Genomic DNA, 121,896 nt, shown 5'->3' with positions numbered 1-121,896 from the left:
ATTCATCCACACATTCATTTATTCTCTCACTCATTCTCACTGTTTATTTATTCCAAAATACTTACTACCCTCTTTCTCACTATCTACCTCCCCTCACCCTTGCTTCTCACTATCTACCCCCCTCCCTTCTCACTATGTACCCCCTCTCCCTCCCTACTCACTATCTACCCCCCTCCCTCCTCACTATCTACCCCCTCCCTCCCCACTATCTACCCTCTCCAACCCTTCTCACTATCCTCCCCCATCCCTCCCTTCTCACCATCTACCCCCTCTCCCTCCCTTCTCACTATCTACCCTCTCCCCCTTTGTAGTTAAAGGTTTTGGACTTACCATCCAGAAGTCCTGTGGTGGGAGCACGTCTTCCTGCTCTGCCGCTGCTTCCTGCTCTGCACCGAAATATGACGTCATATTCCGGCGCTCAGCATGACATGCCGGCAACGGAGTTAGAGGCCTAGCGAAGGAGACTGATGAGCGCCGAGCGGTTGCTAGGCGCCCCTCTCTCTCCACCGTGTAAAAAAAAAAAGTGACGAGACTACCAGGGATCCCAGAATACAACTCTGGGCACTCATTTGTTGGAATGCCCCAGCATTTAGCAGCATCACAAGGGGAGAAATGTCCTGAACCACAGCAAAACCTAAAAACCACAAAAATATTTTTCCCCCACATATGCCAAACCAAAAAGAAAAAAAAACTTTCTTAAAAGGCCCCACAGCACACAACTTCTCAGAAGGCTGGCATATAAAACCAACTGGCCCCTCCCACATGGCTAACATACAAACAAATAATAACATGCTTACATGCAGACCGACAAACACTTAACTTTAAGGCTTTGTTAAAGGCAGCTTCCATACGGTGTATTACGTTACCCTAGCAAGCCTTGCCTCTCCAAACAAGCTGGCCCAAATTGGTCATGCTGGACCTATTTAGTGAATACCCCACCTCCACCCTGCCCATGCAAGGTTATCACAAGGTTGGCAAAAACATAGAAAGTATACATTTCCACATGTATGCCAATTTTTCTGCACCTCTAGGGCTTCTCTTATTTTGATGAGAAAAACAGCACAACTGTAATATATATGTGTGACGGCCCAGAGTTAATAGGTGCTGTCTGTGGTAGTTATTGTCTGAATTCTGTATATCCCAGTATATGTGTGATTATTGTTATGCTTTTGTCCTCCCCTCATGTGTTATCCTGTCCACGAACTTTTACCCCTTGTAGCCCGGACACCATCGCCCCGACCACAGCACTATTGTATGGAGATACCCCGCGGGTGGTGGGGGTATGGACCAGGGATGGTTCAGAGAAGGAGCCTCCTGCAGATTCCCAGCCATGGGGCTGCCAGGAGAGGGAGATCAGCTGGCGCGGTTATCGCACGCACGCCGGCTATCTCGCGGTCTGTCCCGGGGAAACTTTGAACAGCTGCTGCTGGGGGTCTCTTTGACCGATTGCGTCGCTTTTTGGACAGGATATCCTCAGGACCCCGAGCTATCCATCGGTACCCCGGGATCGCAGCTGCTCCTTCTGGATCACCCCGAAAATGATGGTTTCAAGCTGTACGGACATTGCGGGGTTTGTGGCACCGGACTGTCTGGACTGGGCATGATTTATGGTTTGTTTCTTACCTAACCTGTATATAAGCCCGTGTGTTTCCCAAATAAAGGGTTCCTGTTTTACCTCCCTACAAGTCCTGTCTTGTTATTGAGGTAAGCCTCGGTGCTGTAGAGCGCTGTATTGCTATATTTCCGTATAGTACAGTGCCGCCGAGGTTCCTGAAGAGCTTTCTCCTCTGCTATGATCACTTATTGTGAGTGCCGACTCTAGAAACAATATATAGGGGGGCACACAAGATACCACAGTCAAACTGGGGGGGGGCGGATATTCATAATTTCCACCATTAAATCATACCACTGAAAAAGCTATGTATATATATATATATATATATATATATATATATATCGCCAAAAGTAATGTGCTATGGAATTATACTTTTGTTATTGGACTAAAATAATACTTGATCATTCAACATGGGAAGCCACAATTGAGTGCGACTAATCCTTGAAATAAATATTATAACACAATAAATAACTTTTCCACTAAATGATTTCAGGGCCTTGAACATTTTGTCCCCTGAAGTCACTACAACTTCAGGGGGGCATTTTATCTCTGGATAAATATAAATTAAATAATTCCTACTGTAAGTTAAGTGCCAGGAAACAGATGACCAAACACATACACACCAACACAGGCTCTGTCACACCGACACCCAGACACACACACCAGGACAGGCTCTGCCACACAGACACCCACACACATCAGGACAGGCTCTGCCACACCCCCATCCAAACACACACCAGGACAGGCTCTGACACACTGACACCCAAACACACACCCTAGGACAGGCTTAGCCACACTGACAACCGAACACACACACCAGGACAGGCTCTGCCACACCAACACCCAAACACACACCAGGACAGGCTCTGCCACACCAACACCTATACACACCCCAGGACAGGCTCTGCTACACTGATAACAAAAAACACACAAACAACAGGACACAATCTATGTCACAGACGTCTACATCAGGATGGATTTTTCACACTGCATTGTCGTTTATACCCCCCTTAGTGTTTTTGCCCCCTGGGTATTGATGCCCATATATATTAATATTAGCCCCAGTTGCCGATAGCAGGTATAGATCAACACATTAACACACAAACCAAGCTTTGCATGTATATATCAACTGAAATTCACTTGTGATCTCAGCACTGAAGGTATATATCAAATAAACAGAATCAGACATACAAATCCTGTATTTGCGGGTATACAATAATATATGAAACGTAGCATTGCAGGTATAGATCAAATAAATACATGGAAACAGCATTGCAGGTATTAATCAACTGAATAAGACATACAAACACTGTATTTGCAGGTATACATAAATAATGTATGGAAATATACAGATATTGATCTACAGAATAACACAAAAACCCAGCTTTGCAGGTATAGATCAATTGGAATTCACATAAAACCACTGCATTAAATGTATATTTTAAACCCCCTTAATTACAGGCATAGATCACAGGTTGCACACCCCAAAGCCAGCCCTGGCGTCCACACTGCCCACATAGAACCTGACCAGCACCCAGATAACACACATAAGATTTGCCATCTTTGTCCCCATATAGCACAGCACAAGTCAACTTTGTCCCCAAACAGCTCAGCCTGTGCCATCTTTGTTCCATATACACCCGCCTGTGCCATCTTGGTCCCCAAGGTTCAAACATCCTGCTAGTTATATATACAAACAATTTTACAGTCACTCTCTAATTCACACTTTCATGCTCTCCCTCATTCAGACAATTCATCCACACATTAACTCATGCTCTCCCTCATTCAGACAACTCATCCACATATTAACTCATGCTCTCCCTCATTCAGACAATTCATCCACACATTAACTCATGCTCTCCCTCATTCAGACAATTCATCCACATATTAACTCATGCTCTCCCTCATTCAGACAACTCATCCACATATTAACTCATGCTCTCCCTCATTCAGACTTATTATCTCTTTCCCGTATTAATTTCTATCCCCTCTCCCTCCCTTATCACTTTCTAACCCCTCTCCCTCCCCTTGCTAGGCGCCCCTCTCTCTCCTCCGCATTAAAAAAAAAAAGACGGGATTTAAAGTCGCATTGCGACTTTATTCCAAATTCGGCGGGGGGGGAACAGGGGGGGCAAGGATTAACCTAGGGGTGGCAATTGCCCCCCTGTAGTGACGCCATTGTTTATTGCCCTTTTCAGGACAATAGCCCCACAGTATAGCTCAGCTTCGTCTAGCCACAGTGGTAAAGCAGCCCCTTCTTTCTGCAACGCTGGTTCTGTCTGGCGATGAAGGGGTTAATCTCTGGAGCCCCAGCAGGAGGAAGCAACGATTGGCGGGAGTACCCACTCAGGGTACAAGTCGTTCCCGTCACAATATGTTTATGTACTCTTTTTATGTTTGATTGTGTTTCTATATCATTATTTTATGGGAAGATTTTTTTTTAGATAAACTGTGTGTGTGCATGGGGAGGGGGCTGATTTACTGATCCCTACAGAAAGTATACATTTTATTAATCAGTATATCAGATCCCAACGCCATTACCATTTTATGAATCCTGTATACTGATTGAAGAAACGTATTTTAGGTATGTTATTTTCCTTCATGCTTAATTAAAAAACTTCATACAGTACTTTACAAGAGTCTTTTTCTCTTTGCATAGTTGCATATAATAATATATAATATATCAGCCGCAATAATTAGCAAAGTTGCAGAGTTTGACCGTCATACGTACAGTAACCCGAATGAGAAGATGACGAGTGTATGGCCCATTCTCAGGGCTGAAGAAGGGGTGAGGGGTGAGAGGCGCTTGCCTCGGGCACAGCTGCGAGGGGGCGCACAGCCGCTCGATCAGCAGCTGCAGCCTGCAGGACTGGTTGGGGAGATCACAATCTTTCTCTAAGCGGCCCAACATTAGGGAATGCGAGGTCTGTCACTTCAGGCCTCGGCTTCTGTGCTCCCTAATCACTACGCGCCAGCAAATGATGCTGAGCGCCAGGATATGACATCATCCCCATGGTCTGCGTCAATAACCGGCGCATAGTGATGAGGGAGCACTAAAGTAGAGACCTGGAGTGACAGAACTCGCACTCCCAAAGTTGGATGGAGAATGGAAGGTGGAGGATGCAAGGTGAAAACGGTAAGAGATGGGGAGAAAGGGGTGTAAGGGCAGTGTATGTATATATATGTGTGTGTTTGTAAACTTGTGTGTGTATGGGCAGGTGTGTGTGAGAGCAGTGTAGGCATTTGTGTGTTTGCAAGATGGTGTGTGTATGTGTATGTCCATATGTATGTGTAAAGGCAGGGGTGTGTAAGGGCAGTGCATGTGTATATTTGTGTTTATGGGTAGGCGTGTGTAAAGGCATTGTGTGTGTATATGTGTGTTTATTGGCAGGTGTGTGTGTGTGTGTGTAAAGGCAGCGCATATGGGCAGATGAGTGTAAGGGCAGTGTATGTGTATGTATGGGCAGTGTATGTATATATGTGTGTTTATGGGCAGGTATGTGTAAAGGAAGTGTGGGAGCAGTCATGTGCAAGGGCAGTGTATGTGTATATGCATATTTATGGGCAGGGGTGTGTAAGGGCAGTGTATGTGTATATGTGTGTTAATGGGCAGGTGTGTGTAAGGCAGTGTGTGTGTGGGCAGTTATGTGTTGGGGCAGTATATGTGCATATGTGTGTTTATGGGCAGTGTCATGATTAACTCATATGATGTAGTGGATGCATGGAAGGGTAATCCAGCAGAGGTGGTTCGTTTCTTTGTGTAAGCATTAAATTATTCTGATGTTGATTTAAATCAGCTTCTTTGTGCATGCCCTCTGTATCTATTCTGGCTAGAAGTGTCATCTTCCCAGAGGACCCATGTGGTGAATCATGGCCCAACTGATAAGGATTCTGAGTTATAGGAGTTCCATTCATAGCTTAAGTTTTCCATCACCTTTACCCCACCATAACTTATTGGCAGGTCAAAGATGATAATCAATTCTTGGAAAAGGTGTCATATAATTGGTCATGTGGTCATCCCGTTTTCTTTGCAAAAGAGTCTGATTTAGGGGCAATGCAGTGACCTCAAACAATAACACCACCATTTACTCTGATTGGAACATCATCATAATACACCATCTGGACTTAAGGAGTTTCCACACGCCTGCTCATTGAAGAAACTTGTGAATGAGGGTCCTGTGTTTAAGTCCCATTGTTTTTAAGAACTGTTTGCCTGTTTTATTTTTCTTTTGCATGTCTTGTTTTTGTAATTGCGGCACTGTGTAGCATTTGTCTTTTTGTTATTAAAATATTCATAATACAAATCTGCCTTTGGACTCTAGTATTGATATCCACAAACCCTAAGAGAGGATAACACGTTACCAAATTGTTAATACCTAATTTCTAGAGGATATATATATATATAGATAGATAGATAGATAGATAGATAGATAGATAGATACCGTATTTCCCCAAGTATAAGACGCACCTTAATTTTGGGGGCCGAAATAAAAAAAAAGAAAATTACATAAAGTTATTGTACTGGCTGCCTCGGCATGATATGAGTGTGATAGATGTTGGCTGCTAGCAATCGTTATCAATCGCACTACTATCATGCTCATACAGCCAGTACATGCACATCACTTTCAGCCTCCCTGTGCCCCCTACACACAGATCCATGCTAACACACACACATACATACATACATTTACTCTCCCACCTTATCTGAACTGCAGATCTTCTGCTGCCACTCGCAGACTTCCGTGGGGGCCACTGTTTCCCCTCTGCCTTGCTCGAGCAGGAACAGGAACTGAGCGGAGTCATGTGATTCACGTGACTCCACTGGGTTCCTGTGTTGCCGCAGCGGATCAAGAGACGCTGCTGAGCAAAACAGGTAAGCAGGTCCCCTTTTTAGTAAAAAAAAAAAATATCTACCACCACTGTATAAGACACACCCAACTTTTAGACCTCAAATTTTTCTAAAAAACGTCTTATACATGGGGAAATACAGATAGATAGATAGATAGATAGATAGATAGAGAGTCCAGTATCAAAATTGTGAGTGGTGGCAGACTACCTGGGGGGATACAGGCAGGATTTGGGGGTTCATTTGGTGTAACTTATGCCTTATTAAGGGTTTAAGTTAGTAAATCCAGAGGCCTGATGCTATTAACTCCTTCATGCCCACGACCTCCACACAGTCATGGCTTGGCAAGCAGTCCTAACCGTGACAGGCAGGTGTGTGTGTGAAGTCAGTGTGTAAGGGTAAATAAAATAGCCTCTGTAAAAAAAAAAAAAAAAAAAAAAAAAAAAAAAAAAAACCTGGGGGGGCTCAACTTTCCATTCTTGCCTCGGGCACAAAACGTAGCTAGCTACGGCTCTGCCCATTCCGTGCGTGATATACCATAAGGTACTTTGTACTACCGATTGGAAATATACAGTATATTTTCTTAATGGCTGGATAGATATTTACTGGCCTTCCATAGAGAATCTAGGCTGTCAATATTAAATAGACTTTTTCTAAATGGCCTGTTCAGCTTATCATATAAGAACTTTGAAAGCATAATTAGAAGATACAATAATGATATAGAAACCGTTGTCTGGAAGCTACTGTTGCGATCTTTCGCACAGATGTACTAATTATTACTTTGCAGATTTTTTTAACCCCTTAATGACAATTGACTGTCCAGGCATGTCACCTGAAAACGAAGGGTTAACGACAATTGACGTGCCAGGACCGTCATGACTTTAAACGGGTGCAGAAATCGATCTACGTTCGCTTTCTGCACCCAAATGGTGTTGCTGTAACGCCTCGACCTTGAGGCATTCAGCAACACCACGATCAGCACTAGGGGCCTTGTCTGGCCCCTCCCCGGGAATTCAACATCCGCCATACATTGTATAGGGGCGATCAACTTCAATGGTGTTGCTGAAATGCCTCGATCAGGAGGCATTCAGCGACACCAAACACATAAACCAAGAAGGGCTGTTACCACTCCGGAGAGCGGTCACAACCGCCACTGTGTGTGTGACTTCGGCAGCCGCAAGATGGCGGCCACCCTGTAAAAAAAATAATAAAGTTGAAAAAGTTCATTAGAAAGTCTCCAGACCCTCTAGAGAACTCTGGCTCCACTTGCAGGTTGCAATGTGATTAGTAAAAATAAATAAAAAATTAAAACAAATAGTTAAAAAAAAAAACAGTAAAATGTAAAAATTATCTCCCACTCATGTCACTATCAGGGGAACCTTCAAGTTCCAAATTTTTTTTAAAATGTGTGCATGCAAAGAGTTAAAATACCAGCATTTAAAATACCCTGGGGTGTCTAGTTTTCAAAAATATATGGTTTTATTGGGCACACTGAAATGGCCAAGCTTAAAGATGTACCAAATAGGGCATGGGCGGTGGATCCCCAAATGCCAAAGTTCAACATTGAAAAATGTGCATGCCCCAAATGTGGCCCTTTTCCCCCCCAAACAGCCAAGCAATGTGAGGTATCGCTGTACTCAGGAAATGTTGCTGAACACATATCAGGGTGTTTTATGATAGTGACGTATACCAGAACCTGTTTATTCATAGCTGAACTAAAATGTGCGTGGAAAAAAAATGCAAAAAAATTACTACCACAAAGTTTGACAAAGACTGGTGGTAGATATGGTGCATGGAAAGAGTTAAAATACTAGCATTTGAAATACCCTGGGGTGTCTAGTTTTCAAAAACATATGATTTGATGGGGTAAATTGCATTGGCCGGCTTCAAAGATACCCGAAATGGCACATGGGGGGGAAGAATTTCCAGATTTGGAAAAAATGGCTTTGAAATAGCAAAACGCTACCTGTGATTATTGCCCCATAACGTGTAGAAAAAAAGCAAAAAAAACATAAAAACATTGGGTATTTCTAAACTCAGGATGAATAGTAGAATCTATTTAGCAGGTTTTTTCATTACCTTTTATAGATGAGTAAAAGATTTTTAACTAAAAGTTAGAAAAAGTCATTTCTTTTCTAAATATTTCACCATATTTTATACTTTTTTACATAGTAAATAATATGATACAATCAAAACAACAAAAAGCCCTTCTTGTCCTGAAAAAAAACAATATATAACTTGTGTGGGTTCGGTAAATGGGAAAGAAGAAAATTACAGCTAAACACGAGCAGCGCGAAAATGTTAAAACAGCCTTTGTCACGAAGGGGTTAACCTTTACCAATGCACAGCATACAACATATAACCAAACCAAACCCAAAACCAAAGGTATTGCGCCTTATTGTAACCCTGTGCCAGTTATTTTTTTATATATATATATATATATATATATATATATATATATATATATATATATATATATACACACATTATGTTCCCGTAATGGGCAAGTTATTTCTTCCAGCTGGAGCTGGGCACTGCCGTTTAACACACTCGTGTTACCGCGCCGCACAATCGCCCGTATTTTCCGTGGCCTGTTACACTTAACGCTGTTACCGCCCCCCCTCGGTCGTCTTTTCTCAGCTAAACTTCCCTATCGCCATAATGGACACGCCTTCCACCTACACTTTACGCCTGCGCCGTGTTGAGCTGAGCGTAAAGTACAGCCTGCTGGAGCCGGAGCCGAAGAGAAACGGGCGTCGGGCTTAACCCGTAAAATGAGCGTCGAGAGAGCACCGCGTAGACACGTGGCGTCTAACGGTAAGAAACAGTGTAACAACGCGTTGCTCTCGAAAAGCTCTGCGAGCGAGCATGTTGCGCAAACTGCGCGCTCTTATTGGCCGAGACGGGAGGCGTCCGTTTTCTGTGGGTTTGTGTGCGTTGTTACACGAAAAGCGTGAAGCGTATCTTTCGGCTTGCGTTTTCAAATGGGCGGGAATAGGTTTGTTTCTGCCGTAAACATGAAATACAGCGCACATACGAGGCAAAACGGTATAGCTTCTGCTTTACGCGGCTAACCGTCCTGGTAGATGGAGCATACGTAACGGGGGTTTAATGCTTATATAACAGTTGTCTCCTCATCGGCAAACGCCTGCTTATCCTCTATCGCAGAGTTCAAACAAAAGGGGGTTAGACTGAAACCGGGTCATAGTTTACAGAGGCTGGATTGTTTGAACCAGTTACTGATGTAAACACGCAAAATAAAACGGCAAAAAAAGAAAACCCTGTTTGCACCAATGTATAAATAGTTTTGCAACCAGTTGTCTCAAAACCTGATATTCAGGTCAAAAAAATAATGCATAAAAATACACGGAATACGTTCCACCCCACAAAATGAAGGTAATGGGGACATATAAGCATCCAAAACATATTTTAACCACTTAATGACTAATGATGCACGTGTCACGAAAATTACAGTTAACTAATGACTTGCCTGGCACGTCATGGCATTAAACAAGGCAATAATCATACCTGGGTGTGTATAGTGAAATTGAACCCAAATTTCAATGTGATTGGGTTGATTTAGTAATTAAAGGAGCAATTCTTTTCCCCATAGGGCCAGGTGGGGTTGGAATTTTATTTTCTTCTATACGTGAAACCAGCATTGTTTATTTACTTGTGTTATCGTCTAATATTAAAACTAGTTTGATCTGAAACATTTAAATGCGAATGTGTTCTGGTGAATGTTCTAGACATATAAAAGCTTTTTTTTCCCCTTTTTTTCCCTATTACTTATTCAAGGCAACATTCCTCAAAATTTTATTCTAGAACTTAGAATTCTGTCCCTGTTTTCCAGACTAGGCTTGATAGTTACTGAGCAACACTTACGTCAGAGATTTCTAATTCTGGTAAATAAGTGGTTATTTAGCCAAAATATCATTGTATCATTATATATGAGCATCCCTTGGTGGCCAAGAGTGACATTAATACTTTGGTACTGGAAATTTCCATTAGGTTTTACCAGATATCTATTATTTGGGCATAGTATAATTTGCATAGGCACCTTCCCATTTAAGATATGACGATAGAGATAAAAAAGTTATAATAGAGGAGAATAGGAGGAGTAGGGCAGACAATCGCATAACTCTTGAAATATCCACCTATTTTCATTCATTTTCACTGGCATTTCTTTTTGTTAAGCTTAATTTTTTTTTTCTACAAACAAGCCCCTTCTTCCTTCCTTTCCCTGATCTTTCTGCTATTTTAGTACGATGCGTGCTGGTGATTACTGTCCCTCCACAAAAAGTAGGGAGCCAGACTGGTCGCAAAGCAGTCACTTATCACATCGGAATGGTATACTATCACCTCGACTTGCTAGCATCCTGTTCTGTCAAAGTCTGCGATGAGTTGGCTGGGATTGCAGTAGAAGTGTTTTGGGCTGCAGGATCTGAACTTCTATCTCCTCTGACTTTCACAAGTGGGGGTTAGATCAGGGCTTGACAAATTTGTTGTGAATCTAGGCGCCAGGTAAAAAAGTTAGGAGCCAGGATTTTTTTTAAACTAACAGTTGGTCAGGAGTGATCTGATCATCATCAGCCCACTTACTAAAGTCACAGCATTTGACCTGGAAGCACACTGGACTTTCAGGTCAGTGCTGTTTTATTTTTTTTTAACCCTTTCAATGCTGATGTTCCATTGGAGCACAGCATTGACTGATATTTAGTCCCCGCAAGCTTGTGGGGAAAATGTTAACCCCTGCAATGCCACGAATGTGTCATACACAATTGTGGCATTGAAGGGGTTAACGCTGCACTGTCGCTCTCAGGGAGCAATCAGGCAGCAGGGGGGTGTTGGGGCTGGTCTCCACACTCACGGGGAGACCAAAGAACCCTCTCCCCTGTCCCTGAAGCTGCCTCTGGCAGCTGGGACTTAAATTGCTGGTCTCTAGACCAGCCATTGCAGGGAGAGTCTCTGATGACTGCTGTAGGCTTCCATGCCTACAGGAGTCATCACAGGGCTTGTGGGGGCTCGTTTTTGCTGTTGCTGGTCTGCCAGGCAGACCACCGGCAGCAGAGCCCCGTACAAAACGGGAATTAACCCCTAAATGCCGCATTGAAGGGGTTAACGCTGCACTGTCGCTCTCATGGAGCGATCAGGCAGCTGGGGGGTGTTTTTTCAGGTAACCACACTTGTGTGGGGACCCAATCAACACACAACTACCTTCTCTGAAGCTGCCTGTGGCAGCTGAAAACGCGATTGCTGGTTTTGCAGCAACCGCATTTTCAGCCTACAGGCTCACTTCGTGGGAGTGATCTCAGGCTCGGAGTGGCTGTGCTGTCTGCCCAGACTCTTGGGCAGACAGCAGCAGCGCCCCTGTGTGGTGACTCAGCCTCTTACAGCCACAATTTTTTCTGGATGTAAGAGGCTGACAAAACCTAGGCGCCAGGACAAAATTCTCTGTCGCCATGGCGACCTGGCGCCTGGGATTTGTCGAGGCCTGGGTTAGATGACTATTTGTGCTAGAGGTATAAATTCCATAATAATATTGGCATATTGTATATTATTTGGTTAGATCCTAACTCAAATTATAAAGTAACTAAAGTCATTTAGTAGACTTGTGCATTCGGGTTCGTACAAATTGCAAATTTACAGAATTTTGGTAATTTCTGCGATTCGTAAAAAGCCATGAAGATGAGGCCAGACCCCCACAAATCACACAAAATTGAAGAAAAAAAGCTCTAATTTTCATCCAAAATATGTGGACATTCACTCACACTCTCTCATTCATTTTTTTCTCACACTCTAAGTGTTTCCCTACCTTCTCTGCCCACAGCTTCCGCATCTTCTCCTTTCTCTTGAATCTACAATCTGCTGTCTTTGTCCTTATCTCCGAGGACATAACCTGGTGGGAATAGTGTGTGTGTATATGTATATAACATAATTGCTTGTTTTGCAAGGTAACACTTATACAATTAAGTGAAAATTCTATGAAAGGCTTTACATGATAGCAGGATGCTTACAAGTCCTAGCACTGTGTCTCCACTGCATTGAAAAATGCCCTGGTGCTGCAGGGTCTATGTGAAACTATTCTGGGGCAGCAAAGGCTGTCACATTTTGTTAATTGGGCTAATGTTATACTTTATTACAGAATACATTACAGTGCAAAAGGAAGAAGTAGATGATGATGAACCTGTTATCATTGAAAGCAACTCAAAAACAGATGTCCAGAATAGTCTGCACATGCAGACCATGTTACCAATTGGAACTCCTCAAGGACGAGAGGAAGGTAAATACACAACTCCAATTAAATACAGTACATTTTTTGGAGGGGGTGGAACCAAGCAGCAGAGGAGGTCTATGCAGTAATTGGTTTAATTGAGATTAGTTTTCCAAATGGCACATTTTTTCCCTCTGAGCCCTGTTGCTTATGTGCTTAGCTATGGAATAAATAAGCTTTATGTAAACATAATAATTAGTTTAAGTTACCTTACTTAAATGTTTCATTTTTTTTATTGTCAGAGGTTGAAGACTTGACACCTTTAAACAGCTCTATAATGGCGAATCATCATTCCGGCGTTCAAAGTAATATCCACAGTCCTGAGGAAATAGGATATGGTTTCTCACGTAAAAGGCGGAGAACCTCACCTATGCTGGCAAATACAGTATGTATTAGACATGTGCACAGCGAGTGAAATCGCTTTGGACTGCGTTTTTGTTACGTTTTGGCCGTGTTTGCTTTCGGGCAACAAACTTTGTTTCCCCGCCATTCAGCTTGAATTAAATTTGGGGGCCTTTTTTTATTTGGAAACACATTCAGGGGGTGTTCCACAAAGGTTCCTGTAGAGCAGGGGAGTCCAACCTGTGGCCCTGCAGCAGCTGGAGGGCCGCAGATTGGATGCCCCTGCTGTTGAGTAAGGACGGTCAAAGAGGTGCATCGGCAGGAGTAGTAGGGCACTGGGCCTGGGCAGGCAGATTATAGGCACACGCAGATAATACTACACCCTTGTAGTAGGACTGAATTTCCCCAATATTATAGTATAACAAAGAATCTCTTCATGATGAATATTTTATGTGTTTGCAGATGGAAATTCGGAACCAAGAATATGAGGACAGTGCTAATATAATGTATGACTATGATGCAGAATATGAAGATGTAAGTAACATTTGCTTACTTCAATTTTAAATGTGTGTCACTATAAACTGTATTATATATGTATTTAGGGCTGCAACAACTAATCGATAAAATCGATAATGAAAATCGTTGCCAACGAATTTCATTATCGATTAGTTGAATCGATTTTTATCGATTATAAAATGAGGATTTTTTCAGAGCTCTGAAAATACTCCTCATTATACCGTATTTGCTCGATTATAAGACGACCCTGATTATAAGACGACCCCCCAAAATCTGAATATTAACTTAGGAAAAAAAGAAAAAGCCTGAATATAAGACGACCCTAAAGGAAAAAAGTTTTACCAGTAAATGTTAATTCATGTAAACTATTTTTTTTAATAAAAGCTATGATTGAGAAAAATATTTTTTTTTTGTTTTTATTTCTTGTATTTTCCAACCTGTCCCCCAGTTACGCACATCTGCCCCCAGGCTTGCCACACCAATATGGCACTGTGGCCCATGATATGCCTTTTAACCCTCTATATGCCACTGTGCCCCATGGTATGCCTTTTGACCCCCTATGTGCCACTCTGCCTCCAGAAATGCCTTATACCCCTATATCCCATTCTGGCATTTAGGGGGTTAAAATGCATATTATGGGGCAGAGTGGCATATAGGGAGGTATAAGGCATTCCAGGAGGCAGAGTGGCATTAAGGGAGTTAAAAGGCATTATATAGAGCACTCTGCCTCCAGAAATGCCTTATACCCCTATATGCCACTCTGGCATTTAGGGGGTTAAAAGGCATATTATGGGGCAGAGTGGCATATAGGGAGGTATAAGGCATTTCAGGAGGCAGAGTGCACTATTAAATGCCCCCTTAACGCCACTCTGCCTCCTGAAATGCCTTATACCTCCCTATATGCCACTCTGCCCCATAATATGCCTTTTAACCCCCTAAGTGCCAGAGTGGCATATAGGGGTGTAAGGCATTCCAGAAATGCCCTACACACACACACACACACACACACACACACACACACACTTATTTACTTACCGGTGCTTCCAATTTCCTGCTGTATTGCCGGGGCAGCAGGTTGACGTCTCATTCCGCGGCAGCCGGAAGGAGGTGGAGTTGGCAGCGGGGGTTTGTATGCGTCCGTCGCAAATACCTTCCCCGGCTGTCAGAGATCAGGAAGTCTTGAACTCTGATCTCTGACAGTCGGGGAAGGTATTTGCGACGGACGCATACAAACCCCCGCTGCCAACTTCACCTCCGGAAGCACCGGTAAGTGTGTGTGTGTGTGTGTGGGGGGGGGGGGCGACGACAGGAGGATCCAGGTCCCCTGCAGCGGTGCGGGGGATCTGGATCTTAGTCTCCTAATCAGACCTCTATTTGAGGTCTGATTAGAAGACGACCCCGATTATAAGACGAGGGGTATTTTTCAGAGCATTTGCTCTGAAAAAAACCTCGTCTTATAATCGAGCAAATACGGTATAATCCGTTTAGTCTGACTCACAGCAGCAGCTCCTACTTACCAGTCCCTCCCTGTAATCACTGTGACAACTGGCCCCGCCCCTTCCTTCTCCTAGAAGGCCGGAACCACATGGCTGTGATACTCATCTAACTGTAAGTATAAAATTAATACTTGGGCTGCTGAAAGTTAGGGGAGGTGGGGGTTAATTTAGGGGCAGTTATGGTTAATGGGGTGTTTAGGGTTAATTTAGGGGCAGTTATGGTTAATGGGGTGTTTAGGGGCAGCTATGGTTAATGGGGTGTTTAGGGTTAATATAGGAGCAGATGTGGTTAATGGGGTGTTTGGGGTTAATTTGAGGCAGTTGTGGTTAATGGGGTGTTTAGGGTTAATATAGGAGCAGCTGTGGTTAATGGAGTGTTTGGGGTTAATTTGAGGCAGTTGTGGTTAATGGGGTCTTTAGGGTTAATTTAGGGGATGCTGTGGTTAATGGTGTGTTTAGGGTTAATTTATGGGGCTGTTGTGGTTGATGGGGGGTCTTTAGGGTTAATTTAGGGGTAGTTATGGTTAATGGGGTGTTTAGGGTTAATTTAATGATGAGGACTGAGGGTTAATTTAATTAATTTAATAAAGTTAACTTAAGGTGCAGTTAGAGGTAAAGGGGGACAGACTAAAGGGAATCTAAATCCTGGGGGCAGTGAAGATTAACCCAGTACTTATTTATAAAAGTATGGTGTCAGTGTGCTGTGAACAGGTCTGTGACTCTATGAGGGCACTATGAGATATCTGGGGGGGTATAAGGCATATGTGGGAGGGCAGCGTGGCATGTCTGGGGAGGATGGAGTGGTGTATCAGGGGTATAAGTGGGTAAATATGTGGGAGGCAGCGTGGAGCGGCATGTCTGGAAGGCAGCGTGGCAAGCCTGGGCTCAAATGTGCATAAATTGGGGGGGCTGGTTGGGAAATAGACAAGAAATGCATTTTATCAAAGTTTTTTTTATTCTGATGTTTGTATTTAACATAATTTGTTTATTAAATTATTTTAAATAAATGAAAAATGTACGTTAGTTTTTTTTATCAGATTAATCGAAAAAATAATCGGCCAACTAATCGATTATGAAAATAATCGTTAGTTGCAGCCCTATATGTATTCTCTTAAAAACAATATTATCTTTTATTTATATAGTGCCAACAATTTAGGTAGTGTTTCTTAAAAACATTCAAAGGATATTACAGACACATTAGAGCCCTTCACGCAAGTTTACAATGTAATGTGCGTGTGTGTGTGTGTGTATATGGACAGTAAAAGGTTTCTGTAACATTAAATAAAAGAAGATCCTACTGTGCTAGTTTAACACCTTATGAAAGCTGTTAAGTGGGGTCATGTTATGACTGTTGGTTGCGCATGGTCAATATATCTAAATTCTGGACCTTTTGAAAAACCTCAGCATATAGGGATTGTTATTATTATTATTATTATTATTAATAATAGTTTGTGTGATCAAGGCTGCCTTTACCCCCTTAAGGACCAAGCAGTTTATTTATTTTTGTACCCTTCGTGACATAGACTGTTTTAACACCTGGGGTGCTTGTGTTTAGCGGTAATTATGTCCTCTCCCATTTAGTGTACCCACAAGTTTATATATTGGTTTTTCAGGGCAAGAAGGGCTTTCTTCAGATACTATTTTTTTCTGATCATCTAATTTCCTATAAAAAAAAAATAATCTAAATTTAAAAAAAAAACACTTGTTCTCACTTTTATTTGAAACATATATATGGGAAAAAAACTTCTAAATAGATTCTACTATTTGTCCTTCGTTTAGGAATACCCAATGTGTTTTTTGGGGGGGGGGGTTTGTTGCTTTTTTGCAATAAGTACAAGAAGCATTTTGCTATTTCAAAACCATTTGTTTCCAAATCTGGTCATTCTGCCCCATGTGCTATTTCGGGTATCTTTAAAGCCGGCCAATGTAATTCACCCCATCGAACCATATATTTTTGAAAACTAGACACCCCAAAGTATTTCTACCTCCACCCTTTGTCAAACTTTGTGGTAGTCATTGGTCATTACCTGACATTTTTTACGTGACGTGCCTGGCCCGCCGTTGGTCGTTAAGGGGTTAATATTGATTGGACCCTGAGCAAGCTTTTGTTTGACCCCCCCCCCCATGCTTCCTAGCCTGTAATCACGCCCTCCACTCCAATGCCCCCCCAAAAGAAAACCCTTAAAAAAACAAAAGTAGAGTGCGGTCTTCCCTCCTCCTGACCTTAGCCTGACTCTGCATGAGACGTCCTAACGCCACATACACAAGGTAGGGAAGGAGCACAAAACTATGCGATCGCATAGCAAATTAATGTTCCTGGGATGGCGAGTGACCTGAAAAGGGCATGCGAGTTGTGATCAGGGCCTGTGTGGGCAATCCCTGTAGTTATTATTATTATTATTATTATTATTATTATTATTATAGTTTTTGTGACCAGGGCTGCCTTTAACCCCTTAAGGACCAGACTGTGTTTAATTTTTTGTACCTTTCATGACCAAGTTTTAACACTTTTGCGTCTCACAGGGATCGCCTGAGCCCCCCCGGAGTGGCCAGCCTGGTTGCCGTTACAACTCCTTTGACCGTGGTTGTTGCGGTCTCAAGGGGCAACCGCTATGGGCCCCCAGGAATGATGGGGCACAGGACAATTGTCCGCTTTGCCCCGCATTAAAGACAGTCCTTCTTATATTTTCCCTTTGTTTTGCAGGCAAGCGTCATGTCGGAAAATTCTTATGCGAGTGATCAACAGGGAACATTGGCTGAGGTGCTCAACTACTGCCAGGTAAATGCCATGTCAGGAGGTGACTGTGTGGTAACATCTGCATATCTATGATAGACTTGCAGTAAACTATGTTAATGTAAAAAAAAAAAATACCTGGAAATGAATTAAGCAATGCCGAGGTTAATGTGTTCTGATTGCAAAGCTTTTGAAACCTTGTAAGTGATGGAATGCTTGTTTGTGAAGGAAGCTGTTTTGGCTCATTAGTTTATTCACTAATGAGTTGAAAGGAGAGCTTCTATCACTCTATCGCTATTCATTATAAAGGACCAACAAGCAAGGAGGCCCTGAAGTGGCCCTGTATAATAAATAATTGAGTGGTTCAGAAGACTTTGGAGAAAACTCACTGATTTAACTATGCATAATACAAAGCCAGCCAAACTCTTCCTGCAGGACAAATTTGACCTTAATAATGTTTTTTTTGTATGCTCCATAGGCACAGTCTTTTATTTTTTATGTTTTTTGTTTACATAACGTTGTGCTGATAATTTCATAGGCAATGTATCAAATTGTTCAGAAACTGGATAAAAAGTTGGATTCGCTCCAGAGGAAAGTGGCTGAAATGCATCCTGTCAGATTAAAATCTGTGAGTACATTGAGCAGTTGCATGACACGTATTGCAATAGCTTGACAATTGCACCATTGTGTATTGTGGAAGGGATTATGGTTGTATAAAAGGTATTTTCAAATATGAATACGCTACAGGTTTGATCATTTTGCTTCCACTAGCTGCTGCCCCACAGACATTGTGTACATAATAAATGATTCCTTATGGACAAATATATCAAAATGCATAAGGCTTAAAGTGACAATGCAATATTAGGTGGATATCTTATTATACTGATTGGGAAACATGGATAAGTTCTGTGAACAGTAACAGAACACCATGACGTAACGTTTTAAAAACTTCTGATTTAACAGATAATCTCTAAAAATATATTGCATTTGAATGTTTGCACAGAGAATGCCTGTCCTTCCACCCAGAGGCTTTCATCCTTCGTCACATGGAAAATTGAGGCTACAAAAAGTGAACCAAAGGCTTTACAGCTCACAGGCCCCACCTCCTCCACCAGGATATCGCCAACCTCCGTCAAGGATAAGGGTAGAAAGAAATAATATAGGCATCCAACCCTCCATTTCCTATACGTCTGCTCCTTCCGTACCCCATACAGCAGAATCCCATCAGAGGAGGAGCCCACCACTGCCTACTATAATATCAACACGCTCCTTGCAGCCTTCCTTCTCTGCAGAGGATGCAATACTTAAAACTTCTGAAACAATAGTTGAGGCCTTGCCTGAAACCACTCAGGTGCTGTCACCAGTTAATAATGCACCCGTCGCCTCTCTACCTGAAAGATCAACAAAATCTGAAACTTGCATTGAAGAAGTGGAGGAACCCGTGGTAAATTGTTTAATTCCACCTGAAAACATCATTGTTGATGAGGAACAACCTTCATCATCGGTTCCAAGTAATCCCAGACATGGTGAGACAAAATTTGAATTATACTGATCAGTGGTGTCAGATTTCTATAGATAGTGTATTAATAAGTCCATGATTTCTACCACTGATTAAAGAGTTAATTTTCAGTATTTTGACAGGAAGGAGGAAAAAGACAGTGTTGTTTCTTGGTGGTATAATGTTATAATGGTTCTTTTTGTTAATGTAATGACCTTTGATAGTTTGCCATTTTGAACATAATTCATTGCATCTCATTTGGATTTATAGAGTGTGTTGGAGACCCAAATAGAAATATAAAGGTTCCTGCACATTTTTTGAAGAAGGCCCGGCAAAAGACGCATCCTAAATTTGCAGCTCGTTGCTTATTCCTTGTCCTGTTCCCGAAAGAAAAGTTGAAATCTATTCTAGCAGAAACAAATTCAAAAGGACTCAGTTCACTGGATGTCAACAAGGTTTCTGCATTAAGAGGTGAAAAATATTTGTTCACACTCATGAAATACTGCAACATCTACTCACATCCTACATCTCTCATCATCTCTTAGTAATAACTATAGAGGGTGTAGGTGGAAGAGTATTCAAGGTCCTTATCTTTAAATTACCACCTTCTTCTGTTACTAAAATGTAGCTTTTGTTTTTCTTTACCCCCATTTGATACACTCTTTGTCTTTTTATTATCTACCTGATCCTTTCCTTTAACCCCTTCAATCCCTTATAGACGTACCGGGACATCCAAAAAACGCTCTCTAAGAAACCCCTTTGGACGTCCCGGTAGGTCCAGCCCTTCGTGCAGCGTCAGGGACAGCCTGGACTCCCCCCTGGCAGCATAAGCCGGCATCGGCGGCTTTCTGCTGCCCGATCTCCTGTAACACCTTCCGGCATGAAAGCCGGTAAGCTGTTACATTTGAAAGTGCCCGATCGCGCAGTTGCAAACGCGCAATCGGGCATTCCCTTCCGGGTTGCGTCACTGCTGACGTAACCCGGAAGGTCATCGGATATTCCTGCCCTCCGATGAAGCACAGAGGTTATTATTATTATAACCGCAGAGACGCTGCGATCTCTATGCAGGTCTGTGAGGACCTGCATAGAGATCACAGTGTGATCGGTGCAGGGGGATCGCGGGGAGGGGAGTGAGAAACCATGTCTCTCACTCCCCCTCCCGTCCTGAAAGAGAAAAGCAGAAAAAACCCGTTAGTCCATTTAAAAAGTATTTAAAAAATCATTAAAATAATATATATAATACAAAAAAAATTATAATGTGAGCTGTGATGTCATTGTGACATCACTGGCATGTTCAGGAGGTCCCTAGGAGGACCTCTAACCATTACTGTGTAAAAAAAATAAAATAAAATATATATATATATATATATATATATATATATATATAAAAATACAAAACAAATTTAACAAAAAATCAAATAAAAAAATGTAAAAAAAGATAATAAAAAAATTCTTAAAAAAAACCTTACTTCCCATTGCCCTAGCATAACATCTAGCCAGTATAACCCTCCTGCCCCCGTTCACAACCCCCAAACCCGTTAAGCCATAGGCATAAAAATTATACAAAATTGTACACCTAATAGTATGCTCCCTGGTGCTGGGAAAGTCTGGAAAATCTATATAAATTAGGTATTTCTGTAGTTTTTACTAAATTTCTCATTCTAAATTTTCAGCTAATCATCCAACTATGGTATCAAACGAAAGCTCTATCTCTCCTTGAAAAACCAATATATAGTTTACATGGGTACACTATTCACAGTATTTGCTAAACCGACATACCCCAAAAATGGCAAAATTGCTCTGGGCTTTGAGGTACCAAAAACCCCTGGGATTGAAGGGGTTAACCCATAATCACTCATTGTTTACTTATTTCTTTTTCTCCTTATTTAGCCCTCCTTCTCTTCCCATGGTATTCCTCTCTCAACCTTCTCTATGCTTTTTTCCCCCCATACTTTTCTTATTCATCTTTTGTGTGCTCTTATCCATAATTGGGCACCCAATGCGCCAATCCGATTTATTTGTTGTTCTACATGAATCGCACCCGGAGTCCTTACCCAAATTTAGCATTGCTTTCTCTTTGTCTTCGTGTCATCTTTTTCAGTTCTGTCCAGTCTTCTGATTCTTGCTTAGCCTCATACACCCAAAATAATAATTTACGTTATTTATTTTTAGAGTGCCAGCAGCAGCCAGGTAGCACTATTACAATAAGGGGAAAGTGAAATTTTACACACACAAGACAATATACAATTTAATAGGACTAATACACATTAAGACATACTGGCACAGAAGGGGAAGAGCGCAACAGACTTGTACAGATTCGTATGAAGCCCCAAAACATTGCTTGAAAAAAAGCTCATTTTCGTCCGAAATTCATGGGTCTGCATTCACTCTCACTCTCTAAATGTTTCCCTACCTTCTCTGCTGACGGCTTCTGTATCTTCTCTTTGCATATCTGCGGAAGTAACACTGCGAGAACCTCCGCCAAATTGGGGGCACTTTCATTTTGGCAGAAGTTACTGAAGGGTTGTATCTGAAGATGTGGAAGTGGTCGGCAGAGAGGGTAGGGAAACGGAGACCATGAGTGAAGGGGCAGGGAAAGGAATTTGCTTGCCTAGTTGCACATGTCTACATGATGCTAACATGCATACACTCAGACACCCACCCACATTAACACAACCAGACACACACCTACTAACATACCCAAAGACATACAGTATATTGACAAAAAATTTGAATACCTGACCATTACACCAATGGGGACTTTGATGACATCACATTCTAAATACATAGACATTAATATGTAGTTGGTCCACATTTGCAGCTATAACAGCTTCCACTCTTCTGGCAAGGCTTTCCACAAGATTTTGGGGTGTTTATGTGAGAATTTCTGCCCATTCATCCAGCAGAGCATTTGTGAGATCAGGCACTGATGTTGGACAAGAAGGCCTGGTTCACAATTTCCTTTCCGGTTCATTCCAAATGTTTTCAATAGGGTGGAGATCAGGGCTCTGTGCGGGCTGGTCAAGTTCTTCCACACCAAGCTCATACAACCTTGCTTTTTGCACTGGGGCACAGTCATGCTGGAATAGAAAAGCCACTAACATACTGATCTATTATAATTAGTAATCTTTAAAGCAAAACACAAAATGTACATGGTAGTGAACAAGGAAGTTGTTGGGACAGGTAAAGTTTAATCCCATTAGCCTGGTTTTTTTTTTTTTTTTTTTTTTATTCCTAAATTCGTGTGTGTGTTTTATGCAGAGTTCCTGGTGTCTGCTTTCCCAGAATCTGATCTTCGTGAATGTGGCAAAGACTGGGAAGACTGTGTCAGAAACATTAATGCCGTCATTTTCAGTTTACTATGGGAAAAGAATGCAGCCAAAGTACGTAGCTTCAAATCAAATCAAATTAGGGGTGTTTAGCACGGATCGGGAGTACCCATTGTCTGTCATGTGAATCCAGGACTGGGTACAATAATTATACCCATATATTACTTGTAGTGATTGTACTAGCAACCATTTGTTTTTGTACATTCAGCATGAGAATGTATCCTATAGATCAGTGGTTCTCAACCCGTGTATCCTCAGGACCCACATTTGTCTTTGGCCATTAAGTAGCGACCCAAAAATAATTTCCGAAACATTATATTTTATTCCATAAAACAACTTGTGCAGTATTCCACTTATGGTGGGGGACAGAGGTTGTGGTGTCTGGGTAATTGGGGCTGAGATGGTGCATGGGGGCTGTGGTGGGGAGTAGGGGACAGGGACTGTGTTGGGGGCAGGGACTGTGATGGTTGATAGGGGCTGTGTCCTAGTGGGGGACAGAGGCAATAGGGACGGCAGAGCAGATTTTTATATATATATATATATATATATATATATATATATATATATATATATATATATATATATATATATATATATATATATATAATTAGTACACTAAAAAAATATATACTTACCTCAGAAAAGATGAGGGAGTGGAAAGGCTGTCCGCGGGCTACAGCAGGAAGAGGGGGAAAAACTTTATTCAGTTACCACTAGGAGGAGACAGCAACTACAAAGCAATCAAGCAACTTGCTTTACGGTCGGGGAGTAATACTAAAGTACATGCCGGACCGGAGGCTGCCTGATGGCCCTGATTGTTGCAGCCGCGGTCCTGACCGCCTGCAGCTCCCGGATTGCTGCTAGAATGTGTAAGGCAGCCCCAGGAAAGTGAAATTTTCCGCCTCCAGTCCGGCCCTGACCCTCCGTGACCCACTGAAGACATGAGTTGAGAACCACTGCTATAGATGACTCTTGTTATGGGAACTCTCGCACAAAATGTAAACCTTTCATAATGGGAAGTACATGCCACATGTTACGTTTTGTTAACTTCTATTTAAAAAGTCTATTACAATTTTAACAGAATTTTATTTGCTCAGAGTAGTATGCCAGGTAGGTTTTTTTTTTAATATGTGCAATGCTTGTGTTAACTGTGACTCGTGGTGTGCAGCATAAATGGATAATTATTTTAGGCATTTTTTGTGTTTTTAGAATTCATACAGTCAAGTTTTGTAATAAAAAAAATTGTGTTTTAATACTTTAGCTATATGTAATATTTCAGTAAAATTGGTTTTATCGCCATGCTGCAAGGATGTCTCTGCATATGAATAGAACAATTTGGTAAATTGTGACCTGGCTGTAGGAATGCGGCTTAAAGCAAAATGTTCAAATATGCCCCGGTAAACATTTAAAAAATTCACTGAATTTTTGCTTTTGAAGGCCAGACCTTGCCGTAAGTCGGTTACCAAGATGTCAGAAGAGTCCGTTTGCGTGGATTCGGATCCTAATGACAGTGAAGAGGATATGACTTCTGCAAAAACTCCAAAGCTTGTCAACAAAAAGTCCAAAAAAACAACCAATTCAAAATCTACCGCCACTAAATCTGTAAATCCAAAAGCTGATTACAAGGAACCGGATGTCGTTTTAGCAGGTTCTTCCGCAAATAAGCCATCTGTGGATCACATGGGTAATTTGACTTGCTTGTTAAAATCCTTTGACTTCTCATTATTATTTATTTATTTAGAATTAATGTCTCCATTTTTGTAACAGAATCTTTAGGTGTATCCGGGAGGAATGTGCAGTTGCCATTTTCAGTTGTTTCTATAGCTAAAGGGAAGACTCGTCCAGAGCTCTCTGCCAGATATCTAATAAGGCATCTCTTTACCGACGACATACTGTTGAACAGTAATGTATATGGAAATGCGGAACGTGGAATCCTTCCTTTAGAAAGCAACAGAGTTACTGCTTTGCAAGGTATAATTATTATATTTGACAGCACTATCAAAAATGTATCATAACTTTTTTTTTTTTTTTTTTTTTTTTTTTATTGCATTTTGGTGGTAACACCAAACCTCTGCTCACTTAAGTGTTGCAAAAGTTACATGTCTTTGATGTCACTAATCTGCCTGACAGGGTTATAATTCAATTATCTGTCCGTGTCTGCGGATCTACCGTATTTGCTCGATTATAAGACGAGGTTTTTTTCAGAGCAAATGCTCTGAAAAATACCCCTCGTCTTCTAGTCGGGGTCGTCTTCTAATCAGACCTCAAATAGAGGTCTGATTAGGAGACTAAGATCCAGATCCCCCGCACCGCTGCAGGGGGCCTGGATCCTCCTGTCTCACCCCCCCCCCATCATACACACACTTACCGGTGCTTCCTGCTGTATTGCCGGGGCAGCGGGTTGACGTCTACGCGATCCGCGTAGACAACGTCCGCTGCAGCCGGAAGGAGGTGTGGCTAGCAGCGAGGGTTGTCTGCGTCCGTCGCGTAGACCTTCCCCGACTGTCAGAGATTAGAGTTCCCCGCACCGGTGCGGGGAACTCTGATCTCTGACAGCCGGGGAAAGTATACACGACGGACGCATACAAACCCCCGCTGCCAACTCCACCTCCTTCTGGCTGCAGCTGAAGGCAACGTCAACCCGCTGCCCCGGCTGGAAGCACCGGTAAGAGAGGGGTGTGTGTGTGTGTGTGTGTGTGTGTGTGTGTGTGTGTGTGTGTGTGTGTGTGTTAAATGGGGGCATAGGGCATTTCTGGAGTGGCGTTAAGGGGGCATTTAATAGAGCACTCTGCCTCATGAAATGCCTTATACCTCCCTATATGCCACTCTGCCCCATAATATGCCTTTTAACCCCCTAAATGCCAGAGTGGCATATAGGGGTATAAGGCATTTCTGGAGGCAGAGTGCTCTATACAATGCCTTTTAACTCCCTTAATGCCACTCTGCCTCCTGGAATGCCTTATACCTCCCTATATGCCACTCTGCCCCATAATATGCATTTTAACCCCCTAAATGCCAGAATGGGATATAGGGGTATAAGGCATCTCTGGAGGCAGAGTGACATATAGGGGATTAAAAGGCATATGATGGGACAGAGTGGCATATAGGGGAACATAAGGCTTTTTTGGAGGCAGAGTGCCCCATGATATGCCTTTTAACCCCCTTTATGCCACTCTGCCTCCAGAAATGCCTTATACCCATATATGCCACTCTGTCCCATGATATGCCTTCTAACCCCCTATATGCCACTCTGCCATATAGGGGGTTAAAAGGCATATCATGGGACAGAGTGGCATATAGGGGTATAAGGCATTTCTGGATGCAGAGTGACATATAGGAGGTCAAAAGGCATATCTGGAGGTATAGTGGCAAAAAGGGGGTTAAAGGCATATCACGGGGCAGAGGGGCATATTCCTATATGCCCCTCTGCCCCGTGATATGCCTTTATCCCCCTTTAGGTTAATCATATCAGGGAGGCAGAGTGGCATATGGGGGTTAAAAGGCATATCATGGGACAGAGTGGCATATAGGGGGGCATAAGGCTTTTCTGGAGGCAGAGTGCCCCATGATATGCCTTTTAACCCCCTTTATGCCACTCTGCCTCCAGAAATGCCTTATACCCCCTATATGCCTTTTAACCCCCTATATGGCAGAGTGGCATATAGGAGGTTAGAAGGCATATCATGAGACAGAGTGGCATATAGGGGTATAAGGCATTTCTGGATGCAGAGTGACATAGAGGAGGTCAAAAGGCATATCTGGAGGTATAGTGGCAAAAGGGGGGGTTAAAAGGCATATCACGGGGCAGAGTGGCATATAGGAGGGTATAAAGCATATCGGGGAGGCAGAGTGGCATATAGGAGGGCATAAGGCTTTTCTGGAGGCAGAGTGCCCCATGATATGCCTTTTAACCCCCTTTATGCCACTCTGCCTCCAGGAATGCCTTATACCCCCTATATGCCGCTCTGTCCCATGATATGCCTTTTGACCCCTATATGGCAGAGTGGCATACAGGGGGTTAAAAGGCATATCATGGGACAGAGTGGCATATAGGGGGTATAAGGCATTTCTGGAGGCAGAGTGGCATATAGGGGTTAGAAGGCATATCAGGGGGGCAGAGTGGCAAGCCTTGGGGGCAGATGTGCATAACTCGGGGGTAGGTTGGCAAATAAAAGGAAAAAAAAAAAAAACCATGTCTCAATCATAGCTTATATTAAATATGAAAAAAATAGTCTACATGAATTAATAAAGAAACAAAAGTTTCTTACCAGAATATCGTGAAGAATAATGTGATCACTGTTTTGTTCCACTGAACTTTTTCATCTAAAATGTTCGCAGTAGTAAATGTTTTGATCCCATTATGTGTAATGTATTTAATTTATTAGGGCCTTTTAACACTTTTGCTTTCTGGCATTTTAATACAAATAATGAGATAAAAAGAATGGCGAATAGTGTGAGTCGGGTATGTATAAGGGGTGCGTGTGGTTAAAGAGCGCGACCGTGAGATAAACTATATGGGGCTGGTCTCCAAATTTTTCCAGGGCTGCTTTTCAGTCCCAGTCCGGCCCTGCCTCTGCAATGCATTTGGCAGAGCCCTATCCCCAGTTTCTCCTGCAAAATCGACACTTGTGCGAACTGTCCCAAATTTGGGAAGACCGTACCAATTTTAAATGAGAAAATAAGGTAAGTATAAGGTACAGTTTTTGGTTTGAAGCCAGTTAATCCTTGTTTAATCAGAATGGAGATGACCATAAATGACCTTTTGCATATAACAATCAAAACAGAAATTGTTTTAGCTTGTATGCTGTCTCTGTAACTTGTATCATCAAATCAGAAAGTAAATATGGTGCCTTATTGTAAGTATGTTTTCATGTTCCAGCACCTTAAATGTTATTGGCCTTAAGTTTTAGTTCTAAACAGAGGAATCTACCACTATATAGTTTTGTCCTGTAGTGCATACAATCTAGATATCACATTAGGACAACTTTTTTTAATGTTCTGTTTTTGTTTTATCCTCAGAATTTCTTCAAGAAAATTACCCAGCATTTGATTTGACTGAAAACGGCAATGACTGGAAGGCTTGTGTTGCTGCAGTTAACAGCACCATCCGCGGTCTCCGCCATGTTCACAATAAGTCAGATGTTAAATCGAAAAAAAAATCTTTGTGAGCATGGGCATCTGTAAAAAATGTTGTGGTTTTTTCGGGGGGGGTGGAGGGGGCATAATTTTTATTTCATTGTTCCCTGCCCCTTTTTGACAATGTCATGAACAAGGGGGTCATAATCATTATCACATAAAGTGCAGGCAAAGGGTTGAGAAGCATCAAGCTGCTATTGTCTGATTTTAGCGTTGCAATTTTAAATTTATTTTTTGTTGTTTTTTTATGCTAACACTATTGAACGTACCACTTTATCTATACACGTATGATAGAGACTCTATAACTGAATGATATAAGAGGGAAAACATGTAGAAGCCACATTTAGTGTAAACATGCACATACAAATTACCGTATTTCCCCATGTATAAAATCTGGGTGCGTCTTTTTTTTTTTCTTGCATCTCCCGCTTTTTCACGCTGCAAAATGCCAAAATAAAAAACCTACCGAAAATAATCATCTGCAGGGGACCTGCTGCTTACCTCTGTGTTGCTCAGCAGCGTCTCTTGTTCCGTGGACGGGTTGCAGGAACCCAGCAGAGTCACATGAATGTACATCACATCACGTGACTCCGCTCTGTTCCCTTGGGACAAGAGCTCGAGCAACGCAGAGGGAAACAGCGGCCCCCATAGAAGTTTGGTAGGGAGTCTGAAAGTGATGTGCATGTATTGGCTGCTTGTGCATGATAGGGGTGTGATTGCTATATAAAATATACATGATTGCTAAAAGCAATCACACTCCTATCATGCTCAGGTAGCCAATATATGCACATACATGCTGGACTCTGGCCATGATAGGAGTGTTCTGTTCATGGCCATGATAGGAGTGTTCTATTCATGAACATGAACCTTTATTGGAAGCTCTAGATTGCTTCTGGGATAGGCTCACACTCCAATCATGCCCAGGTTGCAGCATGTACTGGCTGCCTACTCATTTTTAATAAAAGTGTGTTTTTTATTCTAAGGGGGGGGGTCATTTTCGGTTTCGGCCAAGCGCATCCTGAATTTACGCTTTCAGTCCAGAATTCTCATTTCAGCGCATCCTTACTTCTTAGGTTACGTTTTTCCCCGTTCTGCCCAGAAATGGCTCAGAAAAGATTTTCATACAGTGCTGAATTCAAGTTAAAAGTGATCCAGTTTGCAAAAGTGAATGGAAATCGTGCTGCTGAACGTAAGTTTGGTCCTCCTCCAACTGAGAAAACAATCCGAGACTGGCTACGGGAAGAAGAAACCCTACTGAAAACGCCACGGCAGAAGAAGGCCATGAGAGGCAAGTCCGCAAAATGGCCTGATTTAGAGAGGGAATTGAAGATATGGATTGAAGAGCAAAGTGCAATTGGAATTCCTGTGTCCACAAAGATGGTTCAGCATGAGGCAAGAAGAATTTCTGATGAAAAAGAAGTTACTGATTTCAAAGGAGGACACAACTGGTGCTTCAGGTTCATGAAACGGAATGGACTAAGCATGCGTACACGCACCAGACTTGCCCAAAAGATGCCTCATTCAATGTTGGAAGACACATCAGTTTGAGTTGGGACAGATTGCAGATATGGGCGAAGTCCCCCTTCGGTTTGATGTCCCAAGTAACAGAACTGTTGATAAGAAGGGGGGGGAAAGCTGTAACTGAAGACAAGTGGGCATGAAAAAAACCCATTATACAGTTGTTCTAGCTTGTTGTGCCAACAGAACCAAGCTGCCTCCTATACTGATTTTCCACGCAAAACAATGCCAAAAAAAGACATTCCTCGAGGAGCGATTGTCCACGTTTATGACAAGGGTTGGATGGATCAGGATGGGATGAAGATCTGGTTTGAGAAAGTTTGGAGCAGGAGACCTATTGGTGCTTGATCAGTTCAGGGCACACATAACAAACACCACAAAGAAGATTGCTGCAGAGCAAAAAACAAAACCTGCTGTCATACCTCGAGGCTTGACATCCTAGCTCCAACCACTTGATGTCAACATTAACAAACCCTTCAAAGCTGCCATGAGAGATGAATGGAACCAATGGGTTAAGTCTTCTGGGGAAAATTTGACACCAGCAGGAAGAGTGAAGAAACCAACTATAGGAGAAGTTTGTACCTGGGTGAAAAGATCCTGGGATAGTGTCAAGATTGAGATTGTTGTCAAGTCATTTAAGAAGTATAGCATTTCAAATGCCTTAGATGGAACTGAGGACGGGGCAATATACGAAGACAGTGATTCGTCATCAGATGGGAGTTTTGACCGTGATGAGGAGTTGTATGATGAATAAAACTTGAGTTCAATAACTTTTATGTAATGCATTATTTTTTTTTCGGGCCCCAAAAGGTGCGTCTTGTACATGGGGAAATACGGTATATTCCATGGAGTAATAAAGATATGAGACATAACGGGACCCTGCTGCGTTCCCGTCTCCTTCAGAAATGCTTAAAAAGGGTCGTTCCTGCCCGGTCCAGATCAGAAGGGCCGTATTTGAACAATTTAGAACCGGCAGGAGGAGACAGGAACGAAAGGTTGCAAGGAGCGCCCCCAAGTGCAAGGCAGCCAAAGCATGGAGAAGTGGGAGCCCCCCTGCGGCTGCCCATGTTTGTATGGACCTTACATGTCAACTGCTTAGTTTACATGTAAATGCTGAATTTGTTTGCCATAAACCCTGCTTTATTCATCTATTTCTGTGGCATCAACACTATTCTAAGCCTAGATTGTATGTAGGCAGCATTAATTAACATCTGGATGAAATGGTGAATAATCAATGATTATTTAGGTGTTGAATAACATAGTAATAATGATTTTGTGTTAGAATGTATTCATTTTATGTTGCTATACTATTGACATTTTATTAATACTGTCGGCCTTGCACATAGGCCAAACTATGACCTTTAGGATTTTATTAGCTTTTTTTAAAATATATATCCAAAATGGCATATACATCTCTATTTTCTTTCCAATGAGCAATGGCTCTAACATATTTTAAATGGGTTTTATCAAAGGCAGCCATTAATCTGTTTAGCATAAAAAACACTTTTTATATTGACAGCTTTTTTCTTTTTTTTTTTTTCTTTTTTTTTTTTTTTTTGCCTGGTTCAGAAAACAGAAACACAGCCATGGTTTAAATGAGTGCCAATAGAATCACAATGTATATTTGGACTTTTTGTATTACATAAATGACAACCTAACACTTATAATACAACCCTAAAAGTCAATGCCTTATGTGTGTTTCTGTATATGTCTGTTACTTTGTTTTTAAAATGGAATGCCCATCTAAAAGAAGAAGAAAAAAAAACACAATTGCATCTGAATCCGTTACTCTCGGCATTGAAGCAGGTGGAACATAATTGTCATATTTTATTTCAGGAGGCTAAGCAAAATGTGTGATAGATCACCGATACGAGAATTATTTTATCTGAACTTCTGAAGAATGCAGAAGGGTGCAAAAACATGAACAGTGTTGAAATATATACTAGTGTTCTTGTAGTATATATTATTATAAGTGAGAAACGTTTTACTTGTATGATGCAAGACAAAATGCATCAAGAACGAACCATTTCTAGTTTCACTGTTTTATTGTTTTTTATGGAAATAGAAAGGAAGAAGGAAATTAGCTTTATTTTGGAGTCAGAGCCTCGCTCCATAGGTAGATAACAGACACACAAATAGGGTGAAAAAATGATTGCGGTAAAGGAAGTCCTTGCAGCTTTCCTAAGGTTTGTAGGGCTGACCACATAATTTCCTGCCCAGGCACATCAGCCTTTTCAACAAGCTAGTGTGCCTATGGTACTTAACAAAAAGCACGAGCCCTGTCTGTAAGGAAAGGCGATGCTTGAATAACCACTCTTTGCTTCAACAATAGCAACAATCCTACCCTGCTTAGTCGCATATTTGTCTGCAGAACAAAACCTCTTGTTCTTGATATTTGATATAACTTCGATTCAAACAATTTTGGATTTTATTGGTGACAAAACCATAATATTAAATAACCAATTTTCTTTGTTCTGGACAGGCTAGTAACACTTTTGCATGAATAGAAACCATTAGAGGTTAACGTGGATCTCGTTTTTCGCACAATGTGTTGATAACTCCATTTTGAGAAGTAGGTGAAATGCTATATGAATTAAAAAATAAATGGTGTTCTCCCACCTAAGTTTTAGTCCTGTGCTATGTACAGTTAGTGATCATTTTGCTTTTGAGAGAAATCTATCGTAAATGTGATACTTTATGTAAATGCCAAATTACGTTTTACATACAATTCTCTCCAGATACAAATCATGTAGATGTTGATTATTTTTAGACTGTATTAATGTATGAAATGGTAACTGATACTGGCCTGTTTTTTTTTGTTTTTTTTTATTGTTTGTTTTCCGTTATTTATATTGTGTACTTTTAACTTGAGAGATTCTCAAATGTGCTGTTTTTGTGCATTTTACTGCCAGGAATTACACATAACTAATTTTAAACATTTTATTTTTATTATTTAAATGCTGCTTGAAATTATGAAATGTTCCATCATTAATCAAAATCCTGATTTGTGTGATATATACATATATTCACGTGCTTGTAACAATCGTTGACTGTCTTGATAGCTTATTAAAGGTTTTGGTGTAAATTAATAAATACAGTGGCAAGAAAAAGTAAACGATCCCTTTGGAATTAGCTGGTTTTCTGTAGTTATTGTTCATGACATGTGATCTGATCTACATCTAAGTCACAAGTATAGACAAACACAATGTGCTTTAAGTTCAACCATATTCCTGGGATGTGTGATTACAGTCTGTCTGGGCCACTCTGAAGAGCAGGCTTTTTTTTTTTTTTTTTTTTAACATAACACCACTGTATTCTTTGATGTTTCAGGTTATTGTTCTGCTGCATTGCACAACTTCTACTGAGCTTCCGTATGGTAGGTAGGTATGTGGTGCCCTTTTTATGCCATACATTCAACCTTGTTTTTTTTCCACAATACATTTTCCAAGTAGTGTTGTAGAATGTCAAGGTGCTCTGTGGTGAACAATGTTACATTGGAGAACAGTCACAAAGTCTATGCCTGCACAACGTTTTGCATGTGGTAGACCCATGAACAGAGATGTTGGCCAGTTCCAGTGATTCCTTTAGCTGTTACTCTAGAGTTCTTTTTTAACCTCATTGAGCATTCTGTGTCGTGGCCTTGGAGTCATCTTGGTTGGACGCACACTTCGAGGGAGAGTAGCCACAGTACTAAATCATCTCCGTTTTATAAACAATGGCCTGATTATTGTGTAGCTTCTTTGAGATTACTTTGCAACCCATTCCAGCTTTATGCAAACCAGCAATTCTAGGGGTTCACATACCTTTTTTTTCTTTTTTTTTTTTTTCAACCCACTTTGTGAATGTTTGAATAATGCATTGAACATGGACAAGAACAATACAATAATTTGTGTATTAGTTAAGTCTTTTTTTTTTTTTTTTTGTAACTTAGATTAAGATCATACCCTATTTTAGGACACATTAATAAATAAATGGTGGTAATCGAAAAGGGTTCACTTACTTTTTCTTGCCACTATAAATACTTAACTATGCAACATATTATCCTTTTAATCACTGCTGTTCAGTAATTATGAGTTAGAAACCAAGATGTTGACAGTCCTTCAGCAAGAATGGATTGCTACGGAATTTTTTTTATTATTTATTGTGTGTGTGTGTGTGTGTACAAAAGCTTAACTTTAAAAAAGAAAACAAATGTGTGTACAAAAATGAGAAGTTAAGAGGCATTCGTATTGCTGCAAAAAAACGTCTACGGTTTTGGGTATGAAACATCTTTGATCATCAAGGGGAGAGTGCAGTGAAAACAGTTGTGATCATACACACAAAATGTTATTACAGAAGCTACTAAATTGGGAGATCCTCTGTATGTTACTTTTTACTTATGAACGTACCAAATCCCTTCTTAATATTAATTTACTGACCTTGAAAAATAAACACACTGGCCATGTAAATGCCCTACGAGAATTACAGAGATCAGTGGTTTCTAGGAAGATGAAAGGCTCTATTCTTGCTCATTCTAAGCAGTGGTAATGTAATCACCTTTTTAATATGTCAATGTATTTATACACTTTATGGATGGGATTTAATAAGTGCACAGATAAGGTGTTTGGGGCACTGACAACCTGTCTGGTGGGAAGACAGGCTCTATGGGGAAGGTATAAAACGGGTAGGGTAGAGGGGGCACTGACAAGCTGTGTGGTGGCAAAGATGCCACAAATGAGCCGTTTGGGGTCACAGACTGTACAAACAAGCTGTTTGTACAGCAACGGTGGTACTGTTCATCATTGTGCTTGGTGAAGTGACGGGGTCCAGGGTAATTTTCACATCAGGGCCCTGTGACACAGTAGCGCGGTTACGTTTCATTTGACTGACATCAATCGGCTACAATAGGTGGTTGAGTTCTGAGCAGGTTAGGCAGCTGCCTAGGGCCCTTTCAGCAGATGTTGAAAAGGTAAGAACGGTACGGTCAAGATTTTCTTTACTTTGTTATGTGTTAGTATCCTACAGCAATAATGTTGCAATAATAAGTATTGGAGCAGCAGGAAAACGTATTGACGATTTTCCTTTTTAAATGCTTTTATTATTAATGGATTACTAAGACACACAAAATAGGTTGAAGCCGCACCCATGCCTCCAACCATACCCCCAAAACAAATGGACAATTTTAAATAGGAATACTTTGATTATGTTAGTGCTGAGGAGACTGTCCAAGTTTACATGACTCTCCCCATGTAAAAGCAAGGAAACTGCGAGTAAGGGATGATGGTGGGAAGGAGTATTTATGAATGAATGGTTGTATTATGTTGGAATGAGAGTGTATGTATAAGTGTGTGTTATCATGACTGTACACTCACTGGTCCCTTTATTAGGTTCAATTGCTTGTTAACACAAATAGCTAATCCCATGACAATCACAATCACAGACTGGTTTGAGATGACAGAAAGGCAACAGTAACTCAAATAACCATTCGTTACAACCAAGGTATGCAGAATACCATCTCTGAACGCACAAGATTGGAACGCACACCAAAATTGGACAGTGGAAGACTGGAAGAACGTTGCCTGGTCTGCTGAATCTCGATTCCAGCTGCAACATTCTCATGGCAGGGTCAAACTTTGCTGTAAACAATATGAAAGCATGGATGCATCCTGCCTTGTATCCAAGGTTCAGGGTGGTGTAATGGTGTGGGGGACAATTTCGTGGCACATTGTGGGCCCCTTAGTACCAATTGAACATCGTTTAAACGCAAAAGCCTAAATGAGTATTGTTGCTGACTATCTCCAGATCCGGCCCTGCTATGGAGCAGAGTGAGGCAATTGCCACAGGCGCAACTTTGCCGCCCTAAGCTAAAGGGGGGCGCCCGTGCACTGTATGAGGAAACTCTTTTCCTGCCCAGGGGGAGCAGGTATGTGGACGAGAATAGAGCTTCCTCATACGGTTGGGTGGGCGTCGGGCCGCATAGACATCTGCACGGCCCTCCGGTGATGCTCGGCCAGCTCCTGGACCGGTAAAATCTGTAAGAGAGGTAAGGGGGTGTGGGAGAGTGAGTGGGTGATTAAGTTAGTAGTGTGAAAGTGAGTGGGGGCAGAAATGACACAGGTAGGTTGCTTCGGGGGCAGCAGTGGTACAGCTAGGCTGCTAAAGGGGCACATACACGATCCGCCCCTGGTGCTAAATACTCTAGGTACGCCCCTGATCCTATTATTAGCATTATCCCTATTACCGTATTCGCTTGATTATAAGACGAACCCCCCCAAAATCTGAATATTAATTTAGGAAAAAAAGAAAAAGCCTGAATATAAGACGACCCTATAGGAAAAAAGTTTTACCAGTAAATGTTAATTCATGTAAACTATTTTTTTAATAAAAGCTATGATTGAGAAAAATATTTAGTTTTTAATTCCTTTTATTTTCCAACCTGCCCCCCAGTAATGCGCATCTGCCCCCAGGCTTGTCACTCTGCCCCATAAATGCCTTAAACCCCCTATATCCCACTGTGCCCCATGATATGCCTTTTAACCCTCTAAATGCCACTGTGCCCCATGATATGCCTTTTAACCCTCTATATGCCACTGTGCCCCATGATATGCCTTTTGACCCCCTATGTGCCACTCTGCCTCCAGAAATGCCTTATACCCCTATATGCCACTCTGGCATTTAGGGGGTTAAAAGGCATATTATGGGGCAGAGTGGCATATAGGGAGGTATAAGGCAATTCAGGAGGCAGAGTGGCGTATAGAGGGTTAATAGGCATTGCTGGAGGCAGAGTGGAATTAAGGGGGTTAAAAGGCATGTCATAGAGCACTCTGCCTACAGAAATGCCTTATGCCCCCCCCATTTACCCCCCCCCCCAAAAAAAGGGGGTATGTTTCCAGTACCTTGTTGAAAGTATGCCATGAAGCATGAAGGAAGTTCTGAAGGCAAAAGTGGGTGCAACCCAGTTCTAGCAAGGTGTGCCTAATAAAATGGACAGTGAGTTTATATGTGTAAGGGTTTGTGTAAGAGCATGAATCAAGAGTCCAACCTGCATTTCGAGCACCTGTATTACTTACAATAGTTGTCATTTCCACTTTTAGCCTACAGTGGCCACTCTACATAACTGGCATTCTTGCTCCATACTGATGGTGTCAGTTGGGCCTTATTATCTTGTGCAGCCCTGCCCTTTAAATATATCCTGCTTATTGCAAACAAAGCCTTCCAAGCACCCTGTCAGGTCTATAATCTCACCTGTGCTGATCATCCTGTCCGAGGGCTATATCCAGCCTTGTCTGTTTATACTTCCCAGCCCTGTCGTTACTCCCCAATCCTTGCTGTAATATCCAGCCCTGCATGTTTCATCTACCCTGTCTGTAACTTCCTGGTAATTGTCATGCATCGTGGGGTACAGACAGAGTCCACAGTTTCCACTGCAACAAGGCTCCTCCCTGGCCTCTTTGCTTGGGTTGTGGCAGCATGAGTGTGTATGTGTGTGAGGGAGTGTTTTGTGCCAGTGTGCATATGGGCAAGGGGCTGAAGGTGGCAGCCCTCCCTTGTGGTGTCGGGAAACTCTGCCATCACTCTCCAGAGGTAATCTGGACTGCCCACCACTGGAGGTGGGAGATACCGAATGGAGAGGTAAAGAAAAAGAGAAGAGAAGAGATTAGAATGGGGGGATCAAACAGAAGGAATAGAAACAGGAAGTTCTACTTACCGAGAGCTTCTTTTCCCTGCCAATCCCTGGTGACACTACGGATAGACTCCTCCTCCGTACTTAACATTTAAAAGCCTCTCCCCTCCTGATATCCCCAGTATAAGCTTGTTTAAGCAGGGCTCTCCTTACCTGTTGTCTCTGTAAGTCAAATTGTTACATTACATACTACTTGTTGTGTCCTGTCCACCCATTGTACAGCGCTACAGCATTTGATGGCTCTATATAAAACAATGAATAATAATAATAACAAAGACCACAAAGGAAAACAAATTTAATGCAAAAAATCTTTATTGAAAAAGGAAGGGACACTATGGATAGATATACTAAAGAAGAAAGTGGGAAAACTCAGGAGGAAAAAACAGCCTCAAGGACCTTATGTCAGAAAAGCGAGTCCTCCTGCACCATCTTATCGAGTTATTGTTGGCTACTTGGGGGACTCTCCATATTTTTGTCCGTCTTGCAGATCTGTTCAGGAGAAACAAGACATCGCTCAGCCCAGGAAGCAGAGACTGCTCGAGTAAAGTGGGCACGGATCCTAGCAGGTGAAGGCTGGCCTGCTGCAGAGTATGCCAAGCTGATGGCCAAAACAGCGTAGCTGTAGTTAGTATTGGAAATGGCTATTGCAGCTGATTTTACATGGAATATCTTCAAAGGCGTATAGAGGCCCTTTATCAACAACATCACTCCTGTCTTCCAATGGCACGTTGTGTTGTCTAATCCAAGGTTTAAAAGGCTAATTGATCATTAGAAACCCTTTTGCAATTATATTACATGCAAGAAGGCTACATGACCCCAAACTTCCTACCAAAGTTGAAGCAGCCAATCAATGGCAAGAAAAGTGCTGTTTATAAGATCAATGGGATTACTTTTCACTCATGTGCATGGGGATAGCTAGAGAGTGTGGAAAGTGCAAGTGTCTAAGAGGATTCTGCAGAATCCATCAATTTGCAAGGGGACCATAATGGAAAGAGATCACACATTTATACATATTAAAGCTCATATGATGACTGGCGTGCCCCTTTAACAGCTTGAGCACACACCTCAGATCCAACTGTTCCAGTCTATAGGTATTTATGCCATCAGAACAACCACATTTTACCAAGCGAGTCTAGTAATCTGAGTGTATGTGAAATCTAATTTGTATAATACTTCTCCTGGCTTTTGCCAAAAATGCAGCACAATGTTGTGCCTTTTTCTTCCTTCTATGTCTAGATACCCACAATGCACGGCTGAGGGGGGGGGACTTAACACTTTGCATGTGAGTTACAGATACAAATTCAATGAATTATACGGCCCTTTATTTCCCAAATACGATAAGATTCTGTCACAGGTATACTATGCGGACAATAGATCCAATCTCCATGATTAACTAAATATATTTAGTCTACTCACGCTTTCATTTAGAATGTAATAAGTATACCAACATATTGAAGTTATCAGTGAAATCGCTTAATACATTTGATGCTTTATGCCAATATTTTTGTAAAACAAAAGTTAGATATTTCTTGCACTCATTGTATTAATATATTTATATACATACACTATAGAATATATAAATGTATGTGTGTAAGTGTATTGATTTAAGGAGAGCCAAGAACATTATCGCTCTACAGCATAAGGAAACGTATGTAGTGTGTTAAGACATTCACCTGCTTTATATTAAAAGAATATACAAAATCAGCTTAAAGCTATTACAAAACATTGTAGCCAAAATGAATTGAAAATGTATATTTTATTTCAAGGGTTAGTGTATGCTTAAAATTATTTACAAAATCACTTAATTTTTTTGTAACACATTATTGTTTTCTTCTTAAAATTTGCAAAAGAGAAAAGCAATCAAAAAGCCACCTGACTCCAGCCAAGAAAAACATTTAAAACTGCAATAAGGAATATGAGCAGTACATTTAATCCCTTTACGGACAAAGAATCATGACCCATGGACACTAAAATGGTTTAAAACTCTGGCACTGGAGCCAAGATAGTACTTCACACCCTCAGCACCGAAAGACAAAGGCAAAGAGACCTGTGGCCCGAGGTAGCCTGTCCCTGGATATACCAAAGTCAAGCCATTTGGTTCCATCGTCATTACTCTTCATCACACGTACTTGCTGCTTTTACAGGTGCCGGCCACGGTAATTCGCAGACACATCAAAGGAACGCTTATTTGTTTGCTTTTAACCGGAATAGGACATTCACAGATGCAGGTGGTGAATCGACTGGTTTCATTTTACCTCGAAGAGCTGATAGAAATGTGTGCTAACACTTGTTACACAATGTAAAAGAGCCATCATACCCTGATTACCGGTCACTGAATATAATTCCTTACACGCCTGACTGTATAACACCCATTATCTACATCACCCTAATAACCAGTTTACTTCAGCATTGTCAAGCAGAAGCTCTATCGTTAATTCGATGAATCCCCCAAGCATACGGCATATAATCATAAATATCCAGGCTATACGATAAAGGCATAATAAATAATGGTGGACATCATTATCTACATTTAGTTGAATCTTGGTAAAACATGGTACAGAAGCCACTGTCAACATGAGGGGGGGTCTGGATGAACACCATTCTGCTACAAAACACATTCACAGTTGCAACAACCCCACCCGTCACAATGAAAGCCATCTATAACCCGATCATATCCACTCTCAGCAAATACATTTAGAAATGAGGCTTGATGGGCACCAAAGAATGCACTCAACATCTGAGGTCAGCACGGGGTGTCCAATACCATGATCGTTCTGTATGACGCTATACCCTATGCATGCTATGTTTACACTTTAATAGCAATTTGAAGGCATTCCTGAAACGAGACTGCTTTGGATGCAGGATTTTCTTGCCAAGTGCTAGCACAATAACGCACAGCATCCCATTTGTAATTATTTCACATGGCAAAGCATGATCAGTGCTGCCACCTGAATCAAAGTGTGGTATGTTAGGGCAACAAGCAGTTAGCACGGGTCCTCTGCTTGATTACATTAGGGGAAAACATGTTGCTTCAAAACATTAGTTTTCTGTCCAAATGCAATACATATACATATATATTTATACAAAATAACTACCAAGGATAAAATGAACAATTGTTAAAACCTCATCTACAATCTGAGTTTCACATGATAATCACAGAAGAGCTTGCATTATTTTTTTAACCTTTGCCTAATTTTTTCCTAGCAACGTGCACACAAGCCACAAGTAAACATCCGTGAGTTTAGAGAAGCTATCTGCAAAAACAGACTAAAACCTTGGTGGGGGGGATTTCCTTCCTGCTGTTTAACCTGCCTTTCAGGTCAACAACGTTGGTAAGAATTTGGAATCTATGAAAACGTCCTTACAGATATACACCAAATATTATATTGGTTAGTGGGTTAAAAGTCCTCTCCTCCATAACAAGCATTCTGATTAAGAGGGGTGCAGCTGGCTGAAGGGTTATTGTTCGACTGTTCATGAATTGGGTCACGGACTGCAATGGAGGTCATGTCTAGGTAAAGTCCTCTTTTCACAGACACATTGCCCGGATTAACTCCAGACATCCTGAGAGTAGCGGCCCTTGGTCATTAGTTTCTTGATGTAATCCACTGCTTGGGCATGCTCCATCTTGCCATATTCTGCAACAATTTCATAGAAAGCATTCTGCACATCGCGGGCCATGTAACGAGCATCACTGCAAGCAGAGAAACAATTAAGTTGATATTGAAACCTGGAATTAAATTTCCAACCAAAACAAAACAAAAAAAAACACAAAGAAAAAAAAAAAAAAAACATAAAATCTAATAATCTTTGCAGGAAAACTTTATTTTGACTCGCCGATTAACCCCAGGTAGCTTCTTCTGCATGAAGAGCGCAGTTGGCTGTGTATACACATTATAAGGAGATGTTGAGATAGACACCTCAGAAGTATTATACAGGGCCAGCTCCCAGGGTTGGCCATTCCTAGTGAATATACCCAGGGACGGACAACAGAAAATCGGAGGGGCTTAGCTTGGTGGGGGCAACATGTTCTCTTCTATGTAACCAGGCAAGTACACATCAGAGAAGCGGCTAACAAGGGACCACAACATCTCCCTACTTTCTGTGGATAATAACTCACTGGCGATGGGGAGGGGGAATAATAATAATAATTAAAAAAAAAAATACTATTAACTTTACTGTTCCATGATACAAAAATTTTAAGAAAGTTTGGAAACGGCAAGTCTCGACCTTAATGCAGAAACCATTGATCAAGCACTGGCCAAACCCGAAGTTCCTGCACATTTACTTTTTAATCAGAGACCTATACTTACCCGCAGATATAAATGTGTGCATTCTCATCGTTTATCAGTTTCCACACGTTTTCTTTATTCTTCTTTAGTATATGCTGGACATAAACCTGCAAAAAAAAAATATATATTTTTAATAGGAGTTCCCACTTTTCTTCAATGAAAGCAAGAGAGACCTTTGCTAGGTGAGCGGATGGGCAACTCAGACATACCTTTTGTTCCTGGTCTCGAGAGAAGGCAACGTTGAGCTGTGTGAGGACACCGTCCTTGTAGAAACGAGACAGTTCTTCTTTATAAAGGTAATCTTCATGTTCATGCCGGCAGCCATAGTACAGGACAGTTTCTCCAACTTCCTTGCCTGAAAAACATACCATGCAACCATAACAAATTGCTTCAAATATAACATTTCCAATAATTGTATTTCTAACTTCCACAGTGTTGCAACAACAATTTTTTATTATTATTATTTTTTATTTATAAAGAGTACAACGAGAAAGTTAATTTAAAGTTACTGTAAAGTCCTGTATTTCTGCAAACACTAGACTGTTGTACTGAGTGAACGAGCCTACTTGTGTGTTTTCGTACAATTGCATTAAGTTGCTGTGATTGTAGAAAAGAGCCAAACCATGAGATTTGGAGTTTTTATCTCCTACCCACCTTGTTGCTTCAGCCACTCTCTCTCCTGGATGAAACCTATGAATGGGGCAATGCCTGTGCCTGGCCCAATCATGATGACCGGGGTAGCGGGTTTAAATGGCAGACGGAATTGAGATTTGCGGACATACATGGGTACTGTGGATTTGAGACCATTGTCACTTGGCTGCTTGTGCATGAGCCAGTTTGTGGCCACCCCTTTGTTCTGTCGTCCTGTCTTAGTGGTGTAGTCAACCAGCACAGCACAGATATGTATAGAGTTGGTATGAACCTACATTGACACGGATGAAAAATTAATGCATTTTGGGTTACATTCCACTTTCTTAGCAAAGGCAAAAAAAGTTACATTTTGTAACAAACAGGTTGAAATACAGTACAATTCAGAACGGTGTAAAAACAAAAAACTTGGCAGTTTTATATTCTAGTTTATTCAGGTTTGACCATCATAACATGGACTTAAATTGGGAATTTATCAATGTGAAGGAACTGGAAATGTAACCTATTCTACAACTTGCGAACAGGGCTGGCCGGAGGATTTTTAACTCCCGGGTTGAACTACTTCTCTAATACCCCCTTTACGCACGGATCCTAACAGCAACTATTTGGCCTGCATGTTTGGGCCAGACCTGTTCCTGAAAGATATCAGCAGGTGGTATTAAAAACCCCCAAACAAACACCGTTACACCACAGTAGCAGAACTGCAGACTATTTTTGTAGCAGTTTTACACACAACTAACCTGCCAATTAATCTAGTTGAGTATTTAGTATAAAAAGGAAAATAAATCAGTTTTTCTTGTAAAATTACCAACATAATATTCATTTGGATTTACTGCGCATAATGTGCAGACAGCTGGCAAAGCCTCATACCAAATGAAAAAAGCTATTTTAAGCGCATAGACCCATACCGTTACTGAACAAAATGTATAAGTGCATTATTTTGGAAGGCCAAAGATGGCTTCTGGACTGTCTGCTTTGGTCTGAAACATGTGCAAGAGCATATACCTTTGAAGAAGAAGCGATGGAGTAGTATCGTGCTTGAAGGCGAGGCAACAGCTCACACAAATGATCTAGAGGGGGGCGCAATGATGGGGTATCCTCCAGGATGGCCAAAATATTCCTTCTTGATTCAACAACCCAAGAGAGGTACAGAGCCTGTAAAAGCAGAGCCAGAATAGGGAAAAATTCATTTAGAGGAAGCCAGAAAACTAGATATAAAACGGAAAGGGTCATATAAGGTATATTAATGTATACCAGCCAAGCAATATGTATTTTAACCCGACCATATCATGATAGATGCCAACATATGTGTGGCAAAAAGTTACATGTATGCTAGAGTGTACCCAAAATTAGCCTTTAATGCCTGCTCATCAAGCGCTCTTCTAAAAAGTGGTAACCTCACCTTGCCGTCTGGTGCTGAGGAGGCCATCTTGCGTAGATTGTCTTGTTCTTTCGCGTCAGTGGCATACTGTGCCAGTTCATAAAGTACATTAGTGCGAGGGGGGTTGGTGATGTCCAAGTAGTAGGTGAGTGCAGTACGATATGTGGTTGGACAGGGGAATGGATGCTTCTTGTTGGACTCCTCTACAATGAAAGTTGCGGGAAAACCATTCAGAAGAAAGCCACAAAAGCTTAAATACCTCTCCAGAATTTTTTTTTTTTAACTCATCATTTCAGTCAAAGGTTAGAATTGATCTAAATCTAGGAAGCTTTCCCAGTAACATAGTACAAAGCTCACTTGAACGGGTAAACTCCAGGGCAAACTCCAGAAGCTCAAACTCTGAACTCAATAGCCCTAGTCTTTCAGCATCATCAGGAAGGCAATCAATGGCGTTTGTATTATGAAAGAGAGGGACACAGAGTCCAGAACTGTGCTTCTCCGTTTGCAGGGTTAGAATGCACGCAGGTACACTGCTTAACTAGTAACTCACCATCCAGATTGTTTAATGATATGACAGTGTCAAGGTCGGCTCCCAGGATCTCTCCCAGCTTATTCACAAGTGACGATTCATTGGCTGGGTAAACGGCAACGTGATCGCCAGACTCGTACCTAAGGGACAACGTGGATATCTTTCAGCAAGATTCTGTGAAGACTTATATTAAAGCACATTGCATTGCACTACAGATGACAATTTGTAAAAGTCAATATAAAATTTAAGTTTATTGTATAAAATAACACAATTAAGAAGATGGTGAGCTAACATTTTGTACATGTTAATAATGAGTTATCCAATTTATTTAGGTGGTATTAAACCGCCTGATTAAGCGGTAGATATGTTAGTGAGCAAAATGTAACAGTTCAACTGACATAAGCCGAGGAGCAATACCTGATCTTTGATCCACTGATATCCAATTCCAAATGCATCAAGTGTCTCTCCCCACCCTGGTTGAGTTTCCGGTTTACAGTGACATTAGCCAGGAAAGGATTTTTTGCATCAAATGGTCTGTATGGAGATAGAGAGAGAATATATATACTTTAGAATGAAATCAGGAAGGTCTTTCCCTGAGGTGCCTAGCGCTGCAATTACTACCAAATCAGCCATTAGATACACAGCATGCCTTTCCTGCAGCATCCTATTAAAGACTAACTTTTAGTATTTGCCATAATTAGATTAGCCAAATCAATGTTTGTTTCTCACATCGCTAGCAAATCACATGCTCTTCCCAGGACCGTACTTACGGTTTTTGTGTCTCGTAACTTTTCAGGCGGCCCATCTCTCCAGTGTAAACCTTGTTCATGTTTTCATCAGTGTGCACCACAAGTTCATATTGACGAATGCTATAGGAGGCAGACATCCATCAATGATGACAGCTCATTATCACAGTAAATGTAAAATAAAAGCATTTATTTATTTATTTATATTTCAAACAGCCTTCTTGCAATATCCTGTGCATGGTTAGATTCCTTCATTGTATTCGCCTCTACCACTGGTAGAAAACCCGTGAAGAGCTGGCAGCACATGATCTACAGATAATCGCAGACAAATTAAACTATCATGTGGTTTGCAAGTAAATTTATTTTGTGTGTGCAAACATTTCACAGGAGAAACTGAATGTTAAACGAGATCACGTCTGTGGATGTCAAGCTTGTTAAGTGCAAACTATGTTTATTTTAGTCAAGTGCAAACCTGACTTATTACTACACAACTGCCACAGGAATCAAACGTTCATTACCATTGATTTAGTACCATTATTACTGCACATTTTTGCCATATGTGGGTTTAGTTAATATTTCCATTTTCAGTGTTTGATGTACCCACAACAATTAATCATTTTTTCCCCCACTAGGAAAAAATAGGGCTTACATTTTAAACCACAGAAATACGTAATAACTGCTAATGCTAGTATACATAATTTCTTCTACACTTTAGGTGCCACTGTTGGCAACGTCCCCCGATTACATGCATACCCATATTTTATAATCTAGAATACCAGATTCATCCCTAACATAGTACCTTATAGGGTTTTATTTATTTTTTGTTTAAAAGAGTTAGTCGTACCTGTGCTTGAAAAATCAATATATAATTTGTGTGCACACTAAACATGGAAAAGGGGAATAATGGTTCAACAAAGACATGCTAAATGAAAGGAAGGGTAAAACCTCTGGTCAAAAAGGGGTTAAACAAATGCTAAATGAGCACTTTAATTTTCCAGTAATCGTTTTCAAGACTTCTGTTTACAAAACAACAAAAATAAATTGCCAGAGGGAGGCTGCTCACCTGGAATCTTCTCCTGTTGCCTCTATGCCAAAGTGCTCACAAACTGCGGGCCAAAACTGCTCTCTCCATGTGATAAAATCTTCCTCCAAGCTGAGAAAGAACAGAAATGTTGGTTTCAATACCAAAAGTCGTGGGTGTTTTATTTGCAACATTTTCATAGTCTGACCTCATGCATTTTTTTCGATCAAAAAAAAAACCCAAAAAACAAACGTGCGGACATTTCTGGTTCGTTTACTCACTTGCCATCGTCGTCCCCCATCCCGAGCTCATAGATTCGCTCAGCTCCCAGTTCTTCCAGTCTTTTGTCCACGTATTTACCCATGGCATTAAAGTGCTCATATGTCTTGTTCCCAAGGCCAAATACCTGGAACAAATTGCACAACATAGCGTTACTTCCAACAAAGCTTAAACAACAATGCAGAATACTGCCAGACTAGGTCTAGTAAGGTAAAGTGTATGTTACTAACCGCATACTTCAGGCCAGTGAGATCGATGTCTGCCTCTTGCAACCAGTCATAGAAATCCTGAGCATTATCTGTAGGGTCACCCTCACCGTACGTGGCCATGCAAAATACAGCAAGCGAGTTCTCAATTTCAGTAAGACGGCTCAGATCGGCCTGCAAAGAGGAAAAAACAATTCTATGTCCTCATGGAAGCAAAAAACCAACCTGGAGTCCTACCTAAAAACCCCTTTTGTAGCAGATATTTATTTGAGCCTTTCATTTGGCACCAAGGAGGTTGTGCAAGGAAAACGTCTGCTGGTAATACGCAGGACATTTTCATCTTTAAAAACTTTGAAGGTGTTGAAGATAGAGACCACCAGACTGAAGTATACATTAGTTGTGAGTACTATCTGCACTGTGTGAAGAACACAGAGAAACCAGATAGAATAAACTTACTGAAGATACTCTAAGTTCTGCCGAAATGGAAAGTGGGGGAAATGTGGTTAATCGGCTCAACACAAGTCAAGGAACAAGGTGGTAGCATGTATCCCAAAAGGAGCAAATCTCACATCAGACTGATGGCATCTTCTCTGTATTTTTAGGTTGTTCTTCCAACCCTTGAAACTTCCGATGGACACAGTCTCATTTAGTCATCACTACGTCATGCGTAGAGTTAAGGGGTCACCATTATTTAGTTTAGTTTTGCCCCCACATTTTTGTTTCAGCATGCTTGAAAAAGTTGCTCCTCGTAGCAGCGTTTTGCATCATTCTTTTTATTGTACTGTTACCTTTCACATGGTTTAACGTTAGACAAAAGCCAAGCTCAACAAAGAATGGTAGCTGCCTGCCGATGACTGCTTTTAATCAGCTCTGTGCTTCGCATGCGCAGCTTTATTTGTGTGTCTGCTTAGGAATGTACTAATTGATTAAACATGCAATAAGAGGCACAACAAGCCCAGACATTTCCACACAAAAGACCTAACAGCAACAAAGTGGCAGGAAGAAACACAATGGCCGCTGTAATCTGGTGCCCTGTCTGAGGAATGGCATGCCATTTAAGTAGGGGGGAGGGGGGAAGCACATTTCAGAAAGCAGAGTAATGAGAATCTGATTGCAAACAGGTATGAGAGAACCCAAAGCACTAAAAAGCATAAAAAGACGGCCCGTATTGTATATACATACATTTGCGTTTTCCACACACCTGCAACCATTTTACGGGCGGCAACATTTTTTAATTTGTCCCACACCCAAGACTCTAAGTAAGCCCGAGTGAGGCCTCCCGACACGCTTCCAGGTTTCTCCACATGCACAAGCTTGTAAGATGGATGCACGTAGCACCCTTTCCCCCCCAATTCTCACCATGTCATACTCCTCTGGGTCAGCGGCCATCCCGCGCACGCCGTAACGATGAGCATCCTTGGCCAGTCGGTTGGCAAACTCCTCTCCTGTTCCAGTCTGGGAGCCAAAGAACACCACTATATTCTTCCCCTAGTGATAAATGGGAGAACATGTACTTAATTATAGTTAGAAGCAGGTCATACATGTCAAGTAGAGAGTACAGTGAGCAGAAAATATGTTTAGCAGTCACACAGTGCTGGTTTACGCAAAGATGAAACGTGGGAATAGCTTTATTCATTCTACAGGGATTCATCAGCATTACGCTTATGTGGAGGGACGTACAGGATGGCACACTTACCTCTTCCACCTGTCTTCAGAGGGTGGGCAGACTGGATGGGCCAAATGGTTCTTATATGTCGTCACTTTCTATGTTTCTAAATGTAACTTATGCTCATCGGCGTACACTTACGCATACTCACTGCCAGCCAGCAACAACAAACTCTTATGTGAGAGGTGCTGCGCCCTCCGCACACAGGCAGGCACAAAAAATACTCCTATTCATTTCAATGGTAGCACTTTCTTGCCATTCATTGGCGGTATGCAGCAGGATTCTTACTTAAGGTGCTTTTACCAAGTATACATATTTAAGTTTTTTATTATGCATTTACTGGTGGGGCACTAGACTGTCCCGTTAAGCCAAGGGAAACCATTTTTTTGGTACAAAATTGACATTCAACAGCATGGTTTCCTGTACTGCTTTGTCTTAATTTCTCTGTGCGCCAGCTAATCTAAATTAAGTGCAGATGAGGGCAAAATACAGGAATAAAGCGGCTGAAGTTTGTGTCAAACAGCATTCCAGAGGACATAACTGTCATAAGGTAAAAGGTCAGTATAATGTCATCTTAGGGGAATGGCTCCTGGACTGAGAAAACCAGATGATTTCTCAAAGCAGCGTTTATTTCACAGCATGTAGGTCTTTTATCACAAATATCAAACTGTAGAATAAAAGTCTGAAGAGCAATACAAGGTTCCACCTCTGTCTATCCATCCATCATTCATCAGCTGGGTAGCTTTTGATTAGTTAATATTTAGAAACAATCTAGTTGAAACACTAAGTTACAAGGTACAGATAAGCACTCAGGTAATAAACAAACAATACTCACCGTCTTCTTCATCTTCTCCACAAAGCTGGATTCCCGGGCAGAGGAACTGCTCCTGCAGAATAACACAAAGTGTTAATGACAGTCTCTTGGTGGCACTAGATGTGTCATTGCTAGCTAGAGACTGAGAAATTACTTTTTTGTAGTTCACATTGTGGCAAATAATTAATAGTAAAACACAATAGGGTAATTTGGGAGGAAGCTCAAAAACAGACAAGGGTTTTATACACATCTTTTTGCCTTGCTTATAAAAAATACAAATGTGAATGTCATTTTGATAATGTCGGCAGACTTTTTTGGCATGTTGGAATGCAGGGGGCTTGCTAATTACTATATCACCGATGATTTTATTAATATTGTGGCATATGAATTCCTCATTGGAAGACAAAAACGGATGTCCCCATTACCGAAAAAAAATTAGTTAAAACATTATAGTAAAGAACAATACTTAATAGCAAGGAAGCAAAATAGACCCCCTACAAGAATTTCCCACGATGTGGCTCCTAAATTGTCAAGGGTAAAATACAAAGTTTGTTTATGTGACTATGCAGCTAGATATAAACTTAGTTTTAACAGATCACAAGGAACAGTACGATTGCACAATTGTGTTTTCTATTACAAGCCCTAGATTACAGAAAAAAATGGGGTATAGCCCATATAGCCTGGGGAAAAAAAGCCACTGAACAAACACTACAGTCCGAACAAATATAATGTCACTGCATTTGGTTTGGGAGAGAGCATGTCAGAGCTGGACTCCCCGAGAGAGGAACATGAGATTCAGATTCTCACGAGCAGAGTTCAAACGGCCTTGGAAAGAAAACCAAGAGAAAAAAAAAACAAAAACACTCCAACTTTCTCAGTGGATTCCCCCTCCCAAACTCGCTCTCTCACTCACATGAATACAGAGAGAGATCTACAAAAGATACACTTGGGAGAACGCCACACCACAGCCACCTTATGGTTCTGCCAAAGAAACACAAACTGACCTTGCCAAAGAGACCTCTTCTTGGGGGACCGAGCTGAAACACCCCATTTTTTTCTGTAGCAGCACTTTACTTTCTTGTAAAGTTACAAAAAATGTAAGTTGCCTGCAGCAGATTGCGCTCTGGCCCAAAACCTTTTCATCTTGCCATACTCCAAGTATGCTTAAAATGGTCTCAGCTTATCCAGAATACGAGACAAGAGCAGCGTGTACTAAGCAGGCTGAAAAATGCTGTTACAATCATTTAGGCAGCCTTTCCAACACACCCCTCCTGGGGACACGACAACTTCTTAAAAGCTGTACAGGCAGCATGGGAGAGGGGAAACGCAAACAAGGAAAAGCAGAAGAATCCTTCACATCTGGCAAGAATGAGGAAAGAATGGAAAGGGAGAATTAAAGATCCCAGGGTCCGCTGCTCAGCAGCCTCCCCTCCTCCTTCTTCCTCTATCTGTTTAGAACAAGTAAATCCACACTCCCTTCCTTCCACCACCCTTTGGTTTCCTGGGAAACTGTTTTGTATCACAGAATGGACCTCCAACCCCCCCCATGACACATATGATCCAGCTTTACACCCACTATAAGACATTCAACTTTCCCATATTAAAAACGACCACTCAACTCATATATTCCAAATGTTTTGAATGACTCCGATGCAGTTTACTGTATGCAAGTCTATCCATGCATTCTGCTATTGGAGACTTTGTTTCATTTTCCTCCTCTACCTACCTCTTCCAAAAGCAGGAAGTGTACTTAAGTATGCTCACCGCACATGCACTGCAGTGTTCCCACTGAAGTCAATAGGAGTGGAGGCTCAGAGTTAATGAAAGCAATGACAGCCAACTGTCTGTATGCTTGCTGAATTTGTTGTTGCCATTACTTCAAGATAAACACTGTTGTACCATTAGAGGTTTAACTGAAAGGGCAAAATCTCTGGCCACAAACATTATCTCATAAACTGTTCTCACTCGAGCTTCCCTTGATATAAAGTTACTCCCGTATATTTGAAGAGATTGATATTCCAGATTACCTGACAGACTAAGCTTGGAAAAGCAGAACATTCTTCTGTACCAGCATGCTCACAATACTGTTCTTTGTGTATATTGGCTGTTTTAACGTTACTGGTATATTCTGTCATTTCTCCTTTTATAGCAGAGCTACACTGGTGCAGAAGATTTGTTCATGTAATTGTTAAATTATGTATATTGGCAGTTTTCAGGTTATCAGTGTCTTTTACAATTTTTCCTGTTACAGCACTATGCTGGCGTTGGTAAAATGACATATAATCTATCTGCCACAACTTTGCTTCTGTCCGACTAAGTTGCCTGACTGGAAACTCATACTTGACATCAACGGCTGAGTCTAGATGACTTAAAGTAAACTTTGAGATCCAACAATGGGGCTGATACTGTTGACAAAAAACTTGTTGGGCTGCATAGCATGAGTGGTGACTCACTGAGTCAGGGTGATTTGATAGAAGCAACTGTCAATCGGAAAATGTTTCTCATACGGGCAGTCAGTCATACAGCCCAAAGAGTTTGTCCTTTTCATGAAAATTACCGTATGAAGTCAAATTACTAGTTGACAGAGCTGTCAGCGTCTAATAGGTCTTGCCGTGCCAACATTGCTCAAACCAATGCGGTTATAAAAACCAATATGTTTGTAATACCCAAGGATTGGTTATTGGTTGAATCATCTTGTTAACATGGTGCCAGAGAAGAAAGTGTTTTGAAAAGAATACACCCATACATAGTCAGCAGTATATTACGGCGTGCATGCAGACATTTGATTTGGGCCACTAAAAAGGATTTACCTTGCTAAAAGGCAGAATGAAAAACACACAAAACACTGAAGCTTTTGGAAGACGGTGAACACAATAGTCATAGCTGCAGACTTTGTCTCCCGGTTCCTAGCTTTCCCACATCCTGTAATACGAGCCTTCTTTTGTAAGACGGTCAAATACATTCTGCTCTGGAGTTCAATGTCTGACGCTTCCCCGCTGGGCCTCCCTACCCACAAGGAATCCCTTATGCAAACATCTTATACAGCGGTCATAGCAGGAAAACGCAGTGTGATCCATAGGCTTTTTTTCACCCCAAGCATTCTAGCAGCAGAGGAAAAGGTTGGAAATTTTGGACGAACACCAGTAACAGAGTAGCTAAGAGCTAAACAATCGCTTGAATAATTAAAGATTCTATAGTTTTATTTTGCATTCCTGTACACACATCTATTGGGTTTTGTGATTTTGAGCCCATTGCTAAGCACATTAGCCATTAATTTTGGTTTCCAGGCTGCCCACATGAAGAGCTGAATGGTTGACAGAATCTTGCAGATACCAATTCAAGACCAGTCAATTCTCCGAGTTATCTAGGACAAGTATTTTAATATACATTCTTTACTGGTTAAAAGGTGAGGCAAGTTGTACTGCCGTTGAACAATGGTAAGTAGGACACGCATTCGGCCGAAAGCATCTGCAGCAAGCCAAGGAGCTGGAGGAAATAGTGTAAATGCATAGGACGATCTGTCCAAAGCAGAAGTGTCCCTTGCTGGGTTATTTCCATAGTGCGGAAGCAGTTAAAGCAAAGTTACGATAATGATCAAGACCTACCATGTAGACACCCATCTCAACCCTCGAATATACGTCAATATTAGTGTAGCTACTGAGGAGAGGGGAGGAGAGCCCTACCAGCTATCATACACCAAAGTGATGCTTCCTGATATCCAGCCAACAGATTCTTCCAGCCATGTACCTCTCAACATTTAGTTCAACATGTGCCCTGCTTTCAACGACCATACAGAAGATTAAAGCATTTAAATATACAGCAGACATAGCCTCAAGAAATCGCTAGGGTACAGCTGGTGAAACTTCAGCCCAAAACCACCTGCCATGTCATATGAGATACAGGGCTGTTGCACCACTAGTGACCTGTGGCTCAGGGACCGCTTCATCTTTGCAAACCATTATTATAATCACAAATCGAATCTTTAAAAACTGGAAGTGACTTGTTGGGTTCTGGAACTAGTATAAAACTGTATCTATGGCACAGTTAATAGAGTCTGCATTACAGCTATGTTCGATGAACTGAAACACTATGCAATTTCAGAAGCATAGTTGACTCAAACATAGAGAACTGACAACATCTGCGTTTAATAAATGGCAAATAAAGCCCCCCATCGCTCCTTCAAGAGACCCTCCAGCCTCAGGAAACGTCCATTACAACACCAATAATTCCTGCTAATGAGCACGTGTAGGCAGAGCTACTTCAATGGGTCATCTTATAGAAGCCTAATTAGCACTGGCTCAAAGGGAAGTTGATACTCGGTAGCAGTTTCTTGGGAAAAGCAGTACTAATCATGGTTCTTCTCATATGATCCATGAGGGCGAACGCCTTCTACAGCTTGAAATTAGTTAGCATTAGCAAAATTGCTGTTTGAAATTAGGCACCATGAATTCTACATGCAGAAGGACAAATGTGACTTGGCATCAAGCACAATGAATTTGGAAGTTTTAATGAGACTTTTTTATGTGGTAATCTCAATGTAGAGGGCATGTATTTATTGTCTAAATGGCAAGGTGTATAAAAAAAAAATAGCTCTACTTTAGCGTCTTCCAAAAACCAAGAATCTGAACTCACAAAGATGGTTGCTGTCAGACATGTTTGGTATTAAAAATACGTTTTAGAATTTAACAGTCCAGAGTAATTTTAACTTTTTACGCAAAGAAAACCTCAATGTAACTTTACTCTAGGATACTTAAGTCTAGTATCAGTACAAAACCCAACATACAGACAAGCTTTTTAATAGAAACCAAGCCTGTTCATGTGCAGTATCACACACCCATTGTGAACGTGATCACATAGAAATTTATGAGTGTTAGTAAATCGGTTCAATCTGGTGCAGGTTACTTTGAACTGAAGAAAGCAGCTGGCAAAAGATTTAAAAGTAAAAAAACCTAGATCTGTCACATATTAAAATATTTTCTGTACAGCAGCTGCTCAGCTCCATTCCACAATGGCCGCTAACAAGCCAGCTATTAAGGATGTCACTGGTTAAGCTCACGCACATCAGAGCATTCATTTAGTCTCCTTAAAGCCAATGCTTCATGGCGTGGCAAAAAGGAATCAATTCATTCACAATTACCTATAAAGAACATGAATTTTAAGGCGTCTCATATTTAAGTCAGGATTCAATAGGGCATCTATTTATTAATTTAGGCTCTGTTTAGGGACATAACAATCAGAGTCCCAGGGGTTGCAAATGCAACAAGAGTTTGTCCCTACAGTTGCGTTGGCAGCCTCAGGCACACATAACAGCGATCAGCCTCGCTTTTACCATAGGGTTTCGTCGGCTAGTCAATGGCGTGCTGTCTATGTATCCATTTCCTCAGTGCTTATGCCAGTCAGCGCCGCATCAAATAAGACATCTTATCTGGCACGCCGACTGGCAGACGTAACCCCACAGTAAAAAGTTGCTCACACAGTGTGCAAGTGCTAGAGAGAAAGCGAATGAGGTAAGAGGGGTATGTATGAATGTAAGATAGAATGAGAATGTATTTATAAGTGGTTGTTAACATGAATGTGTTAGTGTATATGTATTTGTGTAAGCGCTTGTGTGTATGCATGGATATGTAAGTGTTTAGGGGGCAAAGATGGCAAAGGCAAGCTGTTTGTTTACACAGATGGCAGACTGGGGGCACTGATAAGATGTTTGGGGACAAAGTTGGGCAGGATGGGTATAAAAGGTGATATGTTATGTTAGGGAGAGTGAAGATTGAGGGGGATTACTGTTGTGGAATATGGGTGGATAATGGAAGGGGATAGCAATGATGGCGGGGAGGAATATGATGGCGTGGAGATAACAATTGTGGTTAGGTATTGGAATAAATTTGGATGTTAGGGGTATGATTATGGTCAGGGGCAGTTCTACCCTAACACATACATACAAACACTAACATCATAAAACATACATACCTACTAACACATATACAAATATCTACATATACATTATAAACAACAAATATTGCATTCAGAATCTGACATGTGCACTGTGCCCAAAAATGGCACCATGAAATTTGGGGCTAACATTCAATTATTTCAGTGCTGGCTTTAAATCCCAGTCCAGCCCTGCCACCCATTTAAAAAGTCGCTAGGGGCACATAATACCTGCAGCTAGCGGCACAGAGAGCGTAAAGATGATACACTTCCTTCATGCTGAATCAGTCTGAACACAGCACGGAGGAAGAGACACACCACTCCTGCAGGGGCAGAGGCAAGCCGTGTGGGGGCAAAGATGGCACAGACAAGCTGTGAGGAGGCAGCGATGACACTGTGGGACATGTTGCTTGGTGAAGTTGAGGCACCAGGGCAATGTGGTTTCTAGTTACTCCCTGGCTGCTTTCCCTGTTTCTCTCTAAGGTATTGAGATCATGACCAGAAAAAAAATTTGATGAACTCGTGTAATCCTGCCTCCTATGACATCACGCCTTGAAATAGAGAGGTGAACTTTAGACTAGAACAGTTTTTTTTCTAATATATGCAGGTGAAGAGTGACACACAGATGTGTCTTGGTTAATTATTAATGGGAACAATCTAGTATCCCTGACACCCTCTCTGAAAAAATGCATATTAAACTAGAGTACTTTCATAGTTTTTCCAAACTGAAAAAAAAAATTTAAAATAAATGTGCTTATGCACCACATGTTGGTAGAAAAATATCCCGATCAAAATCAATGAGAACAGTGGCTGCATATGGGCATGAGGGTCTCAACATTCCCCCTTCTGCAGCATCTGCCAAGACAGTTTTGTAAGTGATCGCAGGGGAGTATACATGCAGACAGTTGTGTTTGGCTAAACACATGTCCTGCACTACATTTGGCAGGGGGGAAGCTAAGAAAAGGGTCAAATACACATGAGAGACAATTTGAAGGACTCACGTAATTTTTATATGCATTAAAGTGCATATGAATGCTGGAGTATGCTTTCAATTCCCAAACCAAAGGGCAGTGCACACTGATTCCACCTAGTGCCCAGGAAGCTTAACAGCAGCTAAATATGGAGGCCAAGCACTAGATTTTTCTGTAACTTGTCACCTCATCAGAAAAGTGTGCATGGGCAACATATTTTTCATTGAGAGAAAATATACACTATGGTCCCTATCAATATTTAGCGAGCCAGACATAGTTCGTGGTACAGCACGACTCCCATCACCATTTTCGTTTGCATTTCACTGCTTTTTCGAACACACAAAGTCTCCTCATCTTCTCCACCAACTGTTTCTGCATCCCTGTCTCCTTTCCCTCAGCTCCACTTCTTCTCTTGCCCCTTCTTGTTCTTCTGCCTTTTCTTCATGAACCTGGCCCTTTAGAGGTTGTCTGCTTGGCCCAGCAGTTTTGAGAAAATGCTTCAAAAGGCAAGAATGGATTCGTGTAGAAAGAAGCGATTCTGCACATCTCTGTCTCTGGGAATCAGTCTTTGTTATTCTGGCCTCTCAGAGTACTTCTGCAACTTCTCTTCAGGGGCAATCCCAAATTGAGGGAGAGGGTGTGCCAGGAGGCTCTGTGTTTTTGTGGACGAACGCCCAAGGCCATGTTTATGAAAAGGTGGACAAGGCCAGACAAACAAAAAGAAAAAAAGCGGAGCTATGGGAAAAGAGACAGGAACGCAGAAGCAGTTGAAAGTGAAGCTAGGAAGACTCAGCTGGCACAGACTTCACCCCTTGGCGCTACAGTCCTCGTCCGATGCGCCCCTGCTATTTAAAGTGCCTCGGTGCTATACTGTGGGGCCCCGTACTTGTCACAGAAGAGAAACAGACCAGTTTTGTGTGTGCTACAGGGTAATTAACAGTTATAAGGGGCTAAACATACATACATGACCATCATGCTGACTATTGTTCTCCCTGGGAAAGAGCTACTTACACAGTGGGCTGGATTTTGGTGAATTCTACCACTTCCTCTTTCTTCTTGCGGAAGAAAAACCAGTAGGTGAGCAGTCCAACAATAAGAGAAAAAAGAAACATGTCTGCAAAGCTAAACCATGCTTCTTCAGGGTAACTGCCAACCTCTTCTGCATGGCACATATTTTGATCTGCACAGGAATCCCCCATTTTTATTGTGCAAACTAAAAAGGAAAAAAAACAAAACAGAATTATTGTTAATCCATGAAGGACATTAGGATGTTCACATAATACACATATATGAAATGTTATGAAAATTGGTAACCATAGCTTTTTGTGGAATATGTTATGCATAATTCTTTCATGTGCAATGACACCACTGCGGGACTAACGAGTTGAATAATATCTATTAGAATAAACAATTTGTTTAAATGCCTTTTCTGATATTTTACAATAGAATATACTTTGCCGTCAGGATTTTATGCAGGAATCGTTTGCAGAGAAAGTTTTCAGAGTAACCCTGAGCAGACTGTCAATTAAACTTTCCTGACATCGCATTTGGCATGCGCATCATCAGGAGGCTAGAGTACTCGTCCGTCCGTCCGTCAAGTCCAAACCACTTGGCTGCTTGCTTCACGCAGATGTTAAGAAAGTATATGGGACTATAATCAAAATGGTGAAGGGAGAAATGTGTTCTGTGGGTTTCCAAAGCCCAACTTTTTTAAGATTAGGCCCTTTTAGCTAAAAAGGTACATAGTAAGCGTGAAAAAAAGGTTAGAGTTGAGTAGATTACTAAATTTAAAAATTTTGCCAGTGTTTGCAATAAAGAGTTCATGACCCGTCCCTCACACGCTTGCACATGAAGGGCGGTTCAAATAAGTACACAGGGTCAAGGTAAACCTGACAGAGTATTATACGGAGCCAAATAACTAAGGTTATCGCAGAACCGCAGAATAAAGTGGTTGAAACTGGTAAAACAATGCAGGTAAGAGAGCAGTGGAAAAATACCAATATAGAGTCCAACTATGACAATACTCAACCCCCAGCAAGTCTCTCTTGCAAGACTAGCCAAGTTGGCCCAGCAAACAAATAATTACAGTTCTTCAGAAAATTAAATCTTAAAAAAAAATAACAGGAATTCACTCACTAAAACATTACAAACCTTACCTGAAGCATATGTTCCACCAAGTAAAATATTCTAGGAGAATACGCCTTGTAATGGAACAACTGGGCTGCTGCATTCTATGACGCGAAGGGACGTGGACATAAAGTCTTTCACAAGAATCGCTGAATCATACTAACCGATTTGATTTTTTGGGGAAGGAAACCTCATGATTACAAGAACGCAATCTCTACCCCCATACCAGCTGACCACTCCAGTATGTAAGCGTTACTCAGCAAAACTTCGAGTGAAACAAGCTGCATTTCTGACACGTACCAGTTAACATTTAAATATTAAACACCAGCACATGCGTGTTTCTGAACATACCCAGGTGTTAACAAGCTCGTTGAGTCAAATCTCTTGCAAACATGATTAAATGCACAAAGGTGTAGGGATAACACAATACCTCACTACCGGCAGCACTTTGTGATGTTACCTCCGTGAAATGTACTAACATAGGAAGTACTCTAATCTTCATCGAAGGGGTCTGCTGAGGCAGTTTCCTCAATTGCTGGAATATTCCATTTATTCACAGACTGAATACTTGATAACGGCATGTTTTTCATCAACCAAGGACATCTAACATGCCAAGCGACTTTCAATTCCCAATCATATAAGCCCTGGTAACTGAAGCCACAATATACAGCTTTCACAGTGCACTCATTATAGTGGAAATATCTGTAACTGTTGGAGTTAAACTAGGTATGAAATATTACACAGACTAAGAAACACTGGTTTAGGGCACCCTGGTTAGGGTTAGGTACCCGGATTTATGGTCTTGGTATCGGATTCCTCTTTAGCAGATGGAATAGGGGCATTACAAGTAGTATTCCAGATGACCTTGGAATAAATGCCAATGATTCCATTGCAGGGTATAAATTCAAGTTGTCAATTACAGAAAAGCTTTTGGTGCCAATTTATGGGGGATAGCCGATACCTTTAAACTCACATAAAACATGCCTTTTCTTGAAACATTTCACATGCTCCACGTCAAAGCCTTGCACACGGTGTGAATGAGTTACTTCCAAGATTATTTCTTATCTAACCCTCTAAACAGTGTAGGTTTTATGTCTTTCTTTGAAATTATAGACAGTTCCTTCTATGTCCAAGCCATATTAATAAGATGAACCGGTGCTTTTGGGGCATGTTAAGCGCACAGCACCCAGGCATACCTGTAACAGAGGCACCCAGAAGGGTCACGTAACCCCATGGTAGCAGCGGCAGCTTGTACAGAGCGAGTGAGCGTCGCTAAAAATAAAAGATTTTCGTATAAGGTAAGGGGAGGAGGGAAGCTGTACTATTGATGGAGAAGAAAGGGGGAAAAAAGTAATAAAAAAAAAATAGGGAGAGAAGGAGGTGGTGAAAGGATGAGCGGTAAAGGAGGGGGAGAGGGAGAGTGCATGTGTGTCAGAGGAGAGCTGAGGTTTAGTGGTCTCTGGTAGAGGGAGCGTGTGTATGTATGCGCATTTGGCATTAGAGTGAGTTTGTGTGTTAGTACATATGTGCGTGTTGTTTAGGGGTGGGGTGCACTGAATAAATCCTGCACCCAGGCACCAGTAACCCTATGCTTACCCCTGCTGATAGTGGATTAGAAACTTAAAACTATGCCTTATATCAGGAGTGGCCGATAGACAACCATTTGTTGACCTACGACCCCCCATGATCTTTGTAATTATTATTATCTTTTAATAATAATTAGGGCTGAAACAACTAATCGATAAAATCGATAATAATCGATTATGAAAATCGTTGTCAACGAATTTCATCATCGATTAATCGGATCGATTTTTATCGATTATAAAAAGAGGTTTTTTTCAGAGCAAATGCTCTGAAAAACTCCTCTCTTTATATAATCCGACCTCAAACAGAGATCGGATTATAACACCGGAATCCAGATCCCCCGCAACGCTGCAGGGGACCTGGATTCTCCTCACTGTCAGCCGGTCTCTCACTTCCGTCTCTCTCCCCCCTCCCATAGACCCCTCTGACTCCTCCCCCCTCCCATACATCAGTCTGCCTCTCTACCCGGCACCGTTACTGAAGGCACTTTCCCTGCAGCTTCATAGAAGCCTCAGTGTAAGTGAAGGTGAGTAACGGAGTCTGTCTGTGCGATGCAGACCCCCACCGGCTAACAGAGAATCATCCTCTCTGATAGCCGGTGAGTGTCTGCATCGCACAGACAGACTCCGTTACTGCCCTTCACTTACACTGTGGCTTCTATGAAGCTGCAATGAAAGTGCCTTTAGTAACGGAGCCGGGTAGAGAGGCAGAGCGGTGTATGGGAGGGGGGAGGAGTCAGAGGGGTGTATGGGAGCCACCCTCCAATACACCACTCTGGCTCCTCCCCCTCTCATACGCCACTCTGCCTCTCTACCCGGCACCCTTACTGACAAGCACTTTCCCTGCAGCTTCATAGAAGCCTCAGTGTAAGTGAAGGGCAGTAACGGAGTCTGTCTGTGCGATGCAGACCCCCACCGGCTGACAGAGAATCATCCTCTCTGATGGCCGGTGAGGGTCTGCATCGCACAGACAGACTCCGTTACTGCCCTTCACTTACACTGTGGCTTCTATGAAGCTGCAGGGAAAGTGCCTTCAGTAACGGAGCCGGGTAGAGAGGCAGAGCGGTGTATGGGAGGGGGGAGGAGTCAGAGGGGTGTATGGGAGCCACCCTCCAATACACCACTCTGGCTCCTCCCCCTCTCATACGCCACTCTGCCTCTCTACCCGGCTCCCTGGTGTCTTGTCAGAAACGGAGGTTCACAGGAGGCAGAGTGGAGTATGGGAGGGGGGAGGAGGCAAAGTGATGTATGGGAGGGGGAGGAGCCAACGTGATGTATGGGAGGAGGCAGAGTGGAGTATGGGAGGAGCCAGAGTGATGTATGGGGGGGAGGAGGCAAAGTGATGTATGGGAGGGGAGGAGCCAGAGTGGTGTATGGGCGGGGGAGGAGCCAGAGTGGCGTATGGGAGGGGGAGGAGCCAGAGTGGTGTATGGGAGGGGAGGAGCCAGAGTGGTGTATGGGAGGGGGAGGAGCCAGAGTGGTGTATGGGTGAGTTATAGTGGTGTATGGGGGTATTATGAATTTTTAGGGCATATAGGGGGTATAAGGCATATGGATATTAGGCATATCAGGGGGCATAAACATATCTGGGGGTAAAAGGTATATCAGGGGGCTCAGTGGCATATAGGGGGTATAAGACATCGATATTAGGCATATCAGGGGGGCATAAAACAAATCTGGGGGTAAAAGGTATATCAGGGGGCTCAGTTGCATATCACTGGCATATAAGGAGTATAAGGCATATCAGGGGCACAGTGGCATATCAGGGGGCACAGTGGAATCTGGCATATAAGAGGTATAAGGCATATATGGGGGCAGAGTGGCAAGCTGGGGGTCAGATGTGCATAACTGGGGGCAGTTTGGTAAATAAAAAAATTTAAACAAGGCTTTTTTCTCAGTTTTTATTAAATATGAAAAATAGTTAACATATGAATTAATATTTACGAATAACTTTGTATTAAAACCTAGTTTGAGAAACACCTTGTTTGGGTTCTTGTAGCTTTTATTATTATGTCAGTAAAATAAGAAGTTGAATAGAGAGAGGCCATTGCAATAAAGAGATGAAAGTGTAAATTGTACGTTTTTTATTGCAATTTTTCTTCAATTTAAAATAATGTATTTTTTTATCCGATTAATCGAAAAAATAATCGGCCAACTAATCGATTATTAAAATAATCGTTAGTTGCAGCCCTAATAATAATAAGCAGCTCAATAATGTCCTCAGTACAAATCTAAAATATGGAAGTGTTACAATAGTTTGCTCGGTCAGAAAAGGCTGTAACTGCACCCAGACAAGATATAATAGTAATATCTTTATTGCGAATCTGAAATGGTTCACATTTATAAAGTGCAATTCTAGTGCAAAGGGATAAATACAGAATAGCCGTGGTTCTCACGGCGATGATGTCACTTAGACTTTAACCCTTTATAGATATGACCCAATTAATATTTTCAAGATACGTGAATCTTACAAGTGCAAAAAGGCGACAACTCTCAGGTTGCTATTAAGCAAAACCTAACTACAAAATACTTGGCTATCACGTAACAAGTTGCATCCGTCCAACAGCCCCTACCTACAAGACGTATCAATGCTACAGAAAGACAGCAGCTTAACAAAAAGTCTGTTACCTCTGCTCGATCGAAGCCACTCCATAAGCACAGACTGTGTCATGGTAACGACCGGGTGCTATGAAAACCAAATAAGCTACCAAGGTGTCACAGAACGCCAAGCTGCTTAATCTTCAAAGCCTCACTAACTCGACTGCATCGTACATAATGCACACGCTTATATAAGGCAACGTACCCGTGTGATACCACCCTGTCTCCGAAGCCAAAGGGTGTTAACAAGAACAAACTGAGCGGTACAAAATTTACATATGTGCCTGTACCTTAACACACCCAACATTGAGCACAATTTCATAACTGCTGAAGACTCCCCCATCTCCTTATGCTTACACCAGTTTTAGCCAATTCACCTATTACCTAGTAGGCTCACACATTGGAAACCATCCCTGTGTTAATGAGTACACGTTGTAACCCTGTCTTTGAGGTGACTGAGCATGCCTTCTGTGTTTAGCCAAAGAGAATTGGCAAGCACTAGAAAAAACGCTCAGGCACGCAAAGCTCTCAAACTAAAAGTTAAATCGACATGCGAACATTGCAAAGACAAATGACATCACTTTTCTACATAATCACCTTCCTTTGCAATGCAATTCTCACAACGTCGTACCAACTTTTTAATGCCATCAGCAAAATAAAAATTTTGGTTTTACACGTAGCCGCTGATTTCACATCATCATCATTGATGCTTCCACTGCCGCTTGTTTTTGGGCTCATAATGGTGAACCCACGCTTCTATGATGTAATAAAGGCACCCATCAACACAGGTAACAAAAATATGACACAAATCACACCTCTCCAAACTTTCTCCAGTACCTTTTACTATATAGATAAGTACTTCCCTTCAATCAGGAGCTTGTGCTTTACATCCGGTGGTTCCACAAGCCCTTAACCTTGGCCAAACGAAGTATCCCCCCAATCACTCCCTTCTCTGTCATCATGAATAAGCTACATTTTTATTTTGTTACCTGCGCTGATGGATGATGAAAGCGAGCCAACATGCAGAATAAGTGCTGGTAAATTGGCAGACAGAGAGAAACCAACGAACACAAAGCTCAGGCCTCTCCGTGTGGTGCTCTGTATCGCTTGATTAGTCTATTTCATCCACTTCCATAAAAATTTTATATTTCCTAAAGTCAGGGTGTGATGAAAAATCATATATTTTTATCAAGAAGCGCATCAAGTTTAGATGATTTGGGGGTTCTAGGTATGCACGGAATTTTCCAGACCTATTATTATATAATGTATTTTTGGGCAGGTATTCTTGGCGTTGCCAGGTGTCCAGGTTATGTAACATCGTTATGCAAATACTCTAATGGCTGTAATTACCAATGAATATTTCATCTTTCAATATTGTCTGCCAGCAAACATTGCTTATAGCTAACATTATAAGATACAAAGTGAAACTAGAATTAACTTTCTACAAAAATGTTAATGATCTTAAAGTGCGTTAAAAAAAAAACAATTATCGAATATTGAAGTACACTTATTTCACCATGTTACAGGACACAAAAAAGTACCAAATGCTACCATCCTAGGAAACTTACATGAGATGATAGATATTGTGACATTCATGTAGGATTGGTGGTGGAAGGGGGGTATGTTTCTCCTAGATTCCTTTCCTATGTGAAGTAACACCAGAGTCTTCCACCTGCTAGGTGATTAATTTAGGTGAATGAGAGGGCGGATATAAAAGGGAAGCCAGGAGGGCAGGTAGCTCTCTGGCTGAGAACACAGAAAGCCTGTCTGTGGGAGAGACGTGTGAGTAAAGGTTGCTGGACGTATTGTGGTAAGCTGGCAGAGAGAAGCTCTCCAGCTGGTAGTGAGGGACATCCCTTGTATAGTAAGTGCCGGACAGACAAGTTACCGTATTTATCGGCGTATGACACGCACTTTTATAACTAAAATAAGAAGAGGAAACCCTACCTGCGTGTTATACGCCAATAAATCCTACAGCTGCATGATTTGCAGCCGCGTCTCCCTCACTTCCGGTCCGGACAGGGGTGCGTGTTATACCCCGGTGCGTGGTATGCGCCGATAAATACGGTATTTCTTTTGTTGCTGTGTTGTTATATTTCTTTTGTCTTTGCAACCTTTCTAATAAACCTGACCCTGTGTCAGATTGCACGAATTTACTGCTGTTTGCCTGGTTTGCATGAAGACGGGCACTTGTCCCTTGACCTCAGAGAGGGGCGATCCCAGACCTATCTCACAATATGTATGTATAAAATGTTATGCATTCTTCTAAAAGAAAGCCTTTTCTATTTGTACGCAAGCAAAGCCTTCAAATTATATGTACAAGGGCCGTTTATTGGAGCAATACCACTTAAAACATGTCCTTCAGTGCTGCACTGCTTAACCTCTTCATGACAAGAGGTATTTTACACCATAAAGCTTGGATGTTTAACCGTTTTTCTCTTTTTGTGTACCTGTCGTTGATTACATTCTTTTTTCACCGTTTCATATAAAACCATATTCATGCTAATAAATATTTTTGGGGGCATGTACCTGGACTTATTTAAACTCTTGCATATGGTGTACAGATGAATGTGTTGTTGCTCATAAATATGCAATAATCTTACAGATTAGCACACGTGTACACGTACACAAACACTGCTGCCTCTCTTGATCACATGTTACAGGCGCCTGGATGGCGCGTTCCGATGCCACCCTCCTCAGCACCCCTTGTAACTAAGCAAGGGGACAGCTTCCCAGGTACAGCTTCATAGTCTCCATGGTGACCAGGGTTTGTCAAGCCATGCTATATTCGCATACAGGATGCAGTCAGGCGAGTTTGAACCCTGCTTAGTGATATCATACGGGGCACAAGCTGGTTAGTCAGGAGATTATAAACAATTGTTTGTCAACAAACAATTGCATAAAATAAACACACTAAAGAGCAACAACGCATCTTTGTGCATACCAAAAGGTATACGGCCACACTGACTTGTGTATCAGCCACACGTGTATGAGATCATGTTACATTCATACAGCAAAGACCTTTAGTATCTACTGATTTCAGAAACATGTCAACAGGGGCAATCTAGAAAGAAAGAGGAAAAAAAACTGAGCTTGGCTGTACTAGGAAAGGTCAGCTAAAGCTACTGCTTAGTCCAAAGGATAAAGATAAGTAAATTGTAGGCTTAGAACATACAGTAAAACATAAAAGTTGTCACGCAAGCAACTCCCTTACAAGGCACGCCAGTCTTTACACAAGGAGTAAATTTACACTGGAAAGCATCTGACTTCCTAGAAAGAGTCGACCATGGATGTGTGTGGAACCCCTGCCTACTACCCTCAAAGGGCTTCAGTGGCATCAGGTCGAAAGCTTAAGAAACCAAGATGAAACGTAGGGACAGCAAATGACAATGAATCAGAAGTAGACGCAGTGGGAGGTCACACCTTGGCTGCCAGCCCTTACCACCACAGTAGCAGAGGTACCGGGCAACACGAGGCCCCTCAGATCATTCCCCTCGAGACCCTAGTGCCAGTGTGTGAAAGAAAGACCTTATACAGAGGCACATGGGCAGTTCTTGGCCGGAATGATGTATCGTTTTAACGTCACATACATTTGTGGACCATCCTCCTATCACTGCTGATTTTATGTGGATGTTCTTCATGAAGGACTAAACGACCTAAAAGAGTGCCAGCATCAGGCGTATTACTCCTGTCAAGTGTTTGCTAGCACTGGAAGGGGAATTACATGTGCAAAGGTCACTTGACCTGTAAAACCTGTACATAATGGAGCAAAAGGGTGAAACTGGCTTATCTGATAACAGGTGATGTAAAATCAAACAAAGTATCACAAGTCCATGGCCTACACAGGGTGTCAGATGCTGTCCACATACATGCTCTTAAAAAGAGCAAAAAGAATGGAATATCTGAAATAATTCAAATTAGAAAGGGTTATTTTAGAAAGAAAATGCTGTATATTTCTTAAATCAGCATAAAATGCTAAACCTTCAGATTGGGTACAATTTAGCCCAACATGACCTGCAGCACACCGCCTGATATCGCTTAACCTATACACACACACACACACCACATAGACCATAGCGTAACGCAGGCGTACATTGCATAACTATGCAATACATAACTGCGGCGCCGGCTGATATAACAGTGTGCATAATGACATCACAGGAAAGGTGGCAGAGTTAAAGGACATTGTATAAATCTTAACAGCTGCACAACTGTATTAAGCAATACTTACAATATGGCACTTCAATGAACACAGAGCATGCTGTGTGATTGCCAAGGCCAAATCAATCAAAAGTCACCATGGACACTAAGGCTACACTTTTAGTTGCAATGTACGTTTTACTTCACTGAAAGAGTGGTGGATAAATGGAACAGCCTTGCATCAGAGGTGGCAGAGAATAACAATTTAAACATGCATTGGATAGGCATACGGTCGTCCTGAATCTAAGACAAGACCAAGGATTGATTAAGGGCTAAGTCGTAAATCAGGAAAAATAGGCAGACTAGATGGGCCAAATGGTTGATTTGCCATCAAGTTCTATGATTCTAGGTCTCACTTTATGATAAAAAGCCAACATTCTATTTATTTACATACAACATCTCGCTTCTAGAACAGACAAGCAGGCGCCACGTAAAACAAACGTTCCTATCCAGATTTGTAGATCTCTGGCGACCCATAACAGGAGGAGCGCAAGAAATACCGGGCACTCTGACAGGCCGGAAGCAGCTTCGAGGAAAAGTGCACTGACAAGCGCTTACATGCTTGTTTCTCACTACTCGGCGGGAAGGCTTTAGGACCTTGCGGAGGCCAGGAGACCGGTACACACTGGTACAGATTCCCTTGGCAACACGTAACAGAGTGCGCGAACGGGGAACGATATATAACTCCGGTACGCAATTCACTCCGTTAACGCCTGCGCCCGTTAACTCACCAGTTCTTAAGTTGCACAGCCAATCGACACCAAGAAAGAACAATGACCACAGCAGCCCCACGGCTTGAGACTAGAAGCACGTCAGCTGACGGAGGGTCGCTACCAATTCTCCTGCTGCTGAAAGAAACGGGGGTGGACTGGCATTTGCTTCTAGAACCCAACAGTTTCCTTATCACCGTTGAAACGTCTACACAAATTTTACTTTTATTAATGTTTCGGTGTGGTTTTCCTCCCAAGTCAAAGCCGCGCCAAACGCAGTATTATGCGTGTTCATAAAGAAAAGCGATCCAAAGTGGCCTCCCCTGTAGATCTCGTATGCCTTTGGTATGATCCAATACTGGTTAGACACGCCCACCCGCGCCGCCGGCCATTGGGCGAGCTCACCGATTGGGCGGGTTAGTGACGCAACGATAGGAGAAGTTGGGCAGAGGTGAGGGTGGGAAGGGCGTGATTCTTCTTCGTACTGATTTTATTCCAATGGAAACTGCCCGTGGAATGTTCGATTAAATAGTTTATGTATTATTAAACATTCTAAAACCGTTAATAGAGTGTATGGGTATACTGACCAAGACAACTATTGAAGCGGTTGCAAAGCATAACAACTAGCTTGACGCCTCACACACAGACTCAGGCAGTCTCACACACACACACAGACTCAGGCAGTCACACATACACACAGACTCAGGCAGTCACACACTCACACCGACTCAGGCAGTCTCACACAGGCTCAGGGGAAAAGTGCAGCCTATAATAGGGTAATTAAGAAACCGTTCGGCGAACTCTACATTTTTTAAGAAATGGTTCGCACGAACCGGCAAGAACCGGCTTAATCTCACCACTGCTTAAGACATACTATTATGTTCTGTGTAAAGTGTTCCCAACAACCAAGATGTAATAGTACGTTCTTGGTTGACACTATAAAGAAACTGCAAGTGAGAGGAGTTAAATATCTCAGCTGAGGTCTTTTTATAACCCTGCTGGCTGATCGCAGGTAATGCAAGAGAGTTTCTGTCCTTCAAAAAATATTTTAAAAAGACACAAAATGAAAAATAATTAGGGAGGCTCCTCTGATCAATATGAGGCATTTTACGGTGGGACATCGTAACAGATTATATGTAGTGACTCCCAAAATGTGTTAACCAAATAGCTCTAATACCAGTCCTCATGGAAACCTTGACTTGTCATTATTTAAAGATACACTTAATTAAATAATCTCCATTCAAGTGATGATATATAACCATAAGCAAAAGACCAATTGGTAGTAATATATATGATCACAGGAGTGTAGAATTGGAGTCCGATCCAGGCTATGTGACCCTGAGATTTTGCCCCCTCACCCTGAGATTGGGGTTAAAACCCTGGGGGTTCCCAGATATGGGTACCATCTAGTTTAGAGATTGTTCTATGAGGTATTTGAAAGACTCCAATGGGATCTACAGTAGATAAAGAGTTTAAAAGGTAAAACATATTAAGCAAAGAATGACAAAAAAATGGTAGAACCCGCCTCCTGTAAAAAAATACATAAATTTTATTTATATATACTACTAATACTAAATAATGGACTACAATTATAAAATGGCACTGAAAACCAGGCCTATCTGTCTTAGAAACAACAGTAAAAAACCTGGGAACAATAAACATAAAAAGAAGAATCGTGACTGAACAAACATATGAGAAATATGGCAAAATAGACCCAATCACGCTGCTCAATGGACTAGAATAGAGGTCTCTAATCTCTCTAATCACTGAGCTCCCTTAAAAGGGGCTGTGCTTTACTTATGATGTCATAAGTATTTACATAAGTATGACACCCTTTTCGCACATCTTATACACCTGGTTTTGAGGACTACAACACCATATCATCGTTCTGGGAGTGGAAGTCCATGAAAGCTCGTCTGCAATTCTTTTCTTTTTTTCATCACACTGTAAATGAGTGGAAGCTGACCATGATTCATGATTCATGTGAAATCTTCATGTAATAAAATTGTATTGCTTCCTCTAAACACCTTAGGAAGTTAATGGAGATGCCTTAGCGAGTCAGTGCAGTGCTCACGTGACTACTGAAATCTAGCTGTTCTGACCATAGTTCATACATGTTCTTAGGTCATGTTCGGTCGTAATTTAGATAAGTATTTCATATGATTGCTGGATATTAGTGTCAGGAAACTTTACTTCAGTTTGCATCACTCAGTCTTAGCAATTACCGTATTTGCTCTATTATAAGACGACTCCCCCAAAATTTGAATATTCATTTAGAAGAAAAAGCCTGAATATAAAACACTATAGGAAAAAAGTTTTACTAGTAGATAATTATTCACATGTAAACTTTTTTCATATTTAATAAAAGCTATGATTGAGAACAATGCATTTCTTGTTTTTATTTCCTTTTATTTGCCAACCTGCCCCTTATGCACATCTGCCCCAGATATGCCTTATACCCCCTATATGCCACTCTGCCTTCGAGATATGCCTTATACCCCTATTATGCCACTCTGCCCCCCAGATTTGCCTTATACCCCCGGGTCTTCTATGACTAAGCACCGGAAGGTCATGTCATGCCAGCGCTCCGTCATAGAAACCCCAGCGGAAGTGCTGGGTAGCAGCATAGGTTGTCTGCGTGCATCACCGGCTGCCAGAGAGGAGGATCCAGGTCCCCTGCAGCCCTGCGGGGGATCTGGATCTTAGTCTTGTGTGTCACCGACAAGTAGTTTCACTGCTTTGTTACTTTCTGTTGGGCTGCCAAATGCCATCACTATGTAGTACAGTGTAAGAATATATGTGGTCTTAGATATCAGGACATAATAACAATCATCTGTTCCTTAGCAGGTCTAATAATTAGGTAAATACAACCTCAATATTACACCATGTCATGATTCATTCAACAAAAATAAATGGAGTCATGTGTGAAAAACAAACTACACCTTTAATATTAAAGACCGCCATAGGCCCTGGTAGACTGTCAGTGGTGGCTCTACCATACCAGCTAACTAGGCAGTTGCCTAGGGTATTGAGCTGATAAAGGGTGCCACACCATTGTGCTTCTTCCTATAGCTGGAGGCTCACTGGAGATATACTTCTACTAGGGCACTAGAACAAACTACAGCCTCACCATTATTATTTTTATAAACTATAGTTGAAAAAGAAATCAATGCATACATGATAATGTTATTTGAATCTGCTGTCTTTACAAATAAATGGGGGTTAGATTAGTTTAGGGTGTGTTCTCTAATCCCAGAAGTAAACTCTGGTATTAGTGAAGACAAATGTTAGTTGTGTTTTGCTTCAAGCTATTTTTGTTCTTAATAAATTTCTCTGCAGCAAAATATTAAAAAAATTATAATGCTGATTTTTATCAACAAATGCTCCCATTTTAGGAAATGAGAGCAGCATAGTTTCTGCCGCTGATATATATTTAATAGATTTAATCCCAGAAGAAGGTGATATGTGGTTTTATAGTGGTTGTACTTGTTAACCCAGAGCTTCTACCACATAAAGCCATTCTCTACCGACTTAAAATGGAGGAAGTTGTAAACTAACAGATCGAGGGATCCCATCATGAGATCTATCAAGACAAACATTACTTGTCTTATCCCTGAAAAAGCTGACGGTTGTTGGTGAAATCCGTGTTGGGAATTTCTTTTTTCATTGTGTGGAAAAAGGAGCGAGTGCAATACACTTTCCTACCTCCTTTCCCGACCCATACACCTTTGATACCAACATATTGGGTTCATAGGAGTTTCTTTTAGCTCGTACCTTTATAATCACTTACCTAAGACGCTTCTGCCTTAATACTGTTTTGAATATCTAGCCATGGATACCAGTAGTGGTCGAGAGGTTACATTGTTATAGTACTTTTAACTCCTCAGTGGCCATTTTTTACTAACATTCTTGGGGTATTCAGATTAAAAATTGTAATAGTTTTTTTTTTTCTTTCACTTTAAATATTACTTGAATAAAAAAACTGTGACACAGGTTGTTCCATATTTAGAAAGCAGAATCCTGGTCCAAACTGCTTGTTTTATAACAATCAGGAAGACAATTACTTTGGGTGTGATTATTCTCCACAAGTAGAACGTAATGAATATTGCCTGTGGCCATGTGGTACCAGATTAAAGTTTTCACTTTATTTCACTTGTTTCACATATTTTCACTAAAACGTAAAAAAAAAAGGTTTAGAAGGCACTTGTGTCAGCATGACTTAACATCATTAAACTGGCAAAGATTCTACGTGCCCATATCAGGACTTCTGAATATCACGAATGTTTGTTCAGCACGTCCTGTTTCATGGCTGTTTACTGAGGTTTTGTGAGGCTAAAGGTTCAACAGTTCGATAAAGCTGTGAACTCAGCTATGCCCCTGTTTTATCTGAATGCGTACTCGCTGATGTTAGCGACGTTACCCCACATTATCTGCAAGTAGGTGAGGGCCACAGATTAGCCATACGGGTTTGCCAGTTCCTTTGCCAGGTAGCGAATGAACTCACTTTCCCTCGCGGTTGAAAACCGCAGCACAAGTTAAACTTGTTTCACCTCCTCTTCTCATGTGCCTTATACTAACATGAATTCATTCTTCTCACTGAATTCAAATATTTTGCAAGTATTGGCAAGAGCCAAGCATTACTGGAGCAGAACCAGAAAAAAGGCCATTTGAGTTAATATACTCCCCACAAGGCAATTGGCTAGGATATCACATTTTATTGTAAGGAGGTCCAGTTCAGTTCCCTTTGTACAAAATTGTAAATATAATATAAAAAAATTGATTCAAGAACCAAACATAAAATCTTACAATATACCTCCCAGCATTTGAAATGACCATAAATGGACACTATACACCTCAGAGGGAGCGTTGGGTTGTTTATAAACAAGATGAGAACATAAACAACAATTGTAACATCACAACGCCATCAGGTCAGGATGTCAGCACTGACCAAATATCCTTCCATTGGCATAGTTTAACTTGCGACCAATATATGAGTGAAAGGGGTGGCCGCTCTAAGAGTACTTGTCCTTTTGTAATGGTTGATAAAACATATTGGCGTTTCCAAACATGATTGACAAAAGGGAGCCCACCACCTTGCTCATTAGCCGGTGCATCTGGGCTGGTTGCCCCCTCACTAGAAGCAGCCCTCCTTTCTCCCCCACCACAGCCTATATGAGCAACCCCTTTGCACATCATAGGCTCCTCCACACCTGCCAGACCTGCTCCAGCCCGGCCTGGATACCAAAAAAGCCATATATCCAACAAGGTGAACAAAATCTTCCTCAAACAAGCCCAATGTGCCTCACCATAGCTCCCCTATTAGGAAGTACAAGGCATAGAATAATGATCTTCTTGAGGGACCCTCCCAACCCTGTCAAAGACCTTGCAAACAATGTATCATACACAACTTCACCACAATTGACTTGGGATAAATCAGCCACCATTTTAAGAAATTCACTTTGATGACTAATATCAATTTCTCCTCCCGCCCGGGCCGCCTTTAATATTAATTGGAACCTGGGCAACGGCTTGCTTGGGCCCCCCACTCCCTGGCATACAATCACTCCAACACCAAAAAAAACCCTCCACAAAAAACAGATTAGGAAGAAGTTAGGAAGAGACTGTAATAGCTTTTACCCCCACATGCAGGGCAGAAGACCACAATCCTACTCTCCAGCAGCCGGTGGACGTCTGTGCGATTTTCTTTTAAATAGCACCAAACTTTAAGGGTGCGGCTTATAATCAGGTGAGGCCTATAGTCAAGCCAATAGGGTATATATATATATACTGTATATACCGTATTGGCTCAATTATAGGCCGCACCCTTAAAGTTTATGAAAACGGTTAAATAAAAAAAAAAAAAACCTACCCGGTGCCCGGAACTGGATGTCCCGGGCATCGGGTGATACCAATTGCTGTAAAGTAAGAACGTTATGTAAAATATGTTAATATGTTAATAGGTTATTTTTATTGTTTAACAAAATGCAAAGTGAGTGAACACAAATGCCCCTCCTGTTGAATTCATTTAAATTTACATATAAAAGGTGCATCGTGCTGTATTTGTGCATTCCTCTGAAGTGCGATTTTCAAGGTACAGTGCAAAATGTTCCAGAAAATAATATTCCCAAAATATATTTTGACGCCAAAATAAAAAAAATTTAATTAGCCCAAACACCATTAAATGATTTACACAGTAGATTTCATCACATATATTTTGTGCTATTTAAAGAAATATACATATATAGAGTATTAATGTTGCGGCAAACTAGTCTGTATAGAGGGTCTAAAAAATATTCATATGAAAGCAGCTCACTTACCAGAATGTTATCTCCGCAACTGCCCAGTTAAAATTATTGGGTAAAATTTGCAGAAACACTCTTTATGTTCATGCCACCTTAATTATGATTACTTCATGCATGGTAATAGGATTAGTATAAACTGCATTTTATTGTTTGGTTTCCTTAAGACCTCGCCTTCTTTGCGTAAGGTACACGGTTGTTCAGAGAGGATTAATATACATAAACGTGGTAAGGCAGGTATAGGCAATTGTCCAGGGATATCTGAGATCACACATGTACAGTATGAGCTAAAGAAGGGAAAAATGGTTTTAAATGGGTTTACATTAAAGTAAAAGTGCCCCCCCAAATAAATGTAACTAACGTTAAAAATATTATTGTTACTGCTGTGTACAATTCCAGTATTCTAATCTGAAAGCGTATTTGTCCCTTTTCTCATGGAATAAACCGGTGCAATGGTGTTTACTACAATAATTAACATACATGTAGTAGAAACACCCTTCATTTGTCATTATGTCGCCCCTACTGTGGTTTAGACATTCCTTGTAAGGGTGGGATGGGAGATGACAAGTTCAGGACATGAAACTGATTAGATAATGCAAGTTTTGCTGCATGGAGACAGGTTTCAGCGTTCAGGAGATTAAATGGTAACAATTGAAGCTAATTTTTGTGGTATCTGAAAAACCCTGCATGGGTGGTATCCAGGGGCGTACCTAGAGTATTTGGCACCGGGGTGGATCCTGTATGTGCCCCCCCCAAAAAAAATGTTGGCAAGAATACTTATTTCACAAATTTTTAACTGTATGTCAACTAGAAAAAAAAGTGAAATCTGAAAAAATAAATTGATTTAAATAAATAACATTTACTGAACAGATATGGTACAGCGTAACTCCCGCCATTATACACTGAGCCAGACATTGACGGTAGCACTGTATGAGAAAACTCTTTTCCTCATACATCGCACAGATGCCCCCCGGCTGCCAGAGAGGAGGATCCAGGTCCCCTGCAGCGCTGCGGGGGATCTGGATCTTAGTGTTATAAGACGAGGGGGGAGTATTTACTCTGAAAAAACCCTCATCTTATATTTGATAAAATCGATTCAACTAATCGATAATGAAAATCGTTGACAACGATTGTCATTATGGATTATTATCAATTGTATCGATTAGTTGTTCCAGCCCTAGTTTATTATGTATTCACTCTTCAAGTTATGTTCTTTTAACAACTCTTCTGGTTCTGCCAAAGAATTGGAAGCCACTTTGGTGTGCTGAAAAATTGTTTTTGAGTAATGTGTATATATTATTATTATTTATTGTTTTATGTAGCATTGAGAAGGGCCCTGCTCAAACAGGCTAGGTGTATTACACAAGAGGTAAAAGGAAAAAGTGCCATTGTTAGGGATGGACCAGCCACACTAGTATAAGTATTGCAGGAGAGGGACTAGGAAAGGTGCGCTAAAGTAACTTGGGAGGGCGTTAATGTGCAATGTTGTAAGCGTCCTTAAAGAAGTATAAAAATGTAACCTTTTTTCCTTATGTTCAGAACCAGTAATATGTTTGGCTGTTGTCTTTAATTGAGTTACCACCAAACAAATCCGCGGCTCACAGCACTTCTGAGGTTTCCTAGCTTCTGTTTTCACAGACGATGTAGCTTTTTAACTGGCCTTGGAGAGGGTGGATGTGCGGAAGGCAAAGTCTGTTCTGCTGTGGAAATCATTAGCTTAGCAGGTGAGTTGGCCCAAGTGGATTTTACTAATTACTGAATATTATAACGTCTATTTAATGCCAATGTGATATTAACATTAAACCGTTCCCTAAAGATACATAAACATTTTTAAAAGTAAACACCAGTTCCCTGCTGCTCAGCAATCAATATTGATCTACTATTTTATCAATAATGAATAAATAGCCCAGAAGTCGAAGGTAGGTAGCAGGAAATAAAAATCCAGGAATAAGGCTAAGGGTCAGTTACTGGAAAAACCAACAGGATCCAAATCCAAAAAGTATAGAAGCATTAGAACAACTAAGCAAAAAGTCTTGGTTCAGGCAGGCTTATATACTGTCCAAAGAGAGAGAGCAGGCGATTGTGCTAATGGTGATGACCAGCAGATGTGTTACCACAAGTGCAGCAGGCCAGCAACAGCCGGATGTATCTTAACTAGTGCTGAAAGAAGGCTGCAGCATATGAAGTGCTGTGGCAGATAGATAGAAAGACTGCACATAATCCAGAGTGTCCGTTTAAGACAAGGCCTGACAGTACTCTAAAGGAATTATGTTTCCAAAGTCAATTTGACTTAGAGGCTCTATGTAAAGCTCTACTTCCCTGTGTCTCTGGGTCAGTATCTTCTTTCTCTAGGCAGTGTTTGGTCATGCCCACTCCCCGCCCACATCCCACCTAATCCCCTATCACTTTCCTTACTTCCCACCCAATAAAGACTGGCTAGCCTCACCCTATGCACAGCTAGTCCTGCCCCTTCACAAAGCCACTTCATCAGAAGAGAGAGATCTCTTTATGGCCTATACTGGAGCGTTGCCAGGTATGCATACTATAATTATAAAGTTTGTTGAAACTTATAATAAAATGATGGAAATTGTGTTTTTTTTAAAGCAGTTCAATAGCCTATTTACTCTGATGTTTTACTCATTAAATAATGGGTCTAAGCTACCTAACTTTGCAGTAGTGGGCCTTCATGAACAGGATGTGCCACTCAGTTTAATGTGCCATCAAGTTATTTCCTAATTTTGATGAAGCCCTGTGTAGAAAAATATCTCCAGTAACAATTCTTGAGAAAGTGTATCGTGATGTGCTGGCTGTACATGTAAAATCATTTCGAGCTATCATCTTGCTTTATGTTTTCCATTGGTTTTTTAATTTACAGCTAGTCCTGTTAGGACAGCACAGGTGCATTTTGACCCTCCTTGGCACCTGTTCTTTTCGAGTTAAAGGTAAGCTGTCGTCGGCACAGGCTTTGGCATAAATTCATTTACTTGAAACTGCCTAAAGCATGTGCTTTTTGTTTGTCAACTGGCTTAATTTTTATTAACATATTTAAACATTAACCTCATAAAAGCTGAGATGATCTACTGCAGCCTTGGACAGAGCAAGCATTATCTAATCAATTTCCTGTCCTGAAGTCATATTCCTTCTCACCTTGTATTAGAAAAACTGCCTAAACCAATCACCAACTTTAAAATAGTCGAAAGATAACTTAATGGAGTAGAATAATCATGCAGCTCCTGAGAAAAAGAAAGATTAAGGTACTTTAGGTACCTTTCTCACAGTATTGCCATACCTGCCAGCAGTCCTGAATTTCACAGGACAGTCCTGTTTTTTTGGGTTCTGTCCCATCAAATTCACTTTGTCTCGGCATACAAATACTGCCTATACATAGTGCATTACACTATGCACAGGTAGCATTGAATTTCAATTATGTGTGTCAGCCTAAATGCTTGTAAATGAGTTCCAAACTACCCAGTAGCCTAGAGCTCAATGCTGAAGAGTACATGGCCCCACACCCTTTGTCCAGGGATCCAGAAAGGAAATGTTGGTGAGTATGTATTTACATAAATAATGTGACACTATACAGCCCCAGGGACATACCTGGGAACTCTCCCGGTGAAGCACCGCTTCTCCGGGTCAAAACCTGAATCCTCCGGGTGGCAGGAGGGGGGTCTTGACACGCCCTGCTCCATTTGACCTTTAAACACATGGTGTTCCCCAGGACCACCCACCGACAACAGCAGCGGGATCACCCAGCGACATCAGCGGGACCGCCCGCTGACGTCAATGGGCAGTCTTGGCCATGTCCCGCAAGGAAAGGCTCCGGCTAGCTGGAGCAAAGAAGTTCCCAGGTATGCCCAGGAAGATGTTCTGTGCGTATTTCGCGCACAGACAATATGCAAAGCTTGTATGGGTCCCTGGGGGGGAGCATTTGGAGAGCGGGTGGGCCAATGCTTCAACTACAGTATTGTAGCAGACTGGATGCCCAAGCTGGGTTTGCAGGATCAAGTCCAGGACTTTAATGAAGACTACATCAGGTACAGATGCTGAGCATTAAAACCCCTTGGAGCCTGACAATCAGAGAGACTGATGAGGGGAGAGGAAGTTCCCCCTGTGCTCCCAGGGCAAGGAGAGGCCTTGAAAAAGATCCTGAGTGTGGCAAACCTGTCTGGTCCTGTGTGTACTGTGTGGGGATGGTTTCCAGAGTCTGGCTTAGCTGGGTCTGGCAGGGAAGTGAAGTGAGTAGTTAGGCTGGTCAGTCTGGGCTAGCGATGTGTAGCCAGACAGTGCTCCAATTGGGAGCTAGGCTTTCTTTTATGATTTTGTTTTGGGGTGTTTGATTTGTGCACTTGAAATTAAATCACACAGTTTACTGCAAATTGGTGTTCCTGAGCCTTATTAAGATCCCTAAGAGTGATATTTATGGCCCTCACCTAACAGGGTTTGTCACAATAGGTATATATTGTTTATTGTAATCTACAGAAACCATTATATTATGGGTTTATTCAGTGTATAGAACTTATATAGAATGTATAATTTTGGAAATGTGACAGCTCCTTTAAATAAATAAAAATATATCCTTTCTATGACATTGACGTAGAGGATCACTACAAATAAATAAAAAGTACAGTAAATAAGAGATCTTAAAAACAGGTCCAGTGCATCAATGGATTGTGAAATATAATACAGTCCTGAAAGAATCAGCAAACAGTGGTCATGACAGGTGCTCCTATACATATTGCTCTGATCACTGCCCCTCTATGCGCTCTGTCTCTTCAGCATCATTTCCTTAGGGAGAAATAAAGAAACCACACCAAAGCTGCAGAAGAGGAGGATGGAGCCCTGTGTCTGCAGAGGAGAAGCCATTTCGCGTTCAGTACGGGAGTGACCAGAGAACGCCAAAGAAGCTGAATCTATGTGAGTAGTAAACATTCTCAATTGTAAGAAATGGAGACTGTTTTCCGAGATTACGGTGCACCTGCCATTGAAAAGTGACATTGAGGAAGGCATTTGACCTATACTTTGTGCTACTCAATTTGCTACCAAACATATGAGTAAAGTTTTATTTTTAACTCGAATATATGCGCCATCAGCTTGCAGATATAATTTAAACCCACCTCAGTAAGTGGTGAGCTAGCACAGCTACAACTCACCATGCGTAAACTCAGAATGCAAGAGGGCTGGTAAGGGGGCAGATGAGCAGATGCCCCTTTGCTGCTCTGATGTAAAGATTTTGCTCTAATTTTAAGAGTTTAAAGATTTCATGTTTGGGTTTTCCTTCCTTATACACATATAGCAAGGTGTCTATTATAGTAGTGTTTTTTTAGTAGGGTTTTTAATATGTCCCATTTATTGTTATTCTATTAAATTAATTTAGATAATGTGTGTTTTGAACAAGAAAGATTTTTTAAAATGTCTTCCCCTGAAAATCATTTATACTAGTAATTAATTTTAATATATACCGGTATTTTTAAATAAATAAATAAAAAGTCTTGTATGTGAGACGATATTTTGACCAAATATGTGTCTCAAATGATATGATAAATAGCAATGTACCCTTCCCATACTATAGAATGCACTTCTCTTTTTGGCTAGCTGTTTGTATGAATCACTAAGATAGTTAGTTGGATATATGTCCTCTAATACTGAATAATGGAATCTGTTTTATATGTATTTAACAAAAATAAAACCCAAATGGAGAAGCCATGTGTGAAAAACCTAAGTACACCTTTTGATTGAATAGCTTGTAGAACCACCTATCGTTTTCTGTATGACATTATCAGTCTCACACATCATCGTCGAGGAATTTTAGCCCACTCTTCTTACAATGTTCATTGCGTCAGTTCATTGAGGTTTGCGGGCAGTTGTTTATGCACAGCTCTCTTAAGGTCCCACCACAGCATTTCAATTGGGTTGAGGTCTGGACTTGGACTGGGCCAATGCAACGCCTTGGTTCTTTTCTTTTTCAGCCATTCTGTTTCAGATTTGTTGGTGTGCTTGGGAACATTGTCCTGTTGCATGACCCAATTTCGGCCAAGCTTTACCTGTCAGACTGATGGCCTTACATTTCACTGTAGAATATAGAGGAATTCATGGTCCACCTGATGATTGGACGGTTCCCAGGTCCTGTGACTGCAAAACAAGCCCAAATCATCATCCCTCCACCACCGTGCTTGACGGTTGGTATGAGGTTTTTTAATGTTGATTGGACCTTGGGTAAGCCCCCCCCAAGCTCCCCATCATGCACTCCCTCTACAAAAAAACACAAAAAAAAACAAATTACTTGCCGCACTGTCTCTGGAGATAAGGAGGAAACAGTGTGCTCTTCCCTCCTTCCTGCCATAGTGTGACTCCGCATGAGATGTTATAATAATGCTGCACGGAAAGGGCAATGTCGGGAGCACAATACCATGCCGATCACATAGGACATGAATGCTGCAGGTCTGGCGAGTGACCTGAAATGGAGTTGCCCTCCCCATCATCATCCCCCCAGAGTCCCTTTGTCTCCTCCTACACGGTACCACACCTATCTTCCCCCCCCCATGTAGTTCAGGTATAGATTAAATAAGTATCACATGGAAACATATCACTGCAAGTATAGAGCGACTGAATAGACACACCCAGCCTTACAGGTACAGATCAACTGAGAAATCACATGCAAGCTCAACACTGAAGGTATAGATCAAATAAATAATGCATGAAGACCCTAAACTGCAGGCATGGATCACAGGTTGCACACATAAGGACTTGCAGCCCCCAGTTTACATACAGACACAGCACTTGCCCCAGCCCCAGATTACACACAGACACAGCACTTGTCTAGATAAATCCACAGGATTTACCCAGCACCCAGATTACATTTACAGCGATCTACTTACACTCACAGAGTGTCGGGTCTCCTCTCAGTCAGGATTCCTCTAAGTATGGCTCTTGCACAGCCATGCTCCACAATCTTTCTGGAGTTTGAGCGCCAAGAGGTCACCCCCGACACTCTGACTTCCTCACACATGCAAGTATCGCGAGAAGCTACCTGCTTGCCTCTGCAGAGAAAGGGCTGGTGAGGAGAGATCTTTTGATCTCACCAGCCAGCCCATCTGGCAGAGCCGCAAGAGGAGGCTCCCTAGTCGCAATCCTCTCAGGTGTTGTTTCTAGGGTTGTTATCTTTTCCTCAGAAAAATACCAGCCATAGTTGTGGGTCGGCAAGAGTGGAGCCACAAAAGGGGCAAAGCCACTAAATGTTGCATGACCCTACGAAATTGAGCTCCTTGACACAGACAGTGGTATAGCATAACTTCCACCACCATATACAGAGCCTGACATAGATGGTGGTACCGCATATATGGCATCACCATATACTGAACCAGGTGCTCATTGGGGTACTTTATAACTCCCATCACTATATACTACAGCACAACTGTCATCCTCAGTTTTCTCGTGCTCTCACTCCCTTTTACTCACACTCTCATGCTCTTTTATTCACACTCTCACTCTTGCACCCTCTCACTATTACTCATTCACTCTCTTTTTCCACAGCTCTGTTTCTTCTCTTGATTCTTCTTCTTCTGTCTTATTTCTTTATGGTTTCTCTCTTCTTTCTTAAAAGTTTTCACTTGCTGGGTGGCAACCCTACCAGCCATCACACCCAACCATCACACCTATCGCATATCACACCTCACGCATCTTCTATTTTACTCTTCCTCTTCATTTTCACTCCTTTTCTTTTTTCACTACCTCTTTTTTACCTCTTAAAGGGAGTCTTGACAGCCAATCAAATGTGTGCTCATTAACCATCATCATACCCTCCAGCAGATTTTCGTGCACAGTCCTACTGTCCAAGGTAGCTTTTGCAGGCAGGCCCAGGGAGGTGAAGCTAAGTGCAGCTAGGTAGCATTGCAAGGTGGCTATTCGAGTAAGAGAGGAGAGTGCCCATGCCTCCTGCTCCACCAACTTCTCCACTCCTACCCACCACTTGCCACCTACTCCAACACAGGTGTCCTGGTCTGGGCATGGAGTTATCTGGGGGTATGACCATCAGTGTTCAGCCAGCATACATGTGATTGTCTGATGCTGCACCCATTGATTTGACTAGAATGGTAGTGCTGCTGAGCATGTGCAGGAAGCTTTCATTAGCTGGGGGAAAAGTTAAATACAGGGGAAAAGCAGTAATTAAGGAATACCAGCACCGGTTTGAACACAGCAAAATTCAAATAGGGTTGGAATGCTGCTTTTATTCCTAATATTCAATGGTATCATATATTGGTTTGAACCCTGCACAAAATAAACAACTTTGTCTCAGCAGCCTTTGTTCGTTAAGTTCAGGTAAACTGTCTGCTATTGAAATGTGTTCTTAGAGCTGCCCAATAAGCAAATAACCATCCACCTGCATGTGCTGAACACAGGTGACGTAGGCTGCTTTTGCTAGGAACAGAATGTGGTGTGTACAGGTGAGTACAGTGTATTTAACGACCCAGCCAAATCATTCTAAGATGAGTCTATCGTTCGCTTTTAATGCACAGAAAAGGAAATTTATATAAAGTAACTTGATTTTTGTTTTTTACAATGCAGACACAGTCCTAAATGAACACTTTTTCTGGGTGTTACACCCTGTCACGGAAGCCTTCCAGCCCTGGGCTCCTGGAGGGGCCTAATGGCCAACCTCCTCCCTACAGACTATGGCCTTGGAAGGGTTTCTGTTCTTGAGGAGGTGGGTACAAGGGGTCCATAAGGACTACTTCTTCCCCCAGTACAGAGTGTTAAAGACCATGGAGCTCGGACACAGATTTGGGGTACCTGCATTCTAGGAGGGGGTTTTATGTGTGGTGTGTTACTCCCCATCAGGTCAGAGACCTCTATGGCCAGTATTTGCACCAAGATATATCCAGACGGTTTCGGCCAGAAGTCAGGGAACTGTCCTTGTATACCATCTTCCCCACAGACTACAGCAGTGACCCCCTACTTAGCTGAGGTGGATTGAGTGCAAATACTGAGCCATGTGCGAAGGAGGGCCTAATGGAAAACTATGTGTGTGTTTTGCTGTTACTACTATGATTATTATACTCAAGCATCTAGTCTTGGCTGATGTTCCTTGAGGGGAAGGCAGTAGCGTGGAAGATAATAAGCTAGAGGTTCAGTGGTCGAAGTAGTAGTAGTAGCATCTGGTTATAAAATATGACTATAAGGGGTGGTACAGTATTTTGCTCCTCTCAGTGCTGCTTTTGCCTTCCACCCTGTTAAATCCAGGATTACATTTTAGTTCCAAACCTAATCCAAAACTTGGATATGTTCTGATCTCATTGAGCACAGTGAGCTTCACAAGCAAGTTGTGTAATATCTGGAAGGTCAACAAAAACTGTTGTATAACTAGCTGTGAAGACAGGACAAAATGTACGGTTTCATATTACATGCACTTACTTGCTGATGGAAAATGCTTTGCAGATTTGGGAAGCATAAACTACCGGTATTTACAAACCTATATTTAAGTAATATGCAAAATGAGCCATAAAAATTGCCTGCAATTTATATTGTGAATTGGGCCAGCCCTTGACTGGTGCCTGCGATGCATTGCACCTGGCATCACAGAGGGTGAGAATTGCAGGCATCAGAAATAGTTTTTTTTCCCATGGTATTGACTGAAGTTAAGTTTAAAGGTACTTTTATGGGTGATTATTGCCCCATCATATTTTTCCTGTCTGTTCTGTGCCACATTGATTTTTCCTGGTTTCTGAATGGGCTCTAGGGTTATGAATAGCCAGTAATCAAGATAGCACTGATAGTAACGGAAAGACGGAAGGGGGATGAAGATACATAGAGCCACAGGAACAAATAATATTAAAAGCCCCACTGCCTGTTCCAATTCACTTAAACAGAGAGAGAACAAAAAAAATAAATGTATAGGTTAATGTGATACACATTGGAATGTAATGTAATTTCTCATTCCTCCTTATCCTCCTTTTTTAAATTGTAGAATTATTGTGTTATTGGCTGTGAGATCAACATCAAGCTGACATCACCATGGCTTTAATGACGAAAGATGAAAAGGATGGGATTCAACAGCAAATGCATAAGAAGGTAACCTCATAAATTAAAATGCTTTCATCTGGCAAACGTGATGGATGCTGTGGGTGGGTAACCGTAGAGGTATATGAACTTAAAAGGGGACTACTATGGGAATTTGCATGAGAGTAATGGCCTCAACTCATTGAATTCACTATACATTATGTAGGGCCAACAATGGCAAGTTTCCACAACTAGAAGAGTTGAGCTGGCCCTCTATAATTCAATATGTGAAAAGACATTAAAGAGATCTCATTGATATATATGCGTGATACAGGGCCAGCCAAGCTCATTCCGTAGCAGAAGCTCACTAGGTTTGAGCTGGTTGACAAGGGTGCATGAGATCCAGGTGCCTGGTAACCAAGGTGCCCAGCGGGTTCAAGTAATACACATGGCATCAGAGAGTGTGTGGAAGTTGTATAGTGATAGAGTGAATGTGTGTTCCTGTATAGTGTAAGCATGTGTGTTACCGTTTGGCTGTGAGTGTGTACGTGTTAATGGTTGGTGTTGACGTTTGTGTGCGTGTTACTGTAAAAGGTTAGAGTGTGTGTGTCAGTGTATAGTGTTAGTGTGTGTCAATGTGTGGTGTTAGAGTATGTGTGTGTGTTAGTATATGGTGTTAACATGAGTGTGTGTTAGTATATGGTGTCACCATGTGTACATGGGTGTTAGTGTATGGTGTTATCGTGATCAAATGGTGCTAGAGTTTGTATGTTAGTATGGATGTGCGTTTTAGTTACATGGGGTGCCACTATCCCTAGGCTCACCTCTAAACTGCTTTGCTAAATTTAACACTTTTATAATTAAACACAATCATAATTATTTTCTTCAGACCTACCTGTGTGTCTTAGACATGATTCCAAATCATGTCAAAACTTGCATCAAATATAATTTCTGCTGGGAACCCAAACAAATAAAGCACTGCCATGGATGTAGAGAGAACTGCTTTATGCTTCTATGTGGTTTATATGTTTCTCCAAAGGAAGGGAGTTTTACTTCATGTTTCATCAGTGTAATCATGTTTTTTGCACTTTGAGCACGTTTTTTCTGCATTCCCATTTTAAATACCCTATATGTCACTTTATTTATGTTTGTGTCTCACTGTGTGTCATTTTCTATTTCTGCATTGTTTACGTCTACGATTTCCCTTTTAACCTCACGTTCACTCTCACTATTTCTTGGTCTCTTGGTAATCAAACAAATCTTTGTTTCTACATTGCTTTTGGAAGTCATAACTATTTGAATTCACACAAATTCCTGTTTTTGTCCTCAGGTATTATCTATTTAATTAAGTAATATGATACACGTGGGAAAGCACCTCTATCTGACCATATAAGCTGTAAAAGTATACCAGTGAACCTAATATTTATTTTGTTCTTTTGCAGCCCATGGGGACTCGTGGTGGGTGCTGTGCTAGCTGCTGCTCTTGCTGTATTCGGTGCCTAAGTGGATTCATTTTCCTTTTGATAATAGCAGGCCTTTTCTTATGTGTAAGGATATTTTTAGGTGAGTGAAAACAATATGTGCATATATTTGGAAGCAAAACTATCAAGCCCTGTATGAGCAACCAGTATTTTCTACTCCAGCTTAAAATTATAGCTTTAGGGAAGTAATGTTAATGAGAACAGTTGTTAGATCTAATAAAATACCACACACAATGCACCAAGTAGAAAACATCTGTGCAAAAGTACTCTGATAGTTGTATGATGTCATAACACACGGCTCACTGTCTGTACTCATCCAAGCTAGAGAGAGAGCAATAAATAGGGGCTTCATTTAGGCGAAATGGCTATAAACCCAATAAACATTATCATAGAAACGTCTTCCATAAAGCAATTTATATTTTAACAGTAAAGCTTCACATTTCTCCTGTTACTTAATAAGTTCATATTTGGTCTTTGAGATATATATATATATATATTTTATAGTACCTGTCCTGTTTCTCTTCGGCCTTTAGCATACTTTTGGATCAAATAGACACCCATCTATTCTGTACTTAAAATATCAGCTGCCTTAGAAATGCATTCTTCATCAACACTTAGTGTATTGTAATGTCATAGTGATTTCAGCAATGCTATTGTTACCTCATATGCTATATGTTGACATGGGAAGTATAATAACTTGAAACACAGAAATATATTTAACAACAGATTTTTTTTTTTTATTAAGGTCATATTTTTCCTATTATAAAAGATACAATAAGTCTACAATAACTATTGAGGTTTTGACAACATGGGGAACAAGCAGAGTCAACGTGTCAAGGAATACAGTGGCCCACTTTAAATGACTGCATAAAAAGCTTAAGGGGAATGCTGAGAGGGTCCAGACATTGACTGGATGCTGTCTAAAGTTTTTGTTATTCGAGACAGCATGGTGGCTAACTATGGAACTACAAGTATAACAATTAGAAACTTTAGTAGCCTTTCTATGTTGGCTACACCGCCGAGTCCACTTGTTGTCAAGATAAATTATCTGTATTTTACATTTAAATGACATTCCTGGCTACACGTACTATAAGTCTATGTAGCCAGTCCCACAACACAACACAGTGATTTATTTCATTAAAGTCTTGGATTCCACGTGCACCACGTAAGTAAGTGAAGAAACACGTCAAATTTAATTATTGGGCCGCACCTTTACTACCTGTAAGCCGTGAATACTTATTCTAAAATAGGAAGCGGGATGTGACGTTCTTAAGCAACTGCCCTTAAACATGTGTTAAATCATGAATTTCACAGTTTCACTATATGATTAATTATACTGTGAGATGTAAGTAAGTGTTGTGTAACCAGAAATAAGTATATATGATATATATTGGTACCAGAAGACAAACGACAACAATGCAAATAAATGGGACCCCTGCAATTATTCCAGTTAAGAAAAAAACATGTTTTTTTTCTATTTTTCCAGTTGTTAAGCCTTCAGTGTAGCTAATAGGAGGCTAATAGGAGTTCTGTTAGCTCAAAATATTTTTTTTTTCATTAATCACTTTTTTTAAGAGACAGTGGTGTGGGTTGTCTTTGGAAAACATTGTAATTAAAGTTACTTATAAGTTATAATGGCCTCATTTTGAAGCCGATGAATAACACAACTAGGGCTGCAACTAACGATTATTTTAATAATCGATTAATCGGCCGATTATTTTTTCGATTAATCGATTAATCGGATAAAAAAAACAATATGCAAATTTTTCGTTTATTTAAAAGAATTTAATGAACTGGATGTTAAAAAACAACTTAAAATTTACATTAACATTCTTATTTTGTTATGATGTAATAAAAAACAATATTTTCAAAGTACAAGAACCCAAACACAATATTTATGAAACAAAATAACCCCAAACATTCTGAAAAGAGGTGGACTATTACTGTTCAAGAAACTTTGCCCCAGCACTTTGCACCCAGCACTTTGCACCCAGCACTTTGCACCCAGCCCTGGCACTTTGCACCCAGCACTTTGCACCCAGCACTTTGCCCCAGCCCTGGCACTTTGCATCCAGCACTTTGCACCCAGCATTCAGCACTTTGCACCAGCACTTTGCACTTTGCACCCAGCACTTTGCACCCAGCCCTGGCACTTTGCACCCAGCACTGGCACTTTGCACCCAGCACTTTGCACTGTGCCCCTGCACCCAGTCTCTAACTCTGCCCTGCACCCAGCCCTGCCCCCACATTCTGCCCTGCCCCCACACTCACACTCTGCCCTGCACCCACTCTGCCCTGCACCCACACTCACACCCTGCCCTGCATCCCCACCCCCACTCTGCCCTGCACCCAGTCTCCCACTCTGCTCTGCACCCACACTCACACCCTGCATCCCCACCCCCACTCTGCCCTGCACCCAGTCTCCTGCCCTGCACCCCCCACCCCCACTCTGCCCTGCACCCCCACCCCCACTCTGCCCTGCACCCCCACCCCCACTCTGCCCTGCACCCACACTCACGAACCGCTCTGTGCGAATGGAGCCACTCGCACAGAGCGAACCGCTCTGTGCGAATGGAGCCACTCGCACAGAGCGAACCGCTCTGTGCGAATGGAGCCACTCGCACAGAGCGAACCGCTCTGTGCGAATGGAGCCACTCGCACAGAGCGAACCGCTCTGTGCGAATGGAGCCACTCGCACAGAGCGAACCGCTCTGTGCGAATGGAGCCACTCGCACAGAGCGAACCGCTCTGTGCGAATGGAGCCACTCGCACAGAGCGAATCGCTCTGTGCGAATGGAGCCACTCGCACAGAGCGAACCGCTCTGTGCGAATCGCTCTGTGCGAGTGGCTCCATTCGCACAGAGCGATTCGCTCTGTGCGATCTGTGCAGAATACTTACCTCCGGAACGCGTCACATCCGTCACGTAGCTAGAAGGCGGAGACTGCAGAGCATGTAGCAGAAGCGGGGAACGCTCGCGGAGGTAAGTAAAAGGAGCCGAGTGCTCCAACAACGAATTGATCACTCGATTAATCGATAACGGAAATCGTTATCGATGATTTCCGTTATCGATTATTATCGATTTTATCGATTCGTTGTTTCAGCTCTAAACACAACATTTTGATAAATAACACAAGGGCTTACACCACGGGTTTTGCTAGGTTCCAAAAAAATCTAGGTTAAAGCCCAGTAGGAGCCATGACATGAGCTGGGCCGAGAGCGTGGAGGCAGTGATACCAGCCACTGCATCAATGTCCGCCAGGCTGCACTGCAGAGCGCCAGAATATGACATCATATGCCAAGTTGCTTAATGACGTTCACTGATTCTATGAAAGCTGTTCCAGCTCAGCTTTGTCCTCTATAGTGAAAATTGTAACCAGCCATTGAGTAGCAGCACACCAAGGGCCCTGGTCACCCAAAAAGGTAATCTGCCCCCCACTTATTGCAGCAGGGTGACTGACGCCCCCCAGACCTGCTGCCGTAGGTCTACATTACCAAGGTAAGAATACATGTCTGCCTCCACCTCAGGAACTTACCCCCTTGACAGCATCTTTTGCAGCTGTAGACATACTACTTTTTTTTGTTCCTTTGGTACCAACATACAAAGGTCTAGCAGGGGTATTTGACAATCATGTTTAATTTATTGCAAACATTAGTTAATTAATATGCAGAAAGAAGCTTGAACATATAAAATCTATACAATAATGAGGTATTCAATATCTCTGTATACAAGAGCATTGTATCTTATTTTCTAACAATGCATGTTTTGGCCCAGAGTTCCCTGTCATCATTAATGGATTTGGGAGAAACTCTAATTTCACTAACCAGGCGGTAAATGCAATAATAACCGACTCTGCCGATGCACCGACCAGCTCGCTTCTCTCTGGATCAGCCTGTGTCTGTGGTGAGTCTTACGACTGTGTACCCTGCAACCAGACGTTCCAGGTGTTGATGGGATCCTTCCAGCTTTTAAATGAATCGTACCATTCCCAATACGACAATACATCATCCGCTGGTTTCCAGGCAGCAGCCTCAAGAATACAAACTGCGGTAAGTTTCATTTATCATGTTTTTATTAATGCACACAATGTTCAGGGCTGGTTTATCTAGTAATCTTTTTTTTCCAAGACTATCACTGTCAATGAGTAGCTACCAGAGATAGATGGAGAATGCTAGGAACTTATATATGCCAAGGGCCAGAGATGATCATTGGTGAGTGCTATTGGCAACAGAACAATTATCAGACAAATGGTAATTGAACATATTATATTATGTTATTATAACAATCTGTCAGCATTTACCCCAAGCCCAGGTCGGGGCAAATATTAACAAAAATAGAGATGAAGATATGATATTCAGATATTTACTAGTAAGCCTCCCTTATACATTATATCTCCTTTAAAAAAATAGTTTATGTGACATACCAGTCAAGGTCCACCCTTAACCAATGTTCATTAATGTGCAGTAGTCTATGCAAATTTCGCTCCAACATGTGTTTAACATAAAAATTGGACTTGAGTGCTACTTTACACTTGGGATCTTGGACGTCGGCATCGGAGTAATATCAGTAAATACATAAGTTGAGTTTTTTTCTTAAAAACGTCTCTTATTGCAGACGGGCTAGAAAATAGAGATGTGATTTCAAATGTACCTTTTGTTCTCCTTTCACAAAAAATAGGTGAAAGTAAGTAGGCTCATTTGATATCCAACAGGTGCACAAATATAAATTTGCAGTTTTACATGGAAACTACAATGGAGTTGAGGCACAGCTGCCAGTATTTGCACAGAGAAGGAAGGAAATGAGCAGCTTCTCAAAATGCTCGGAAACAGAGCACAGTATGCAATATGCCTGAAACTGTGCTAGATGCAAAACAGACATCCAGCCTTTATGCAATCAGGATACCAAAAAAAACCCCTTGAATTTTCAGTGCCCCTGTTTTGAAATTTATATCACAAAGGTGCCCTCTTTCACCATCCAGTCTTGAATGGACCAAGCGAGTCCCATACCAACAGGCACTGGGGCAGACCAGATCCACCAAACCCACCAGAGAGGTTTAATTACCAAAAACAGAAGTTTGCAGCACTTCCAATTTACTGTACTCACTATGTGTTATGAGAAAATAGTTTCTCCTACGAAAAGGGTGGAGAAAGCCTTACATAACCTATTGCTTAATACAAGAGGTGACTCTTCAAGAAAAGAAAGCATGCATGCTGCAGTTGCCAGAGAATACCATATGCGGGATGCCAAGTCTGGGATAGCCAGAACGCCATCCTTTATTGTCCATTTTTTATGTGTCTAGTTTTAGTCCTTGTTTATTCCTAATACAGGTTATCGGATGAATTCATATCATTGTTTTAGTTGGTGAATAAAATATGTAATACATATCTAATTTTTATAAATATATATTACTTTCTTGTATGTGTATAGATACCGGTGTGTATATATATATATATATATATATATATATATATATATATATTATAAAAGCACAGGTCTTGATTAAATATGGTAACTAGTAAATGTCAAAAAAAAGCCAAACACTGTAAAAGTAATTTAAGCATTTTTTTTTTCAGCTCAATAACATATTCAACAATAGCCTGCTAAAAGGCCTATATAAGAATGCTTCGGTCTTTTCAATAAGGTAAAATGTATAGTACTTGTGCATGTCGGTCCTATTTACAGTTCATGACTAGCATGATGCTTGAAGCTAGCCTGGCTGCATGAGCAGAGCTGCATGTTGGTAATTAGAGTTGAGTAGTCAAAAATGTAAGCACCAAGGTGTTTATTTTAAAGGTTTATCAATAATTTGTATGTTTAACAATTCTGTTATTTTTAGCCCATCCCCATTTACCATCTATGTGCAGTTGCTGTTTTATAATATTAGCAATTCTGGCTATGGAATCAACGTTGACGCCGCAGCAGAAGTCCTGCGAAAATTCACCGGACCCATGGATAACGTTAATATATCCCTAGATGCTCAGAGTGTAGTGATGGGAGGTAATACATTTTGCAGTTTTTAATATATTTGTCAAAGTTTGTAAACTGTTACTTTTTATTAAAAGGAACAGCCTTTTGAGATTATCACCAATCCTAATAATTATTCAACATTTGTGTTTGTTTTTCCCCACTAAAGTATTAAATTTACATCTTTCCCTTTATTTTGGACTGTGTTGGCGCTGTTGTCTTGCTGCTTCATCTCTTTTTAGATTGTTTGCTTCAGCCCAAGTTATTTGCTATAACTATCTCTAGCGCTGGAGCACATGCAGTGTAACTATAGTCCAGGAGGCATGTTACATCTTCCTACTTGAGCTTTTAAGGTACAACACAATTCTCACTAAGGATTGTGGGAAATGAAATAAATAAATGAGTGTACAGTAATGTCTTCTCCGGGACTTTGGTAGATTCCCAAGCCGGAGATTATAAATAAGAATGACTTAAAAATGGAAAATAATCAATAAATAATATCACAATGAGTTTCCTTAGTGCTAGGTTAAATTCTGTTTTTACCTCAGATGTGATGTTTTATAAGGCATGTTGAACACGACTTGTGTTTTTTTTCTATTGATAAATACAGTAAGTTTACGAGAAACTGGCCATATTGGCCAAACATGCAGATGGTTAGCTTGCAGTTAATACTACAGTGACCCTAGCGGTGTCCATTAACTAAGAGAAAGAAGGAAAGGAATACGAAGCATGGCCCAACCTCACTCCATGGAAGGGAAAGTGTTGACTGCGTCAAGCACGTTATTTATTTAGAGTATGACAGGATCTGCAGTCACAAATATAGGTTCCACACCAAGGTTAAAAGTCAAGTTAAAGTCATTCTGTTTTCAGATTGGATGTATTATACAGTATGAGAGCACAGATATAAGGAGGGATACTGTTAGCTCCTTGTGTTGATTTGTCCAATTACATTTGAGTCCCTGAAATAACGGGTCTGTGTATGAAAAAGGTTGCAACTCCTAAACGTTTCATACGATATTTTTGTTTAAACCCTTGAATTAAACCCTGAAAGTCTGCGCTTCAGTTCCTTCTCGGTTGTTTCATTTCTAATCCATTGTGGTGCCATACAGGGCCAAAACAATTAAAATTGTCTGTGTCTAAATATATCCAGATCCAACTGTATACTGTGTATGGATACTTTTCTGTCTGTGAGAGGTCACCCCCAAAGATACTTCAACAGCCATTTTCAAACCTGGAAGCTAAAAAGTAGTAAGCACATTAGCATTTATAAAGAGCTCACAAATGGTATAGTTTCGTTAGCTGGAATAATATATTTCACAATCACTACCTTGAAGGTCATAATCCCTGCCAGATAAATCCAGGGAGTTGTGTCATTAATTAATATGCAACTTGAAATTCTAATTTCAAGTATAAGCATTTATGCTCTTCATAAATTGCCCACTTCTTTTAATTGATGTTTTCCTAGGTTTCACCATAAATGATTCATTTGGTTTTTGTACTCATAGGCAGTATTCTGTTAAATGCCAAAGACCTAAGATATCAAGTTATGTGTTGCTTTTGATCATTTAACCTTTGCTTTAAGGTGCAGCACCATGCCCAGTATCGCTACCTAGTGGACAAACATGGCCATGGCAGGCTGTTATACTAGAAAACCAGAGCCCTATTTGCATGGGTAGTCTACTGGCAGGATTGTGGGTGATCACTTCTGCAAGCTGTGCTAACACTAGGTAGGTACCACAATTTTATAACAGCCACCATGTCTTACAGATGATAAAAGTGCCTTTGTTGAAGGGACAGCGATATCTTATAACCACTTTATAACCAATATACTACTGTGTAAGGGACCTTTTTTGAAGCCAAATCATCACTCCTGTTGAGCTTTTCATTCTGTATTGCATTACATTTTATGGTTAGAGCAAGGTGAGGTAGTAACATCTTATTGACAATTAAATATACAAACATTGTTCTGAGGAAGATCAGTGCAATGGCAACAAAGGGCCTGAATAATTAATACACTCACCCACCCCCAAAAGATCCAGTGTCTCAAAGAAGAGATGGAAAGTCAGTATCAGTACAGCTTAGTAAAAGTTTATGTTGTCTGGACTCTGTATAGAAATGTCACAATTAGAGATGCATTTTCTCTTTTTTATGCAAAACATTCACATATAAAAAATGTTTATAATGGCCAACATTTGTATAATGATGACCAAGGGTGAGAGCGAACACTGTATATTACCACTAAAAAACAAAATATAGAAACTATTTGTATACACTCACTGGCCACTTTTTTAGGTACACCTTGCTAGTACCGGGCTGGACCCCTTTTTGCCTTCAGAACATGAACTTGTACTTTCTACAAGGTTCAGGAAACATTCAATTGGTTCTAAAGGGCCCAAAGTGTGCCAAGAAAATGCCCTCACACCATTACACCACACCACCAGCCTAAACCGTTGATACAAGTAGGATGGATCCATGCTTTCATGTTGTTTACTCCAAATTCTGACCCTGCCATCTGACTGTCACAGCTGGAATCGAGACTCACCAGACTAGGCAACGTTTTTCCAGTCTTCCATTGTCCAATTTTGGTGAGCCTGTGCAAAATGTAGCCTCAGTTTCCTGTTCTTAGCTGACAGGAGTGGCACCTGGTGTGCTCTTCTGATGCTGTAGTCCATCTGCTTCAAGGTTTGATGTCTTCTGCATACCTTGGTTGTAATGAGTGGTTATTTGAGTTACTGTTGCCTTTCTGTCATCTCGAACCAGTCTGCCCATTCTCCTCTGACCTCTGACATCAACAAGGCATTTTCGTCCACACAACTGCCGCTCACTGGATATTTTCTCTTTTTCGGGCCATTCTCTGTAAACCCTAGAGATGGTTGTGCGTGAAAATCCCAGTAGATCAGCGGTTTCTGAAATACTCAGACCAGCCTGTCTGGCACCAACAACCGTGCCACGTTCAAAGTCACTTAAATCCCCTTTTTTTTCCCCATTCTGATGCTCGGTTTGAGCTCGGTTTGAGCTTCAGCAAGTTATCTTGGCCACGTCTACATGCCTAAATGCATTGAGTTGCTGCCATGTGATTGGCTGATTAGCTATTTGTGTTGACAAGCAATTCAACAGGGGTACCTAATAAAGTGCTAACAGTCTACCTAGAACTTTATAAAGTATACGGCGATGGTAATATTAGCTAACATTTTTTATTCAACGTCTTCATTGTATTCACACCTTTCTCTGTCTCAGGGATATCTCCATTCTGACTGTGAGCATTGGTATAAATGGTTCCTCCTCAAACAGAATGTGGAAAGTTGCAAAGGTTATACCGCACCCCAACTTCACAGCTTCTCCTATCACTAACAACATCGCCCTGATTTTGCTTACAACTCCCGTTTTGTTCAGCACGTCGGTTCGGCCCATCTGCCTTCCACAAACAGTTGAAGTCCCTATTGTGGGCTCGTTGTGTAATATAACAACTGGAAATATTTTCTCTGGTAAATATTACAATTATTTATTTAAAATAATGTTTCAAGTTGAATGTTTATATAACAGATTTTGAAATAGCTAGAAAAAAGCAGTAGCGACATGAAGATTTGCCAACGTTGCTAGCAGACAAGGGTGTGATGAAGCTTTCTATGCTGGTTAAAGAGACTGTTTAGTGACACAGATCCACCAATAAAAAAAGGCAAATAAAAGTACTTTGGATTTAACCCTTTAAGGAGCAGTGTTATTTTCCTACATTTGCGGAAAAGAACCAGAGCAATTTTCGTGTTTTTATTCAGCTGTGATTTATCATTCAGTGTACATTGTTTTTTTTCAGTAGGTCTTTTTTTTTAAATAATAATTCTATATACTGTATATATATAAACTCAGACACCCCCACTTACCTCTCTAAGTGGACTGCTACTTATCCAATGCATCTAACGGAAGCAAAGAATAATGTTTTTCTTCTACCTAATGAGGATTTCTTTCAGCATTTTCTTCTTGTACACTTGGCATTGTTTTTGCTGAAGTTCCTTCCTTGGGTTTTGGGACAATTTACTAGGTGTTTTGGGTTTTGGGCTAATTTTCCAAATGCATTTTTAGTATCTCAGAACCACCTAGCACACCAATAGGTAAACTAACAACTATAGACAAAATAGACCTAGCGGTTAGGTAAGGAGATAGCATAAGGGGTAGTGGTGCAGTTCTATTAGTGGATTGTGAAAGTGTTACGTACGGTTATATGTTAGAGTTAGGTTACAGTTTGTGTATGTCTCCCTGTTGCTGGTCTGCCCGGACTTCTTAGCAGACAACAGCAGCAGCAGTGTCCCCGTGATTGTCATAATACGACATGGGAATTTTTTTTACCCATGACGTACCTGGTACACCATTCCCCGTGAATGGTTTAAGGAAGAGCTGCAGCTCACTGCCATCTCAGTGGTCTCTGATTAGCACCACTTGTTGCTTGCACGTTGGCAAACAGGAAACACGTTCAGGTAATACGTGTTCTGCAAGCTTCGGGAGCCGTGTGGTTGGGAAAGGCATACAGCAAAGACCAACCAGAGCTTTAAATCCTTGCATCAGGAAAAATAGGCAGACTAGGTTGGCCGTATGATTCTTCTCTGCCGTCAAATTCTATGTTTCAATAAAAAATATCCTATCGTGAAAAGCTATTCAAATCTTAGTAAACAGTGCTAAAACACCTTTACCGTCACAATAGCATCCAATTAATTAGTGTCGTTTTACATCTAATATCTAATCTGTTGGGAGTTTCTTGGACTAGAATATAATAACCTGTATTAAATGAACTGGAACAGAAAGTACCAGATTGCCTAATAATAGTGTTAATAGTCTCACGGCCTGATCTGAACTGTTTATTACAGTGATCTCAAATTCTGTCCTTGCAATATACAATTTTCTGGACAATTTGGTGAACAGGGGATAGTCTTCTTTGATTTCATGTACATTACCCTAAAAGACTAGTAAAAGAGCAGTCCACTATACTCATTAAACTAGACTCCATATAAAAACAGCAGTGGGAGCAAAAGATTCCCACAGGTTTGGAATACTATGTAAAGAGCAGTTGATTATCCCACCCCTGTGGCCAAACATGGAATTACATGTTAAACAAATTAACAAACACATTCTGCTTCCTGATATGTTGGCTATTTCACATCAAATTGTTTACGTGTATCAGATATGTCACATGATGTATAGATTCAAACACTGAATATACTAACAGTGTTATATATTGTGTGGTTCTCTCTACAGGTGGATTAATGAACGTGGCTGGAACATTGACGTCAGCTCTAAACTGTCTCAGTAAATCCCAGGATGCTCTGATTTATGTCAGTCCCACTTTTTCTAACACTCCGTACATCCAGGTAAACACCAGCTGCTCTATTTCTTATGGGTGTAAATACATCAGGTCTAACATTACAGGTCTTGTTTGGCCAAATTCTCTGTTGTGATCAAACAGTGCATTGCCCGCATTCACATAGAATAGTATATTACTCTGTACTCTGCACAACCATATCTCTAATTATGCACTTATAGCGATGATTCATAGTGTATTGAACAACTGGTTGCACTTTGTACACTCTTATTGCTTAAGCATATGTTGGCCTTGTGAGTGGCAGAAAAGGGATTGCATAGAAGTACCGTAAATACAATTTGACTTTGACACCAGGCTATCCTTATTACTTACTTAATCCAGAGACGTGTTCCAAGTTCCAAGGCGATAACTAATTCAAGCATCTGCCCTTGACTTTTAAAGCCATCCATAATGTTATCTACAACCTTGTGTCTCAAGGCCAACTCCATCTGCAATCCATCAAACATCATCAAACGTATTTTGCTGTTGTATTAATAACTTGTGTTACTATTCTTTTAGACTGAATCTCTGTTCTAATGGTTTTGAAAAAATGTATTATTTGGGGTATATTACAACATTTAAATACCAATTATAGCTCTGCTCCCTAATTTTACAGAGCATATTTTTTCCATTATCTAGACATGAATTGTCGCTTTGTGTCTAGTGTTTTTTAACCTGATATGAAAGCAGTATGTACACATATTCATCTACGTTCTATGGCTTGCTATATTTAGAAATCATTATTGGATGAAGGCTAACGCACTCACCAACAAAAAGTAAATATATGAGACTATAGAAGATTGGCTTATTGTGACAGATGTAGCCTTGATTTATGGCCTATGTTTGCCTTGATAACTAAAAGACACAAACAACCAAATTTGGGTTGTAAAGACTGAGCAGATGTCTTTGTCAGTGTCTTCATTAACTGACCCCCCTTTCAGATAAAACAAATGGTGGATCAGCCGCTAATTGGCCGCTTCCCGCTTGGTAACCACTCAGAAAAGGGAAAACTCGGAAGCCTGCCAACTGACCCATGATATAAGGGCCTGCCATGTGGCCCTGCAGAATTTCCTTAGTCAATTATTTACACTAGTTGGGGGAAGTCTGCAATTGACTTCAAGTTACGAATGCTTTCCGTAGCGACTTAGCAATGGCAGCATCAAATCAGGCCTCACCGGCGTTATCCACCTTAGACCCAGATTGTCTGAAAGCAGATTGTCTGAAAGCAGCGAACTTGAAGCTTCTGGACAGCCCATGGTCTGCGCTGCAACCTGAACATGCATGAGGCTCCCCGCTAGCATTGAACAGCCAGTAGGTACCTTTTTTTTACCAGAGGCCGAAGAAGTTCCGCTTCCCAAATTCCTTCCACATAACAAAACAATGAGGAGCACTTATCCCGAGACTTCTCTTCAATAACGCTAGCCAGAATGCAAAAGATGCAGAGCCAGTTCTCAAATGTTTCCTGGATCCTGCAGTACCTGTGCTTCTTTTCTTCCGCCTCCTTCTTCTTCTTCTCTTTTTCTCATCACCCTCCTTCAGGTCTAACAACTCCTGAGGCAGAAAATAAATCCCCCCTTTTCCTTCACTTCAGATTTTAAATGAACCCCCAGGAACCCCACAAAGGAAACATACACAGTCTGCCGCACCACCTCTGGAACAATTCTCTTCACCCCCGTCGCACTAAGCTATGACTCCCAAAATCTCCACCTCCGAGCTAGAAGTAAGGGCTCTGGTGGATGACTGCTCAAGTCCACCCTCACTGCTTCTACTAGAAACCCTATATAAAACAATAAATAATAATAATAACTGTTCGATGGGGTTGAGGTGAGGGCCAGTCAAGTTCTTCCACACCAAACTCATCCATCCATGTCTTTATCGACCTTGCTTTGTGTACTGGGGCACAGACATGCTGGAATAAAAAAGGGCCTTACGCAAACTGTTGCCACAAACTTGGAAGCATAGCATTGTCCAAAATGTTTTGGTATGTCCGCTTCAGCATAGTAAGACATTTAGGTCAATTTAACTTTTAACTTTGTGGCAATATTAGCGGAGGAAACCTTATGTATATTTACATTGACACAACTTCTTCTTAGTTGCTTGCTCTCTGCTTTCCTTGCTGTGGCTACTCAATCCCACTAACGATCATCCTTAAAGGTGGCTTTGCTTTCTCTGCAAAGTGAGCGTGTTTAACTTTTTCAGGAGGATATATTGCTGTACACAGACACAATAGGAGAATGGAAGGGGGATGTATAATTGCCAAACCTCAAAGCATCTATATGCACAACTACTGGCACAGCTCCCTGACATCATAACACAGTCCCGAGGTAGGCAAGCAAGCATTTCTGAATCGAAAAGCTGCTTGGCTTCCACTGAAGTAGGATAAATGACACACACCTTTATCCAATAGTTCATTCATATACAGTTCGCAATTCACTTGGTAATAGTGTCATCTAGTGACACTGTGCTAAAATACACAGCACAGCTGAAACAAGTACAGTTGAGAGTAGGCAAAAGCTTGATAGTCATACCTAGAACCCTTACAAATCAGCTGACCGTAAGATTGTTGTATTAACCCTTTAAATGCCCAACCAGCCACAATTAAGCTTTTGCCAAATCTGACATAATATGGTGGTCCTATTTTGGTGTTTTTTCATATAAATAGCCTGTTTATGTGACTAGATTCAAGAAGAAAAAAACAAACATATTTTCTAAACAGCTAAAACAGTAATCCGTGTTTTCCTCTGAAGTTTTTTTTCTGTAAACTGTTCTTTCTCTTAGAGCTGCTACTCATTTTCTGGCAGGCAATACTGATTGATCTACTGCACAAGGGCTTGCGATTCTAAATACATACACACACAATATGACCAAAAGTATGTGGACATCCCTCCACACGTATATCGCTAACAGGTGTTAAAAAACAAGTGTACAGGCAGCCATCTCTATAGACAGGCATTGGCATCAGAATGGGGAGTACCGAAGAGCCCAATTCCAACAAATCAGGTCATGAAATTTCTGCCCTACTAGATCTGCCCCGGTCTACTGTAAGTGCTATTATCGAGAAGTGGAATGCCTAGGAGTAACTACAGCTCAGCTATGAAGACTGAGGCCGCTGAGTGTTGAAGCATGTAGTGTATAAAAATCACCTGTCCTCTGGAACTCCTTAGTGAGCGACGCTACAAACTGCTACCTCTGGAAATAACATCAGCACAAGTGTGAATTTCCATGGCCGAGCACCTGCAAACAAGTCAAGGATCACTAAGCCCAATGCCAAGTATCAGTCAGAGTCTAGAGCAGAAATTCGGATTCTTGAACGCTATCTACCGGAATGTATAGTACCTACTGTAAAGTTTGTTGGAGGAGAGATAAGGGTCTGAGACTGTTTTTCAAGGTTTGGTCTTAGGGTAATGTTAATGCCACAGCATACAAAAAACAACAGACACTTGTATACTTCCTGTTTGGAGAAAGCCTTTCCTGTTTCAGAATGACTGTGCCCTCGTGTGCAAGAAGCTAGTGCGATTCCCTTGGTCAGATCTAGGACACCACTGGCTGCGCCATTCTACCAGAAGCTGCCAATATGCTTCATTGATTCACTTGGGACTGGCATTACATGGTGGATGTCAATTCACATTACCTACAACCACACTGTACTTGGTTGAATGGGATGGGGGCCACACTTGTGCAACAGTTGATTATTGTAAATTTCAGTTTCACCCCCTCTTAAAAAGCAGCAGAGGGTGGTCAGGCCACAATGACAAATTGTGGGATGGGTGATGATCCCACCGCTCCATACTTATAAACCCTCTCTTTCCAATTTCACCTATGCATTCCTACAGATTTCTTAGTGCGTGTGGTGTGTCAGTAGCCTTTATGCCCTACAGGCTCAGAGGAATAGTCTGCCTTACCTTGTTTTCTTATTCAGCACTGCGAAAACAAAGTCTCTAAGACCTGTGGGTCATGAATTATTTATTTTAAGAATACTGAAGAACAAGGGCAATGCACCATGTTTAAAGTTTAGATTACTATACCATTCCTCAGCAGACATTTCTTCTTGCTTTCCAGGTGGGTGTGGGGAGTTCATTGGTATGTACAGACTTGAATAACAGGGGTTATCTTCATGGAATTTCATCTTTCCAGCAAAATAGTACCAGCTTGAGCAGTCCTTGTCTCAACTACACTAGTATCGGACCTGTCGCAGACTGGATCACGTCCTACATTCTCACTTGACGTGAAGTGCATGAAGCAGATGTGTTTCCCCTTGGAAACAATTGTGATTTACCATTAAAGGTCAGCTATGATGTAGTATATATTAAAAAATAAAAGTTTATTTTGCACTGTGGAACAATGTGGGACAAAACCTTGGGTTCTCATAAATATGTAGTTTTACTGTGTTTCAGAATTCAATATGAACGGGATCATATAAACACTTTGGTCATCCATGTTAACTTGTGTAGCTGTTACAAAGGTCCTGCTTTAGTGTTTTTGTCTTAAAATAAAAGTAAGTAAATGCAACTTTATCAATCAACTTAACGCTGACTGAATTTATTTTCACGTTCCTACCAGTTCAAACTTAATGTTATAAGAGATTAACCTAAAGAACAATAAAAAATACAAATTTAACCTGTGGGTGGCAGAAATCTGATTACAAACTTTACATCCCCATTCACTTACCCCTTTAAATTACCGGTAATTCAATTTGGACGCATTCCAACCGGCCACAGAGAAAACAACCTACACGTAAGAACTAAAACTTTATATACAATATTATTGTTGTGCCGTCTATCCTGCTGATGACATCATTTCTTATAATGTAACAATTTGGATGTATTGCATAAGTTCATACATTTTATTCACAACCATGAGTTAGATGAAAATCCAACTATGCATGCACTATAACTCACTCTCAAATGGCATAATTCTACTCAATCTTAAAGAGCACACTCAAGTTTGCTTTCTTACATTTCTTTTTACTAGCCATGTGCTTTTTCAGTCAGGTATAATACAGTGAAATATAGAACATTTGAAAAATGTGAAAAAGGGCATCGGTGTAATCAATACAAACATGGTTTAATTTAGTTGGGATTTATTACCCAAAACAAAGAAGTTTATTTAGCAAGTAGTACGATGAAAATGCAAAATTAGATACATTTATTTCTTAAAAAATAAAAATATATATATTCACATTAAATGCATTGATCACACAATAGGGTGACCGCGTCATTCATCACAATATATACATTTCACATGTTGCTGACCGGCCCATGTAAAGTGCTGCCCTGCAGTATGTGGCATGCATAAACTCACCAAAGGCAGACGCTGAGTTGTGCATTCCACAAACTTCTGGTCAGCAACATATGGACTTTTTCCTGGGAAATTGCCCAATGTGTTCACCCTACTAGAAAATAACATGTACAAATACACACTTTGGGAGGCAAAAAGGAAATCTATACACTAGGGGAGAAAGCTATACTCTCCAGGAATTTCACGGGGAGGTGTTAAGCTAATGGTGTTAAGGCACTCCAATAGCATACATCTTAAATATTAAGCGTTATTTTTGCACAGCCACTTTAGCCTAGCTAAATGCATTATTTTATTTACCCAACTGCTTTTTTCCCCCCAAAAAAATGATGATTACCTGAAACTAAATTAAATAAGACTCTTTGGTACCAAAAGATGCACGCAAAAGCACTTCTGCAAAACAGACCACTTCCCCTTCTGGATCTGTCTTCCCAAACCACTTAAGAGTAAGTAGAACAGAAAATGGTCTATATCTCACAATAAGAGCCCAGCCCATATATACTATTTAATGGCAAAATATTATAAATATTTGGACTTTCAATTTTTTTCCCAACAGAATTGAAACTGGGCTTCTGAGTACCTGGGGCAAGGTCAGGGGTCCTGCCCAAGGCCAATGTCACAGTCGCTACCAGAAGCAGAGGGATGCATGGAAGGCTCTGAGAAATTGATTCACTTATTTCCTGTATACCCTTCACCTTGTGGCTTTTTTGCCCCACGTGCTGCATCTTATTATTAGGAAAAGGGGAGTCATTGACTACCTATTGTGACAGAACTAGCTAATACAAGGAAATCGGAGATACAGATTATCATAGTGGGGAGAGAAAAAATATATTGTATAAAAAAGTTTAAGACGGCAACATTACAAGTGGCATTTCATCTCACACTGCTGTTATGACAGGCCTGTTAATACTTTATACCAAGTCAGAGCTAGATTATAAAAGTAAAATTATTTAACTCGGCAGGATCACTAAACCGTATAATGTTCGCAATTTTGGTTTGGTAGAAACAGTCACTGACGAGAAAGAAACCCCACATGTCTGCTTTAAGATAAGGCTCTTGCGTAATATCTGTCTGATTTTTAAGCTGTTACTAGATCTCCTCAGTCTACAGTCTACCACCAGATTAGATGACTCAACCAGGGAAGTCATGATAATGTTCATATCATTGCGTCTGAACATGTGTTAGTTCTGACGGTGAAGGTGTAGGTGCATGTGTATGACTATGTCCTCCTGAGCAGACATGGGTAGTTTGATGAAACGCCCCAGGAGCCATCCCTATTGGATACGCTGAAGATCCAGCAGGATGGCCATAAGGCTGGCCATTTCCAGCTGGCTTCATGTGGTGGTATGGAGAGTAGCTATTAGGGAGGTCATGGGGAGGAGTGTAATACTGCTGCACAGGGTATGATCCCGGGGGTGGATTTATCCTAGAAGAAGAAAAAAAAACACTATCAATCCATCATATAAAATACCATAGGTTATTAAATGTAGCACCATCACCGTCAAACAGCTCAACTTCTACTACCAAATATTTGTTTGGAACTGTACTGTACAGGTGTCAAGCTACTTGCAAAGGACAGTTTTAAATATATCGTGTACAGAAGTTACTTACTAAAGTGTACCTGTTTTACTAAATAAACATTTTTTATCCCTTTAAAAGTCACGTGAACGCCTGATCAGTTAGGCTTCTCTGCAAGTTTGTGATTGTTACAATAATAATGTTACCAAATAACCACTTTTTTTTCTTTTGGTGATAAAAAGTACAGATATAGCATTTATATTTGTTTTGCTAAGTGAAGAAACGCATTCATGCTGTTCACAAGTGGTGGAAGATAAAGAGATTTGGCTGCAACCACAATAAATAGGTTCTACTTATGACAAAGTTTGTATGTCTTTACTTATGCGAAATGTATGTGTCCCCTGGAAAAAAATGGCTGATGTGCCCACCTTAGTTTCAGCTCTCTGATAGCATAATACTCAGCAATAATGCACCAAACCTACAATTAACTGCCACTGTTACAAAGACTTCAACATGAACAGTATGTGTAACAAGTATGGACGATGGGGTCATGAGGATGTGAGTTAATATTATGCCATAAATCTGATTATTTTTATTTATGGCAGAATAGATTGTTGGAGAGTATTGAAAATACAGAAACACTTACTTCCTGGTTTGGGAAGAATTGCGTTCAGCTGTAGATGCAGGGATGTATTTAAAAACTGGGATGCGTTTCAATAGTCTGAATGGTAGCATCTGTTCCAAGCGAGACAGGACGGATTCTGGGAGATCTAGACAAAAGCAGCCTCCAAGACCATCTGAAATGGAGTCAAGGACCACCATGATGTATACTTTGATATAATGACATGTACTTGTGCAATAACATACTAAGAAGATTACTCTTACTGAATACTATTCAATGATGAACAATATACAAATAATTTTGATAAGGTTGCGTACAGATGTACAGACTACCCATATGAAACATCACACTCGAACTTTTTATTACAGTTAACCAGGAGGTATCAAATTCACTTCTTTAATGTTGATAAAAAAAATATACAGCCCAGTGATCCCTGCCCTATTCCTGTATGATGCCCCTTTATATCATAAAGCATACAACTAGCAGACCCCTACACAGGGCACATTAATATTAGGAGGCCTGCACACAACCCCTACTGATCTATAGAAGGGACCACTTATATAGTCCATCGATAATAAAACATATGACCGGGTCAAGCTGTAAACAGTTCCTTGGTGAGCCTACAATTTATCTTTTTATTTTAATTGAACCATACCAGATAAGATGTTGAAACCGTGTTACCGTCATACCCATCAACTTATGTATTCATGAAAAAGCCACGTTTGGCAGCAAACTGCATAACCAGGTCATTTGATGGGTATGTGATGCAGTATTTGTTCTAAGGAATACATGACCGTAGGGCTAAAACATCAATATAGCATGAAAGGATACACAGCACGCCAATCAGGATGCCGCACATGTTGCTGAACACAGGTGCGTGGGGAATGAACAGGGCAGGGAATAAGAACAAAAATGGCAACACCCTGACCGGTACCATGAACCCAAAGAATGGAAGGCGTCTGATTCTGGTTCGGGTGCTGAAGGCACTCATCATACAAAAGGCCACAGCTGTGAAGCCCTGGACTCTCCCATCTCCCACCGGCAGGCTCAGGCCCGTGGCTACAACAGCAAGGTAAATCAGCCCGATACATACTGCAAACAGAGGCGTGAGGAAGCAAAATTTTACAGTCCCAACATTCTCTTCAAAGCCGCCCCCAAAAAACCAAATGCTCAGGCAGCTGCATGCCAAGGCTCTCATATCATCGTGGTAGTAAACGTACGTGATCAACCTGTAGACTGAAACAACAAGTCAGATTATAAGACAAATCGTAGCGCAATGACTTATCTGAAAACTCAGCACAGAACAGAGATCACATAGGAAGTAAAATGTAAACAGAGCTATTCGTTATTATAACTTACAATTTGCCACAAAACACTTAATTATGAGTATACATTGCATTAGAACGCATTATATGAGCTGATAATCTTTATTAAATATGGATCTGGATTTAGGTTGGGCTTGCAATAGAGAAGACATAAACACAATGTATTATTATAGCATATAAGGTTCTATATGAATCTCTTTGGGCATCAACAGGCTGCCTTCTGAACTTAATTCCCAGACTTCCGCCCTCAGTACCTGTGATGCTTTCCAGCACCCCGGCCTCTAAATCGTATCTGTCACCCGCCTCATCGCCCTTGGTCACCCTTACAAGGGCGGGGCCTGAAACGGCTAGACACAGCAAAGTGGTAAGAGCTGAGCCAGTGGGGAGCTGAATTCGCGGAAACCAAGACAAAGCCGTCTTCCACCAGGGTCTTTTTTGGTCGCTGCTCTCCTCCATAACATACAGCTGCAGTTCCTTCCACACCCACTTCCGCGTTCTATTTGCGTTCCACCGTTCTCATTTGATCACACCCGAAAGGCATGGAAACAGGTGCCAGGATACTGTAGTTTCAATCAAAACAATACTAAGCAGTAGAAATAGCGAGTTTACAAAAAGTTGGCTTATTTTAGATTGCTAATACTGGGATTTTTTTTTTAAATTCCTCAACTTCGTTCTATATTTCTACTAGCCGTTATGGATTTTTATTTCGGTACATTGCGAGCGTGGTAATTATGTAGGTTGATACAAGTAGAGCGGAGTACTGTGTTACACGGTGAAATTCGGGCGGCAAGTACAATCAAGCAGATACATTGGGCGAGTTGAATTAAAGTGCAAGCTTAGGTATCTCCTTTGGGAACGTTGAGCATGCCTAAAGAAGAAACCTAGGTTGTCTTGTAAGCTCGCACTTTCGTTTTCCTCCATCATTAAATGTGCCCCCCTCCTCTCTATCTGCGTCTCCAGTTTCCTGTAAGTGACATAATCCGGCACGCGCCGCTTCCTGCCCGTACTAGCGTCAGCCTCCTTGCCCTCCTCTGCTCACACAACTTCCGTCGCGCTGTCCATTACGTCTCTCTCGTGCACCCTGTCGCTTATTTCCGACGCGTGGTGGTCATATTATTTTTCTAACGCCGGTTTCACCGTTGTGTCGCCATCATGTCCTCAGGTAACCGCAAGGGACTAGGATCGTGGACGAGGGTGGCGGTGTCCTAATATTAAGTTCTATAGGTTCTCTCACACGCTAGAGCTGGGGCCTACTCGGTAGTGGGGGGTGACGCAGGAAAATAGAGGGAAACAGACGGGAAAGACGCACTGGAGCGATATAAGCCTTTTTCTCAAGAGTCGGGTGTCCGGCTGTAACACGGACACGTAAAAATAAAAATAAAATAACCAAAGGCTCGGGCTTATAATGATTTACTATATAATGTACTGAAAACGAACGTATATTTTTTTACGTTCCTATCCATTGCTTTAGATTATGCGTTGTGTGTGCCAATATATTTAAGGCGTTGTAGGCCATGTAGCTTGGAACAGCGAAACATGGCTAACATTCTGTTTATGGGCTGCAAACCACTGCTGGTGGAACACAAGGGGTTAAACCCATTCCCTAAACCGGCTGCTCTATATGTTGGAACCGATGATGAGTTTCTCTTAAAATAATTGCAGGATTAGCCCGTCGTGACATCCGATTGATCTCGGAAGGTAAAGTTACATTGTTTAGGGTTAGCACAGTCCTTCTAGAGGGGTAAGCGTTGCTTATGTTCTTTAAAGGGACGGTCCAGTCATCATATGCACCAATTCATCTATGGAGTTTGGTAGCAGAATGTCTGTGGGTAGTGAATTCCACATCTTTATTGTTCTTACTGTAAAGGACTGTTTTTGCCGCTATTAGTTAGAGTTCCTTTGTTCACGTTTGAGAGCGGCTGCTATTGTGTATCTTATCCCCATATCCATAATGTCCTTTTTAAGAACAGTAGCCCAAACTTCAATTGTATCTTCAAGGGTATATTTAGGTTTAAATGCAGTGCCTGGAGTGCCTTTTTCAATGGACGTTACGGAAACCCAGCAGTATTAAAATAAAAATAAAAAAAGTCCACCATATATGGTTTCTTATAAAAGCAAGAAACCTAGAGAAACAAATCATACAACATATGTGATATTGACTTATATACCCTGTCTATGATGAAATTTCAGTCTTCTTAACGTTCGTTAATGTCGCTGCAAAAAAAGGTCGTACGTTTCCATTCCTTGACGTAAATATACTGCGGGTACTTGAAGCTCACAACCTTTAAGTTTCTTAGTGCTTTATATGGATTCGCGATCTCAAATGAAAGATGTTAAATGATTGAGTCAAGTGTAACATGCATGCTTTGGTGGTACTTTGCTTAATGTGAGCCTAAAAAAATGAAATGAGGGTGAAAAGCATTCTGCTGCTTCAGTGAAATATCCAATGCCTCTGGTTTAAACAATTGGCTTTAAATGTCTCAGAAAACATGAAATTACTTGTTTTACTTTTAGATCCTGGCAGCTATGGAAACTACGGTGGACAACAGCAGCAAAGGTATGCTTACATTTTTACCTGATTTTTAGGTAATTTATTGTGCAAACTATATGTATTATAAAGACAACATTGTTTAGTGTAGGTTTCATTGCTATATCTATTTTTTTCGTTTCATTTTTTTTTTTTTTTTTATAAAGGTTTTCTTTTCGTACTGTACTGGAATTCTGTTTAATGCCTTATTGTATTTTTAGATATCATGGAGGTGAAGGGGGCCAAAACATAGGACAAACGATACCAGTAGGTGTTTTTTTGTACATTTCTAATGCTCTATTAATTGTTTACATTATTTGTGTTAAGAGTTCTTATAAATGTGGTTATCTTAATTATGTATTAATGTGCTTAGACATGATTGGACTAATCCCAGAAGACAGGTAGTTTAATTAATTTTGTTTTTTAAATGTTATATAGAATTTCTCGCTGCTAGCCCTTTTTGAAACCAAGATGTAAATCTGTTAATCCTTAAATTGTACTATCTCTATGTATGTATGTATCTTTTTATTTTCTTTCCCCTAAAATCAGTGAAACTGGTGCCCTTTGGTCGTTCTGTCTCCTAGATTGTAGATATTTCTCCAGTCCAGCCTACACAGCCGTTTCCTATTGTAATTGATAGGATCCTGTTACATAACACGTTCTCTCTATTGTATATTTAGGACTATTCCGGTTATGGACAGACAGCTGAAACTGCCTATGGAAACACGTATGAAGCCTATGGGCAAAGCCAGCCAGGTGAATACTCTAGCTTACCCTTTTTTCAGAATATCTGGGGTGACACAAAAATACTTTCTAGGCCATTTTACTCCGTACACAATATACCGTGCTGCACTTTTTATCACAGAGACACTTCATTGTTTTCAAATATAAGGAACAGATAAGTGGGTAAATTCTGCATCTGTGGTCTTGGTTGTAAAAGGGAATTAAAGTTCTGCATACTAACACATTACATGTTATCCCCATTATGAAAATGTCTACCTTTTGGAAATCAGACTTTCTGCCCTACCTCTGTACGCCCCAAAACTAAAAACGAGCACAATTAGTTCCAATTCCGAGGGAATTTGTTTGATAAGTTATGTTATAATGTATCTGGGCAGCACACAAATACATCAAAATAAAGTTGATACTTAGAGCTTGTTGCATTGTTCAAAGCCGCTCAGTATTGCAAAAGGAACTGGGGCTCTACTTTGTTAAAAGCCCACCATCTTGCTGAACCAGTTCACTTCTTTCTGGCTCCGGTGGAGAAAAGAAGGCAAATAAGGAAAAACACTAGTCAGAACGGTAGACAAAAAAAGCGAGATTATTACGCTTCCTTCTACTCTGATTTTAGTTTATGGACAGTCTTCTCAAGGACAGAGTAGCTCAACCTACGAAAATCAACAGTCTTATGGAGGCTATGGACAGCAAAGCACAGACTCCTCCAGAGGGTAAGGTTAATGACCGCTGATGAATATACAAGCATGTGATGTATCTTAAAAAGTGTATTCCAGTTTGCAGGGACGTTGCCATTCCCATGGAATACAATACTTTTTGTTTACCAGATACAGCAGCAGTAAGCCATCAAGCGATTCTTACTCCAGTAACAGTGGCCAACCGTATCAGCAAGGCTCCTCTGACCAGTCTGGCTATGGACAGCAGCATTCTTATCAATCAAGGAAAGAAGGCTATAGCCATTCCTCCCAAGGTATAACATGAATAGCTCCAAAGTATGACTTATTGGTTCTTTGTTGCCTTTATTACCAAAATAAAACCATATTGAGATTTTATCTTGCATAAAATAAGTATGACGTGTATTTTTCCCCAGGTGGTTCATGAATAATTACAGTATATACGTGTGTTAAATTTCCTGTTCTACATGCTGATGGTATCAAAATTATATACGTCTGTGAGATATGTACCAGGCTAATGTTTACATGTATTGATATATATTTATACTATATACACACATTTGTGCTAGCTTAGTTGTATGTTAAAAACATGCATAACTCTACATATTCATACAAGACTCTTGTCCACAATATGAGGTTTTTATTCTTATAGATGAAGAGAAGCAGGACTCGGGCAGGTATGGTGATAGTAGCAGAGGCTATGGCGGGTCCCAGAGTTACGGAGGTGGTCGAGGGCGTGGGGGTTATGATATGGACCGAAGAGGCAATCCTGGGGACATGAGGTGAGTTTCTTTTAGCCTTCATATTACTGTGCACACTGGGTTGAGAACTTTATTGAAACTATTGCCCTCTGCAATCCTGCAAAGTTTAAGCCGCCTGGTACTGTTGTCCAGTCCACGCATTGCATACCTGTGTGCACAAAATTCGTTGTGTGCGCTTGCAAGCCTTGCATTTTGAGGTTTATTAGGAAAGAGACAAAGCACAGAAACACACACAAAATATTTATACCATAAGACCGCTAAGTAGTATTAAAATACACAACATGCTGTGCACTCAATCCTGTCTGCATGCATTCACCTTTTGTTGTTTAACAGGTAATTTCTCAAATATTGAGAAGCTTGTATTGTATAAGAATAGAACACGCTTTTGGAAAGTAAGCCTTATTATATTTACATCTGTAGATGGCTTGTGTGAGTATATTTAAACACAGGACATGCATTTCATATACAAGGTGGACTTAAAGAAGACCTGTGTCTCTTTATGTGACATTGTGCCTTTATTCACTAATGGGGAGGGGGGTGTTTAGTAAACCAATGTCATTTACCTGATGTTGGTTTACATCATGGAAGGCCAACCTCAGTGAGCTTTTGTTGCAAGAATATCTTGGGTGGCCCTGGATAAAGCATGACTTGTCTGGCAGCTGTTTACCAGGGATGGCCCTTTATAATGCTTAGTGAATTCAGGGAGTTGAAACACCAGCTCTTCTGCGAACTCCTGCTTTAGTAAATCATCTCCATTTATCTCTATGTATATGCTGCTGTGGTCATTGGATGTAAAAATGCATAATTTCAGATAACTAGGGTGGTTTGCGTGTGTGTGTTTAGGAACATTCTGTGGCTTAACTTCATATTTAATCAGGATTTAATAGAAGACATGCCATTAATGTTGTTGTAGCATGTGCATTTTCTGGTCTGTGGTATTAATGCAAAATGTCAACCTGGCCGAGGTTTCAACAAGTCTGTATTAACATAACTGCTCAAATCGCTTCTTAAAAATATGCAGTTACTTTTTGCATGCCAGGAAACTGCCACTTCTACATTTTTTATTTTTTTGTGTAGCGTAATCTGCTCTTGTTTCTCTGCTGCCTTAAAAAGTAATAATCCCCAAAAGAAAGCACATTGTCATTTCATATAGTGCATGGTTTCTACATCTATACCCCGTTATAGCCACTTAATAAAAATGTGTAGGTGTTCGTCTAGCTTTTGTGACAAAAACCCAGATATGGTGGTATGTGTGTGGACAGAGCGCTATGTGCCTGCTACCTGAGTTAAGGTAAGTATCTAATTGCCTTAAAGGGAAAACACTGTTTTGTTTTTTTGTGTTTTTGTTTTAGAGTCAAATGTAAATTTTCCTATCCCTCATTGAGGCATTTATTAATGTAATTAGCTAAAACTACTGAAAATGTATGTAACTATTGTCAAAACAATAGTTTATACTTTATTTCCAATTACTAAGTATTTGGTTTAATAAAGACATATGGAGCTAGAGTACTGATTACCCAACCTTTTTTTCTGATGATAAAGTTTCTGATAAAATGCATAACTTTTCTGAAATATATAATGGAACACTTCAGATAGGACTACTTTACAGAAGTTGCTCCTTATTGGTGTCCGAGAACCATTCGGTTTGTCTGTAACCGTCCAATCGTGGCATGTTAGTACATGACAATTGTAGTGGCCGGCCATAGAGTGAAAGCGGGCTATATTCCCCAGTGTGTTGTCTTGTTGAATGCGCTCCAGGGCTGTTCATTCCTCTATGGAAGAAGGTATTGCTATCACAGAAAAGCCAATGCCTGTTCAACCAGCGCTCAATCAACTGAAACCCAGGGACCCAAATGCATCCTTTTGCAGCAGTGGTACAGTTCGCTTGTGTAAATATAGTAGAAACTCAAGAAAACACAAAAAATAGTATAGTGTTGCCTGAAATAGCTCTAGAAAACATGAAATATCTTGCAAGTGGGCTATGTGAACCCTACTAGATCTCTAAGGTATGACGTTCTCTGTTTCTACAAGTTTGTCCTCCCAGCCCGCTAGGGTAGAAATCAGGGTGATAAATGCCACGTTTCATCTGAAATTAATCGATAACGGTAAATTGAAAAGTCACATACAAATTGAGAGATTTGTATGTGGCTTTAGTCAGTATAGGATATGTGCGACATTGATTGTTTCCTTTAAGAGGATATGTGCTTATGCCTGAGGATGCTTAGTGTTGTATTTCAGCCATAGTTATAATGGCTCCCAATTGACAATCCCATGCTATGTTCTGCTGTCTTACCCCAAGTATCCTGGGCGTTCCTGTGTCTTCCCAAATAATACTTTTAATAGTTCTATACACTACAGCCTATACATAAAATATGCACATTGATTAGTCCACCCCATTGGTATCTCAATAGAATTGATGAGTGTCGTGGGAGCCTATGTAAAGGGTAAATAAAAAGCCGAGAACTACACGGTAAGAAATGAATCGGGTAATGCTGGCCCTGTCAGATGCTGCTTCTATGAGGTAACTTTTGAGCAAAATACCTTAAACCTGCAAAGACGGCAGCAGCAGTTAAGCTACTAGCATTAATGTTTTTAACATACCGCATGGTAGTATTTCGAGATGTGATCTGTTTAATCTTTCTTTTGTGAAAAGGACAATCGTGTTAACCGCTTTTTCCTATTTTCTGCTGGAGCTTTAGAAAGTGTATTATGATGCTTTAAAAAGCAGGTAAAACTACCAGCCTATGATGGAGAGGTCAGTTGCGTTGCACACTTGTAAATGAAAGTAACTGTTCTAAAGGATACTTATTGCATAGAAATATATGCATTCTGATTAAAGATCTGCAAAGAACTCTATATAATTTAGGTTTGTGTCGGTTTACATTTTTGCTTAATGGTGGATTTTAACTACAGACCAAAACCGTTTTGAAAGCATCTAAGCTCTTGTTTGTAGGTTGGGTAAGTTAAGTAAGACATGGAATGGATCGATGCGTTGACTATATTCTCCTAATGGGGTTATCAAAAGGGAGATGAAACTGGTCTTAGCACCTTCTCTGAGCTCAGCAGCCCTAATTGATGAAGAGGGCAAAAAAATCATGTCTCCGCTTTTTCCTCCGCAGCGGTGGCGACCGAGGTGGCTTCAAAAATTTTGGTGGTAAGTGCCCAGAACCTAGACCGTTTCCATGAATATCCTGTCGCATTGAACAGGACTCCTCAGCTTCTTGGTTCAGGCCAGTAATACGCTCTACTACATCTGTCTGTAAATATACATTCGAAAGGATCATTTCTAGATTTGAACTCGGGGGTAACGGCACAGAGTTGAGATTATCTGCGAGTCATGTTCTCATGGATGAACCCCGCTTCCTCAAAGATTGTTTAAAATCAACAGAGGTCCTTGCGGAGTATGGAGGAGCCGCGTCTAATGGCAGCATCCACATCACACATCCTCATGGGTTAGATCCCATTGGTTACCAAACTCTGCCTTATTCGGTGCAACTTGACAAAGTCTGGAGTTAGTGAACCTCCCAGCAGTTGTATGCAACTAACGTGAACTCTTGAGCACATCCATAAATTTACAGTTTTCTGTTTCATTGTGGCTGTCTGATTGGAGGTTAAAAATCTTAGGTCATCTTTATATACTTTTACTTTTTTTGAGGTGGGGAGTTTTGGCGGCACCTACCCCTAATAAGAAACTGTTTTTTAAAATGACGTATTTTACTCTAAACCTTTCGGATAAACTGGCGGGAAAATGGGTTCCATTAACTCCTTGGTAATCTGCTGTATATTGTAGTGATGTGGCTAAGCTTTTCCACCTGCATTATATGTGCGCATCCTCAGTATTCACTGATTTAGAAGTAAAGATTTTTATTAGATCACAAAATCAAATTTTATTTTTTTCTCATCCTAGTTTTCTTTTTTTGTTCCCCTTTTACAGGCTCTAGAGATTATGGAACCAAGCCAGATCACGGGGGTGAGAACTTGCATTTAAACTTTCCATATAGCACAATGCCTACAGCGTAGTTCTTCCCCATGTAGCAATTGTCTAATCACAAAAAGCCCATTCATTTAGCTTGCCCTGAAAAACACTTAGCCAACATCTGTCTAATTTCCTATAATTCTTTCTTTTAAATAGATACTGAAGACAACTCTGACAATAACACCATATTTGTCCAGGGTTTAAGTGAGGATGTAACGCCTGATCAGGTGTCTGACTACTTCAAGCAGATTGGTATAATAAAGGTGAGATCTGGGTGAATTATTGCATTGTTCCATTTTTGGAGGCTTTTAGTAGGAAATATTAGCAAAGATGCTGATATGTCTCGTGCTAACTTTGTTAGATCCCAACACTCTTTAAACAGGTCCTAAAAGCAGTTAAGCAGCCGTTGTATACTGTGTGTCGTTTAAAGAGAGAATCTTGTAAATGCATAACTGTCTGCTAGTGCTAGCAACTTTGGCTTTTTAGCGAATATGTGGTAGCAAAAGTTTAATTTGTAGGTTGGCAGTTAGCAGCCTTATTACTAGTGCATCCATGTGTTGCTGCGAGAACTTAATGTGGAAGTATATCACCCTTTAGATCAATAAGAAGACTGGCAAGCCAATGATAAATCTTTACACCGACAAAGAAACAGGCAAATCCAAAGGAGAAGCAACAGTGTCCTTCGATGATCCTCCTTCGGCCAAAGCCGCTATTAATTGGTTTGATGGTAAGATGATCATGTTTTGTTTTCACAAGTAAATTAGCACTAGATTATGTTGTGTATACTTCACTGTAGTGAGCCAGACATACAGTGGTGGAATATAAACAATGTTTATGTTCATCTACATCTCTATCACTTGTGTGTTTTTGTTTTTTCTCTTAGGAAAAGAATTTCAAGGCACCGTTATCAAAGTGTCCTTTGCCACCCGGAGGCCAGAGTTCATGAGGGGTGGTGTAAGTAGTGGAAGCAGTGGAAGTGGAGGAAGACGAGGGGGTGGCGGTAAGTGTGCCACATGAATCGCTGACGATCATACAAAAAATTGATTTTCTCTAATATGTGATAAAAAAAAAAGTTTTAAATAGAATTGTTGAACACAGCATGTTCTTTCATATGGTTTATCTACAGACCTAGGTTGCCATTGTAGGCAGTCATATCCTACTCTGTGACTTTCCCAGATCAAATACCACACTAAGCTTATTCTTTATGGCAATTCTGAAGTCATTTTCCCCATAGATTCCAAAGACTGAGACTTTCTATCTTTTACCACAGGGCTGTATGATGAGAACTTGACATGCTTGTTTGCTAGACTGACAGAGATTATAGTGTAATGTTTGTAACCGCTATAGAATGTTTGTGAAACTTGCTTTTCAAATGGAAGATAACACTACATTTTGATAGGTATTATAAACAAACTACGGTGGGGGTTTGTTTTTATTTCTTTAGTGGTGTAAAGGAAACCTAGTATTTGACGTTTGTGCCAAGTATTATTACGCATGGAATGGATATGCTGAGACATGTAGCCAAACAAGAACAATATCTGTATAGTTCTCCGTTCATATTATCCTGGCCAGCATCTAATTGAATTTGCCAATTTAATCTTTTTCTATGCTGCTTTGGTGGTTTGATAGAATCTAGTAGAAGTAACGGGCAGTTTAATAACGTATCTCATTCCTTTTAAAGCTTGTATTGAACTGTATTGTCTGACACAAACACATAGTGGATGAGATCAGCATTCCCATCTGCTTGCATTGGTGTAGTAACTGTGGTGTCTCTGTATAAATGCAATTCTTTTTCGTGCTCAGGTCATAGAGGTGGTGGCTACGGTGGTGGTCGAGGTTCTTATAGAGGTGGTAGCAGTGGGCCACAGAATGGAGACTGGCTCTGTCCTAATCCGTAAGTATACCGGCTCATTTTGTAACTTTTTTTTCTTTTAGTTTGCAGAGTTCTGATTCATAAAATTTTTTTTTTAAATTATTTTAGCTCTTGCGGCAACGTCAACTTTGCGAGAAGAGATTCATGCAACCAGTGCAGCGAACCAAGACCAGAGGACTCTCGACAAAGTGGTGGTTAGTAAACTATTGTGATACTTTTGGCCAGTGTGCTTTTCAAGGGATTTATTCTTTGAACACTGCCTTTGAAACTAAATCTTAAAAGCTTACGCCTCAAACTATGTATATGTGGATGGGGACTTAAGGAAAGGTAATCATTGAAGTAGTATGCATTACGATTGTACCATTGCATCTTTTCATTTATGTTTTGCAGATCGTGGTGGAAGAGGTGGGTATGGAGGGGACAGAGGCGGATACAGAGGCCGTGGAAGGGGAGGCGACAGAGGTGGATATGGCGGGAAGATGGGAGGCCGGTAAGGATAACCCTGAGTTACACCTATACATTCTTAGTATTCTTGAACTATGTCATATAGCTTTATATTTTGATGACTCTTTGGTCCAAATTCAATCTACAAAATATATATAAAAAAAATACTATTTACAAAGGTTTTCTTCCAATGAGTCTTAATCTACTGTACCTCATAAAACTTGGTGTTAAGCAATCGCACACATCAAACATTTGTATTTATGCCATAAAGCCGAGGGCTCTTTTTTCTTTTTTTCTTTTTCTTGAAACCACTGCTACTGCAAAAACAATAATCATGAACAGATTTACTTTAAAATATTGCATATAGCAAGTATTTTCCATTTTTGGACACTTAGAATGTCAATTATACACACATTAATGTAGCCTATATGCCTATGCGGTTTTCCTGAAAAGCTTTTAAATCAAGCATGCCTTTTATACTGGATATTTTACAGGATTATAGGTGAACAAGCATACTACTTTTTAAAATTGGCTGCTGAGAAAATTATTTCATTCTTTTTCAGGAATGATTATAGAGATAGAGGAGATCAGCGCAACCGACCATACTGAAACTCATCCTATGTCACCATCCTGGCTTGCCAGACACATCCATGTACTTAAGCAACGTCACAGGATTCTTACTTGACTTTCTTTGTTTTTGATTTTTTTGTTTCTTTTTCCTCCCCCAAATGTGAGAATAATTTGTTTTCCCTTGTAGCAAACACTTGTGGAGTTTAATTTACAGAGTTTTGTCCTCAACTTATTCAATTTGAATGAAATGGAAAGTATGAAATATTGCCAAAATAAGTTTTTGTAATACAATAAATATCTTTTATTTGTATATGGAATTATTTTATTTCGGCAAGCTGGTTACTTTTTGACTGCATTCTTTGGGTCATTGATGTTTGTGGTCATAGCCTCAACGTGATACAACAAAAACTGTAAAATTAGTAAATACATTCAATATCTTTTCGTTCTTTCCATTTGTTTCCCACTATGTCTTCCGACTTGGAGATACCCAGCGTACGACACATAACTACATAATTTTTAAATATTACACAATCGCATGCAGCAGTTAACCTATTCTCACACTCTTTCCAGATATCACATGCAGGGAAATGTGAACACCCCCCCCCCAAACGCTTTTACAAAGCAAACTTTAAAGCTTTAAGCCATTATTCTATTTCTTAAGGTACATATGGCCAACGAGATTCCGTGCCATGCTTAGCTCTGGAGACATATGGAGGCATTCTGCAGGTTTTCCCTCGGCATTTGCAAGGAGTACACCACATAAATGTAAAGTTTTACTTTATATATGTATGGCGAGCACAGGCTGAATATGTTGGTTATCACTACTCCATACTACAGTCACTGATGTAGATATCTCTGCATAATATGCACACTTCACTGTGTATGGCAAGTCTCCATTTGCAATGCTTACTGTTTCCGGGGTTATATATATGTAGTTTGTATATAGTGTTCAAGTAAGAGTGGGTATGTTATGGGCAGGTACATAAGAAAAACTGCATCCATGGGCCACTGACCCTAGGCTTGGGGGTGATGGGTGGAGCAAGAGCGGGGCAATGGACTGGACATGGGGCAGGTTTAAGTCTACTGGTCAAAGGTTGGGGCGCATAGACATGTGAAGAAAAAAGTAAAATACAACAGTGTAATAAGTACGAAAATTAGTATGAGTGATATATAATGTGTAGGGCTGCAACTAACGATTATTTTAATAATCGATTAATCGGCCGATTATTTTTTCGATTAATCGATTAATCGGATAAAAAAAAACAATATGCAAATTTTTCGTTTATTTAAAAGAATTTAATGAACTGGATGTTAAAAAACAACTTAAAATTTACATTAACATTCTTATTTTGTTATGATGTAATAAAAAACAATATTTTCAAAGTACAAGAACCCAAACACAATATTTATGAAACAAAATAACCCCAAACATTCTGAAAAGAGGTGGACTATTACTGTTCAAGAAACTTTGCCCCAGCACTTTGCACTTTGCACCCAGCACTTTGCACCCAGCACTTTGCACCCAGCACTTTGCACCCAGCCCTGGCACTTTGCACCCAGCACTTTGCACCCAGCACTTTGCCCCAGCCCTGGCACTTTGCACCCAGCACTTTGCACCCAGCACTTTGCACCCAGCCCTGGCACTTTGCACCCAGCACTTTGCACCCAGCACTTTGCCCCAGCCCTGGCACTTTGCATCCAGCACTTTGCACCCAGCATTCAGCACTTTGCACCAGCACTTTGCACTTTGCACCCAGCCCTGGCACTTTGCACCCAGCACTTTGCACCCAGCCCTGGCACTTTGCACCCAGCACTGGCACTTTGCACCCAGCACTTTGCACTGTGCCCCTGCACCCAGTCTCTAACTCTGCCCTGCACCCAGCCCTGCCCCCACATTCTGCCCTGCCCCCACACTCACACTCTGCCCTGCACCCACTCTGCCCTGCACCCACACTCACACCCTGCCCTGCATCCCCACCCCCACTCTGCCCTGCACCCAGTCTCCCACTCTGCTCTGCACCCACACTCACACCCTGCATCCCCACCCCCACTCTGCCCTGCACCCAGTCTCCTGCCCTGCACCCCCCACCCCCACTCTGCCCTGCACCCCCACCCCCACTCTGCCCTGCACCCCCACCCCCACTCTGCCCTGCACCCACACTCACGAACCGCTCTGTGCGAATGGAGCCACTCGCACAGAGCGAACCGCTCTGTGCGAATGGAGCCACTCGCACAGAGCGAACCGCTCTGTGCGAATGGAGCCACTCGCACAGAGCGAACCGCTCTGTGCGAATGGAGCCACTCGCACAGAGCGAACCGCTCTGTGCGAATGGAGCCACTCGCACAGAGCGAACCGCTCTGTGCGAATGGAGCCACTCGCACAGAGCGAACCGCTCTGTGCGAATGGCGCCACTCGCACAGAGCGAACCGCTCTGTGCGAATGGAGCCACTCGCACAGAGCGAACCGCTCTGTGCGAGTGGAGCCACTCGCACAGAGCGAACCGCTCTGTGCGAGTGGCTCCATTCGCACAGAGCGATTCGCTCTGTGCGAGTGGCTCTGTGCGATCCGTGCACATAGACATGAAGAATACTTACCTCCGGAACGCGTCACATCCGTCACGTAGCTAAAAGAAGGCGGAGACTGCAGAGCGTGTAGCAGAAGCGGGGAACGCTCGCGGAGGTAAGTAAAAGGAGCCGAGTGCTCCAACAACGAATTGATCACTCGATTAATCGATAACGGAAATCGTTATCGATGATTTCCGTTATCGATTATTATCGATTTTATCGATTCGTTGTTTCAGCTCTAATAATGTGTTTCACTCACAAAGGTAATAAATAAAGGAGGCCCATCAAACAGAGGTAGTTCTGTACTATTTAAGAACAAACACACACTATTAATCTGTTTTATGTTTATTGATTACATCTGTCTCTGTTTTTTAGGGCTGCAACTAACGATTATTTTAATAATCGATTAGTTGGCCGATTATTTTTTCGATTAATCGATTAATCGGATAAAAAAAAACAATATGCAAATTTTTCGTTTATTTAAAATAATTTAATGAACTGGATGTTAAAAAACAACTTAAAATTTACATTAACATTCTTATTTTGTTATGATGTAATAAAAAACAATATTTTCAAAGTACAAGAACCCAAACACAATATTTATGAAACAAAATAACCCCAAACATTCTGAAAAGAGGTGGACTATTACTGTTCAAGAAACTTTGCCCCAGCCCTGGCACTTTGCACCCAGCACTTTGCCCCAGAACTTTGCACCCAGCACTTTGCACCCAGCACTTTGCCCCAGCCCTGGCACTTTGCACCCAGCAAGCACTTTGCACCCAGCACTTTGCACCCAGCCCTGGCACTTTGCACCCAGCACTTTGCACCCAGCACTTTGCCCCAGCCCTGGCACTTTGCACCCAGCACTTTGCCCCAGCCCTGGCACTTTGCACCCAGCAAGCACTTTGCACCAGCACTTTGCACTTTGCACCCAGCCCTGGCACTTTGCAGCCAGCCCTGGCACTTTGTACCCAGCACTGGCACTTTGCACCCAGCACTTTGCACTGTGCCCCTGCACCCAGTCTCCAACTCTGCCCTGCACCCAGCCCTGCCCCCACATTCTGCCCTGCCCCCACACTCACACTCTGCCCTGCACCCACTCTGCCCTGCACCCACACTCACACCCTGCCCTGCATCCCCACCCCCACTCTGCCCTGCACCCAGTCTCCCACTCACACCCTGCATCCCCACTCACACCCTGCATCCCCACCCCCACTCTGCCCTGCACCCAGTCTCCTGCCCTGCACCCCCCACCCCCACTCTGCCCTGCACCCCCACCCCCACTCTGCCCTGCACCCACACTCACACCCTGCATCCCCTGAAACCCCACCCCCACCCCACCGTGGACCCCCACCCCCGCGAACCGCTCTGTGCGAATGGAGCCACTCGCACAGAGCGAACCGCTCTGTGCGAATGGAGCCACTCGCACAGAGCGAACCGCTCTGTGCGAATGGAGCCACTCGCACAGAGCGAACCGCTCTGTGCGAATGGAGCCACTCGCACAGAGCGAATCGCTCTGTGCGAGTGGCTCCATTCGCACAGAGCGATTCGCTCTGTGCGATCTGTGCACATAGACATGAAGAATACTTACCTCCGGAACGCGTCACATCCGTCACGTAGCTAGAAGGCGGAGACTGCAGAGCGTGTAGCAGAAGCGGGGAACGCTCGCGGAGGTAAGTAAAAGGAGCCGAGTGCTCCAACAACGAATCGATCACTCGATTAATCGATAACGGAAATCGTCGACAACGATTTCCGTTATCGATTATTATCGATTTTATCGATTCGTTGTTTCAGCCCTACTGTTTTTCGAAGCATCCGAAATTTGTAACGGAAGGAGAATGCAAAATACGCCTTACTCCCTCTGGTGTTTTTTGAATGAACTTTATTTACAACGTCTCCGGGAAGAATAGAGATCGGTGCCGAGAATGACGTGGGCGTAATCGCGTCAATACGCGGTTACGCGATGACGCGACGCCAATACACGGCTACGTGACGACGTGACTACCCCGAACACAGCTGTGAGAACGCTACCGGGACTCTTTATAAGTTGAAGGTTTTGAGGATCCGGACTTACAGATTACCCATTTGATTACACTTACTTTTTCTCCTGAAGAAGCCAACGGAGCTTGGCGAAATGCGTTGAGACCGAGTTCTTATTTCAATTTGGATATCTTCGATCTGTTGGACGTTTTTACATTGTGCTTTTGCATAACATTCCGGTTATGCCAACTTCTTTGTGAGTTTTATGAGCTCTTTTCTTTATTAAATATAGTTTCATAATACTGCACCATTTGTGGTTTCTTCATTTGCATTCCAGATATTCAGAAGAACTACCTCTGTTTGATGGGCCTCCTTTATTTATTACCTTTGTGGTTATATATCACTCATACTAATGTTCGTACCTATTACACTATTGTATTTTACTTTTTTCTTTACATGTTTATGCGCCCCAACCTTTGATATATTCGTTGTTGTACACTTTGTGAGTAGTGTTATTTTTGGGAGCTGCAGACCTTATAAGGGTATTTACATTTATATTTATCACGTGAAGGTGTTTTCTTTTGTTTCATTAAGTCTACTGGTCCCCAACATTTCTGATGGGGGGCCCTGGCTTTTTGTGAAATATGCTGACACCCATCACCTGCAGCTTGTGTTGTATCTGTTTAGAAGGATATGATGAGATGGTGGTTCATTATCACATACTTGCCAAAATAAATGGTGCAGTGAGTGTGTGCAATCCCCTCATATCCTCCCATATTTAGGCAACATCCATGCCAAACTGCACATCGTCCCAATACAATCATCAGTCCCTTTGGTGGGGTGATTATAGTGGAGAAATTATTGTTATATAATCTGCAGAATTGGCACAGGCAGACTGACTGTGCTGGGCAGAGTTGGCACAGGCAGACTCTTTCAAGGGCAGAGATGTACCATGTCAACGTCTGGCTTAGTGTATAGTGATGGGGGTTATGCTGCAATACTGTCAATATCTGGCTCGGTGTATTGTGATGGGAGTTATGCTGTGCCACCATCAATGTCTGACTCAGTACACAGTGATAAGAGTTATGCTGTACCATATCTGTTCCGTAAATGTAAAATTAATTTATAATTTTTTTTTCAGATTCCTATTTTTTTCCAGTTGACAGTTTACAATTTGTGAAATAAATATTCTTGCCAACATTCATTTTTATATATATATATTGTATATGTAGCATTTTATAATTGCCCCCCTACTATGGTCCCTGTCCCCCCCTAAATATGA

The 121,896-nt window shown here is 41.2% G+C and overlaps 5 protein-coding genes across 7 annotated transcripts; 3 read left to right on the top strand and 2 right to left on the bottom strand.

Moving 5' to 3' along the window:
• Nucleotides 1–9,139: 9,139 nt before the first annotated feature.
• Nucleotides 9,140–29,863, top strand: BEND2 (BEN domain containing 2). The gene is made up of 13 exons (XM_053454823.1): nt 9,140–9,278; nt 12,607–12,744; nt 12,978–13,120; nt 13,540–13,611; nt 17,794–17,868; nt 18,362–18,451; nt 18,827–19,349; nt 19,592–19,792; nt 22,583–22,704; nt 24,088–24,334; nt 24,418–24,621; nt 27,670–27,784; nt 28,860–29,863. The coding sequence occupies exons 1-13, from the start codon at nt 9,236–9,238 to the stop codon at nt 29,332–29,334; spliced, it is 2,448 nt and encodes an 815-aa protein (XP_053310798.1). The 5' UTR covers nt 9,140–9,235; the 3' UTR covers nt 29,335–29,863.
• A 10,288-nt stretch (nt 29,864–40,151) lies between these two features.
• On the bottom strand, nt 40,152–67,004 carry LOC128472860 (NADPH--cytochrome P450 reductase). Of its 2 annotated transcripts, XM_053454824.1 has the most exons (16): nt 66,688–67,004; nt 56,460–56,661; nt 48,571–48,622; nt 47,429–47,557; nt 46,094–46,243; nt 45,866–45,990; nt 45,627–45,716; nt 44,588–44,686; nt 44,235–44,351; nt 43,839–43,957; nt 43,310–43,491; nt 42,913–43,062; nt 41,914–42,181; nt 41,469–41,614; nt 41,281–41,366; nt 40,152–40,661 (listed from the first exon to the last, which is right to left on the bottom strand). In XM_053454824.1, exons 2-16 carry the CDS (start codon nt 56,645–56,647, stop codon nt 40,517–40,519), a joined length of 2,046 nt encoding a protein of 681 aa, XP_053310799.1. In that variant the 5' UTR covers nt 56,648–56,661; nt 66,688–67,004; the 3' UTR covers nt 40,152–40,516. The 2 variants fall into 2 exon arrangements, with proteins under 2 accessions (XP_053310799.1, XP_053310800.1); XM_053454825.1 differs by lacking the exons at nt 56,460–56,661; nt 66,688–67,004 and adding an exon at nt 49,554–49,904.
• A 10,759-nt stretch (nt 67,005–77,763) lies between these two features.
• On the top strand, nt 77,764–100,258 carry LOC128472862 (transmembrane protease serine 11D-like). The gene is made up of 10 exons (XM_053454828.1): nt 77,764–77,879; nt 82,927–83,030; nt 84,401–84,521; nt 88,213–88,487; nt 90,012–90,079; nt 90,275–90,435; nt 91,985–92,129; nt 93,640–93,887; nt 95,647–95,759; nt 99,809–100,258. The coding sequence occupies exons 2-10, from the start codon at nt 82,974–82,976 to the stop codon at nt 99,971–99,973; spliced, it is 1,353 nt and encodes a 450-aa protein (XP_053310803.1). The 5' UTR covers nt 77,764–77,879; nt 82,927–82,973; the 3' UTR covers nt 99,974–100,258.
• A 1,909-nt stretch (nt 100,259–102,167) lies between these two features.
• RHBDD2 (rhomboid domain containing 2) lies at nt 102,168–105,076 on the bottom strand. Its single transcript, XM_053454831.1, has 4 exons — nt 104,764–105,076; nt 104,016–104,420; nt 103,209–103,359; nt 102,168–102,470 (listed from the first exon to the last, which is right to left on the bottom strand). The coding sequence occupies exons 1-4, from the start codon at nt 104,963–104,965 to the stop codon at nt 102,206–102,208; spliced, it is 1,023 nt and encodes a 340-aa protein (XP_053310806.1). The 5' UTR covers nt 104,966–105,076; the 3' UTR covers nt 102,168–102,205.
• A 481-nt stretch (nt 105,077–105,557) lies between these two features.
• Nucleotides 105,558–116,379, top strand: TAF15 (TATA-box binding protein associated factor 15). 2 transcript variants are annotated; one of them, XM_053454830.1, is made up of 16 exons: nt 105,558–105,671; nt 107,024–107,066; nt 107,258–107,303; nt 107,717–107,792; nt 108,388–108,484; nt 108,599–108,741; nt 109,098–109,227; nt 112,326–112,360; nt 113,141–113,176; nt 113,339–113,445; nt 113,780–113,909; nt 114,066–114,182; nt 114,986–115,076; nt 115,164–115,246; nt 115,446–115,545; nt 116,063–116,379. In XM_053454830.1, the coding sequence occupies exons 1-16, from the start codon at nt 105,662–105,664 to the stop codon at nt 116,106–116,108; spliced, it is 1,290 nt and encodes a 429-aa protein (XP_053310805.1). In that variant the 5' UTR covers nt 105,558–105,661; the 3' UTR covers nt 116,109–116,379. The 2 variants fall into 2 exon arrangements, with proteins under 2 accessions (XP_053310805.1, XP_053310804.1); XM_053454829.1 differs by having other exon boundaries at nt 115,164–115,249.
• Nucleotides 116,380–121,896: the final 5,517 nt, after the last annotated feature.

The sequence above is a fragment of the Spea bombifrons genome, chromosome 2 (assembly GCF_027358695.1).
Source record: "Spea bombifrons isolate aSpeBom1 chromosome 2, aSpeBom1.2.pri, whole genome shotgun sequence".
Taxonomy (NCBI): Eukaryota; Metazoa; Chordata; class Amphibia; order Anura; family Pelobatidae; genus Spea; species Spea bombifrons.
This window is presented reverse-complemented; position numbering and strand designations above follow the sequence as displayed.

Excerpts from the sequence above, each read along its gene's own strand:
- BEND2 (XM_053454823.1), top strand. The coding sequence starts at position 9,236 with ATGAGCGTCGAGAGAGCACCGCGTAGACACGTGGCGTCTAACG. Across the intron at positions 18,452-18,826 it reads ATCCTGTCAGATTAAAATCT|AGAATGCCTGTCCTTCCACC; the intron begins GTGAGTACATTG and ends ATGTTTGCACAG. Across the intron at positions 19,350-19,591 it reads TCCAAGTAATCCCAGACATG|AGTGTGTTGGAGACCCAAAT; the intron begins GTGAGACAAAAT and ends TTGGATTTATAG.
- LOC128472860 (XM_053454824.1), bottom strand. The coding sequence starts at position 56,647 with ATGGGGGATTCCTGTGCAGATCAAAATATGTGCCATGCAGAAGAGGTT. Across the intron at positions 44,352-44,587 it reads AGTTACGAGACACAAAAACC|ACCATTTGATGCAAAAAATC; the intron begins GTAAGTACGGTC and ends ATCTCCATACAG. Across the intron at positions 42,182-42,912 it reads CCATCGCTTCTTCTTCAAAG|GTTCATACCAACTCTATACA; the intron begins GTATATGCTCTT and ends GTGTCAATGTAG.
- LOC128472862 (XM_053454828.1), top strand. The coding sequence starts at position 82,974 with ATGGCTTTAATGACGAAAGATGAAAAGGATGGGATTCAACAGCAAATG. Across the intron at positions 83,031-84,400 it reads AACAGCAAATGCATAAGAAG|CCCATGGGGACTCGTGGTGG; the intron begins GTAACCTCATAA and ends GTTCTTTTGCAG. Across the intron at positions 92,130-93,639 it reads GCAAGCTGTGCTAACACTAG|GGATATCTCCATTCTGACTG; the intron begins GTAGGTACCACA and ends TCTCTGTCTCAG.
- RHBDD2 (XM_053454831.1), bottom strand. The coding sequence starts at position 104,965 with ATGGAGGAGAGCAGCGACCAAAAAAGACCCTGGTGGAAGACGGCTTTG. Across the intron at positions 104,421-104,763 it reads GGTGCTGGAAAGCATCACAG|TCTACAGGTTGATCACGTAC; the intron begins GTACTGAGGGCG and ends TTGTTGTTTCAG. Across the intron at positions 102,471-103,208 it reads AATTCTTCCCAAACCAGGAA|GATAAATCCACCCCCGGGAT; the intron begins GTAAGTGTTTCT and ends TTCTTCTTCTAG.
- TAF15 (XM_053454829.1), top strand. Across the intron at positions 113,446-113,779 it reads AGCAGATTGGTATAATAAAG|ATCAATAAGAAGACTGGCAA; the intron begins GTGAGATCTGGG and ends ATCACCCTTTAG. Across the intron at positions 115,077-115,163 it reads GACTGGCTCTGTCCTAATCC|CTCTTGCGGCAACGTCAACT; the intron begins GTAAGTATACCG and ends AAATTATTTTAG.